At 45.0% G+C, this 121,896-nt stretch overlaps 2 protein-coding genes across 2 annotated transcripts; one reads left to right on the top strand and one right to left on the bottom strand.

Annotated features, from left to right (window-relative positions):
• The first annotated feature begins 203 nt into the window (after positions 1–203).
• LOC142560865 (uncharacterized) lies at positions 204–6,962 on the top strand. Its single transcript, XM_075673272.1, has 2 exons — positions 204–668; positions 4,365–6,962. Exons 1-2 carry the CDS (start codon positions 414–416, stop codon positions 4,605–4,607), a joined length of 498 nt encoding a protein of 165 aa, XP_075529387.1. The 5' UTR covers positions 204–413; the 3' UTR covers positions 4,608–6,962.
• Positions 6,963–18,664: 11,702 nt separating this feature from the next.
• On the bottom strand, positions 18,665–53,464 carry TBC1d7 (TBC1 domain family member 7). Its single transcript, XM_075673271.1, has 6 exons — positions 53,243–53,464; positions 49,994–50,178; positions 43,482–43,622; positions 36,980–37,125; positions 35,025–35,154; positions 18,665–18,955 (listed from the first exon to the last, which is right to left on the bottom strand). Exons 1-6 carry the CDS (start codon positions 53,430–53,432, stop codon positions 18,908–18,910), a joined length of 840 nt encoding a protein of 279 aa, XP_075529386.1. The 5' UTR covers positions 53,433–53,464; the 3' UTR covers positions 18,665–18,907.
• Between the last annotated feature and the right edge of the window lie 68,432 nt (positions 53,465–121,896).

Genomic DNA, 121,896 nt, shown 5'->3' with positions numbered 1-121,896 from the left:
CCTAAACAACTGCATGCAGTTGTACTAATAGCACAAACATATTTTTAAACATTTGTAGAACTTTCACTACTTCGGTTGTTGCGCTTTTCGATTTTAGAACAGTGGTATACAGCTGCCGTGCAAAAACCCGTCTAAAAAACCGAAACCAAAGCTAGCAGCGCTGTCGGGATTGTCATATGACAACTAATCCGGAAGAAGCCAATCCAAGACTAGCTTGGCTTGCGCGAACTGCAGACGACTGCGCCGCAGCTGGCACGGCGCATACTGTGGCTGTTGAAGTGTGTTTGCGTTGACTCATCGGAGTTACTGGTAACTAGCAACGCTTCACCTTACCTTTTCACCCGCGGACGTGTGCAGAAAGCGATCCTGACTTCAGTTGTGGCGGCCGAAAAGCGCGGCCGTGGTCACGCACCATGCGTTTGCCGAGCTTGAGCCAGATGGTGCAGATCTCCGGCTGGACCGGAATCGGACTCGTCTGCACCACTTTCTGGTTTAAAAACTACCTGGGTTACAAGATGACCGAACTGGAGTACTACAAGATCGCCATGTCGACGCTTCGGGGAAACGCAGCTGCCATGAAACTCCTCGGCGAGCCGCTCAAGGAGCACCGCATCGACATCAGCAACACAACCAGCACCTCGACGCGACCGCACCGAGCTCAGATGAAAGTAATCATCCTTTCTTGACTGGAGCGGCGCGACTTGATTGACGTAGAAATTAACTGATCGGCAATGGGTGCTCACTGCGGAAGCGGTCAGAAGTGTCGAAATCCGTCAATTCTCAAAATTCACCGAATTCGAGTTTTGGCGACAGTGAATTCGGCAGAAGTGTCGAACTGTGTTTTTAAAACAATGCGGTCCAACAAATGCGATATCGTAGCGAAATGTGAGCGAACACAAGGTAGCAGAAAGCGCGCTATCTTCTTCTGCAGTTCTTCGAATACAAACGCTTGTCGCTTTTGTAATAGAAGATCACAGATCATCCCCTTTTCGAAGCCCTTCGACATTGACTGAATTCACTGAATTAAGTAAATGCGACAGTCAATTCGACAATGAATTCAACGAATTCACAATTTTTGAATTCACAAATTCAGTCACTGTCGAGAAAACGATGCGTACGAGCAAATGTGATCGCGTAGCGACATCTGAGCGAGAACAAAGTAGCAGAAAGTGTATGAACTTGTTAGAATGCGCACCTTACCGTTTATGAAGAAGGGTAAAAAGAAGGACACCGACCACTGAATGAATACAAGAAAAGGCGTTTTGGCTACCCTGACGGGAGCCTTGTTCACAATGAAATCAAGGACGTGCGATACAATGATTGGGATAACGCCAAGATATTAGAAAAAGAAAGAAATTTGACGTCAAGACACCACTTGGAATCCCTCCTAATCCAAATGACAGATAGCACCCTCAACCGCAATGACGGAACCCTCCCCCCCATCTACACGCGCTGCTTACATCATATTTTAAAGCCATATAAACATTGTATCGCACGTCCTTGATTTCATTGTGAACAAGGCTCCCGTCAGGGGAGCCGAAACGTCTTTTCTTGTATTCATTCAGTGGTCGGTGTCCTTCTTTTTACCCTTCTTCATGATGCCTCCCGACCAGACGGGCTTTTGTCAAAACCTCGACTTCACCTTACCGTTTGCTTTCATAGGTGATCGAGTCACAGGTTCGATCTCTCACATATTCAGCCACCTTTTGACACATTTTGACAGCGACTGAATCTGAATTCACTGAAAGTTATTAATTTTTTATACATACTGCAGCCTCAATGAGGCTATTGCAGGAACGGGATGAACATCAAGCATACAAACATTTATAAACAAGATTGCGTGAATTGTTTCAGTGGTAGTGAACGGATGTTGCCCGGTAATGAATTTCAGGCTTCAATTGTTGATGGGAAAAGCCTGTATTTAAAGGAATCAGTGTGGGCAATAAAGGTTGAGATATTTAGAGCGTGGCTACTCCTCACAGATGAGAATTGATTAACGTGTGAAGGAATTTTAGGCATTCAAGTTTGCGACGCTCTGCAAGAGGAGTGAGACCAAGTGGGGGAAGGGATTCTGACAGCAAAAAGTTCTTGTCATATCTCCGACAACCAAACGCACTACTTTTTTTTTTTGCACCGATTCTATAGTTCTTTGACGTCACAGTGCCTGTGTGGATGCCATAAATAAGCCATATTGGAGGATGGCGCGAATGAAAATTTTATGTGTTAGAAGTTTAGTTTCTTGAGGAGCAAGATGCAGCGTACGATGTAAGTAACCTAGCCTTTTAAGGGCCTTGTTGCGGGTGACATCAATGTGTCTTGACCATGACAAATTGTGTGTTAGTAAGATACCTAAATATTTGAATTCTAACACTGTATTTAAGGTAATATTAGTGAAGGTATAGGCAAAGAAGGAAGGGCATGAGCGTAGTGTAAAGGACATGGAGACAGTTTTGGAAAAGTTGATATTCATTTGTCATGCTTCGGACCAGCTACAGAAGTCAGCAAAATAATTATTAAGGACAATATGATCAGTAGGAGATTTAATGGCATGATATAAAACGCAATCGTGTGCAAACAGGCATATTTTAACTGAAGTGTGTAGGGGGAGACCATTAATATAAAGCAGGAATAAAAGAAGACCCAGTACTGAGCCTTGGGGAACCCCCGATGAAACAGGCATCAAGGGTGAGTTAGTAGAGTTGAAACGTACATATTGTGAGCACTGGGAAAGAAAGTCCGATATCCAACCAACCAAGGATGTATTTTTTAGTATAACGAACAGCTTATGCATAAGTTTAGGGTGTGAGACATTGTCAAAGGCCTTTGTGAAGTCTATAAAAATAGCATCAATCTGGTCACCTATGTCTAAAGAGCTGCTGATGTCGTGAATGAATTCTGTCACTTGTGTTATAGTGCTGAGGCCACGTATAAAACCATGCTGGAAAGTGCATAAAATTTTGTTAGTTTCAAAAGATTCCATAATATGTTTAAAAATAATGTGTCTGAGTAACTTACATCAACGTGCTGTTAAGGAGATCGGCCTATAGTTAGATAACAATTGAATGTTACCTGACTTAAATAAGTGGAGAATTGAAGCAAGTTTCCATGAGGGAGGAAAGGTGGCGGTTGAGAGAGATTTGCTGAATATAACTGTTAGATATCTGCTGCACCAAAGAGAATATCGAATAAGGAAAACAGTTGGGATACCGTCAGGACCACACAACATCTTGGCGTCTAAGTTTAGGATTAAGTACAGCCTCAGGAGGCAGTGATACATCGTTGGTTGGAGGGTATGGTTCAGAAGCAAAAACAGGGATTACAGAGTTATCAGTCATAAAGACAGAATGGAAGTAGGTGTTAAAAAAACAAGCTATTGTCTGCGTGTCAGAAACTGCAACATTAATTATTAACACATCCAAAGATGACCCAGGTGGTAGGCTAGCTTTCCAAAATTTATGGGTATTAGTCTTCATTAATTTCGGCAAGGTTACGTTGCAATAAAATTATTTTACAGGAACCATTTTATAACAAAGTTCCTTTGTAGTGCTATGGAACTGCACGAGTTTTGTTGAGTCGCCAGAGCGTTTCGAATGACGTAATCTGGCTACATGACGTGATAAATGCAAAAGGTCCCTACTCATCCAAGAACTCCAGTGTTTGTTTTCTTTGTTTTTAAAGGAATGAAAAGGTTTGTACACTTACTGACAAGATTTTTGAAGAGACTTGTCAAAGTATTAGTATCACTAGTGGTACTTGTCTTGGGTGCGCTGTTACAACCCTTACCGTGAATCCCAACCAACTGGCCCAACTTGCCATTCTGATGAAATACACTGTTGTTTCACTTACATTTTTAACAACACGCTTCTTGAGCAGTGCAACACAAGTTTAGCTGGAACACCAGTGCATTTTCCAAATCATGGGAACCCATTTCTTGAAACCAGTGTCATTCCCAAAATTCCTTCCAAGTGGATCTGTGTTGTGAACTCATTGGTTCCATTTCGTAAATATTAATATGAGTCATGGAATAATTAGCTTAAACTTTAATCAGCCAATTATGCATGTTGCTCTTTGATGCAAATAAATGTCCATGTACAGTATTCCAAGTTGTCCAGATCAAGGAGTAATATTCTGAGATTTAGTACAGCATATATTTAAGAATGCCTATTAAAATTAAACACCTCTATATACAGATTGTCACCTGTGAGCTGCCTTTAGTTTCCAATTCCTTTGGATAAGTTAAGTCTTTTCGTTCATGAAAGTGTGGCTCTCCTGTATCCAAGAACAATCCGGCAGCCCAGCTTTTATTTTAATGCATTTTCATTGATTTCTTAATGCATTCACACTCGCCCATGCTTTCACTCAAGGTTCCAGTCCAGGGCTCCAAGCAGCGTGGCGAGCTGTACCTGTGGGCCGAACGGCACGCGCTCGATGTGCCGTGGGAGTTGCTGAGGCTTGAACTTGGCTTGGAAGCACACAAGGACAAGCGCCTGCTGGTCTACTGCAACCCAAAATATGCCAGGGACTATGTGAAAGACTTCGACGTCGACGTAGTGCCTGCGGTGGCTTCGGACAAATCCAGTGACCCACGTAGCTCGTCCTCAAGTTAACCCGAGTTTTGTGTGGTGGTGTGGTTAGGCTTGTACCGAGTGTTCCTTAACTGCGAGCGCGAGCTATAGACCGCTCTTGCAGCTAAAACGCTCGCCCATTTGGACTGATGTGTCACACATAGGTAGCATTTCATGGTGGGATCAGTTCAATGCCATGTTTGTATGCATTACTTGCATGTTTTGGCCACAAGAAACCTGAAGTGTGTATCGTATGTGGTGATGCCACTCAGAAAATGCAGATTTCATTGCAATAAAATGCTGTCTATCTGTCAAAATTATGATGAAAAGTGCTTTTAAGCATAGTGGCATTAGACTGCACCACTGTTTTGTTTCAGCAAAATAGTAGACATTTATGAATGGTTTCACCACATATGATGCATACCTCGGATTTATTGTGGACAAAACAGGCAATTCATGCAAACAAATGTAATATTAAACTGAACCTACCATGAAATGCTGGCTATGTGTAACATATCAGCCCAAGTGAGCCAACAGTTGCGAGTAACACTCGGTATTATTTAAGTTATGTTTAAAGAGAGAAAGTAAAGATTTGCTAGGCCAAATACAATATCTATACTTCTACTGCGCAAACAATTTTTCCCTCTGTCCATACATGTTAAAGGCAACGGTGGTGACCATCAAGGAACTGTTTTACGCTAGACAGGTGTATACTACAGTACTTGGTCGCCAAATAAACAGGCTGTTTCTTTTTCATTCTTCCATTTGCCATTCATCTATCTTTGGTGAATCCATATACTTATGTAGTGCTGTACTTCACAAGAGCACTTATTGGCAGACCACTGAGCAAAATCGTTGTTGCTGCTCTTTGCTCATCAGTAAAAAAAGGAAAACAGGGTTAGCCCTAAATGATTCATCAGGTTTCGAAGCACTGTTTATTTACAAGTACATGATGTACAAAGACGGGTGATACATGAAAAGATAAGATACACTCACCAAGTTTAAAAATCCCACCTCGCGGCTCGCTTGCACGCTCGATGGCAGGCCTGTGACGGTATTCCACAAGATGGCGACAATGCACAAGAGTTCTTGTGTGTTAGAATATGCGAAGTGTTTGTCGGTTACGAGCGTTCAGCGTGCCTTCGCACATAAATATGGAAAAGCTGCAACTGGTCACCAGAGCATTTTGCATTGGTTTTGCCAGTTTCGTGATGCTGGTTGTCTGTGTAAAGGGAAAACCGCGGGGTGACCACGTTCCTCAGAGGAAATTGTGGAGCGCGTGAGACAACTTTGTGTGCAGCCCACAAGAATCAACTGATCGTGCAAGCCGTGAACTTGTCTGCAGAAGACTGTGTGGAATGTTTTGCAGCGGCGTTTGCATTTCAGAACCTACCGTTTGCAGCTGTTACGACACTTGACCCTGATTCGAGATGATTGTGTCTGCGATTGGAGTTTTGTACCCGAATGCAGCTGACTATGGAAGATGATGATGACTTTGCAAGGAAATTGATTTTCAGTGACGAGGCAATTTTCCATCTGTTGGGAAAGGTGAATTGTTACAGTGTGAGAGTGTGGTGTACTGAATGCTGCATGTTTGTGTGGAGTTGGAAAGAGATTCGCCAAAAGTGAATGTCTTCTGTGCCATATCCAAGACAAAGATGTGTGGCCCCTTCTTCTTCATCGAGCAGGTGGTGAAAGGGTCCATGCACCTGCATATGTCACTTGTGGTTATTGGCCCAACTGACTGCTGACTTCTTGACTTTCAACAGGATGGGGCTTCACCTCACTGGAGCACAACTGTCTGCGCCATTCTCAACAGAGAACTGCCGCATCGCTGGATGGGTTGCGCTGGGCCAGGTGATGTTCTTCCCCTGCCATGGCTCCCCAGGTTGCCAGATTGCACACCATGTGATTTCTTCCTGTGGGGCTGTGTTAAGGACAAAATTTATGTACCCCCAATGCCAACAACACTGCAAGAACTGCAGGAATGCATCACTGCTGCTCTGACTTACATTGACAGAAACATGCCAGTGAATGTATGGATGGAACTGGATTACCGTTTGGCTTGGTGTCGGGTGACTAAGAGCACACACATTGAACATTGTCTATGTATTTTTTCATGTATCACCCGTCTTTGTACATTGTATACTTGTAAATAATCAGTGCTGTGAAACCCAATAAATCGTTTAGGATAACCTTGCACCTTAATCAAAACACTTTATAACATCTTTCAGCAGTGTTTCTAATTTAACTGGTTTACAGACGGGCTTGCCTAGTAAGAGGCATTTATTAACTGTTATAGCCATTATAAAAGATAACCCATTTGATAACCCATGGCTGAGTACGTCATCAGAAATTAACCACTAAAGAAACTTTTGAATAAAGAAATAATAATAATCTATCCACCTGGGCGGTGTTTGAATTTGCAGCTTTTCAGTTGTAAGCCAGGGACTCTAATCACTGTCACGACAGTTCCGTTAACTTCACAAGTCCTAAATGCCATTCAACATTGAGAAAAAATAGAACTTGTTCATACCTTTACTTGTGTCCACGAAGAGTAGATCCGTACGCAAAAAGAAAGGAGATTTTATATGCTTAAGATAATTATTATTGTGGTAATTAGTGATTCATTTGACAAACTATCCATAACTGAAACCTCGTTCCTCCGTATAAAAATTGCTGCTATGCACTTTGCACTGAAATCTGAATTTTGAGGTATCAGGTTTAGTGTAGCAACAATGACATGTTGGACGTGGTGGGGTTAAACTGATGACGTAGTAGGAAAATGTTACGGCAGCTCGACACGTGCGGTGATGAAGTCAGACGTGTCACTTTGCACATAAATCACAGAGAACTAATTTATGCTCTGTCTCAACGGTTCTCTGAAGTGCAGTGAAAGCTATGGGTCATGTCAGCCAACCAGAAGTTTGAACCAGCAGGAACGTTCCTTGCTGTATTGCCCTCCTCTGATTTCCCTGCATGTAACATTGACTGAATGGAAGCTCTGTGAAAAGAATAATACTCCGTTTCACATGTAGCAGGCAACACTATGGAGGAGACTTTTGTCACTACTCCCATTCCTGACCAAAAAGAGAAAGTGAGTAAAATACGAAAGAATGATATAGGTATGCATCACATAGTTACATGCAACATTCTCATACATTTACATTGCTAAATATGATGTAATCATTACATGGAAAGCGTTGCAGAACTGAACTGATTCACCACTGAACAAAAACAAAACTGAGCGACACGTTTCTGCGACCAGTGATCACAGCACATTTCTTGCACTCGCAGCCAAAACATAGCAAGCACAGAGGTGCACAAATAATGTGTGGTTTGATGCAACGTGGCTTTGACAACTTGCAGGTGTAATTATATATGAAGTAGTAGTAGTTCTGTAGAAAGTGTCACAGGTTGAAAACAAACGCACTGCAAAATGTGTTGACTGGGATTTGTACGACCACACTACTTGCATAGCGTTGCCAGCCAGGTATGAGACAGCGTATGAAACAATGAGTGAGCCTTCCTCCCTTTGCGTTACGTGCAGTTGGCTCTTGTTGCGGATTGGTTGCTCAAGCCGTAGGCTTCGCTGCACTGCACAGAGTTGCAAGCACTGCAGCACTATGCATGACAGTGAAAAAAAATTCAGATTTATTTGTTTGTGTGGCTAGTTACATAAGTGATAAATCATTTTAACTTTAAACTACGCTGTATTAAACCCCGTAGGTTGAATGAATGCAGAGCAACTTCCACATGTCACGAGAGATGCCATGGGGAGGTTCCAGATTAAATTGCTACCACCTGAGAGTTCCCTTAAAAGGACAGCAAAGAAAAACACTTAAGCCTGTTGATACTGATAACATATATTCAAAACTATTTTTGTCAATTTCGCATTAGGAAGTTTATTACTAGAAAAAGAATTGCACTGAAACCATTGACAATGATTGTCAGAGTAAATGAATAGCTGAATGCTTACAGAAAGCTGTTCGCTTTATTAGAGGATGATGCACTTGAAGGTGCATATTTGTTGCAGCAAGGACATTTATATAGCACTTGTTGTTTCATTGCATAATTCCACAGTGAACGCAGCCGTTAAATAACGCACCTCTAGCGGTGTCGGAGCCCTTTCGTACAGCTACCACTTTGGAGAGAAGGTGGTGAGGGAAGAGGAGGGCTGTCCTTTCCGAGCACTCCACCACAGCATGTAGACCTTCAGACGGCACTCATGCAACAGCGCATGCTGGTAGGCTTGGCCCCTCCTCCTCCATTCGCTTACACACACAATTCTAAATGATGTTACGAAAGCATGTCTACTTACGAAAGCATATCTACAACGGAGCCAAGTTCTGCCTTCAGACTGTGGCCCACTGTTTATCCTCACAAGCTCCAATATATGCCTGGATGTTTACTGTAATTTGAAGAATGATGTACTTATTTTACAGTTGCAAATGCCATATCTAGAACTCAGGTTTTTGAGAACCGTGTTCGCAACGAAGGTTTTATAATCTGAATATAATTACTGTTGAGCTTAGGCGACGAATGTGCCCCGCAACTCAGTTGCACTACTAGAGTGCGTGTGTCTGTAGTGAAAATCCGACCACAATATGCATGAAAGAAAGCTATTTGCTTTGATATAAATGACCTAGTTCATGAATCAACGTGCTGCCACGAACATATTTTTTTCATATTTTGGCCGTTGTGGTTTTGGCACAGGTTATTGAAACTAGCCGAGTCCACTTTTCGGCTCCTTTGCAATGCTACAATGTCTTTACTGATAGAAAATAACTAGGCCCTGGCAGATGCCATCAGAATTCATGACATCGTGCTGAGCTCATGTGGGAATGTCAAGGCGTCATTGCCACCTAGAGTCCCTTTTTTTTTGTTGTGTTTCTCTTCAGGCTTACTAGAACTTCTGTAACAGTAAAGGTGGCATTTCTGGAATTGTAGAAGCAGAATTAACCAATCCAGATCAAACTATTTTTCTCTTCGGTGCACCTTTAAAGGGGCCCAAACCACTCCTCCAGCTTGGTGAGATAACATAGTCCGTGGGTAGCATATGCTGCTTTCAACATCTCGGCCAAGTTTTGCTGTCGTACGCGGTGCATGGAGCTCGCAAGTGGAGCATGAAGTCACCTTTCTCTCAAACACTGTCTCTTGAAGAGAAGCCTGCTTCTCACTCTCTTCTGGACACTTTATTTTGTAATAAAGCAGATTCTCATATGCGACTGCTATTGGTAGCTGCGGCCGGCTACGTAGCGTAGGTGCTGTAACCTACGTAACGTAGTCCGCTGGTTAAGCACACTGCGACTCGCTAAGCACAACCGCATTCAGCTTGTGTTCAGCACATCATAGGCACCAAAATCGGAAGTTGCGGCGTCTACGTTAACATACAAAATGAAATTTCAACCACGGTGACATTTAGAAGGCGGAGTGCTGTGGCACGCTGCACTCTGCTGTAGCCTTCGCAGTGCAAGGGGCTGAAGAAGGAATAAGAGCACAGCGGAGGCAGTGTTTGACTGCCAATAACTCCGCTTCTGCTGAATGCATCGAAGTACTTTTTGTGGCAAAGTATTTCTGAAATAGCCTATTTTCACTTCAAATGCCTTTCTCCTCTTCGATAAAAAGTGGTTCAGGGCCCCTCTAATTCACACACTATGCGCTATGCAAATGCACTATGCTCGAGGAATGAAAGCTGACAGGAGAATTTTAAAGCAGAGCACTTCTTATCAGTGACATAGCCAGAAATTTATTTCTGGGGGTGGTTCCGCCAACTACCCACTCCTTCCCCTCCTTCAACTCTCTCTCGCTTTGTCTATATATATATATGGAGATTGTACACCACGCAAAAGCTCCCCAGACACGAATGTTGCATGAAATTGTGCTATCATCCTTATCCTATTTTTGAATATGATGACACTAAAAACATTAAAGTTTCATTTACAAATTGATGCACTTAAGTAATGTATGTCAATGACCTAGCTGGCACATGACTTTGAAAAATGAACAGCACTAAAAATGGGGCCACACGAAAACGACAGTGCACAATCGTGTGTCTTCCCATTTGTAGGCCAGAGTTGTTGCAGCGCAGGTAACAATGGAGATCACCGTTGTTTTCCAGCCGGACCTTCTAGTGAGTGGTACGGCCACAGCTACGTGGCCATACCACTCACTCACAGAGAGGGCGGCCACTATTCTGCAAGTTTTCTATCACTCGATCGTGCTTTCGGCGTTGTGGGCATTCTAGATCGTATATGATTCAAGTTTCACTTACTTTTGGTGACCTGCTGCCTTACTTATTTGAAGAGACGCTTGAAAGTAACTTGCGATCATCGTATTGTAGTCATCACGCGACACATATTGTTATTTGATCACACTCGGGAACTGGTGAGGCAATCCGAAGCAGGGCTGCTTCCCGTTTAAAAGCCTTTGTGAAAATTACAGCATCTATATTTCACAGGAAAATAAGGGCCAGTAGTTCTGAGAGCTTTGAAAGCGTCGTGTCTCCTGACATCTGTCTATTCAGAACATTGCCGAGATGTTTAGTTAGGATGGGCTCTCTGCAGCAAGCAACATCTGTTACCATGTGGTAGGTGAGCCTCAGCTAAGTGACTGGCCACGGCTGTCTGGTGCCAAGCTATCGGGCAGTGACGAGACGCTCTCCCCATGTCCATAATTATCTGCCAACTTCATTCTCGACACCTTTTATGTGCATTCCCCCTCCTCGTATCCATCACTCCACTCCCCTTCTTAACATTCTTTTCCGTTAGTCACTGTCATACTCTTCAACATTCACCGGTTTGTTGAATGGTGCAGTGGCCGCTAACATTCCTGTATTTATGTTTCTGCACGGACTTTGAGGCCATTATCGTACCTGCCCTCCCACCTGTTTGTTGTGGCAGTTTCTTAGCTTCCCTTAGAGTTACTGTATGTGCTACCGCAGGTAGCAGAGTTGCGCGTCTGTTTTATCACGCCGCTAGCGCCTCTATTGGCAGAACGTCATCACGTGGTAGCCAAGCAACTGTGCATTGCGGTGAAGCAGATGTTCGGGCCAATTTTTGTATTTCCCGACGCCGCCGCTGCAGCGAACGGGATTGACACAAGTTATCGCCAGTCAAATTCAAATCCAATCCGACCGATCTTGCCGTTCGCTGTCCACGTGCGTGCTAGCTGCGTAGCAACAACGCAACATGCGCAGCGCATCTCACGTTTGTTTCGTCGGCCTGCCTCGTGACACCTTACCTGCCTTGTGACACCTTACTGCAGTAATTGTTTTTCTTCCTTTGTAAAACTAGTGAAGGGTGTTCAGGTAAAGACACCTGAACAAACATGTTTTCAGTCAACTGCCTATTGCGTCAAGTGTATATGAGATGAAATTGCTTGACTAACAGCTACGTGCTTTTTGGGCTGTGCTAAAAAATTCAGAGCTGAAATATTAAAAGCTACTGCAAGTCGGGATTTTTTTAAAATAATGGAAGTACGTAGAGTTATACAGAAGATTTAGCTGGAATTACCAGTTTTCTGCATGTCATGCACCACACTGCTTTCACAGAAGTGTCGTAAAAAAGCCAGCTCACATTTTCATGATTATGCACTGCTTGGGTTGTTTCTGAATATGAAAGGTTACTACTAAGTAAAGATATTTAATCTACTACAGCTTATGTGAAGCAGGACGCAAGAGGAATGAATATCGTCATTTAACATATGGTAAGGGCCTAACTGTGTTTTGAATTATTCCCTATGTTGTAGCTATGTCAATCCTGTGAGAAAAACTTTCGCTACACTCCCACAGAAGGCTACTTTTGGAATCCCTGCAGTGAAAAGGCACATAATGAAATCACATTTGCAGGTGTAGCTGATATCCATTGCTTGCTTGTTCATGGATATGTTCCTACACAAGATCTAATGAGGCACCAGAGTCGAAATATCAATGGTTGGTCATTGATTCACCAGTAATATTTTAGACTGGTTACATGTTGAGAGCTATGGCACATAAGCAAGTATGGGCCTCATTATATTTAGTACAGTTCCCTTTGTAAAAGAACACCACTTGATAAAGCTCACTATATCAATATATTTGCACGTGCATACACTAGTGTTTTTGTTTTTTTCTCTGAAATTCACATTGTGATTTTATTGCCAAAAAAAAGAGGTAGTTGCGGCTCGGTGCACTGCACTGCTCTTAGTAGCGTATTTATCTCTGTTGAAACAAAACCTGAGTGCCAAGCAGTATTGAAGCGAAGGAAAGTTATTAAAGTATCTGATTGTTTACCTCAATTACTAAAGTTTGTCCAGTTTTTAATACGCTATGTTATTTCGAACCTTATACTACCTTGTGAAGGAGCTTTTTCGCATGAAACTTTTTGTAGGATTTCCGGAATCTATAAAATAACATCACCATATTCCCTAAGTTTATTCGGTGCGATCTAATCGTTACCGTTGCGGTTCATGAATGCTGCATCTGATCGGCGTATATAGAATACACAATCTATTCTAGATACGCGAGTGCCCATAGGTTATTAGGGCGGAGAAAGTGCACAGGTGAATGCAAGTCCAAAAAAAAAAAGAAATAATATACGCGCTGCATCTTACGCCGCGCGCTAAAAAAGGGCAGCGCCTTTTTCTTCACAATCTAATCCAGTCAGCTGTTTCGATGCGCCTTGTTTGCGATTAGGCGGAAAAGTGGAGCACAAGCGATGCAAAAGTGCCCACGGTCGATCGACGATACGCTAGGCATGTCGCCTGCAAAAACGGAGTGTGGTTTCGCCGCATAGACTTGGTTGCTTCTCAGGCAAGATGGCGGACCTATGCGCAACTCTGCTGCCTACGGTAGCATATACAGTGACTCTAGCTTCCCTGGCCCAGCAGCGCCATCCTTGATATATTTTGCCATGCGCAAATCAGCATTCTTTTAAAGCGAAGCTTTTTTTTTTCTCGAATGTTTGCCAGTGTCAGGGGTGGTTCAGACTGTATATATATGGAAAGAGTGTGGCAGAGAGAAAAGATGCGAGAAACTCGTTTGGACTTTGCACCGCATTGAATATGCACAATGCTCTCTGGAGCTTCCTGTGTGTCGATCGCCACATATTAGCCTCTTGACAGCTGTAATTATCCATGATGCCTCGCAAAACCACTGCAGAAGTTGCTGTGCTTGGCTTTCTTCTATGCCCAAGTCCAGAGGCAAGCTAGATAGGATGGGAGAGAGCAGGGGGGAAAGGAGGCAGAGAATGGGTAGAACTGACGCAGTCGTGAAACGAGTGATTAACAACTTTACAAGTCTTCACTCACAGTTCGCATACAAAGAGGGGGAGGGGGAGGGAAAAGGTGACATGAGAAGGCGAGGAAACGCTACTACTAATAGCCACAACAGCAGTAGTGGGTAAACTGGATAAACTGGTTCTAGGTACGGTGACATGCCAACCCCCTCCTCCCCCTTCGGACTTTCCCTTTCATCCATGTTGCTCTTTCGGAGCTCACCTCCTAAAACTTCCATGGAAAAAGTGGGGGGGTTTGATCCCCCAAACCCTCCCCCTGGCTACGCCAATGCTTCTTATACATAATTCAATTTGCTCGAAAGTTCGATTTCATGCTGCTATGCATCTGGTCGCAAAATGTGCTTGGAGTAAGATGCAAAATTTGCTCCGATTCCAAATGAGCTAGACATGGTAGAACTGAAAGCGTGTCCAGTATTAGCCCTGATGTGACGCAGTAGAATTGCTAGTTGGACAAAACGGTACATCTTTACAGAAAAGTGAAAAATTGGACTATCATGGAGGCATTTTGCATACAGAAGAATGAGCACATATGCATTAGTAAGCCTTCAGTTGTCCTTGACAAAAAAGAGGCTATGTATCCTGATTGCCAATAATGTAAACGTTGTATGTCGCACTTCTCTTTTTTTACCTTTCTTTTGACTTTCTTGCTTTTTGTTTTGTTTCCGGCTCGCATGACACAAGCATGATTTCCTCTAACAGCGCTTGTTCATGTCATCTTCCACTGTCCCTTGTTGTTTGTGCTTTTCACTTTTCTGTAAAGCTAATTTGATGCATTTTAGTCCATGAGCAAAGTACAGAAGCATGATATGGGAATGTGGCCCTTGCAGTCGGGATTTGAACCTGTGACCTCAAGGGTAGAATGCCATAGGCACTGAGATAATGTGACAAGTGCACAATGAACGTAATAAATGTGAAGCATTTCTCCGAGGAAGCTCGTTTTCAAAAGTAAGGAAACCTCACAGTAGTTTTACTGCAGGCAGCGCTGTAACCATTGCTGATCAAAGCTTGTAACTCAGGTGACCTTTCACTACAGCAATTCACGAAGGCATTCTTTTCGCCCTTTTACATTGACGTGAATGCCATCATGCCACTGTTGTTGCTGGAATTGGCCCCTTGGTGTGGTGAACGATGAAGGAAATTAGATGGTTTCTCACAAAATATGGCCCTAGAAAATAAAAAAAAAATCGCATTGAGAGGAGTTCGAAACCTTGACAATCTTCCATTCTTTTAACGTCACATACCTTTCACAATAAGAATGCCTGATGGTATCACTAGAAAAACAGGAATTGTGATGACATCTTTTGATGTCACTAAATGGGACTAGTTGAGAGGTGTCAGATGTGCCGACCTACTATGATCACCTGTGCTTTTAGGTTTTTAAACATTAGGGGCAGTAAAGAGAGCCACCAAATCAGTTTAGATAGATAAAGCAGTCCTTAAAATGTCTTTTCATTCATTTTGCAGTAACAGGTTGATTACTTAAGAAAAACTGAAGCTCAGTATTATACTGCCTGAATTTGCGCTGAAACCACAATGCTCCTGTGTCACTGCTGCCATGGATTTCAAACTATTTTCGCGATAAAACTGTGCACAGTGCAACAAGGATGGATAGAGGATGGATAGAGCGAGAGACGTGCACCACAAGCGCCGACTCGCAACTGAGTTGCGAGTCAGTGCCTGTGGTGCACGTCTCTTGCTCTGTTTGTACTTGTGTCTGTGCACCGTTTCCATTTTCCATCTTTAGCCATAAAAAAGAATAACTAGGTTTGAGCAGATGACACCAAAGTCTATGACGTCACGGTGAGCTAGTTTAGGAACTTCACGGCAATGTTGCCATTCTCGTTTTTCTGTCTTCTCTATCTCACCAAGCCTTGATCCTTTCACAGTAAGGGTTATTATTTTGGTATTATAGAAGGGTAATTTATTCATACAACTCCTTATTTTTCTCTTTACTGTCTCTTAAAATCTTGCTTTGAATTCCTGCACATGAACATCATTTGCCACAGTGACAGCACTGCGCTTTGGTGAAGACTGATTGCAATGACGAGACCTTTGGTGCCTTGACTGGACCAAAGCATCCCAGGAGAGATCACACCTGTGAAGTCACTTGCTTGAGGTGGATTCACGCGTGAACCAAGTCGCCGGACCAGTTCGCAGGCTGATCTTGATGTGTCTCAGCAGCACCAAAATGTGCTATGAACCTTTATCTTACTGCCTTGGCAGCATCATCTTCAGATGACAACACTCTTCCACACTTGGCTATACAGCATTGATGAGCTGTGCATGCTATGTCTTGGAAATTGAACCAACACAGCAATACAGTCCATCGTGTTAGTCTGCATTTAACCCCATAATGGCTGACACATCGAATCAATAGCAGTGTTGAAATGATCCTCGAGTATTAGGGCCTTAAGATAAAGATATAGTTCATGCTGTTTCCTTTTGTAGGCAGTCCCAAGTTCGACAAGTATAAGTGCTTGCAGGAGTCAATAGTGCCATCTATTGCCTCCACCAGTGACTATGAAACTGCCTTAAGTGCTCAGTTCATCAAAAACCCAAGCAACAGCTCCAAATGAGGCAGGTTATACAAAAATGAAAAAAAGGTTATCTTGGCTGGAAATGAACCAAGTTCATCAAGACATTTAGCTTCAGGGCTTCTATCTAAATATACGGGAACGGACAAATAATTTTTCTTGGCAACCACTGTGCCAAATTTGATGGTTTATTGCACTGAAACGAAGCTAAAGTTTAGTGACTGTTGGAAGCAAATGTTTGATTTCAGCCATTGATTTCTTTAATAAAGATTGTTGAAAATCAGAAAATTTCTAGGGGTGGGCAAATATGCATACAAATCGAGTATTGCACCCTAATTACATGTATTCATATTTTAAAATAGACTATTCAATATTTTTGCATATTGAAATTAACCAAATAGTTCGCAACAGGTGACTATCAAAGTGTGGTTACTGTTTTCTGTCAGATAAAGTATCACATGTTATCAGAAGTGAGACAACGACAGAAGTTTTTCGAAGCAATGTAGAAACAAAATCAGTGATGCAAGCTTTGCTTTTCAATATCACTGTGAAGCCTACATGAAAACCGTGACCTTTGCATGTAGCCTCTAATTTAGTGTTCCTTGCAGTCTAGTCATGTATCCAGTTTAACCTTTAACACTAAAAACAGGAGTGTTTTCTTTGTAACGGGCCCTTTTACATGTTTCTACAGCACACAAGTCCTTCAGCAGCTTTACTTTTCCTTTTCTTTTCATTTATCACATATTATATTTCTTTTTCAAGACCACTTATTTTAGTGTTTTGGCAAGCTAGTGATGCAGCAGCCATTCAATCTTGGAAAGCCTGTTTGCGACGAATCTTTAATGATGTTGAGAGGCTATTCGTTCAGTTCTTTTAAAGACAAGTAATGATATTGCATATAAAACTGATTCTTATTGTGCATAGTTTGCAGTCTTGTCTTTTGCTAGCCCATACACGCGTGGTACCTAATAAATATTTCTGCTGTAAATATATGCGTCTGTATTTCACTATTTGATTTGATATTCAATACTTACTAGTTGCATTCGATTTGTATTCAAAAAAGCCTATTTTCGTCTACCTCTGAAAATATCAGGAAATGAAACTATAAAGTTTACAGCTTTGTAACTAGACTATAAAAAATGATGTTTCAATTCTGTAAACTGCATCTGACAGTACATATAAAGTGGACAAAATTGATGTGCTATACACTGCTCTGAAAAATGCCACAGATTATGCGAGTAGGACTTCTGCAAAGCCTTTGTAAACATTGTAACAAGTTCATGTAGCATATAAAGTAATATATCAAATTTGTCAGACCTAGATGGGCTAAAACACAAAGTTTACAGTACTGCAATATTTGTTTTTGATGCAAAATTATGATTTCATAAGCTTCATGCTTCTATTTCTTGAAAGTTTACTGATCTTTGCCAGTTTTTGTAAAAACATTCAGGGTCTAAATGAAAATTCTGCTTCCTACAGTCACTGGAATTTAACTGTATTTAACAAGTACTTGAATAGGTGGCGTTGGAGTTTGCCTCGTGCTAAAGCTTCCTTACTTTAGACAAGGAAAAGTCTTTTTAGTGCGCAAAATGTTAAAGAAAAAATTTGCTGATGACTACAATGCTCTATAATGCAAAATTTTAGTGTGGCTATATACATATTTTCATTTTGTGATTATTGGCTGGCGCAGACAATGTTGACTCATGCGGCACGCTGCAAAATGGAGCAAAGTGTGCTGCAACTGCCTCGCTAATCTGGAGATCACGAGAGCCAGCGCATGGGTGACGCACGGGCACGATGGCACAGACAATGTGCACTACTCTGGCGCCATCTCGTAGCCGTTGTTGCCGCACAACGCTTTTCTTCTCGCACTTTTGCCATACTATTAGGCATACCCTCCTTCACTTTCTGCCTCATGGATCCTCTGCACCCTCCTCTCCACCTTCCTTCTCGTGTATTTCATACCCCACTGCGATCCGCATTCTATTTCATCTTTTGCTGTGCTCGTTCGCTCGGCTACGCCGACACTCGCCGCAGCAACAGGCACTTAAATGATGTGTTCTAAAAAAAAAGAGGCAATAGGACAGAGCGCACAACTGCGCCAATTCAGTTAAAGCTAAAGCTTCAGCTAAGGCTGCCATGCTATTGTCCTAAATTCTGACCAAAGATGGCCAAATATTTTTACTACAACATTCCTCGAAAAAACTGCCGACAATAAGCTGCAGGGGTTAAACGGTTGACTGATGAAGGCCAGTGAAGTGTATGAGCGAGGCATCAACGCACAGACACATTTAATCTCACCGTTTTTAATTCGTTACTGAACCTAACTTGCACAACAAATTCGCGAACACAACCTTTTCACATTCACGCTCTCACATACCTCTGACACACCCACTCAACACCAAGAGTCCACCACGCATTACCACATATATGTACAAAAGCACGCACGCACACTGTTGCTAGAAAGCCCCTCGGCTGCATGGGTCTGTTCACGTCACAAGCAGTCTTAAAGTTCTTGTGTACCACCAGAGTGTCATTCCAGCGCCCTGTTGACCACAGCTTCTGAAGTCTCTTTGGAAATCTAAAACACATGGGGGAAAAAAATGAAAAAAAAAAATTATGGCAGAACTCGTCTCACGATTACTATCAACAGTAATGCAATTAGCATTCAAGCTATCTAGCAATACATCATATATTTGAAGTCATGTTTATTTCACATCTGTAGTGGTCATTCTGGGACTTCCGTTGCTTCGGCTAAATACGACATACTCTGTTATCGTCTCACTGTGGTACTCACTTGCCATGGTCGCCGCCGCCCATGAGAATGGCGGGATGAGACTCTATGACGCCGATGCAGTATTGACGATAGGATGATGAAGAAAGAATGATGTCGATGGAACGACAAAGGTGGTATGAGGATGACGGCATGATGACAATGAGATGAGTATTCATAAATGACGATGATGGTATAATGATGACAGCTTGGCGCCAACATTAGGACAATGGGACGACAAGTTTATGATGACGATTGCGTGAAGATGATGGTATGACAACAAATGGATGATGACGATGGCACAACCACGACGGCATGACGACGACGATATGAAAACAGGTGGATGTCACCGACTGCATTACACAGCTATGACGGCATGAGGATGACAATATGACAATGGGTGCATGATACTGATGGTCTTATGACAATAGCCCAACAATGGCGGCATAATCTTGAATGAGTGATGACAGCTTGGTTACAAAAGAATGGCAAAGAAGAATTGATGTCAGCTGAACTAAAAAGATGGTGCGACGACAATGGTATGACAATGACCGTGCCACAATGATGGCGTGATGATGACGACATGATGAGAATCTGATGCCGATATTAGAATTACAGTCGAGTGTCTGCTATTGCATCACAAAAACGGTATGATAACGCATGCATGACGACAACTATATGATGACGATGACATGACAATGGTATAAGGACAATGAGGTGACAAAGACTGCATAACGCAGCTTTCATGATGACTACGGTGGGACGAAGACGGTATAATGTATGACAAAGATGCTGTGAGCACGATGGCATGACGACAGTCAGATAACAAAGCTGGAATGATGACCATGCAATGACCATGATGGCATCACGACCGCGAGCACAAACCTAGCGGCCCAAGTTGGCAGATAACTTGGGCCAATGTGCCAGTGTAAGAGGCTAGTAGACAAATAGATAGACTCAAAACGCCTGAAGTAGGGAAAGAATGCTATTTGCATGAAAAGAAAAAGATTGACTTCAATGACCACAGTGAAGAGCTAAAATGAGGTATGGTACTGTGATTACAGTTGTGACCAAGTTGCAACAAAGGTGCTGCCTTAGTGCTGGAGAGACACAAACAATGCCAACTCAGAAACAAAAAGAATTTGGCAGTACTCATCTTAGCAACAACACAATACAGCAACACAATTTATTGTCACTGTTGAAGTGATATATGTACGAGGCATGTACTGCAGCGGGACTCCTCTTTTGTGCTTCCCTAAGAATACTCAGCACCCTCTGGTGCCACGGCTGCAAAGCCTGTGCATGTCCACAGAAATGCATGGTGTGCCCGTGTGATTGCTTAGAAACGCATCATGCAACAACCAGGCTCCTCTCTCTTGCTTCTTTCTGGGCATGCTGCGCTGTCTAGTGGCACTGCCGAGAAGTGTGCGCTTGGCTTCCGAGATGAGAAGCGTGGTGTGCCAGTGCCTCTGAACGCTGAGAATTGTTCTCTCGCTTGTTGTACAGCCAGTGGTACATACCCGGTGACCCAAGTTGGCGAGAGTTGGTTCGCTAGAAACGGAGCGTTCTGGGTGGCGACCTGGTGACTTTGTCCACAAGAAATGTCACCAACACTGCTGCCATTCCCCCCCCCCCCCCCCTTTTTTTAAGCAGACGGCGATGCACAAAGTGAAATTTTCAGGTCGGGCCAACTCTCGGTGGCTTATGAACCAAATGTTGTACAGCAGCGTTTGATGCAGTAGGCCACTAGGAGTTGCTCGGAAATCAAACAGAAGCGCAGCGTTTGATAGTGCTTTCGACAGTTGCTAATGCACACTCGTGACACGCCAGTGGGCATTACGGTGACACCCGGAGAACTGGGAAGGCCTATATGCGTAAAACAATTTATTACTAACTTGAGCACTCCATCTTTCCTTGGTGCAACAGTCCAACGGCAGTTACCTTGCTCTTATTTTTGCTGTGACAGCAGGTAAAAGCTTGTAGCCGTTTCTGCTCTGTTCGTCTGCCTGTATGCCAATACTTTTATTTACAATGGCAATTAAATGGACTTTCTAGCTGCACTCGTGGTGCCGGGATAATGTCCCGGTTTCGGTTGATAAAAGAGAATAATAACAATGGCATTTGAAATGTGCAGTGCTATACTCCCTTAACTTCCTGCAACTCGAAGCCTGCCTCGGGTTATGGCGTCCTTGAACACTGTTTCAAGTGCAGTGTCCGAGAGGGAAGTTGAAGTGCTGGAATGGCAGCTACGCACCTGCTGAGCATCGCAGCTCAATGCTGGAGGCACCGAGACAGAAATATGAGCCTGATAAAAGTGAGAACGCCGACAAGATCCAGCATTTCGGGAACTGGAAGTGGATACTCATCATGTCCAGTGGGGGGATGCTGCAGTGCCCATAAGAGCCTTACATTGCGCGATATTCTGATAACCTCACTATCGTTGTCAATGCTTTCCGTTACACTGTTGTTTCATGCTGCTGCTGTTGCTGTCGTGTCATTGTCGTTATTGAGCCACCGCTTCATCTTTCACTTCACTTTCAACCCCTTCTGTGCCGTGCTATTATCGAAAATGCTGAATAATATGACCAAATGATTTTATAGACCCCATTTTCCAACATGTTTTATTTTCGCAGATGTGACACATTCACATCTGCTTGCGCTGCACCATGAATTGTGTGCTGCCATCTACCAAAAGCATGACAAAGCACAGAGAAAAAATTAGGCTCATCATGGAATTGCTAGAAAATGAAAAGTGCCGTTGTTGAGCTGAGCTTGTCCTCGGCTGATTTTACCAGAAACATGTGGACGAATCCAGCTCATCAAAAGCACAGAATGGGTTCAGACCCAGCCACAAGGAACAACTTCCTGTTGGATTTTTGGCATTGGCCAACGTCGGCCAGTTTTCATGCTTTGCTAGCCACTTTGGGTATTACCAGTGCGATCTGGCATGGGCAGACTTCAGCTTGTGTCGTGCGAGCGTCACATTGTTCTTGATGATGCTGGCTAAGGTTGCCTGACGCTGACCAGCGCCAATGCTGAAAATCCAATGGAATCTTGTTCCTTGTGGTTGGGGCTTTAATACTACATTGTGGAGGAAAAACTTCGCCCACCACTACTAGGGAACGAACCCATGTCCCCGCAGTAATGTCTAGTTGAAAGCTGGGTGTCCTAATCACTAGCCTATTGCGCAGATTTGGCAACATGAAATTTATGGAAAGCATTGTTTGCCATGCACACTCTTGGTAGTGGTGGTGCCTGCGCACATACTTGTGAGGCCACAGCAATCAATACTGTTGCAAGCGAAGGTAACATGCCGCAGTGTTGACAAACAAGGCCTGCAGCTGTGGTGACAGATGTGCTTGTCAGGGCAAGGACAGGGTGCCTTAACCTTCCAACATGGTTATCCCCAAGACCAAGGTGATTGAATCTCCTTCCGCATTGACAATGACAGCCTTCAGTCGGTGCAGTAGCCAGTGTGTTAAGTACTAAAGCGCCTTACTGAGCACCAGAAGGCCTTTCCCAGATGACCATGGCTGCCACTGAGCTGGTGACAAAGTCCACAGGCACGAGACTTTATGGAGCAAACTTCAAAGCTCACCAAAAACCAGCCAGCTGACAACACCTATCTATAGTGACTATAAAAAGCTCTTTCGATGTGTGCTCATGGTGGTGTAAGCACCTTTAATATGCCTCATACATTGCCACGAGATCCAACTGTGCCACCAATATTCCAGCCTCTACCGAACATTTAGCTGACACACTAACCTGGCAACGAATAGTTGCTATAACCATATTACCGTATTTACTCGTATAATGATTGCACTTCTTTGTCAAAAAAATTGATGCAAATTCAGGGGTGCGATTATTGCGCAGGGTAAATTTCCCATGAAAAGAAACATTTTCTTTTTTTTTCATCCTGCATTTGCTGTGGGATGACAAGCAGGCGGCTGCCGCTGTCAGTGCGGGACACCAAAACAAAAATGGCAGCTGGCGGAACGGCCAGAAGGCGATTAATTTTCTTCTCGTGAGTACATTACGTGCATTGAAACAGTTTCTTCTGTGTCAGTAATGAATAATATCGTTAAAGGGACCCTGAAACAATTTTGACAATTTACTACAAACATACTGAGTCGTTAGAGTAGGTCCTTCTGATCATTAATTGACACATCTAAGTGCTCTACGTAAAGAGTGTCATTTACTATAAGGTTTTAAAAATGCACATCGCTAACAATCACAGCACACTGCTCGGCGCAATTTTAAGTCACCCCTACCCATATGACGGAAATCGCCCATACGACATCAGTGGGGCGAGCTATCCGATTTGCTGACCAGGGCGCATGATCAATAATTTTTCCAAGTTTTTGGTAAATAAATGATGTTTGTAATAGTGGGAATGTTAGTTTTTGTAAAAAGAAAGTAACATAAAGAGAATGCACAATAACAACTTTTCAGTACACTTAAGCACTTCCGGCACCTAGCAAGTGTCGTCTGCTTGTGTTACAACGTGCTCTGTTTTTGACGAGAGCTCCACAGTCAGTGTCGGTCTGTCTTTTCGCGAGCGCTACGATTTGACTTTGTTGCGTTGTGGACTGCAAACGTAGCGACTGGCAATATGTCAAGCTGCGCCATCGTGTCCTTCTGCAAGCCAGTAGACGAGCGCATTGGACAGCCGCTATCCGATGGGCACCAGGATTTGCGCGATTGCGGCCGTCACTTTACACCGGAAGGTTACTAACGCAAGAGCGTTTCGCGAGTCCGGTATTAGGGTAAGCACAAGAGAACAGGGCCTGGCCGTGTCCCCTTGCGTGTCGTTTCAGGGGACGAACAGAAGCGCAAATGTGAATGATCCGTACGGTGCAGCCACCTGGTGGCATAGAGCTCAACCACACACAGTAGCAGTAACAGTAGTAAGATCTTGATGAGGGCTAGTTGGTTCATACTTAGAACTGAGGTGACTGATGTGCGCATGCCTATGCTGAAGAAGGTATAAATGTCCAGTGAATTTCAAATAAACTTCCAGTTGGCAGTCAGCGCTTGTCTGTGGTATTTGTTTCCTTGTGTCCTCGTCTTTTTCGCGCTGTTTCACCTCAGTTCTTAGCAGTAACAAAATGTATTCTTCTTTGCTGCTGGTGTAAATTTTTCACAGGAGTGTAATCGTTAACACTTTGTTTTTGTAAATGTTTAAAATGTTTTACACTTGGTTAGAGCAATATTAGCTCTTTCTTTGGCTGGTTAAGCTCTGTGCTAACGGGTGGCTGGACCATGGAGACCGATCAGGCAGCTCACGTACGTCTACGCTAAAGTTCCTTCATCAGCTTCAGTTTATGCCTTCACCATTCCGTCGAAACGTTCTGCTAGTGTGTGATTACCGAAATGCCAGACACGTTTGCCACTACGACAGAATGCTCGCAACACACGCTTCTTCGATAGCTTTCGCTTGGGGTTTACGGCCAAGCCGCTAGCGGAGACGTTTCGCGCGGGGCGGGCTCCAAAACAACCGGAAGTGGACTATATGACGTCACATCGTGACGCAGAACCAGTGAAGGCAGAGTTTAGTCCCGATCGCTTGGTGAATGAGTTGAGGAGGAAAAGCATGGCTAGGGAGGAGGGTAACTTTTAATTGCTTGTAGCTCCATTAATACGTAACGCTTCACTTAAATTGTGGTGTGAATGTTCTACTTAAGCTGTACCCTACACGTCTACAAAATTTGTCCGAACTGTTTCAGGGGCCCTTTAATATCGGCAAGTTTGCGACAGTAACGTAGCCATGTCCACTTTGATGAGACAGAAACAGAGATGGGTGCGCCTAGCTGCCAGTGACATAGAAACACATGGGGGTTATGCTGCGGAAACTACGGCATTTGTCTTCACTACTATCCTAATATGGCATGTGTCCGCTAAGGGCGGGCGAATATCTTAGCTGCGTTACAAGTATCGGCATATGAATAGGGTACACTTCTAATGTATCAGTGTAAACGTGGCCACTATCGTGGCCACTATGTTGTTGTTGTTGACCAAAACCATTATGAAGCCTATAAATAATAAGGCCGAGGCTGTAGCTTTTTTTTTTCATGGAAGTGCGGAAAGTGATGAAAGGAATGAAATGGGGCATCTGCTTAAGAATATTGGGTGCATGCAGACCGCTTGGTATGTCTTCAAGAGTTGTTCGCGTAGCATTCGACAGATGGTAAGCGCCATCATCATTAGCTAGACTTGGCACACGACATATTGCTGCGGCAAGTTGGAGGTGCGATCATTACAGGGAAAGAAAAAAAAAATTGAATTTTGACGACAAAATCCAGGGGTGCGATCATTATGCGAGTGCGATCATTATACGAGCAAATACAGTATTAAGACACCAGTAATCAATGCACAAGCAGATCTTTTCCATTTAAAAGAACCACTGGAGAGGCCCATGGACTATGTGATGGTCAGTTGATGTCTTATTGTAGTACAGTAAAACCTTGTTAAACCGTACCCACTTGAACAGTAGTTTCGTTTAAATGTAGTAAAGTCAAATCCCCGACTCAGCTGCCATTGAACATAATGCCTTTTGTATCTGCATAAACAGTACCAGCTTATTGTGTACGTATCGGTTAACACATAGTGTTTCCACTTTTTGTCGTGCAAGTGCGGCGGTACGTTGTCATTGCAATCACGACGGTAGGTTGGCCCGGCAGGACAACCAACCTCAGAGATCAGAACGGCCTCCAAGTGCAAACGCAGAGGGCACTTGGAAGAGTGAAGTCACATCAAAATCATTTCAGCGTCGTGCCAGAGAGCATTGTGGCTTCTGTTGCGGCGTCGTGCAAGCTAACACTCGTGTCATGCCGAAGCTCGGACAAAACCAAGCGCTCAGCACAGAAGAAAAATTGGACATCATTAGTGCTATCGAACATGGCAGGAAGAAGTTGGTGCTGGCATGTGAGAGGGACCTGCCATTGACTATGGTGTGTGTGGCATTTGGAATGCAGCGGAGAAGTTGCTTGTGAGTGCTGCTGCAACTGCGAAAAGTTATTGGCTACATCGTTCGACTTTTCGAGGTTCCACTTTTTGCCATTGTTGGCTTTGTTATTACCGAAGTGTTGCCTAACAACAGTGGTGAGGACGACACAGAAAGCGACAGCACGGGTAATTCAGGCCCAACAGTGGCAGAAGCTGCGCGTTACGTCAGCCTCATGCGAGTGTTTGCTGAGAAGAGGGGGCTGGCAGAAATGCTGGCTCACAGCTTAAGTGAACTTGAGGCCGCTGTTGTTACTGCTAGACTGCCGTGGCATCAGATGAAAATAACGGACTTTTGTCGTGCAAAGTGAATAAATACTGCATGTTTTTTGCCCTTTCATTGCATTCTCTCAGAGTGCCGTTTTTGACAGCCAAGTGGGTGATCTTGTGATATTTCGGTCAAGCAGTACTACCGTTTAGTACACACTTTTTCCGAGCTCCGGTCAACTACGGTTTAACGAGGTTTCACGGTATGTCGTCGACCTGCTCTGTAATGCAGCGTTTTGTCGCGGAAACACAGTATGGTCATTGACACAGAGGTAAGTTAGAGCCGCTGTCGATGCAGTGACAAACAATTTGTGGCAAAGGGCAGGCTGGGCAACATTGAAAGAATTACAGAACTGGCACTGCAGATGGAGAAGCTCAGAGCAATGAAGAGTAGAAAGTCCGTCGGCAATAGATGAATGAAGATATGTTAGCTGAGGATGAGAAAGATTGAGGGCGCTCAGTGCATCGAGGTTGGCTGTCGACATCTCATTATGGATGTTGAATATGTCTGAGAGATGAATGGGTTGCGTGCATCCAACACAGTCACCTCAGCTCGATGGAAAAAGGAAGGGTATTGGCGACAAAGAGGGTGCTGAAACTTGTTGAAATGGTTAGGGTCGCATAAGGCATAAGAAGAGCGTCCCGAGTCAGAAAAAGGTTTGACAGCTCAAAGAATATGACTTTGTCGGAAAGGACGCTGCAGAGTATGGGTAGAAGAGCGGACACGGTTGGACGAATGCCCATGTATTCCTTGATGACGAGTTTGCCTAGACTGACGGGTGTTGTTGAAGGGCTTGTCACAAAGCAAGAAGAGGTCAAGATCAGCATGGGCGCAGTCAATTACGGCATTGTTATGCGAGAGAAAGTCCGAGCCAAATATGACATTCTGAGAGCAGTATGCAAGGACGATGAAGTCCTTGCATACTGCTGATGATCTAGGGAATCTAGGGAATCACATCTAGGGAACGATCTAGGGAATGCGCTTAATGATGACACAGGCAGTACAAGTGGCTAGAGGCTGAACGGGTTCTCTATTTGCTGAGCGCAAGAAAAGTCCACTAAGAGGCGTCACTTTTTGGAGGATACAGCAAAGGCGTGCGGCAATAACGGAAACAGCAGCGACAGTGTCTACAAGAGCATGTGTACAGGCACTTTCCACAAAAACTTCAACGTTCGACGGAAAAGGGTGAGGACTTTGGTGTTTCAACAGCAGCGCAGTTCTTGCCTCCTGAACTGTGGCAGCCAGTTTCCCTCTTCTCGAGGGGCAGAACAACGATGCAATGGAGACAAAGAGTGGTGACGTAGCAAAGCTGAGCAAGAGGACAAAGATGGTGGATGGTCACTTAGGGACATACTAGATTGCAAGTCTGAAGAGCCGTAGCGTAAACGAGGTCAGTCAACGAAGTGGGTTGGATGACGAGCATCCCAAAATGTTTGCATGCGGTGTTGACCGCAGTGTCTGGTGACGTGGCCGGGGCCGCCACATGCAAAACAGATGGCTATCATGCATACACCAAGGATTCGAGGCAATGATGGGACGATGCCAAGCAACAGGCAGAAAAGGGCTGTTGCGGTGACGAGACCATGCCAAGCAATAGGCGTAGATAGGGCTGTTGTAGGCAACACTTGGTAAAACGACAAGTAGCTTTGTAATCAGTGCCATGTCTCTGCTTCAGCATAACTCAGGGGCACGCCAACAGGCTGTTGCTGGATGGGCACCGATGCCCATCGATGGGCACAGTCATGGAGGCATTACGGAATCAGGGTGTAGATGAGCCATATGTAAAAATACTGGAAGATATCTATAGCGGCTCCACAGCCACCGTAGTCCTCCACAAAGAAAGCAACAAAATCTCAATAAAGAAAGGCGTCAGGCAGGGAGATACGATATCTCCAATGCTATTCACAGCGTGTTTACAGGAGGTATTCAGAGACCTGGATTGGGAAGAATTGGGGATAAAAGTTAATGGAGAATACCTTAGTAACTTGCGGTTCGCTGATGATATTGCCTTGCTTAGTAACTCAGGGGACCAATTGCAATGCATGCTCACTGACCTGGAGAGGCAAAGCAGAAGAGTGGGTCTAAAGATTAATATGCAGAAAACTAAAGTAGTGCTTAACAGTCTCGGGAGAGAACAGCAGTTTACGATAGGCAGCGAGGCACTGGAAGTCGTACGGGAATACATCTACTTAGGGCAGGTAGTGACGGCGGATCCGGATCATGAGACGGAAATAATCAGAAGAATAAGAATGGGCTGGAGTGCGTTTGGCAGGCATTCCCAAATCATGAACAGCAGGTTGCCGTTATCCCTCAAGAGAAAAGTATATAATAGCTGTGTCTTACCAGTACTCACCTACGGGGCAGAAACCTGGAGGCTTACGAAAAGGGTTCTACTCAAATTGAGGACGACACAACGAGCTATGGAAAGAAGAATGATAGGTGTAACGTTAAGGGATAAGAAAAGAGCAGATTGGGTGAGGGAACAAACGCGAGTTAATGACATCTTAGTTGAAATCAAGAAAAAGAAATGGGCATGGGCAGGACATGTAATGAGGAGGGAAGATAACCGATGGTCATTAAGGGTTACGGACTGGATCCCAAGGGAAGGGAAGCGTAGCAGGGGGCGGCAGAAAGTTAGGTGGGCGGATGAGATTAAGAAGTTTGCAGGGACGGCATGGCCACAATTAGTACATGACCGGGGTTGTTGGAGAAGTATGGGAGAGGCCTTTGCCCTGCAGTGGGCGTAACCAGGCTGATGATGATGATCTACTCCTGAACTGTGAGATGGAGCATAGGAGCCAATGAAGTGGGCTGCTGCGGTTGCGGTTCCGGATGCTGAGTGATGATGGACACAAGAGATAGCTGACGAGCCACGTCATCATGCACAAATGTTTTGATTAGTGTGAAAAACGATGAGTGGTCAGGGATGAATGCCAGCCCTGTGAGTGGCTTATTGCACTGGTAAGGATATCGGGCCAAAGCTCACTGCTTCCACAACTCTTCATAATTCTGGCACAGCATTACCACTTCAGGCACATAGAGAGGGGACATTGTGAGAAGCATCTGAAAGACGGCATTGTCGATACCCTTCATTATGTGCTGCATTTTAGCAGCCTTTGTCATTGAAGCGTTGACATGCTTGCACAGGTTGACGATGTCCTTGATATAACTCATAAAAGTCCCACTGGGATGTTGCGGCGGAGCGTACAAATGTTTGGTGTGCAACTTCTAGATGACTGAGTGGCTGAAGACATCCAAGAACAATGCCTTGAAAGTGGACCAGGTCTGAAAGTCCATTCTGTGGTTTTTACACCACAAGTTTGCCACGTCCAAGAGGTAAAAGATGACGTTACTCAACTTTGTGGTGTCATTTTATCAATTGTGTGTGCTCACCGTCTCGTACCATACGAGCCAATCCTCAACGTCATGGCTGTCTTTGCCACTGAATACAGCAGGGTCTCTTTGGCGAAGTGCGTCGGAGCAAAGGATGGCCGGGGGACGAGCCGGCTGGCATGGTCGCCTGCCTGTAGCATGCAGGATTGGAGTTCCAGGGTGCAGGCATTGTGGAGACCTCTGCAACTTCGCACTTGAAATGAGGTTTATTGGACGTGGGCCATGGATCCAGAAAGCTCTGCAGAGAAGGGCACTGGCTCAGGTCTAGCACTGTCTTGCACACTGCGTTGGTGATCCTGCTTGTGCCTGGGCTGTCCTCCTCCTGTTCATTACATTATATAGAAATATTTATGTATAATGTAAAGGAGGGAAGCAGACAAGGGGCTGTTCTGCCGAAGGCATGGTTTACTTTTCCTTCTCTCTCTCCTCTTTCTTCATTCTCAGCAACGCTTTGTGCTTTGCATCATAATAAATATTGACATGGGCACTTATATTTATCGGGCGACCACGTTTCGCCGCCTAACAAATCTTATTGCACAGCACGAGACGCGCCTGCATGTATCCGAAGTTTCTGGAAAGTTATCGATGCTTCTATCCGCTGTCTGTTGTCGCCGAACCTTGAGCTATCTGATTTCACCGCGTGACGCGAATGGTGTAGAACTTTGTGGAAAGCACGCGGATCCCAACAATTAGTCTGGAACATTCGATGACTACTGTATGAAAGCCGACGCGCTGGACCCGCTGATCAGATTTTCGCCGATCGCCGACTGTGTTCGCCGCTCTCGTTGTGCTTTAAGTGTAGCCTGTTTTGTGGGCACAGGTTCGCCCAATAAAACCTAGTTTTGCCTTTCACAGTATTGCTACTGTGTTCTTTGACGTCACAACCACGTGACAATATGTTTTGCAGTAAGAAATCTTAAATATACAGTATGTATATCTGCCTTGCTTCTGATTTCCAACGTTTCAACGTAAGGCCACAAAAAAGAATTATGCAGGTTTAGTGGTACTACTATTAGCCACACTGATGCCCCTGCTATGTGGGACACCTGTGGCTCTGGAAAAGTGAGAACAGGTATGCAAAAGGAGTGTTCCTTTGGACCCCCGCTCCAAGTGCCTGGATCATTTCATTCTGCATTCTTTAGGCTCTTGAAGCAATGGTAACACAATGGGAACACAGCAGGCGCGACCACAATGCTCCACCTACTAAGTGTCATCGTGTTGTGCAGTTCAAATTTGATTTTGTACGTTTATGCAGACGCCACTATACATAGTATGCACGTGACGTCACATCCGCTGCTGTCGTCTGCTTCCGCCATCTTGGGGTACCTTACCAACAGGTGCGCGCATAGGCCTATAGGTTCTCCAAGATGGCGCTGCTGTAAACCAGAAGTCGCGGAGTATCATTGAATGACGTACGTGCATACTATGTATTTCCAATTTTGGCACCTACGATGTGCAAAATGTTAGCCAAACGCAGCTGTCCTCAGCGAGCTGTAGTACTAGCAGTGCACTCAGACAGTGGACGCATTGCAGCACCCCACGGTGGCTGCGGTATCAATATGCTGTCTTGCAGACTGCAGCTACGTGCAATTGCAGAGCGTAGATGCAGTATTTGCTTTTTGCACGGCGGGGATGGAGCGCCCGTTCGAGCTCGTATGCTCCAGCCTGGCTGTGCTACTTGGTGCGGACTGGCTTTGGCCTGCACAAGCTTGACCAGCGGATAGTAGCCACATTGAAGCATTTTGGAGCACTATCCACATGTAGCGAAGTCTGCCAAGGCGTCTAACCAGGAGCGGCCTGGAGTGAGCGTGCGCTGCCAAGCGTGCGTGTGGTCTCACCTTAAGTTTCGCGTGGTTATAGGCTAGTTGAGTGTTCAAAACTAGTCGAAATTAGCAAGACCCGACAACTATGACACCGATAAGCAGGGTGGCCAAAGTTTAATCCCTACGCGGGCGACCGTGGCCCATCGTGAGCAGACGATAGCCCGCTTCTTCTGGAAGTACGTAATCATTATTGAAATTCGAAAGCACATTTTTGCTTACTCCAGCCTGTTTATCAAACTTTGTCAATAAATATACACAGAAGCTATAGGATGAAGTGCACTGATCCAAACACCCTGCTTGATTGACGTCAGCTATCGGCTAATGGCAGCTGCGTATGGGCACCTGCTATATTATGAAATAAAGCGTCCAGGAAAGAGTGAGAGGCAGGCTTTTGTGGCAAAGAGCGCTCAAGAGAAATGTGACCTTGCACTCCACTTGTGAGCTCAACACAATGCGCACGACTGCAAAACCTGGCTGAGATGTTCACAGCAGCGTATGTTATCCATGGACTGTGTTTTTTCACCAAGCCCCAGTCTTCCTTTCATCTGGTGCATGGCATTTATCTCAGAAGAGTTCTGACGAAAATGTTTGACAGTGTGCCAAAAATGTGTCGATCCAGCTGATCGAGTTCCTATGGCCAGGTAAGAAGTTCAATGGTTAGCATGCTCGACTTCCATTGCAATGCACATGGCTTGGTTCGCGTGGGTTCAAATCCCAGAGGAGGAGGTAGTTGTGGCGAAGCCTTATTTTTTTTTCACACTGTAGCAATGGCGAAGCTGGAAATGGTGAGGTGACCTAACGATGACAACAGCGGTAGCCATCAGCGTAATGAAATGGATGGACAGAATGACTAGGCAACCACAATTTTCTCGGTATTCTCGCGGCATTCTCAGTCAACTGGTTTCCGAGATACGATCACTTTTGCCAGATTTTGCACAACTTGGCACCGGAGGCAGCGCAACAATGCATGCAGCGGCATTTCTCCAGCGTATGCTGCCGCATGCATCCGGTGCCGAGCGCGAAAGTGATTGTATCTTGTATACCCGAAGGCAACTGGATCAAGATTACGACATCCTTCCAAAAATATATGTGCGGCACCGAAACTGCACCCAATGCCTGTTATGTGGCACCAAAACCTGCGTTCCTGAAGCAAGGGATGTTTATTCCCGGATGATCGCTCAATCACTGCCCAGTGTGCTGTGTTGTGACCGCCATCACAAGCGCCATAAACAATTCCGTGTCGATGGGACGTGGATTTGCTTGTCTTTACTGCATTTGTCTCGCTGAGGTGCACACTACACACTGTACTAGGTGAGCAAAAACCGTCGTCACATGTCGTTAGCAACATACATGCTGCTTCAAATGGGCGATCAACAAACAAGATGGTGGCCATGATGCGTTCCCAGTGCACACACTCGCTACTGCCGCTTGGTTGTTTTTGTAAACAAAAATGGTGGCGCCCAAGCAAGTGTAATGTGGTATGTGGTATTTTACACAAGTTTAATGCAAAGCAATCGCAGTTGAGCATATTTTGGAGCCTGCTAGCCTTGCGCGAGTAGGCAATATGCGGGCTTACGCTCCAGTAAATTTCGTTGGTGTGGGATTGTAGTCCCGCGACATTTCGTTGTCAAGTACGACATGCATGGAATCCTATGGGCATTCGGGGGGGAATACGAAAATATTTTGTCGTCATGAGAATTTCATTGTTGCAAAATTTCATTATCGTGGGTTTCGACTGTATTTGGTATTCACCCAGCCCTAATACAAGGTCATTCAAGAAGAGTACTTGCGACTGAAGTGCCATGCACAAGGCTAAAGAGACTGCACTGTTTCAAAAAGGCAGAAATCCACAAAAAATTCTAAATAAAAGATGTGCAAAAAGAAAAGAACACTAGGAGATTTCGGACTCAAGTCACAGCACAAATCCAAAACCTTGAAGTGTAGTAGCTGTGAATATGCCCAAAGCTCCACACTTACAAACGATTCCAGATGCCAAATTATAGGATTTTACAGTGTATCAAGGAGCACTACATAGCATTTCATAACAAAAATAATATAAATGGCACTACACAGAGCAACACACAGCACTTCATAACAGAACATAGCAAAGGAAGGCATGCAAACAATCCATGGCATCATAATAAGCACCGCAACTCATTGTGCATGGTGCACCAAATTAGAAGGCTTTTGTACGCCGTTTTTGGGCACATAACTAAACAATTCAATTCAATCAAGACTGCAATTTTTTTTTTTTTTACAAAATGCATGTGATTTTATGCACTGTGTCAGTGTCACTTTTGATGCAAATTGGAAGGCTATTCTATATTTTTGTTTGACAAAGCAGCAGCTTGCATCGGCCTCAGGGGCTCTGGACCCTGTGACACCCTGGATGCTGGCACTGTTCGACCGTGGCCAGCGTCCCGCAGCTGAGCCTGTGGCTTAACAAGGCGTGCTGCCTCCGGAATGCAACAGTGAGCAACTCAACACCATGTTGCTCAATGCTTTGGCCATTGCAATGACCTGTGTGCGAGTGACCCTTGGTTATTATCAAGGATGGCATTCGCTCATCAGCACCTGCCACTGAATTGAGACCACCAGCCTCTACAACGGAACTTAGGGAAAATAAAGCTTGTACGTATTTGCCAAGATTGTACAGTAGTATACAAACATGCAACTGCTATGCCAGTGCAGTCACATTTGTCACGAAAACACCTTTGCTATATCTGATGTTCATTGCATGCTTATATTTGAGGAAAGAAATATAACATTTACTTCAAAATATCTGACAACTGTCTGGAACTATTCTCATTCATAAAGACAGCTTATAGTTCTTAAGGACACCCATGTAGCACCTCGATGCTGTCTACGCGATATGTTGCATACGTACAATTTTACATTTTTGTGTCATAAACAGGTACTTCTGTGTGAGTGGCATACAATTATCAGATACCTTGAGAATATATAGCACAACGTTTTCAAAATTTTTTTATTTACAGCTTTTCTTTTGGTGACAACATCTGTCTGTTGTCTAAATAATGCATAGCTTCTGAATTTGCTGAAACGCTGTATTGAGTTATATACTGTGTACGTTACTGACTGAAAGGCTGGTGAGGTTTGCCAAGCAGTTCTACGACACAGCTTTTCTCTTGCCATCTCCAGTTTGCGTATAAACTGGAAGTAAACTTGATTGCTTTATTAAGACAGCTTCTCTGTGTTCATTGGCCTACTGCTTGTGTGTCCAAAAACCTTGGCCCACACAGCCCTTTCCCACCACAGTGGTCTTGAGGAAAGGAAGCTTTCAGAATTTGGCCCGAGGGGTTGCTCTGGCCCCTTTACCACGTCACGCGTGTGCACACATGTGCCTGATGAAAGAAAGCACAGAGCTCCTCACCTTGCTCAACAGTGTAAGTACATCGGCCGTGACGGTAGCACTGAGCAGGGCTGCTCTCAGGGACATGAGCAGGAGAGCCGCAACGTCGGGCAGGATCTTGGTTGAGCCGCCGATCACCTTGTCCCATATCCTGCAACACACCCATCGTAGCTGTGTCACAGCAGCCGTCCGGTGTTCAAAGTGGGGTTATTTGTTGGCTGGTTGACCCTCATACAACTTTGTACTTTGGAAGCTCCTGCTATGTGTTTATCCACATGTCTTTCCTACCCCCAAAACAAAGACCACTAGCTCATTTACTGGCTAAATGAGTGATCAACACAGGTGTTGACCGGCAGTTCACAGGCATGACAGAAGCAAGAGTTAGAGAAGCAAATCACGTGACACATATGGGACATGGACATCTTTTAATGGCTTAAAAAAAGATGGCTTTCAAGGCTTTTTTTAAACTTCACCGAAATCAAAGCAGTCACGTCATTTTGACATGGAAAGCCCAACTGCCACTGCGTTATCTGACACAAAGCACTTTCAGCGTTGCTATAGACAATGACAGTTCTGTGCCCCCAAAAGCAATGTGATATTGAAAACTACACGAAATGAGCAGAAAGGACACACTGTCGCGGAATGTTTTTGGAATGCTGACAAAAAATTACTGTTCAGTTTTTAGTCGTGCCACTACTATAGGATATAAGACTGGACTAGTTGGTGCTACATCTTGTTAGACAGTAAAAAACCAGACAAAGGGCGAATAAAAAAAGGGGGCTGGGGGAGGGGAGCACGACATAGGGAGCATTTGTCTGTCTCCCTTCTACTGCGTCCTTTGTCTCGTTCCACACTGCTTAACAAGATCGTACATTTACACATATTTTTTGCAGATATGGTTACGATTTGTTCAACAGTCTGGCAACTACTGAGGCTGTCAACCTTAGCTCTTATGTTATAGCATGAACCCCACATTCTTGACTCATGTGAGAAAATAAAGTTGACAGGACAATGAATCGTCTGCTACTGTTTTGCAATCTCTTATGCACTGGCTGCAGTACACCAGTGCAAACACACCACGAACACGTATCGGTTCCCTTACCGGTTGAAGGCCCCATTTGCCACTGCGGTAAATTTCTGTGTTACTCCAAACTCTCAAGCAACCATTGACTTGATCATTGTTAAGCCTTTTAAAGCTGCACATTTAGCACCATGCACCTAGCCACTGAAGCGCTGGACTATCAGTTAGTACTGCAGAATTCACTGATGCTGCTGCACACTCCTGAATCAGTCACAAATCCTGCTCAATATTTTCTTCTTTATTAATTTTTTTAAGACTTACTATGGACATTACAAGTGAGGGCACTGCCCTTTTGATTTCTGACTGCGAAAAATCTGGGGTGCATTAGTACAAGTGGGAGCGCGCTGCAATAAAGTAAATAAATAAGGTATTCTCAGTTCGCAGCGGTCTATGAGGGATGCTGTAGTGGAGGTCTGTGGATCAGTTTTGATTACCTGGGAGTCTTAACGTGCACACAAAGCAGGATATGCAAATGTAAATTTTGTATTCTGCCCCTATTGTAATGCGGCTGTGTGGAATCTAACCCTCGCATCCAGCACATCGGAACGATACCGTTTCTACATGCTGTACATCCCACTTCATCTTCGACACCAATCAGAACCTGTTTCCAGCTATTTCTGTTCCCACCAGTGAGTGGAGGAGAGCAGATGCTGGCAGCTGTCTCACTTTTCCTCTCTTCCTTGATGCAATGAGACAATGTCTACGCAAACTCCGTGAGTCGACTTACCTTCCTCACCCTGCTCCCCCTTCAGGTGCATTAATGTAGTTCGCCTCTCCGGCACATTACCATCGTTTACATGGACACGGTGCACTTGAAAGCCGATGCGATGAGCCACTTGTCACATTCGTATGAACACAAAGCTATTGAGCCATCGTGGCAAGTTCCTGCCCTTACCTGACCAAGGCGTCCTCGTCGAGAACTTCAGCGAAACAGCGCTGGAACCACGTTTCCAGAGGCAGCACTGGGAATGCCTTGATTTTCAGCAGCTGTTGGAACAGCTCGTGATCTTCCTTTTCCAATGTGTCTTCAACCTGCTTTCCCTGCGGGTGTTAAAAAAAAAAAAAATCCATTATGGCTGTATGTTGCGAAAAAAATGCCCACTGATACAGTTCCTGGAGGAATCGAGAAAATACAAGCTTAATCAGTTCTGTGAAAATCTACATCGTAGAGGAAGTTTTGCAAAAGGCAAATGTTATCATCCATTGTACAGCAACATGAAAGTACAAGCTATGTTACATCCAACCTATGTTATATCTCCGATGGTAGAGCGACTGGCTTGGATGCAATGGGTATTGGGTTGAATCCTCAGACCAGGAGAAATTGTTCTCGAACTGCGAAGCTTTATTTTTGAGATACCAGGACGGGTTTCTTTCGTAGCTTCGTACTACTGTCAGGTGAATGACAATCTATAATTTTGTCCACAGGTTACTAAATCTGATTATTGCACCTTTTACCCCAGAAAGATGTTCTTTCTTGTGGATGTGGGAGGACTTGTTGTTGGGCTAGCTGGCGCTTGTTTAATGACATATTGTGGTGCGAAGACACAATCACAAAGGAGACACTACACAGATGCATGTCACAGGTGCTATGGTTGTGGATGTGGTTCACCTCTTCTGGAATTTGACATTTTCTTTTTTATTCTTGACATGACATTTATTACCTATCATACTTCCTGTTAGTCAAACTCTTCAAAGTCCACACATTAAAAAAAAAATTGCAAATGTAAGAGTGTCCCAAATACTTCAGAAAGACCATCTCTATGGCGAGTTGGTCTAACATTGTAAATTCCAAATACAGTGTCAAAAATACATATAAAGAAGACACGAAAGACACGGGCAAGCGCTACTACGAACTGTTTATTCCAATGGACACACCCTCCGATTTTATAAAGTGAGCCACGCACAAGTGTCACGCCCCTTTTCCCATGAGAAGGTGATAAACATACCTAAATAACTAGAGAAGTGAACAATACTGCTGGCTGCTTTAGATAACAGAATTCAAGAAGTCTAGTTTAGCACTGTGCAAAAGAATAGATGCTTTGCTCACACAGATAGGTGAATTTTTGTGGACATGGAATGCTTCTAAATCCACTCGAGCCATGTGGTTTGCAGGCTTGCCTAGGATAGTAGTCTCAGAAAAGAGTGCCTCGCAAACATGCGCGATGATATGGGCAACCGAATGCGCATATTTGTCCTCTTCTTTTTTTAACTTTTAGCGTGTGCTCCCTGAGCCGGTTGTTGATGCACCATACGGTTTGACCCCCAATGTAGACTTTTCCACACTTAAAGGGAACTAAACATACTACTCCTGTCGCACAACATACATGGGGGTGTTCATGTCTTGTTTTGATACCATCCCTCGCGGCCACAAATGGAAGGCCTGTTTATGCTACCTCGACGATATCGCCGTCTTCTCAACAGATTTTCCAGCACACCTCGCCCGCCTGCATGACATTCTGAAATCTCGCCTCTGGCGGCCCACAGCTCAACCTCAAGAAGTGCTGTTTTGCTAACAAGCAACCTAACCATCTTGGGTCACGTTGTCTCAAAAGATGGTGTCCTCCCGGACCAAGACAAGCTCCGTGCCGTTGCAGACTGCCCAACGCCCACGTCTGCCAAAACCCTCAGAAGGTTTATTGGCTTATGTTCCTATTTTCGTCGCTTCATGCGCAATTTCGCATCCATCATGGTGCCCTTGACAAATTTACTTTCCGCCAGTAACGACATAGCAGCATGGTCACCTGAATGTGATGCAGCATTTCAGCAGTTGCACCACTTGTTAAGCTCACCACCGATTTTTCGCCACTACGATCATGCTGCTCCCACAGAAGTTCACACTGACGCCAGCAGAGTTGGCTTTGGTGTGGTCTCAGCTCAACGGAAAGCTGGCTATGATGAATATGTCATCGCTTATGCGAGCCGTACTCTGAAGAAAGCAGAGTTAAATTACTCATTCACAGAAAAGGAGTGCCTAGCGATCATCTGGGCACTAATCAAGTTTCACCGATACTTTTACAGCCGTTCTTTCGCCGTAGTTACTGACCACCATGCGCTTTGTTGGCTTTCTTCCTTGAAAGACCCGTCTGGACGCTTGGGACATTGGGTGCTTCACTTGCAACAGCACGACATCCGCGTGCACTTTTCTGCAACCCAGTTTTCCATGCGAAACAACATTCTATATCACCGCAACCATATGCCCAACGGTTGGAAACGGCTTTTTGCTATACCTTGTCATATGTGCTCCGACATCTGTGCGTCTTTTCACGCTCATCCCCTAAGCGCTCATGCCGGCATCCTCAAAACTTACACAAGGTTGCATCAGCGCTATTATTGGAGAGACATGTACAACTTTGTGCAAAAGTACACTCAGTCTTGCACCACATGCCAACAAGGCAAGACACCTACCCAGCGTTTCACAGGACCCTTGCAGCCGCTACCATGCCCGTCTCATCCGTTTGACCGCGTCGGCATTGACCTCTACGGCCCGATTCCATGTAGCGGGTGTAGAAATCGGTGGATTATTGTCGGCGTAGATTACCTTACTCACTAAGCTGAGACTGCAGCTCTGCCAGCAGCGACCGCCCATGAAGATGGTTTTTTCATCCTTCGCAATTTTGTTATTCGCCACGGTGCTCACCGAGAATCACTGAGCGATAGGGGCCGTGTCTTCCTGTTGGAGGGCATTCGAGCCCTCCTCGCTGAGTGCAGGATCATTCACTGAAAATCGACCGCGTACCATTACCAAACCAATGGTCTGACCGAGCAGTTCAATCGCACACTTGGCGACATGTTGCAGATGTACGTTTCATCCGACCACTCCAACTGAGACACCATACTCCCCTTTGTTACGTTCGCATACAACGTCGCGACGCAAGCGACTACCGGCTTTTCTCCCCATTTTCCTTGTGTATGGCCATAAGGCTTCATGCCCTTTTGACACCATACTGCCGTACCAACCTGATGCTACAGAGTATACAATGCTTTCCGAAGTCGCCAAATATGCTGAAGATTGCCATCAGCTGGCACGTGCCCTGACTAGCGAGACTCAAGAACATCAAAAGACATGACATGACCGTGCTCATCAATCACCGCACAACTTTGCTCCTGGTTCGCTTGTGTGGCTTTGGATACCAGCCCACATTCCTGGCCTTTCTTCCAAACTCCTGGCGCATTCAGTCAGTCAGGGCTTTATTTTCACCAAACAAAAACGTGTGAAAAAGGGGATGGCAAAAAAGCTGCAGTATTTGACTAAGCACCGTCCACCCTGTAGGAGCAATGACAGGGTAAATATACAAGTAAAAAGTGAATAATTATACAAGCAAAAAGTTAATATAATAAAGTGACAGGGTAAACACACAAGCAAGAGCAAATAATTATTATACACCCGTACGAAAAATAATACTAGTACATATAGCGTCATATCCGCACATAATAAAGCAAGAGAACACAAATGGCATCATAGTTCCAGCTTAGCGAAAACATTATGGCATAAAACAATACAATTTAAGGAATGCGCAGTTACAAAAACAAACTAATTACAACTGGTGGGGTTTAGTGTTTTGATTGCCATGTCTCGCTGCTCATATGCATTAAGAGTGCTTCGTAATGTGTGGCTAAGCCTTTGCGTTCCGTAACTAGAGCGTGAAAATTGAGTATTCCAGAGGGGTTTATACCGATGGAAGTAAATACTTTGAGTGTGTTCAAGATTTGCAAGTCTGAGAAATGTGCCATGCTTCCCGCAATTTGCACTAATGTAGGATTGTAGCAGCCTGCATTTGTATATATCGTTCGTCATAACAATTTTATGCTTAACAAAAGATGTCTGGTTATCACGGTCTGTACCGTTATGATTGATGCCATTTCACCGGTCAACTACATCGTCGAGCCGCTCACAGTGTCACCAGACCTGCGTCGTCATGGGCAAGAGACAGTACACGTCAACCGCCTGAAACCGTATTACGACCCGCTCATCTTCTCTGCGCCCTGAGTCGCCAGGATGGCTACGCTTTGCTCCAGGGGCATTGTAATGAAGCAGACGCGCCCCTGTGTATGTGACGTCTGAAGAGGAGGAAGAAGGGCCGTGCCGTGATCGCAAGCGAGTCCCGTGCTACGGACAGCCCTTGCAGTGCGTTCCTATACCTAGCATTCCAGCAACGTTGTCAACGACAATAAACCTCGTCGCACCATTAGTATATAAAATATTCACCAAGATAATCTCCAATAGAATAAGGGCAACACTGGACTTTAACCAACCAAGGGAACAGTCAGGTTTCAGCAAGGGATACTCTACAATGGATCACATCCATATCATCAATCAGGTAATTGAGGAATCCGCAGAGTACAATCAGCCTCTTTATATGGCTTTCATAGATTACGAAAAGGCATTTGATTCAGTCGGGATACCAGCAGTCATAGAGCCATTACATAATCAAGGAGTACAGGATGCTTGCGTAAATATCTTGAAAAGTGTCTACAGAGATTCTGCAGCTACTTTAATTCTACACAAGAAAACTAGAAAGATACCTATAAAGAAAGGGGTCAGACAAGGAGACACAATCTCTCCAATGCTGTTCACTGCGTGCTTGGAAGAAGTGTTCAAACTTTTAAACTGGGAAGGCTTAGGAGTCAGGATCAACTGCAAATATCTCAGCAACCTTCGATTTGCAGATGACATTGTCCTGTTTAGCAACACTGGGGACGAGTTACAACAAATGGTTGAGGACCATAACAGGAAGAGTATAAGAGTGGGGTTGAAGATTAATATGCAGAAGACAAAGACAATGATCAATAGCCAGGCAAGGGAACAAGAATTCAGGAACGCCAATCAGCCTCTAGAGTCTGTGTAAGGAGCACGTTTACCTAGGTCAATTACTCACAGGGAACCCTGATCAGGTGAAGGAAATTTACAGAAGAATAAAAATGGGTTGGAGTGCATTTGGCAGACACAGTCAGATTCTGACTGGAAGCTGACCATTATAACTGAAAAGAAAGGTGTATAATCAATGCATTCTACCGGAGCTAACATATGGGGCAGAAACTTGGAGACTGACACAGAAGCTCGAAAACAAGTTAAGGTCCTTGCAAAGAGCGATGGAACGAATAATCTTAGGCGCAACATTAAGAGACAGGAAGAGAGCGGTTTGGATCAGAGAGCAAACAGATACAGCCAATATCCTAATCGACATTAAGAGAAAGAAATGGAGGTGGGCCTCTCATGTAACGCGTAGGTTAGATAACCGGTGGATCATTAGGATTACAGAATGGGTGCCAAGAGAAGGGAAGTGCAGTCGAGGATGGCAGAAGACTAGGTGGGGTGATGAAATGTAAGAAATTCGCAGGCGTTAGTGGAATCAGTTGGCACAGGACAGGGGCAATCTGAGATCGCAGGGAGAGGCCTTCATCCTGCAATGGACATAAAATAAGCTGATGATGAGGCGTGACCGAAAGATGATACCAAAAATGGCCAACGGCACAAGGAGTAAAAACATGCCAGAAAGTGCTTGGAACGATGTAAAATTTATCAGGGAAGTTCCTGCAAGCAACGTAAATTAATGGCTTTGAAAAGAAAATTTCATACTTTTCAGTCTCGCTTGGAATCGAATTCCGGCCTACGGTGCGTGAGACGAGCACGCTTCCCGTACACCACTGTGGCTCCACGGTTCTGGCTGACTAAAGGCGTGCCTAGTGCGTGTGTCATCAGACACGCGACAATACAGCCCATGGGGAGGAGGCGGCACCCTGTCACGAGTGCAGTATAAAATGAGTGTACATAAAATAAAGGGCTTTCACCAAAGGGAGTTTAACGCTTTCGCAAACCCACACATAAGCAGTCTTAAGTGTCTCTGCCGCATTTTTTTCCCTTTTCAATTGAAGGCTGACCACAACGAAATTGCACTGTGGCCGAGTTGATAATAAATTTATTAACATATACTATTTAAGCAATCTTGGCAAAGCTATTGGGCTGGTAATTGTTCAAATTTCTTTATTAACAATTCAATTAGCACTTCAGAAACCCATGTATGATGCTGACAGTCAGCGAATATGATGCTATGCCAGACAATGACTTCCTAAATTTCCAGTGTGCTGTGGATGCCATGCTGGTTCTCAATTCCCAGTACTGCATCATTTTGGTAAGTGATAATGAGGGTATTATTTTTAGTTTCATTATCAAAAATGCCTACTTTTGTTAGCTTTTAATTATGCACCCTCTTGTACTTCACACATAAATTTTTTTACTAAGGATGCTCTACGTGTGCTCTGTCTGAGACAGTCGAAAGTTTTGCTGCAGTTGACTCTTAATGAACGAAGGCTAACTGTACGAATGAGGCCGAAGTCACTCATGGAGTGGGTTTCGTAAGAACATGGAGGGAAACATCTACAACATCACGTCGGCTCACCATGGCGTCCGAGTCGACAGCAAGCTTCTTGAGGTGCTTCCAGAAGTTGCGGGTCAACCAGTAGGCTTCTTCCTCCTTGCCACAAATCTTGGTAAAGACTGATGCGATGCTCCTGATGTGCTGGACTTCTTCGTCCGACATCTATCGTGAGAAAACATGCAAAAGTGGCAATTCATATCCTCCTCAAAAAGAAACAGTACAGAGGCTTGGACCAGTTGGTATGTAGTTTTAATAATGCAATGGTGTGAAAAAAAAAAACACAAGAATATGCAGACACATGTCCATATGCCGCACATTTTGCACGTACAAATGAGCTCATTTTTTTCACACCATTGCACATATCATGCTTTTGAAAAGCACTGAGCATGCATAGTTTCTCTCAATTACAGGAACCAAATGGTTCGTGGGCTTTAACCCCTTACATGCCTGGCTGAACTGGATTCGTCTGCATGTTCCTGGTAAAAACAGCCAAGGACAAGCTGAGCTTGTCGAAGATACTCTTCATTTTTCTTGCAATGCTGTGAGTGAGCTTTCATTTGTCCTTTGCCGTACTTCTGGCAAATTACAGCACAGATTACATATGAGCAAGATGGAATAATGATGGTGAATGTAATAAGTGTGGAGCCAAATTGGGTCTTTAAGTATGGCACCATTGGTCTCATTGCAGAAAAGAAAAGCTGGCTTCAGCTGTAAATTAAATGAGTTGAAAAATGTAGTGTTTGACTTAAGATCGCCCATAGTCTCTCCACGTCACTCACTGCAGTATCCTATTGGCTATGGCACTGTAGCACTGCCTCCATTGGAAAATGGCCACTGTGACCAGTATTGAACCACCGACCTCTAGATCAGTGGTTCAATACTGGTCATGGCGGCCACCTTCCAATGGGGGCAGAGTGCAAAAACACTTGTGTACCGTACAGTCGGTGAATGTTAAGGAATCCGGCATTGTCAAAATTATTCCAGAGCCCCCCCCCCTCTTGCGTGCCTCATAATCAGATTGCAGTTCTGGCATTGTGGAGCCCCAGAATTTAATTTACTTAATTAGTTTCCTGATGCACTCAGCTTGTTGTCAAAGAGCGAAACTGAAGATGGAAGCAGTGCTTCTGATCACTTTCATGCCGTGAGGTACGATCACAGCAAAAGGCCCCCAATAACACAATGGATGAAGGAAGGCGGCATGGGACAACCAGTTGTCGCCTTTCTTTGGCCGCTGTGTTATTTGGCCCCTTTGCTGTAATCATGTATAACCAATTCGCCCATCAATACGTGCTCAGCGAGGTACGAGCACGATGCAAACAGGGCCACCCAAGGGGGGAGCGGCACACCCACCTCGCTTTCCGTTTGTGTCGTCTGCAGTTAACATGGAAGTGACCCACTTTTCATACAGATAGCTTCACTTTGGAATAAAGGTTAAGATTTCAGATAAACAAATACTTAAACTATTACCTGCATTGTTTTCGATAAAGGACCCCATAGTAAAGAAAGAAAGGCCACTTGTGGTCAGTACTCAGGATATAGCAAGCACAGAAGGGGTTGTTAGCAAAGCAAGGCTCAGGGCATAAGAGACACTGTAGTACAGGGCTCTGGATTAACTTAAACACCTGGGTTACTTCAATGCGCACCTAAACAAAAGTACACAGGTGTCTTTTGCAGTGTGCCCCTATCAAATTCTTGCAGTGAATAAGTTTTGGAAGAGGAGGTCCCCTTTCAGTCTTTGACCATGGGACCTCCTGCTATGTAGTATACTATATGTGTGAACAGTTTCCTATGTGCAATAAAATGACTCTGACTGAAACCATGACCTTGTGTTCAGCAGCTATACGCACTAGCTACCGAGTCTGTATGACAGGTGCAACAACTATTATTAACCGTGGCACAAAAGTTCTGCTTTCCATTGTTATAGCAATTATATGGACACTTCAAGTGAATTTTTGCCGTTGGTGCTACCGTGAGGTTCTGTATATATTTAGGTATATGTAAGCTATATGCCATGCCCCGCTACACAACACATGGTATATGCGGGGTTGTATTGCCACACCATTCCACCAATAAAGTTGCTCATACCAGGTTTTACATTCCTGACAAAATTATTGCTCAGAATTTCGATAACTGCAGCCCACAAACAAATGTCACGAAACAAATCACAGACAGAACATGCCTTTTATCTTACGTCTTCTTAAATATTAAAAGTGTGAAAGAATAACAGAGCTCGAACCTGAAAATGATGTAATTTTATTGGCACAGCTGTGCACTACTTCCGGGATCGGCCCAAGAGAGAGGCTTGAAGCATACCCGATGTGGAAAGGTGGTGGTAAACTTGCCAAGAAACACGTTGGCTTTAATTAATAACCATTGGTGAAATTGTCTGATAGCATGATTGAAACGGAGGATCCCTAGCACAACAGCTGGTTGTTTCACTTAGCTTACATTTACTTCAGTTCATACCATCACTACAGCTAGGTGTCTTACACTTCGTGTAATAGTATTCTAAGATGTTGCTGTATCAATCATTGCTTCGCCCTTATGGTGAAACAGTGATATCCTTTGGTTCTTCACAATTTTCTTCTGAAGTGACTTAAATAATGGTGTGTGTGGTAAATATGACGAAATTTTTTACATCATGATCATTTTGGACTGCTTGAAAGGTGTACGTGTATGTTTGCTTTCATGAAGTTTCCTTTTGGGTCCCATTATCTTGGGAGTCAACCGTTGGTGCCCCTTGTGGGCCACCTCTCCTGTTGGGATGCCAATTATGACACAGAGAAGGAAAGCCAGCTTTGCGGTAACGATGTAGGCACACACTTGCATTCAATGGCGGCGGTGATGTTGCTGCAAGCAGGGTTAGCCTTGCAGACTTGGCTGGCAATCGGGCCACTTCGGCGTCTCGCACAGTGCCACGAATGTGTGTTGGCCACGAGTGGCTCACAGAAATGTGAGGAGAATGTGCCGCATCTCCTTAGGCACTATCCCCATAATCTTCTTCCAGAAAAAAAACTAACTGTTCAGCATGCTCGTGAGGAAATCCTCCTTCTTCTCATGCTATCTAGAATCCGAGAGCATCATCCAAGTTTTTCCCTGCTACTCTTAGTGCTTTACACATGTTACAAGTGATGACGAAACAGCTGGACGATCCTGATGCAGGCACCGGAAGCAACTAAGGTAGCGTCAGGTAGCTAGTTGGGTGGCTCAGGTAAGCGTATGGACACAGAATGAGCTAAAAGATCCAACGACAGCTAACACTGCAAAATGAGCATACATTCCTCACTGCAGCTATCTTTTATTTGAAATTGGTCCTGCGAAGCTGCGGTACATGCAACTCTCAACCGTGTACACGGTATCGTGGGTGCTCCATGTAGTACCCAAACTTTAACCCTTTCAAGCACTGTGTACAAAACTGTGTACACCAAGATAGTGCATCAACAGCAAAAGCATTGATGAAAGTAATGGTATGTAAAACGTGTTGCATACATCTTGAAACACTTTTGATTGGAAAATTGCTGCAAGTTTGAATAACATGTACAGAAAAGTTTTAGTAGGACAAGTGGCAAAGTAGACGGTTGAGTATTTTTTGCTCGGTGTCAGTATGTATATAGCGCGTTCACTTCTTTCATCGTTTTCAAATTGTTTTGCACCAGGCATTATATTCAAGTGGCCGGATTGGTGCGTTTTAAGACTGCTGGGCATGAAATAGCTCAGGTTCTTATATTTGATGTACATGTAGAGAATTTTCACATGGAGTCCACATTCTGTAAACTTGACAAAGCTCACTAAAGAACACAAAATTCTTAGTCTATACTGCAGCTTTATGCTTTTTATGATTCTGAAGATGCAAGAAATGCAGTGAAAGTAAACCTTCAATCAACAGAATTAATTGCCTCCTTAAAAGGTTAAAAAATAAAGTGTTACATCTTAGGAAAAGATATCAATGGCATACTATTCATAGTCTTCCGGTGTTAAGCTACTTCTTGAAGTGCAGTCAGTTATGATTGGCTAAGCTCAATTATTCAAATTTTCAAATATTTGTTTAGTCCAAAAGTTTCATTGCAAAAATTGCCGAGCATGCTGAGGAACACCCAAATGAGTGCTCTAGACAATTATAATCTTTTATGCGGTCGTTCCTTATGGGCTCTAAAGGAAGCCAGTGAAATACAAAAAAATATAGCAGCGGTGCAACCCATCTCACGATGACTGTCAACGGTAATTAGCACTGAATAAATATAGCGACACAAGGTATTGCCACGGTCGAAAGGAGTTATGTATGAGGCCTGTACTGCAGCAGGACACCTCTTTTGCACTTCCCTAAGAACACTCGGCGCTATCTAGAGCCGCTGCTGCAAAGCCCGCACGTGACCTCGGAAACGCATGGCACGCTAGTGCCTGCGAACATTGAGAAACGCATCATGCGACAGCTGGGCTCCTCTTTCTCACGCTTCTTTCTGGGCATGCTGCGTCATCTGGTGGCGCTGCCAAGAAGTCTGCGCGTGGCCTCTGAGACAAGAAGCGTGGCACACCGGTGCCTGCGAACACTGAGAATTGTTCCCTCGCTCGCGGCACACTCGGTGGCACATACAGAGTGACCAAAGTTGGTGAGATGTTCACTAAAAAGCAGCGCATACCCAGTGCATTTACGGTGCAGTTCGCAAATGGCAAATCAGCTCTGTGGAATTCCACGAGGTAGAGGAAGGTTCATTAACGGGCAACTCCGGCATTTTTTAAACCATATTAGGATATTGTCATTTTCACATTGCATTAACAGTCCTCTCACCGGTAGGGTGGTTCCATTTGCTTAGAAAGTCGTCAATTATTTCAAATGACCAATAAACGAGATATCGAAACCAACATGGGTAGCTGCTTCGTGTGACGTCACTATGAGTAAATGATGTCAGATCCTACTTTACCATAATGTAAACAGGCAGAATGCGTGCTAAACGCGCAGTACACATGGCACTAACACCAAAGAAGCGAAGCTGATGATGTCTCCTGACGACACAGGGAGCTTTTACGGAGTTTTGAACTAGACAGCAGCATTTTAAGTGACGATTTCAGCGACAGTTGCGGTGTAGTCTCTGACGTTGCGAACACAGGGTGGCCAGTAGAAAGTCATGAGTGTGGAACGCGAACAATCTTTAAGATTTATTTTCAGGAAAACTAAATGACTTGCAGCCATATAGTTTGGCACAGATAATCAGAGTGCAAAAGAGAATGTATATTCAAAGATCAGTGGACATCGAAAAATCACCGGGGTTGGCCTTTAAACTACAAATTGACAACTCCGAAGCTTTGTTTCGCAGCAACCTGTGTGGGTTTCGTTTGTAGCTTGGTGCTACATATGAGTGGATGTCAATATTTGCTTTCGTGAACCTTCCTCCACCTTGCGGAATTCCGCAGGTCTGATTTGCCGTATTCACTGTATTTGTGGTTCGAGTTGTTGATAAACTCGCCTCGCGTTGTGATCTGCTAGCCTCCCGGTTAGCTCAGGTAGTAGAGTGACTGCCCAGGAAAGACATGGTCCCAGGTTTGAATCCCGGAACGGGAAGAATTTTTCTTCAACTATGAAACTCTGTTTCTGAGAAACCCGTGTAGGTTTCCTTTGTAGCCTCGAGCCTGCAAATGCATGGGGTTGCTGTCAAATCCGGATACTGACCACATAAACAAAGGTTTAAAGGAAACAAAGCAGGTTTTGGCTCCCAGCCTTGTTCACAATCTCATCTGATTAATTGTTGGCCATATGCCCAGCAAAGTTGAATGAAATATAAGGTATGACAAAATTATTTAATGAATTAATTCTGGGGTTTTACGTGAAAAAACCTTAATCTGATTATGAGGCACACCGTAGTGCCTCCGGATCAATTGTGACCACCTGGGGTTCTTTAATGTGCACCCAATGCACGGCACACAACATTTTTTTGCTTACGCATTTTGGCCCCATTGAAATTGGCCACCATGGCCAGGATTTGATCCCATGACCTTGTGATTAGCAGCGCGACCCCATAGCTGCTAAGCCACCAAGGCGGGTAAGGTATGACAAAAACTCGTCTGGTTTGGCATGACCATGGCACAGTTGTATTTTGTTTATTTTAAACGTTTATTTCTATGATTGGTGCCGGAGTTTCTTACACAACTATGCTAAAACAACGTTTTTGCTTGGGAAAGTTTGAAAATATTCACAAAAAAACACGGAGGCAGGCTATCGGCACAACTTTCCTGACAATAGAAGGGCATGATTCCTGCGTTTCTTATGCTGCCATCATCAAATCTCTGCCTTCTTGGTTTATTGTGAGTACAGATGGCCCACACTTCCATCTGCAGCATTAGTGTGGTGGACTGTGAAGCAAAGATAGTGGTATTTCTGCGTTGGTCGCAGAGACAATATTTACGAGTAGTGGCAGCCATACGAGAGGCACATGGTGTTCGTTTATCCTGCCATACTGAATCTCAGAGCTGCTGTCACATGCCGTTGTAGTGTCACCGTAAGTCTCAAGCGCTTTCAGCTGTCTTAAGCATTACATTACCTGCTGTTCGATGTCAAGGTGCAGCCTCCCTTCGCCCACAAGGTACATGAGGGCGATCGTGTCAGCCTGCGGCGTGCCATTTCTAACGACCCTCATCACTTCCAGAGCGCGCCTCAGGTCGTTGTACTGGTCCTCTTCGTCTTTTTCAAAACTCGTAATGTTTTCCTCAAATGTGGGCAAAATTCCTGGAAAGGAAGTTGGAAAAGGTGAGCATAAATTGGGACTACTTCTGTAGCTTGCTCACCAGCTATAAGTAGGCACCCTGGAAGCAACAAAAACAACTGGCACTATTTGGTTCTTGCCTTTATGACCAAGAAGTATTATTGTCGTTGATTTGAAATTCCAAGACCCCTGGAAGAGTACTTGAAGGGCCGTTGTTAAAGAGGTGGTTGATCTAGCCTAAGCTCACCAGCAAAAAACACAAGCACCACCTTTCTGCTGTGACTCAAGGGCTCCCAACTTTATCTTCACTGCACTTTTCGGATACATTTGAAAGGCACGACCATACAGTCACTTGAGTGCAGGGTGTCGGAACGAATTGTTTTTCATTCTGGTTTTAGTTTCGTTCCACAGAAAAACGTTTCATTTCAGTTCTGGTCCGGAACAGAAAAATAAAAAAAATGATCTGTAATGGTTTAAAACAATTTTGGTTCCCATGCACAAAATTTCAAAGCAAATTAAGTAATGATAAAAACATAGTATTTATTTTTCTCAATAAGAGAATTATGACTTCTGAGATCATACGCAGTGCCTTGAGTCAAGGTAGTAAGCATGATCTTAGGAGCGGCTTGTCATCGAGTGTACTCGCCGAAATGCGAGACTGCTGTTCTGACACATTGAACTTAGAGAAACATAAGCGGACCATAAACTTTGTAACAAAACATTGATATCCATAGAAAACAAAGCGATAAGCTCTTAAGAGGGTAGGCCTTGGGTTTTCCTATGATGCCGATCTGCTAGTGCAACGAGTGACAGGCTCAGATTAGTGGAGCGCTCGATTGGCTATCGCTCGCACTACCCCTACTTAAGACATACATGCTAATTCTGATGCTGCCTGAAGTTGTTTATTTGTGACTGCTGACTTTCCCACTGAACCGAAAACCGATAAAAAATGTTTCAGTTTCACTTTGAAACGAAATAATAAATAAAGTTTCGGTTACGTTATCATTCCGCACAAAAATATTGTTTTTTCTTTTTCATTTCGGTTTTCGCTCTGTTCTGACACACCACTTGGGCACGTATGTTTAGCGCTCTCTTCACTATTGACCACTGTTATCGAAGTCGTGCAAACTCTACCATGTTCTTCTCGTGCATAAAGGCACAAACTTGGCAAGTGTCGTGGTTGACAGAAACTTACAATGTATAATAATTTGATACTAAAGTGTCAGATACCACAAAAGCCAGACCTAGCTACATCGTGACTACTGCGATGTCACAACATGCACAGGCAAAAGTTTGCTGAAGTTCTGTAGAAGTATGGCCAGGTATGGTGAAGTTGCTCATAAAAACAAATAACTAGAGCTGCACTTGCATGCGGCAGCTGCAGTGACAGCTGTCATGATGTAGCCGCCTTCTCGATACCGAAAGTGGCTTGTAGGCACAAGTTTTATGGTAAAGTTTTCAGAACACTCTCACGTTTGTCAGTATACATTCTAGAGTACAGAAGGGTTGGACCTTCAACTAACGCAAAAGGAGAGACGAGTTGAAAATATTATGTCCTTTCACGTTTAATGCTTTATAAGCACTTCAGACTTTGGTAACTCGCACATTTTATTACAAGACTACTATTGCCCCAGTCAGCCAGGCCGCCACAGGACAAAGACGTGCGGCTCAGCTTTCCCAAACCTTTTGACTACCTGAGGCCTACACTGCACCAACCTTGAATGACATATGCCAGTGAAATTTTAACTCTAATCAGCACATCTGGTTCGTGGCCATCACTAACTGTACTGCCCTTTTTCTGGCATCAACTTGCATCAGCTGGACTTTATTTCTGAAAAGTTAAAACACCCATGGCTGTCATGCTGGCACTGCATAAGAGTGCCGGTGTACGGGGCTAGGTGACAAACTCTCTCGAAGAAGGCACTCCAAAAGCGAACTATGGATAACTCTTGCTTAGTCACTCTGTCGTATATATGCAAGCACTTCTTTACTACATCTTTTCACTACCCCAGCCCACCCACCCCTACTGTTGACTGCCTTTCAGGTGTCAGCAGATTGCGCTAGAGTTAGAGTGTAGTCAGCGGTAATTTCCCTTCCTTAATTCCTTTATTTATTTCAATATATGTCAACAGTCCTTCTGACACCTTAGCAGTGTGAAACAAAGGAAGCCTCAGCCTGCAGCCAACGTTTCGAAAAGTGGAACTGTATTCGTCAAGGTGTTTTGGACAAGTCACTATTTCGATAAGCCCCCTGGTCGAAACGTCGGATGCTCACAATTGTTTGCCCGCTGCTGATCTTTGCGTCTGTATCTTCCGTGCTTGTTTTTTGTTTGTCTGTGCTCCTTTGTCTTGTGGCAGTTCAAGTATATGATAACGTAGGGCAAGGTTTACGACAGCTTCGACTAAAACTACCGATTTGTAAACTTTACTGTGAGAGGAGTAAGTAGATATTTACTCACTGATGTATAACCTACAACACCAAAAACTGCGGATGTGCCAAAGTAAAAATGCTAGTGAGTAGCCGAAATAGATGGTAGTGATCGAGTACCCCGTTATGCACATGCTTAGATCATGTTGCTTAGCAATTTCTGCATAGTTTCAAAACGCGAGAAATTTAATTTATGGCACGAGCCAAGATGATCAACGATGTGCATAGTTCAGGATCTGGAAATATTTATTAATTAAAAATACAGATACCGATCGCAAACTGCACAATAGGCAATCCGCACCTAGCTATCAAAGCAGTGAAACTTCATTACGGTTATCTAGTACGACTTGCCATCCACCGGAGCCAGACGCTAAGAGGCGAACAGATGTGCTTCTGCAGCGCCGTAGAGGTGTTCACCGATGACTTGTTTATCTAACAACTGCGGGCTATTTGCAACACTTGGGAGCTCGTCCACTAAAGCACTCGGCGGCGTAAGGTAGTACGGAAAAGAATTTCAGCGAATTCGGCAACAGCGAGCATGCCAGGAGGACCGAGACAATGGGAAAACTGACACCACGGCATGCGACATGCGAGCAGACGACAAAGCAAGATGGATTCCGCGTCGTCCTTTTTTTTTTCTTCTCTTGTGCGAGGGCTCACCTAGCAACACTTTCCAGACGGTCAGCCGATGAACCGAGGGCAGACAAAACTTGCGACAGAAATTGGAAAGCTTCTTCAGGTCTATGGGCTTCTCGCTGAGTAATATTTCGAGCGATCTGTTCTCGTTTATTCCACGAAATCCGACTTTGTCATAGTAGTGCGCTCGAAAGTTCATCTCAGCTGCTGCCATGACACCAGCTGGATGAGCGAGTCACGACCATAGCGCCATTTACCAGAGAGCGGCCATATAGGGGCGCGTGACACTTGTGTGACATTTAATCATTAGCAAGCTAGAGAAAGAAATAAATGCTTGTGTATTTACACTAACACAAAAGTTCAGCACAATAAACAGTTACGTTTAGTATCTCAGAATGCACAAATTAGTTTTCATAACGAAAGCAAACCAGAAAACGAAACCAAAATTATGGTGGATACATAACGTATTTTTGTCTCTTGCCGATTTCAATGCATGCGCTCTATGGTACAGTGCACTAGAATAGGGGCAGTGTGTTCAGACTATGGTGTACTAGAATAGGGCAGTTTGTCGTCCATGCAGCAAAACAATGGCAGAACCGGGACGCTTCTGCACGCCACCAGTAAACGCTGCGATCGACCGGCGTGCCTAACGCGCGAAATTTAAACATGTGCAATATTTTCTACATTTATGAGCTAAGACAGTTCAAAACAATTGAAATTAACATAATTAACAAAAAATAAACACTACAGACTGTAAGGATATATCAAAGCGGCATCTAAGCTTGCACGTTTCCAACCACAGATCATGCAGTGTTACCTGATTGTCTTCTCAGCGTTTCGGTTGCAGAATACAAACACTCGTCCACTCATTCCATTCGGTAAGCACGCATATGGTTTTAGTATTTCGAATCACACGACGATATGGATCCCGGAACACACACACACACACACACACACACACACACACACACACACACACACACACACACACACACACACACACACACACACACACACACACACACACACACACACACACACACACACACACACACACACACACACACACACACACACACACGCGCGCACACACACACACACACACACGCACACACACACCTTATTCAAGTAACATGTTAGAATACACAGTTTATAAGCATATTGTTGAATTCATTGAATCACATAATGCCCACATGAGTTCTAAAATGGCTTTCTGCATGGATTTAGTACCGTGTCGCAGTTAACGGCGTTCGCGCGATGCCCTGAGGCGCTGGTGCGCATTTTTTTGAAAAAACAGCCGCTTGCGTTTGTTTCCGCCCTTTTTGAACCAAATATTCGTGTTCAGGGAATTCAAAACTGTAGAATGCCGCAGAGAACTCATTTTTTTCGAAAAGTGTTTCAGCTTCCCTTTAACTCACGACATCACTCATGTTTGTGTTTTCTAGCATTTCTAGCAATGTCAATCTTGATTAATAGTTTGCACTTCATTTGCTTGCCTTTTTTCACATTGCATGGTGTGTGCATATTGTTCTTGTATATATACCTGAATAAGAAAGTTAGTTGTAAGACAGCGCTCCTGTTGCGTTTTCACTGTCCTTCATACTTTGTGCACTGTTTCTAGTCTTTCAAAAATGCACCAACTCACCCAGCTCTCAGTGTGGAAGATTAAAGTCGGCTGTTAAAATGAGAATCCAATAAACATGGAAACTGTCGGTAAGACAATAGCAATGATTTTACTGTTTGCAACAGGCAGTTTGTACATGTTGGTACAAGAAGATTTGAAAGAGATATACAGAGTGTTACAGTGTGCAAGGTTGAATGGTCCCGACTCTGCTATGAATACTGCAATATCATCATATATGTGCACAGGTCTTGCACTGCAAGCCAGAGACTTGCTCCAGGGCTTTCTTATTCTATTCAGTGTCAGCTGCTTGCATTCATAACGTGGTTGGTAAATTGCTTACCTATTTCCCATATAAGTCCCTGCATTTCATTCTGCTGTATTCACCGAATTATTTTCAGCACCTTTCTTTCAATGACATTAAGGGTTACATTCATTTTGTGTCAAGGTGTTTTCTAATGCACCAAGATTAAAGATTCTGACAAGTTTTCAAAGCTGACGCAATGGCAAAAATAATATCAGCCACAAAGTGTGTTCATTGAGACACCAGGCACCTTGTCCCACAAAACATAAATTCTATTTTTAGATAAAAGCACATGAGTTTCTTACTTGCCAAGCTCCATCTCTCTACACCAGTAGACGCCACATGGTCTTTCCGAAAAGAAGGTTGCACAAGTATTTAAATACTCTTTAAAAGTTTACTGTTAAGACCTGTGTTTCCTTCATTTCAGTTGCAACATGCAAAGTAGGTGGCAAGAGTGTGTAGCTTTAGTGCATCTGCTGTTGACAGAGCTAAGCTGACATGAAGGTGAAAGGGCATCCCTACATATATCAACCCAACGTAAAGGTATGGCTTGATAAAGACATGTTGCGCTGGAAAGGTGAATTAAAAGACAGCAGGATTCTCTGGTAATGTGGCACGCACAATACAGATGGGATACAATATGCAGATTACTTTGCAATTACTCATTTGCTTTTTTGGTGTTGCATGGCAGGAAAGAAAGCTGCAGCATAAGTCTGCATGCTATAGTGTTATTTATCTTCATAACATTAGAAAAAAAATTGCAATTCATTGCTCCACCAAAGACACCATCAGCCAGCTAAGCCTTTCTTGACATAAAGCTTCTCAGCCTGGTATCTACATATGTTAGCTTTGAGAATGTCTTTTCACACAAACTTGTCATAGGAACTGTAGAAAGGAGGTCAAGAACGCAACATAAATCTTTGGAAACTTATTTGTCCAGCCCAGTATCATTTTATGGTCCTGGCTTCCTTGATGCCAGTTTGGGACTTAAGAAGCTGCAGCTTAGCATGCAAGGTGTCGAATTATATATATTTCAGAGGAGCTACACATAAAAAGCCATATTATTATCCCCCACCATAAAGGTCCAGAAGGCTCTACATGAAAACTATGAGATAAACTTTTGTAAATCCCACGCAATGTGGGAATTGATGTTATGTGAAGTATTTTACAGGTAGTTGGCCATGCCAAGTTCCGAAATGAACACTCGCGTGAAGCTTGCTTTTGAATCCCTTCCCTCACCTGTACTCTCCTCCTTTTGGTACGGTGGCGAGCGCCTCTTGCGGCCAGCCCTTGTAAACACGCCGGTGGCGCGGCTACCGGGAGCGACGTCGGCAGCCAAGCTAGAGGTCTAGTACACTCTAGCCAAGCGGCTGGCGCGTCGTGAGCTTTCGGCGGCGGCGGCTGTGGTTGTCATGGGGACCGGTACGGTGGCGCGCGCCGTCCTGCGGCGTATGGTCGCAACACTCGGCAGAGAGCTCCCTACGGAAAAGAGAGCGACGTTCCAGGCATATGGTTACAGGAGGCGTTGCTCAAACATAGGTGACCAACAATAGGCTGCTGCTGAGACACCCAGGTCTTTTCATGCGAGCCATCTGGTTACAACGCAGGTAGCGTGAGAGTTGCATGACAAAGCTGGAATGACGACAATGCGACGAACAAGGTGGCATCACAAACACAACCACACGTCTAGTGGCACAAGCTAATATACAACTTCGGCTACTGGGCTGGCATAAAAACATGTACGAGTAACAACCCCCATTTTTGAAATCTTTCAATACAACCTGTAACAAAAATTTAGTGCTTTGTTGCACCTATAAAACTACATTAAAAATCACATAGTAACATAAGCAAATACACAATAAAAAGTCCATTACAGCAAAAGCAATATTGTATTACTTCTGCGACTTTATTTTATTGTTGAGGCCATGAAAGCAGAAATGCCAGGTGATAACACTTTGCCAAAGCTCAAGCAAATGTCTAGTTTAGTCCACTTTCTTTTTGGTGGACATTAATTTGCGGGTCATTGATGCTTGCACATGTTGACATAGCTCCTGCCAGTCATGGAAAAAGCTGATTTTATTATGATTGTGGCATACAGTTTCTCAGCTCCAAGCCCTGCTGCTCTTTTTTTAGCATAGCTTCCTTCAGTTGCAGCAATAATATAAAGTCAATATGTGCTAGGCCAATGTGCACACATTTCTTTACTCTTGGATGTCATCCTATATTTTTGCTTCTCCCATTTCTGCCCACAATGATGCAGTTGATTGGATTTCCAAAGTTGCTTCTGCATTGCTTGTAATTAAGCTTGGAAGGCAGCATTCTCCACTCTTTTTCTGTCTTTCTTGGATTAAGCAACAAGTGAGAATACTGCTTCAGGTGGCACAGTGGTTGCTTTATTTTGTCCTCCAATGTAATAGCAGTTACTATGAGCTTAGCAAGAACCTGGTCCAGATGCCAGCAGTCCTTTAATTCTTTACCTTCGTCACAGATAATAATAATACTTAATAATAATACTTTATTGCGCCAAGTATTGAAAAAATGTACAAACATCCGGCCTGCCAAAGCTTCATTGGGCTTGAGTGGCAGAGCCCGACAGGCAGCGGAACCACGCAGATAAACACACAGGCATGAACGCACATTAAAAGTTACGGAACATCAAATTAGTAGAGTGGCAAAATAAAAATAGACACGGAACCCAAGTTACATATAAAAAACACATCAGAATAAAGAGCAAGGAAGGAAAATAAAATAGCATGACAATACTCAGATCAGTGCAACAAATACTGCAGTAACCAGCGAATTCACAGGATTCATTTGAAAAGTGGTGGAGCATGCGTGTACAACGTCGTACACCCACTAAGTAGCGTATCGCAGCATCTTTTTTATTTTATATTTAGTTTTTGCACGGCGAACACTTGGAGGCAACCTATTGAAGTAAAAGGGAACGTAAAAATTTCTTACTCGCTTTCCATATCTTGTAAACCGTCGGGGAATACAAAAAGCTTCCTTCGGTCGAAGAGCCCGTGTGGGAACATACGGAATCTTATAGTCACTAAACCAAAAATGTTTCAGGACAATAGTTTCCATCAAAAGGCGATCAAAATCAGGTAGCGAAAATACCTTAAAAACATCAGAATTGGGGCGCAGGCCTAAATAATAGCCAATATTTTTTAACAAAGATCTTAGGAGAGAATTGATCCTGTTCTTCCAACGAACTGCACAGTCATCATAGATCGTTATGCCATAACGCAATACGCTATAACCGAGAGCGTTTACAATAGCTTTGCGTATTGAAAGTGGCATATAGTATCTAATGTTGTACAGCACACAGGAGACGGTTCGGAGCTTTTTACAAACGTGGGATAAGTGGTCATTCCAAGAAAGAGCAGTGTCAAAGTATAATCCTAGGTATTTCACAGTAGTTTTATAGCTCAGGGGTAGACATTGACATTCAGAACAATTAGATCCGTGCAAGAGCAGCTGCTGGTTCAAATCTACTTTCTTCATCGGGCTGTGAAAACATATAAGTTGGGTCTTAGAGCTGTTTACTTTGATTAGGTTGCGTGAGAACCAGTCCATAGCAATAGTTGCCGCAGCTTGAAGAGAAGAAAGGGAGTCAGAGTAGTTCGGTGACTGGGATGCGAGGACAGTATCGTCAGCGTACTGATACAGGCCTACAGGCACGGCGTTTGAAAGGTCGTTCACGTAGACGTTAAATAACAGGGGACTAATTATGGAACCTTGAGGAACGCCAGCTTTTATTAGCAAAGAAGCACTCTTTGCCCGCCCAATCGAGACGTACTGCGTTCTCTGCTGCAAAAATTTTTTCAGAAGCGAAAGAAACACTCCACGGAATCCTAACCTGGATAGTTTACACAATAACAGAGTGTGACAAACGCTGTCAAAAGCCTTGCTGACATCCAGAAACAGTGCGCACACCACTTGGTTACATTCCAAAGAACGATTTAACATGTCAGAAAAGTCCTCCAAAAGCATTTCCGTCCGTTTACCTTGTACAAAGCCATACTGACGCGGTGACAGGGTTTTGTGCTTATCTAAGAAACTTGTCATGTCTGACAATGCAAATTATTGGCAGAAAATTTGCAGCTCATGCACTTCAACTTGCTTACCAGCTTCAATGCATGTTGCTATGCAACGCTTGCAGCAGTTCAACATAGTCCGCTGCCAACAAAACTTGTGTGTCTGTATCAGCATCACTCTTTTCTCTGGTGTTTGGTCGGATGAAGTTCTGCAAGAGAAGAATTTGGCTAATCATCGCACGAATTCCCGGCTATACATTAACCAAAAGATTAATTAAATTGATTTAAGCAATATAGGTAGTTGGACGAGTTGGTTCAACATTGCAGGCTTGTAAATGTACATAAGATACAAGGACAAAAGAAAGGACAAGAATCAGTAGTGCATGTGCTACGTGTGTGTTGTCCTATCTTTTGTCCTTGTATTTTAGGTGCGTTTACACGTCTGAAATGGTTTAAGCATGTCGCATCTTATTTTCAACAGGTATGGCTGACTAGATTTTGTGTGGTTTTTAGTTTTTCTGCATGGGGGTTTACACCTGAGAAAGAAAGGAACAAGGAAGGCCGGGTAGGTTAACCAGACGTACATCCAGTTGGCTACGCTGCATGGGGGTGAGGGTATGAGGGGTTAAAAGAAAAAAAAAAAGGAGGCAAGTGGAGACAGTTTACTCGCACAAAAGACAGATGGTGTGTATAAGTGTCTTTTCAGGTTCGTTTATTTTAGAAAGTCATTAGAGCAAGTATGTATAGCTTTCTTCGTTGATATGGCCAAGCACCCAGGATCCTAGCCTCTGTGAAAGGTCAACTATCCAGTTGGGTGGGTACACTCTAAAGGGGCTGACATTGGACATCAAAGTGGTTTCACTGACAGGGGAAGTGCTCAATGGCGTTTTCGCAGTTACAGTGGTCACATTTAATAATGAAGGACAGTGAATTTGTAAAGGCACTTGATCAAGTATGCCTCTAAATACCAGGGGTTACAAAGAAGGCCCAGATGTCATAAACAATTCTAAAAGAGCTTTCTCTCACCAGGAAAGGGAGATGGTGATGTTGCAGCAGGTGCAAACATCTTTGAAAGTGAAGGCTAATGGGTAACAATGGTTCTTGAAGATGTAGCCAGTGAGCTCACCACTTTCAAGCAAACGAGATGGTACTCAAGCAAGATGGTGGAATATTGAATATGTGCTCTGAGCACTTTGATATGCATAGCTATGTAGGCCGAGATTAGGTCTCTCTGCTGATTGCAATTGTAACGATTCAACTGTCAACAATCGTGAGTGTGTTTTACACACAGTAGATTCAAGAAAAGGCTACCTCGATCACGGCTATATCACCAATTTAACCAGTTCAGAGCTAAACTTACACACATTTCAAAATGCTAAAGGCCTCATTAAGGGCAATGCGCTCAAGAGGGATTTATTTAGAATTATTTTTCCAGCATGCCATACATGCATCCCCCTGTTGTGTTGACTAGGACAGGGACCATTGATTTATATTTGCAGAGGCTTTGTAACGGTGAGGGCTGTCCTTAGGAATTTCAGTAGCCATACAATACATGATTTGTGGTGCAACTAAAAATATGAGCTGTGCTCCACGAAGGTAATGAGAAAATCACTTTTGTGTTAGTGCATTTCGCATGCATGTATGTGTAAGTCAGTGTGCTTTTTTCTTTTTTTCTCACTTCCTTTCTTTAGTCCCTGCCATCTAACACGGGGCATCAAGTTTTTCAAGCCTGGGGCTGGTGCTTCTCTAGATGCAATTAAATTTTCTCTGGAAAGAGAAAGAGAGAGAGAGGAGCTAGATGTTGAAGATTTCTCAGCAACTGACAGTTCACCATACACTCTACAAAGTTTGCACCCTTTGGGGCTTGTCTTGTCCCACAACGATAATCGTCATCTGCCTTAATTATTTCCATTTCCTCTCTTGAAAACTCGGCGCTCGCTACTTTCCTGTCGAGAGGGCTGTGTCAAGTTGATTACGCGCAAGCCATTCGTGACTATAGTACCGGCCTCGCAGCATTAAAGAAAGGAAATGCGGGCAAGACAAATGACGATTACATATTGTTTGGAAACAAAATACAACTCAAAGGGTGTAAACTTTTTTTTAGAGTGTAGTCATAGCTTACATAAATCCACACGTGGGCAAGGTCTTGTATGCATCTCATAATGGTCGACAAATTTGCTTTAGGTAGCTTGACTGCAATATAGAAATTTTATGGGGTCAATTGTACAATATGCAGTGCAGGGAAGCATATGTTCTAATATATATATATATATATATATACAAACACACAAACACACACACCTACACGTGGACAAAGGTCTTGTATCTGTTTCTTAATGGTTGTCGACAGATTTACTCTATCTTCACCACAATACATACAAGTTATGTGGTGAGTTATACAAACTGCATTGCCGTGAAGCATATTGAGATTGAAAGGGTGAGAGATTGAATAGTCCCCCGTGAGAGGTCAATCTCTCACGGGGGACTATAGTAAGAGTCCCTAATTACACACGCGCGTACACGTCGTCTCCGGTAACAGTACGAGCACTGAACCATCTAATATGTGTACCGACAGACATTCAGAGGTGTTTCTGCTGTGGTGTTTTAAGCTGTTGTTTTGCCCTCATGATTCCTCTCTGTTCGCGCCCTCTTTACACACCCACTCGCGAACAACAATAAAACCAACTAATAAACCCAGCTATTCGCTGCAATGCATAATTGTTGTCTGCAAATGGGCTTTACAGCAGCATTAAGTATTATGCAGTGAAGCGCTATCGGAAAAAAATTTAAACTCGGGTAATCACGTACATTGCGCTTCCTCATGTTATCGCGATGTTCGGTGTCTCGCAGGTAGCCAGTATATATATACGTATGCAAATCAAGTTTTTACGATATGTTCTCAGCAGTTGCGGTGGCTGTGATGAACTTTTACACCAAAATCTATCGACACCATCACATAAAATTTGTGCATTTGTGCTGCGGTGAAGATGTATCGATGTGTATTATACATATCCGACTGCACTGGTACTATGATAAACCATCCGCAAAATTAAACCAACAACTGTCTAGCTTGAGTTTCGTGGTTTCAGTATCTTCGTGCGAGTGAGATGTTTCCAACTTCCAATTTTTTTTGTCAGTGAGGTTATTATTACGTTGTCCTGCAGAGAAGCTGCATGTCAGAAGTACATATTCTTCACTCGTTGCGCAGTGACCAACAAATTAGTGGTTCTCGCCATGAACTGCATGCTGTCCATATTCACAGTGGTCACAGTGATCTCACAGCTCCTGCAAATTAGTACTCATTCGGCTCATACTTTGTGTCTTTTGGCGTGCGTTACCAATCCGTAATTCTTGTCCGCTGTTTGCAGCCGTCCATTAAAGCTGTACGTGCTAGTTTTTAGAAACTTGGACAATGTACAATGATTTACTCATTTTTATGTTCTATATTTATATTTTTGTTATTTTTTCCATTCCTATTTCCAATGTAATACAAGGTGTTGTGCAGGTTAACGATGCAGGTCTTGTAAAAGATAGCGCTGTTTTTTGAACACTCTAAACATACATGCTTTTGAATCTGGCTTCGGTTATATGTGTAAAAGGCAGGATGCTTTCTGGTAACATTCTTGGTTGCAGCGAAGGATGTATAAATATAGCTGATTTTGTGATAGCTTCACGATATTTCTGCGCCGCAGTTCTTTGATAGCGCACTACCAATACATACAAAATAAACCATAAAAATGTCTTTCTGCACTACACGTTACAATTTTTGACGGGATGTTTGCACCTGTGAAATTCAGGAGCCGTTGTGCTGTGGCTGCCCAATTTACGTGTTCGACTTTTGCGGCACATTCGCTAGTATAGGAAATAAAGGTGGCAGTCAGGTACTGCTCTGCTCTCTTTTTACCCGATCATGTTGGTGTTCTGATGGTCTATGTTTTAGGTAGTCAGAGTTGTCAGTTGATAGTTCTTTATCTACTGTCATCGAAAGCTTCATAGTTAGCCTCTGCGAAATGTGAAATAGATGATCATACCTTGGTGGTGAAGCAGCGCACTGACAAGGAGAAGGCGAAGACACACAAGAGTACACGACACTCGCTGCAAGGTATGATGGTTAATCACCGACTAGCTCAGCTTTCCACATTATTAATGAAATAGATTATTTACTTGTAGCGTGAAACAATGACGAAATAGAAATGTCAGCTTTTCATATGAGAGCATGCAGTGATTCATGCAAGTTTGCTTTTTCAATCCAGCGATGATGATGATGATGTGTGGTGTTTTGTGGCGCAAGGGCCAGGTTTGGCCAAAGAGCGCCATGACAAGTGGTAATGCTGACGATGTGTTATGGAAGATGTGACTTGGCTGTAAAGTGGCCTAAAAATAGTCGCTGTAAAGTGCGTAAAATCAACTTGCTATGAAATTATGGCGATGACAAATGACGAATACTACGAACATTAAAATCCATCGTAAAAGAATGACGCATAATAGAAAATATATGAGATGGTAAAATTACTTGGAGCACTGTTGCCTCGCCGGAGCCCTTGAAACACAAGGGCCTAGAGGCACGTGCTATACGAAAGAACTATCACAGCGCCATCCTCTGAAGAGAGAAGACGCTACGAACATGTGGGGCTAACAACATGCAACACAAAATCTTTCAGATAACTTAGCACTGCGTTGGTGTCAAATAGCGGTTCTGGGCCGAATAACATTACTGGATGAAGGGGAATGTGCTGCCGGTATGCTAAGGGAAAATTTTTCTTTCTTTCAGATTCGGCTTTCCGACACTCCAGGAGGACGTGGAGGACGGTAAGCCTCTCCTCGCATCTACCGCAGGTTGGAGGGTCACTTCCGGTGAGTAGAAAATTATGGGTGCCAAATGTGTGTCCTATTCTGAGACAACAGAACAGGACATCTGTTCGGCGTGATTTTCTTACAGAGGGCCAGAATCCTAACTGTGGCTTTATCACGTGGTGCTTATTATTTGTTTCTGCGTCCCATAGGCGTTGCCAGTGTTTCCGTAGTTTCCTCCGTAAGAAGGGCTTCAGATCTGTGACAGAAACTGCAGCGGTGGGATTAGCAGAATGCGATGCAACTGACGTGGCCATCTGGTCCGCCAGAACATTACCTTCGATGCCCCTATGACCTGGCACCCAGCATATGATGACATGCAGGTTACCTATGTAGGCTTTACATAGAACGGAATAGAGTTCATTAATTACCGGATTTTTGTGGTTAGAGAATGACATCAAGACCTTCACAACACTAAGGGAGTCCGTATATATGACTCATTTCTGAAGTTTTGATTTCCTGATATGCTTCACAGCCGACAATAGTGCGTAGGCCTCAGCCGTAGAGATACTAGTTTCCGGATGCAGTACATCGGTTTCCGAGAAGGATGGACCGACGGCTGCGTAGGACACCCCGTCGTGTGACTTCGATGCGTCTGTGTAGAACTCCGTGCAGGAGTGTTTGTGCTGGAGTTCCCGGAAATGTACGTGGATTTCAATCTCTGGAGCGTGCTTTGTAACTTGCATGAAGGTTATATCGCATTGTATCAGCTGCCACTCCCAAGGAGGTAGCAGCTTGGCTGGAAGCATTAGGTGAAGCTCGAGGAGTGGAACATGCATTTCATGACTAAGCTCTTTCATACGCAGCGAGAAAGGCTGTCTTACGGAGGGACGATTATGAAAGAGTGTAGCACATGTCATCTCGTTAACGGTATTATGACAAGGATGTTCAGGATTAGAGAGGACTTTCAGAAAATATGTTTAGCTGATGCATGTTCTCTGGAGATGAAGTGACCACTCATTCGATTCTGCATATAAACTTTCAACGGGACTTGTCCTGAAAGCGCCCGTGGCTAGGCGGATACCTAGATGGTGAACAGGGTCTAGCATTTTTAGCGCACTCGGGGCGGCAGAATGATAGATCACGGCGCCATAATCTAATCGTGACCGAATCAAGCTCTTATAAAGGTACATTAAGCACTTCCTGACCCTACCCCACGTAGTCTGGGATAGAAGTTTCATTAGGTTCATTGTTTTCAGACATTTTTCTTTAAGATGTTTAATGTGGGGGACGAAACTGAGTCCATAGTCAAGTATAGTACCTAGAAATTTGTGTTCTTTGTTTACAGGTATCTGTTGTTCACATATTTCTAAGCAAGGATCTGGGATCAGGCGTCTTTTTCTTGTAAAAAGAACACAAGAACTTTTGTTAGGATTGATCTTAAATCAATTCCTGTCTGCCCACATTGAGACTTTGTTCAGGCCATGCTGTACCTGTCTCTCGCAGACTGCGAGGTTACAAGATTTGAAAGCTATTTGAATGTCGTCCACGTAAAGAGAGTAAAAGACGGTCGGTGGCAATGAAGCACGAAGCGTGCTCATCTTCACGATAAAGAGCGTGCAGCTGAGCACGACTCCTTTGGGTACACCAGTTTCTTGCGTAAAAGGACGTGAGAGGACATTGCCAAATTTTACCCGGAAGGAACGAGTGGACAAATAGTTTTCTATTAGGATTAGCATATTACCATGAATTCCCATTTCTGACAGGTCTCTCAAGATTCCGTAGCGCCACGTTGTGTCGTATGCCTTCTCCATATCGAGGAATATGGATAGGAAAAACTGTTTGTGTACAAATGCGTCACGGATGTTTGCTTCAATACGTACAAGGTGATCAGTTGTGGAGCGTCCTTCCCTGAAGCCACACTGATAGGGATCAAGCATTTTTCTCTGTTCAAGAAAATCAATGAGTCGCCAATTAATCATTTTTTAAACACCTTACAAAGGCGACTTGTGAGGGCTATCGGGCGGTAACTTGCCACTGAAGAAGGGTCTTTGCCTTGTTTCAAAACAGGGACGACAATGGCTTCTTTCCATGCGGTCGGAAGGTATCCCACAGCCCAAATTGTGTTGGAGAGTGCGAGTAGTGTAACGTGGGTGTCAGTGTGCAAGTTTCTGATCATTTCATACATGATTCTGTTAGATCCCGGTGCAGAGCTCTTGCATGCCCTCAAGGCAGCTCTCAACTCGGCAATGCTAAAAGGACAGTTGTATGGTTCATTCTGTCGAGATTTTCTGATGAGTGGCTTACATTCTTCTCTTTGTTTGAATTTCAGAAAGGATTGTGAATAATTTGTTGAGCTTGACACGCTCTCAAAATGCTCCCCAAGTGAGTCTGCCTGGTCTTGCAGGTTATCGCCTTGTGTGTTTACCAAAGGGAGTGAATATGTTTGTCGCCCTCTTATCCTATTAACCTCATTCCAGACTTTGGCCTCATCTGTATAAGAGTTGATGCCCGATAAAAACTTTTGCCAACTCTCTCTTCTGGCCTGTCGGCGTGTTCTCCTACCTTGGGACTTTATTTTCTTAAACTTAGCAAGATTCTCCGCAGTGGGAGAGGCGCGTAGCAACCCCCACGCTTTGTTCTGTTTCTTTCTAGCGATCTTACATGCGTCGTTCCACCACGGGACAAGCCGTTTACACGCCAAGCCATTTACTTCCGATATGTATTTAGATGAGGCATCTATTATGAAGGCTGTGAAATACTCCACAGCAGCATCAATTTCTAACGAAGACATGTCAGCCCATGAGATACTAGTGAGAGGTCGGAATTTCTCCCAGTCAGCTGTATCGATCTTCCACCTAGGAGCCTGTGGTGGATATTCGTTTTGTGTAGGTGTTCTTAGCAGTATGGGAAAGTGGTCACTTCCGTAAGGATTGTTGATAATTTCCCGTTCGAGTTCGGACAGTATACACGGGGAAACTAGGCTGAGGTCAATTGAAGAAAATGTTCTATTTGCGAGAGAATAATATGTGGGTGCCTGCTTATTCAGCAGACACGCACCAGAAGAGAGAAGAAACTGTTCAACAAGACGACCTCGCGCATCTACACGATGGTCGCCCCACAGGTAGTTATGTGCATTGAAATCGCCAAGAACAACATAGGGTTCTGGCAATTCATCTATAAAGGACTGAAATTCATGTTTGCTTAGATTGTAATGGGGGGGTATATAAAGCGAGCAAATAGTGATAAGTTTGTTTAGCAGAACAGCTCGAACCGCCACTGCCTCAAGGGCCGTTCGTAGCTGTAAACGTTGACACGCTATGCTTTTTTGAATTACAATTGCAACACCACCCGATGATGCGGCAGCATCATCATGATCTTTGCGAAAGGTAACATACTGTCGAATAAAGTTTGTGTATTTTGATTTTAAGTGTGTTTCCTGTAAACACAGCACTTTTGGATTGTGTTTATGGATGAGTTCTTGCACATCAAGATTCCTAAGAAGACCTCTGACATTCCATTGAATGATTTGTGTATCCATATTAAAGAAAATTGGTGCTGTGTTTACGGAAACAGAAGTGATGCCTTAGGTTACAGAGCTCTTTCGAGGCCCTGTAATCGGGGTTCTGCCCTTTCTGGAGCGTTCGAGGGAGCCTCGCCGCTCCTTAGGCGCTTGGTGCGCCTTGAGGATAGGTGTAGTGTCCATTGTCTCTTGTGAGGCGCCGGACACGCGCTCTTGCGAGCGAGAATTTACCAGCGAGGGTCCTGCCTTGGAGGGCAAGACCCCTGCGCCCACCAGCCCGGAGGTCGATGGGGCTCCCTGGGGGATTTGGCTGCGCCGGCTGTTGCCAGCGCTGGAAGGGGTAGGGGAGGTTGGGGCAGCCTCAGATGCGCCCCCCTTCGGGGTCGGTTGCCCCGTCTGGTGGGTTGACGGAGCAGCGCTAGCTGCAACCGCCGCAGGGGCAGATGGCGTAACTGCCGACTCGCTGGTTCTGCGTTGGACAGCCGCCGGTGGCCGTTGTGTCACTGCCCCCTGACGCGTCACATCGCCAAAACTTTTCTTGGGCAGGTATGAAATCCGCCTGCGTGCCTCTTTGAACGATATATTCCCTTTTACTTTGATCGTTACTATTTCTTTTTCCTTCTCCCAAGAGGGGCACGACCACGAGTACGCGGCGTGCTCCCCATCACAGTTTACACAGTGGAGAGCGTTCTCACAAGTTTCAGTAGTGTGTTCTTGGGCACTGCATTTAGCACAAGTTTGGCGGCCTCGGCAGCTCTGCGAGCTGTGGCCGAAGCGCTGGCATTTGAAACAATGGAGTGGGTTTGGCACGTATGGCCTGACACGGAGCTTGATATACCCGGCCTCGATTCACTCGGGCAAGACACTTGAACCAAAGGTGATTATTGAATGCTTCGTCTGAATCTCTTTACCTTCTCGCCTCATCTTAATTCTTCTGACATTGATCACATTTTGTTCGCTGAAGCCCTCCAGGAGTTCCGCTTCACTCAGCTCAATCAAATCATCATCCGACACAACATCACGTGTGGTGTTCATTGTACGGTGCAGGGTTACTGTTATGTGGGTCTCCCCAAATGACACTAGCTTCGGTAATTTGTCATATTGCTTCTGGTCGCGGAGCTCCAAGAGGAGGTCGCCGCTTGCCATTCTCGACACCTTGTAACCTGGACCAAAAACATCAGTCAAGGACTTTGAGACAAGGAACGGTGAAATGATTCGCATTGGTTTGTCTGTCTTTTCAGAGTGAACAACGTGAAAGCGGGGGAAGTTTTGGATTTGGCGTCCGAAAAACTGGAATAAATCTTCGGTGCGCCCTCGTTTCTGAGGGCGATCAGGAAGTGGGGGGAAAGAAGTTTCCATGAAACTATATAAAAATTCGGGAACAGCGCCGACCGCCCACCACGGAGCCCAACGAGGGGACGCGGCAGAGCTTGCATACAAGTCTGCACGACGCCAGTCGTACGCCGTCACTATAAACGAATATGGTGTACCCAAGGTTGGATAGCCACACAGGGTTAACCCTTGCCGCCAGGAGAAAGGAAGTAAAAAGAAGAGAGAAGGAGACAGGAAAGGTTAGAAAGTGGGAGATAAAGACGAAGATTCGAGGAGGGAGAGACAGGAAAAGGCGAATGCCGATGTCCTCCTGGTGGGTCAGTCTGGAGGTGCCGTCTATGTGAAGCCGAGGCCGAAGAGGTGTGTTGCCTCCGCCGGGGGGCCTTAAAGGTCCGAACACCCAGCATAGGCTCAACCCCCAGGATCCCCTTTTCCCCAGACACGGCTAAGCCGCGCACGGCTACACGCGGGAGGGTCCAACCCTCGTGTGCTCGGGTACGTGGTGTCGCAACACACCAAACGCCTGCTGACGCAGACGCCCCTGCGGGGTTTCGATCCAGCGAGTGCACAAAGGCAGTCCTGTCAGAATAACTTATTCTTATTTGAGAATAAACCAAAGTTATTGTTGAAATGTTCTTTCCCAAACTCACTTGAACGACTGAGATACCCTTGTACTTATGCCTTAACCAGAGATAGCTAGTTAGTCAGCACACTTGGTCAGGCAATGGCCTGGCCAACTAAGGTACGTACCACTTCACCAGAAATTAACGGTGGTTTTAAATTACACCTTATTGTACAAAATTTTGTATAGAGCAAGTAGAGCACCACACAATGAATTAAATGAGCGACAGTCACTGAACAAGAGAATCTTCTGCCTGGTGTCAACGTTTGGACAAAGGGACTTGCCTTCATTATGGCAACAACTGATTTCCACATAGCTCATCGCTCGCAAGGGTCGAGGAGAATAAGCAGGTGCGTAAGAGTAAAATGAAGGCAATGAAAGGAAGTATAAAGCTTTGAAGGCAAGGATTAGTTTGCGATAGTAAAAGGGGTGTGCTAAGGGTTCTTCCAAGTGGGGTGACGAAAACAACCCACAGAACTTCGAATGAACTAGTATATATATATATATATATATATATATATATATATATATATATATATATATATATAAGTAGGCGTCAATCTACTGTGGCAGCCCTTTAGGGAAACCTTCTAACTAAGGTAAGGCTTGCACTGTCAACTCCGTGGACAGCTCAGAGTATCTCACAATCATTTCACGTAATGTCGTGGCCACGACCAAATATAATCTGAAGCTCCTACTGTTTCACTTGCCCTTTGTATTTACTATGATATAGTGTTGCCTCAAAACACATCTTTCTTGATGGACAGCTTTTAAACTTGCAAAGCCTTTGCTCACTTTAACATACTCGGGCTTCTTAAGCACTATGCCAATTTTATTAGCTTTTTGTCCATGGGTAACTGTTCTAATACCTGTGGTGCACAAAATTTATTTATCTTCCGATGGTGCTTACTTGTGCAACATCTCCCAATATTACACATCATTTAATATTTAAGACAACAGCAGTTATAGTGGACTAACGATGACTGTATTGACTGATGGAACTACCCACATGAAAATATTTCACTTTTAGTACTCTTACGAGCTCATTATTTGAATTGTTTAAACATTCGAATGTGGTCAAATAAACTGGGTTACAATTATTATTGGATTGTGTCTACATTGGAAAGAAAAGAATGAAACTGCTGCCCTGTCGTGTATGGAACACCTGGCTTATAAACAAAGTCATGAACTCAAACCCTAGCAGGAACACGGATTATGTTTTTTCCACAATAATGGTTTTTTTTGGAGAATCATTTCTGATCTCTAACTCAGCCACGCTAGCACCTATGAGTGGCTCTCTGACGGCTAAATTAATATGTGGTACGTTATATTTAAGCTTGTTTTTTAACTAGTACATGCACTTGAACTGACGTGACTTATGGTTGTGCAGCTTTGCTAAGGTTCACTTCTTTGTTTACTTAATAAGAGTTTAATGGTCTCACGGCAACTCTAGTTTTAATAATCAGTATGTTGTGGCAGTCTAAATGTACCAACAATCATCATCTCGCACTCATTTCTCTCCTTTCAAGTTGAAAAATAAACACAAAAGAAAGAACCATGCTCACTAATGAAAATGTTTTGCCTTTAGTGTAGATATATGACTAAACCTGCCTTCCATACATACTAATACAACTAGGAAGACGTTAAAGCATGGAGCCCCTCTAGTTGCTTGAAAGTTCCGAGAACCATGCAGCTGTAATTGGTATCAATATAAGTGACCTTTCCTCTGTATATGTTCCAAGAAGTACTTAATGAACGGGCTTGTGGAAGTATATGCCTAATGCTGATGCTATTAAGCTAATTTGTCAAAAGACATTGATACCTGATTTGTGTGAAGCCTGTCTGCAGCTTCTTTTTATAAATTTAGGTGTATAAAAAAGGGTAACATTATAAACCTGATCAAAAGGAGACATTGTAGAGAGAATATGGTTCATATTTTAATGTTTGGAACAGGAGCCAGAAATATCACCGATGTTATCTGCCATTGCGAATGATGTGTGGGCATGTCCTACATACATCCTTCTTAATCTGCTACTGAGACCCCTCCCCCCCGCCCCCACATTCTTTAAATCATTGTCCAAACAGATAAAGCATATAGGTGGTGGTGTTAAGACTTGTTCTTCATTATTATCTTTCACTGAAAGCCACGACAAAAGCTTTTAACAGTATTCCTTTGTCTAAGCAATGCAACTTTGTGTCATCAAGCTTAAATATTAAAAAGAACTGGTCTGCCAAAGGCTTTTCCATAGTATCCTAATAATTTATCCGCCGTTTCTTTGCAAAAGCTACCCAAAATTTTTAACCGCATGCGTTGCATTCTTAGACTTTTGTCCTTGCTGTCTAGTTTTGGATTGCCGACGTACATCATTTCAGGCGTGCTTTCTAGCAAGATTGGTAGACTTAGCTTTCCGTCAATTGTACAAACAATACTTGCCAGGTGTGCAGCTCGTGTTCCCCTTCTTGATTCTGAAATGAAATACTTGTACACATTGTGTGGGATGTTTAACATTTTCCGTGCCTTCGACGCGCTAAGTTCGTCCATGGCTTTTTGCTAAAAACGGCCAAAGACAAGCTCAGCTCATAAACAGTACTTCGCATTCTCTAGCAAAGCCACGGATAAGCCAAGATGTGTCTCAATGCTTAGTCAGGCTTTTGATCGAAGGCAATGCATAATCCATGGGACAGCGCAAGAAGAAGCAAATTTATTCTTTCTGAGCAGGTAAAACACGTTGCCAACTGAGGTTTTAAAAATACATTAGCCACTTCTGGTCAGAATGAAACGAACTGTGGGGTTTTATATGCCGAAACCATGATATGATTACGAGGCCGACCGTAGTGGGGAATTCCGCATTAATTCTGACCATCTGGGTTTTCTTAATGTGCGTCAAATGCACAAAACATGGGCGTCTTTTCATTTCGCCCCTACCGGCGTAACAGTGCGACATGGAGGGGGATAAAAAAAGCGCTTGGTAGTACATACTGCAAGAGTGTGCTTAACTGAGCTGGTTAGTGCACGTTTATAATTGAATTTAACAGTGCTGAAGATGGGTGGAGAGAAGACGATAGACAGCGTTAAAGGGGTGAAGTCTCAAAACGCCCAAATAATTTAATATAGTGGCTTCTTTGTAGCCACTTTTGTTTTCCAGGAGGATACTATGCCTTGATGTCACGACACAGTATAAGGTCATGTGGGAGCATGACATTGCGATGTTACGACACTCGCTCTAGCTTATTCAGTCGTCCGCTGTGCTGCTACATTGGCCTTCACGAGTAGCAGCACACAAGTCGACCGAGCTAGCCCGAGGCCCCAAGAGAGTGTCAAAACGTCGCAATGTCCTTCTCCCACGTGACCACATAAGGTGTTGTGATGTCACTACACCAGTATCCTCCTAGAAAACAAAACCGAAACCGGCTCTAGGAAAGCTACTATACTAAATCGCGCCCACTCCAAGGCTCGTTACTATATTTTTAGAGCTCTAAAGCGCTAATTTAATGACAAAAAAGGAATAATTGAAGATATCATGTCGGTACCTCTTTAAATGAAACTTTCCAAAGATGTTCGGTCTCAAGTGTATTGGGTGCTTTGAATAAGCATTTATGGTCTGAGGATGTGTTGTAAATGCCAAAGAAAAGTGTAAGGGGGATAGCCCCTGGGCATAGTTTTGTTGGTAAGGTACTTTATTTGAAAAATCTGAAGGAGGGAAGTAATATTTTCTTGGTGCAAATATTGGCTTGCATAGCTGTAACTGGCACAAGAATTGTTGAAGCTTGAAGCAGCATCGACTCTGTCATGGGCACTCAAGCAGCGGGCATTCCTTCTCTGGACAAAGACCTAGAGTGAGGGGGCAGGGTAGAACTGAAAAATGTTGCCGTCCAGCATAAATGCAAGGACATACTTTATGTTACGCACAACATACGGTATCTGTCAACAATAAACTTGCGCACAGTCATAAAATACAGATATGCCTGCTCGTGGATAGACATAAATGGCTGCCTTATACATGACATTTAACATGAGATCCATCTGGCTTTGCCGAGGTATGCAGTGGTGCAACAGCCATGCAAGTGTTGGCAAATTGTATGGCAAAATCTATGCAAATTAAAGGGCAGGCCATTGCTTCCTGTCAAGCTAACCTGAATCAGTTCTATACCAGTACAATTTATATCTCGGTATTTCTGCCCTAAATATACCCTATTTACACATTGCACTTCTGCCGACGTTAACTCTCACACTACTGCACACAAATGTTCTTTTCTTTCCCATTGCCGAACTCCTATTTCAGTCACCACTATAGAAGTTTAACTAATGAATAACCTTTCTACCAAGCCAAAACTGCACATATTCCAGCTTATTCAAGCCACTAATACCAATTTGCTCACAAGGAACAAATTTTAGTCCATCTATTTCAGGCTTTCAGGTTGAGTTTGTACAATTATGCAATTTTGGAGCTGTTTATAATGCTTTATGTATCGTGCAGTGGGGCAGTATTATTTTAACCGTGTTTGAAAGGAAATCCTTTTTTTAACATAAAGTATAATTTTCACTCTTTTCTTGCATTCAGGTGCTTGAGTTGTTTCCCGCAATCTTTCTGCATTCGAGTGCGTGATTCTGTCTTTCCAAGCTGCCAAGTGTCCTCGCTTCATCGTTGTGCTCTTTTTGATGCCTTCAGTATGATGCCTGTCCGTTTGATCACACGAAAATCCAAACTATCCTTTGACTTATCATTCTGGTTCTGATCCTGACTGCCACACCTTATATCAAAGAATCCTTGTCTCGTTTTTAATCAAGCTTCATTCCCCCCCCCCCCCCCCTTTCTTTTGCGTTTTCATCTTTATGACAAATTTTGAACATTTCTTTAGCAGTGGTGCCAGATGGATTATCAGTCCCATTGAAAGGAAAGCTGTCGCCATCTTCAGAGCAGACACAGCACCCATTGACCGATACAGCATATCAGACCTACTGACAGAGAACAGAATGGCTTTTATGGTGCAAATTCAGATTCGCCTCTGTGAGTTTCTGTGCATTTAGAGCTATGACGATTGCTTCTGCAATGCATCTCTTTGCTGTGCGAATATCGCTACTCAAGTAGTGTTAATTATTTGCAGCATTCTTTAGACGAAGTTACTTAGCTTCATCAATGAGCATCCTCTTGTCATGTCAACAAACCCAGCTCTATGGCCTGCTTATTAAAATCCCTGTTGGCATAGCGGATGTGTAACACGCTTTCTTCTCTAATTTGGTCAATCGGACCTCGAGCTTCACTTTACTGCAGCAAATGTCCAATTCAAAGTATTCACAAGGCTCTACGTCACTCTTGTTGATCCAGACTACTAGTGTTATGAATCTGGTGGTCTAGTTTGTTCAACGCCTGTCGCATCAATTGCAGATGTAAGCAAACTAAGTTGAACTTAAAAACTTTTTGTGACATAGATCTAAGTATTCTATCAATTTTCTTTGATTTCTTTGATGTCAGTGCGCAAGAATATTCCCATAATTCTCAGCTACTCAATGTCCCGCATTTAAGTCTTTTAGGTCCCTAGGGCACTTGTGAGTGCACAGCCAAGGATGCTACGTAACTGTTTGTAAACATCAGCGATCTTCGCAGTTCCTCCCATCTTTAGCATTGCCGTGGCGGTGCTGGCTGCTTGAAGGGCAAAGCTTCCAAATTTCAGACGGGATGACCTCAGCGTTCCAGCGTTGCAAACCTTGGAGCGCCCATCATGATGAAGGCGCAAAATATTGACAGGCACACAGATGAGGGTTTCAAGGGCTAGGCCTGCACGATCAGCCTTCCGATGAGAGTTGCTATACCAGCCTTGTGAGCTATGGAGCAGTCATCATTGTGGTGGCGAGATAAGTCCGCACTCTATGTGCTGTTCACTTCAAAGGCTAGGCCTTCAAAATGAATGTCACTGAAGAAATTTATCGCCCCAGCCTTGCAAGCTTTGCAGTTGTCATTGCAGTTGTCCTTCGCATCGATAGGCAGGTCATCGGCTGCTCCGAGGGCTGGGCTGACAGGTTGTGTCATTCACTTCCGGAGGCATCCCGGATTTGTGATGATGATGATGTATGGGGTTTTATGGCGCAAGGGCCAAGTATGGCCAAAGAGCGCCATGTCAGTGGTAATGAGTTTGCAGTGTAATTATGATTACTATGAAGTTGGTGTGACGTGGCTGTAAAGGGGCCTTAAAATATACGCTCTAAAGTGCGTAAAATGTGTATAATAAAATTATGGCGATGACGTATGACTTGTACTATGAACATTTATATGCATTTAAAAAGAATGATACGATAGGTAAAATAAATCAGATTATAAGAAATGCTAGAGCACTACTGCCTCCCTAGAGCCCTTGAAACACAAGGGTCTGGAGGCATGTGCTACACAGTACAACTATCCCAGCGGCATCCTCTAAAGAGAGGAAGCGCTACTAATGCATGGGGCTAATAACACGTAAGACCACATCTCTCAGGAAACCTAGGACTGTGTCTGCATTAAAAAGCGGTTCTGGGCCGAGGAACATTACTGGATGAAGAGGAATGTGCTGTCTGTATGCTAAGGAAAAATTTCTCATTCTTTCAGATTCGGCTTCCCGACACTCCAGGAGGACGTGGAGTACGTACGGTCAGCCTCTCCCCGCATTTACCACAGGTTGGAGGCTCACTTCCGGTGAGTAGAAAATTATGGGTGCCAAACGTGTGTCCTATTCTGAGACGGCAGAATAGGACATCTGTCCGGCGTGATTTTGTTACGGAAGGCCAAAATCCTAACTGTGGCTTTATCACGTGGAGCTTATTATGCGTTTCCGCGTCCCACATGCGTTGCCAGTGGTTTCGCAATCTTCTTCGCAAGAAAGGCCTCAGATCTGTGACAGGCACCGCAGCGGTAGAGTTAACAGCTTGCGATGCGACTGACGCGGCCATCTCGTCCGCCAGAACGTTACCCTCGATGTTCCTATGACCAGGCACCCAGCATATAATGATACGCTGGTTAGATCTGTATGCTATACAGAAGAGGGAATATAGTTTATTAAGTACTAGATTTTTGTGTGCATAGAGTGACATCAGGGCCTTCACGACACTTAGGGAGTCTGTATATATCGCTGACTTTTGGAGTTTTGATTTTCTTATATGCTTCACAGCAGACAGTAATGCGCAGGCCTCGGCCGTAAATATACTTGTTTCGGGATGTAGTACTTCGGATTCTGAGAAGGATGGGCCGACGGCAGCATACGACACCCCGGCATTAGACTTCGAAGCGTCTGTGTAGAACTCTGCGCAGGAGTGCTTGTGCTGGAGTTCTAGGAAATAAGTTCGTATTTCGATCTCTGGTGCGTGTTTTGTTACTTCTATAAAGGATATGTCACATTCTATGACCTGCCACTCCCAAGGCGGTAACAACTTGGTTGGATGCATTAGGCGAAGCTCGAGGAGTGGGACACGCATTTCATCAATAAGCTCCCTCACTCGAAGCGAGAAAGGCTTTCTTACAGAGGGGCGATTAATGAAAAGTGTAGTGCAGGTCATATCGTTAACAGTGTTAAAACATGGATGTTGATGATTCGAGTGTATTTTTAGGAAATATGTAAGGCTGATGTAAGATCTCTGTAGATGGAGGGACCATTCATTTGATTCCGCGTATAAGCTTTCAATCGGGCTTGTTCTGAAAGCGCCAGTGGCTAAGCGGATACCTAGATGGTGGACAGGATCTAGGATCTTTAGTGCGCTCGGAGGGGCAGAAATATACACTACGGCACCATAGACCAATCGTGATAGAATTAGGCTCTTATAAATATTCATCAGACACTTCCTGTCGTTACCCCATGTTGAGTGGGATAGAATTTTAAGTAAGTTCATTGTCCTTAGACATCTTTGTTTCAGATATTTAATGTGCTGTATAAAAGTAAGCTTGGAGTCTAGAATAATAGCTAAAAATTTGTGTTCTTTGTTGATAGGTATTTGATGTCCACACAGTTGAACACAAGGATCTGGAACCAGGCCTCTCTTTCTTGTAAAAAGAACACAAGAACTTTTGTGGGGGTTGATTTTGAATCCGTTTTCGTCTGCCCACTTGGAAACCTTGTTCAAGCCCTGCTGTACCTGTCTCTCACATACTGTGAGGTTGCAGGATTTGAAGCCTATTTGTATATCGTCTACGTATACGGAATAAAAAATGGCCGGTGGCAGTGAAGCACGTAGTGTGTTCATCTTGACGATAAAGAGAGTGCAGCTGAGCACGCCTCCCTGGGGTACACCAGTTTCCTGCGTAAAATGACGTGACAGTGCGTTACCGACTTTTACTTGGAAGGTACGATTTGACAAATAGCTTTCAATTGTGTTCAGCATATTTCCACGGATGCCAATTTCCGACAGGTCTCGTAAGATCCCGTAACGCCATGCCGTGTCATATGCCTTCTCCATATCGAGGAATATCGATAGGAAAAACTGTTTATGTATAAATGCATCGCGGATATTTCCTTCAATGCGCAAGATGATCGGTAGTCGACCGCCCTTCTCCAAAGCCACACTGATAAGGATCGAGCATATTGTTGAGCTCAAGGAAATGTATAAGTCGGCGATTTATCATTTTTTCAAAAAGCTTACACAGACAATTTCTTAGAGCTATCGGACGGTAACTTGCCGCCAAGGAGGGGTCTTTTCCCTGCTTCAGGACAGGAACCACAATCGCCTCTTTCCATGTAGATGGAATGTATCCCGCAGCCCACAGAGTGTTGAAAAGTGTAAGTAGCGTAACTTGTGTGTCAGTATGTAAGTGTCTGATCATGTCTTACATGACTGTCAAGTCCCGGTGCCGTGCTTTTGCATGTGTTCATGGCAGCTCTCAACTCGGCAATACTGAAAGGCCAGTTATAGGGTTCATTCTGTCTGGATTTTCTAATTAGTGGCTTACATTCTTCTGTTTCTTTATATTTGAGGAAGGACTGAGAATAATGGGTTGCGCTCGATACGCTCTCAAAGTGCTCCCCAAGTGAGTCTGCCTGATCTTGCAGAGTATCGCCTTGTGTGTTTACCAAAGGGAGTGAATGTGCTTGTCGCCCTCTTATCCTAATAACCCTGCTCGAGACTTTGGCCTCATCTGTGTAAAAGTTGATGCCCGATAAAAACTTCTGCCAGCTTTCTCTTCTGGCCTGACGGCGGGTTCACCTGCGATCGGACTTTACTTTTTTAAAGTTGATAAGATTTTCTGCAATGGGAGAAGCGCGTAGCAACCCTCACGCTTTTTTCTGTTTCTTACAGGCGATCCTACATTCGTCGTTCCACCATGGGACTCGTCGTCTGCATGCCAAGCCACTTACTTCAGATATGCATTTAGATGCGGCATCTATAATGAAGGCTGTAAAATACTGCACAGCAGCATCAATTCCTAAAAAAGACATTTCATCCCATGAGATACTCGTAAGATTTCGAAATTTATTTGGCTGGATCAACCTTCCGCCTAGGAGCCTGTGGTGGGTATTCGTTTCCTTTTGATGTTCTTAGTAGTATTGGGAAGTTGTCGCTCCCGTAAGGATTGATGTTAACTTCCCATTCAAGTTCAGGCAGTATAGACGGCGAAACTATGCTGAGGTCAATTGAAGAGAATGTTCTGTTTGCAAGAGAATAATATGTGGGCTCCTTCTTATTCAGAAGACAAGCACCAGAAGAAAAAAGGAACTGTTCAACAAGACGTCCTCGCGCATCTATACGAGGGTCGCCCCACAGGTAGTTATGTGCGTTGAAATCGCCAAGAACAACATAGGGTTCTGGCAATTCATCTATAAAGGACTGAAATTCATGTTTGCTTAGTTTGTAATGGGGGGGGGGTATATAAAGCGAGCAAATAGTGATAAGTTTGTTTAGCAGAACAGCTCGAACCGCCACTGCCTCAAGGGCCGTTCGTAGCTGTAAACGTTGACAGGCTATGCTTTTTTGTATTACAATTGCAACACCACCCGATGATGCGACAGCATCATCGCGATCTTTGCGAAAAGTAACATACTGTCGAATAAAGATTGTGTATTTTGATTTTAAGTGTGTTTCCTGTAAACACAGCACTTTCGGATTGTGTTTATGGATGAGTTCTTGCACATCAAGTTTCCCAAGAAGACCTCTGACATTCCATTGAATGATTTGTGTATCCATATTAAAGAAAATTTGTGCTGTGTTTACGGAAACGGAAGTGATGCCTTAGGTTACAGGGCTCTTTCGAGGCCCTGTAACGGGTGTTCTGCCCTTTCTGGAGCGTTCGAGGGAGCCTCGCCGCTCCTTAGGCGTTTGGTGTGCCTTGAGGACAGGTGTAGTGTCCATTGCCTCTTGTGAGGCGCCGGACACGTGCTCTTGCGAGCGAGAAGTTACAAGGAGTCCTGCCTTGGAGGGCAAGGCCCCTGCGCCCACCTACCCGGAGGTCGATGGGGCACCCTGCGGGATTTGGCTGCGCAGACTGTTGCCAGCGCTGGAAGGGGCCGGGGAGGTTGGAGCAGCCTCGGTTGCGCCCACCTTCGGGGTCGATGGCTCCATCTGCTGGGTTGGCGGAGCAGCGCTAGCTGCAAGCGCCGCGGGGGCAGATGGCGTAGCTGCCGACTCACTGATTGTGGGTCGGAAAGCCGCCGGAGGCCGTTGTGACGCTGCCCCCTGACTCGCCACATCGGCAAAGGTTTTGTTGGGCAGGTACGATACCCGCCTGCGTGCCTCCTTGAAACTTATATTTTCCTTTACTTTAACTGTTACAATTTCCTTTTCTTTTTTCCAGGATGGGCACGACCGCGAGTACGCGGCGTGCTTCCCATCACAGTTTACACAGTGGAGAGCATTCTCACAAGCTTCAGATGTGTGTTCGTGGGCACTGCATTTGGCACATGTTTGGCGGCCTCGGCAGCTCTGCGAACTGTGGCCGAAGCGCTGGCATTTGAAACATCGGAGCGGATTGCGCACGTACGGCCTGACACTGAGCTTGATGTACCCGGCCTCTATTGACTCGGGCAAGATGCTTGATCCAAAAGTAATTATTAGGTGCTTCGTCTGAATTTCTTTACCATCCCGTCTCATCTTAATTCATCTGACATTGATTACATTTTGTTCGCTGAAGCCCTCCAGGAGTTCCGCTTCAGTCAGCTCAAACAAATCATCATCCGACACAACACCACGGGTGGTGTTCATTGTACGGTGCAGTGTTACTGTTATGTGGGTCTCGCCAAATGACACTAGTTTCTGTAGATTCTAATATTGTTTCAGATTGCGGAGCTCCAAGAGGAGGTCACCGCTTGCCATTCTCGACACCTTGTAACCTGGACCAAAAAAATCAGTCAAGGACTTTGAGACAAGGAATGGTGAAATGGTTCGAACTGCTTTCTTTGGCTTTTCAGAGTGTATAACGTGGAAGCGCGGGAAATTCTGGATTGGGTGTCCAAAGAACTTGAAGACATCTTCGGTGCGCTCTCGTTTCTGAGGGCGATCAACAAGGGAGGGGAAAGAAGTTTCTATGAAAATATGTGTACATTCGGCCACAGCGCCGACTGCCCAACACGGAGCCCAACGAGGTGACGGGGCAGAGCTTGCATGCAAGTCTGCACGACGCCAGTGGTACGCCGCCACTATAAACAAATATGGTGTACCCAAGGTTGGATAACCACACAGGGTTAACCGTTGCCGCCAAGAAGAAGGAAGTAAATAGAAGAGAGAAGGAGACAGGAAAGGTGGAAAGTAAGGGAAAGACGAAGGTTGTAGGGAGAGAGAGACAGGAAAAGGCGACTGCCGATGTCCTGCAGGTGGGTCAGTCTGGAGGTGCCGTCTATGTGAAGCCGAGGCCGAAGAGGTGTGTTGCCTCCGCCGGGGGGCCTTAAAGGTCCAAACACCCAGCATCGGCTCAACCCCCAGGATCCCCTTTTCCCCAGACACGGCTAAGCCGCGCACGGCTACACGCGGGATGGTCGAACCCTCGTGTGCTCGGGTACGTGGTGTCGCAACACACCAAACGCCTGCTGACGCAGACGCCCCTGCGGGGCGGCTTTGTGAACTTTAGGCTGTTGTGCTGAAGGGCAAAGTCAGGCAGTAGCTGAAGCAAGCAGAAAGTGCTCCCGCCTCAGAAACCTACATATGACACCTGTAACCACAGTATGAGCCCTAGGTATTATGGCACAAAATGTAAAGAATTGAGACAGATGCCATGGCTACCTTGATCTTGCTTCTTTAATGGAACTCTAATGTGAAAGATCATGACAGAAGATGATGCTTTCTTCTTCGTCTGTTTACAATAGGTACGAGGGCATTCAAGGCGAGAAAACAGGAAAATTAAAGCACCTATTTGTACGTATTTGTACCACGAAGCCCCTGGTGACAAAAATGAAGGGAATAGCTGAAACATGGAGGAAAGCCACGTAGGAAGGTTGCCCCGTGGTTTGTGCTGAAGACATGCCGTCAATTCTTCACTGGACCAGGGCAACCAGTGAAAACCTGTCGAGCACATCGCTACAAGAGTATGGTTTGTTAACTTCATCACACCACAGAATTCTAACACAAGGCCTGTAAGCTCCCATTTCTGTGGCCAGAACACAAGCACCTCGATATGGTTCTGTAGTTGCTGGGGTGAGTGCAGTGCTGCTTCCCTCATCGTCTCACCTTGCTGCAACAGTGAAATGTCTTCTTTCGCTGAGCAACACTTTGTTCATTCGCTTTGTTTTGTGCCACTGCTTTATTTGTTGTAGTCTGCTGTTCACGTCAAAATGCCATCTTACTCTTAGCTTCCAACTTAAATCTTTACATTTACTTCCTTTTCCATGGGTGCATTAAATTTTTGTTGCATGTATGCAATGGCTATGTTTTCTTTTGGGTACTATGAGGTTTTGGGTAAGTCACCAATTCTAAATATAAAGAACTTGCATCCTATCTACTGATTATTGGTAGCCATGTGGAAAGCAGGCAGACGCAGCGAATATGTAATGGCTAAAAATTACTCCACATAGATGGTCTGTTGCGATATTTAGGCCTGCCAAACTTAAAGGAACACGACAGCGCAAACTAGAAGGTACTTAAATTTAGAAAAATTATACAAAAAATATGTGGTTGTTCATTATGTTGACTGTTTATTAAGTAAAGACTGGCAGACTTTATTCCGTAATGATGCTGTGAACAGCCATCCAGCTCAATATAGTCACAGCCACAATGGCTCTGTGCTGCAGACATGCAGAAATGTATATGAAGTTAATTAATTAAATATTCACGTAACATCTTATGAGAACTCAGTTGCCGTATACATGCAGCCGTGCAGGTAGGTCTGCATAATCAATGAGCGCAAAAAAATTAGGCCATAAAAATCACTCAGTGGCTTGTTCTATTTGAAATCGATTTTTCCCAAACTACACACAAACGAAAAATTATCCCATATCTGTCTCAATATGACAAACATAAATGAGGGTGGAAATGGTAAGACGAGGAGGAGAACAAAGCCAGAAAGCGATTGGGCTTGGTTCGACACTTGACAGCAGCTTCAAAGCATGGCCAGAAGGTTGGCCCAGGATGCTAGACAATAGATGTATGTTGGGAAGAGTTCGAGGGCATTGTAGTCAGCTCGATGCTTGATCCATAGTACTATCTGCAATGCGTGTCAATAAGTGGCCTCCTGAAAGTTGTTTCCTATGTAAGCATGGTTGTGTATGTTTCAGCTCGAGAACGGAAGTTATAGTTACCTGCTTCTGTGCCTGAATTGACAGATGAGCACGCTTAATAAATCAGGACGTGTTGATAGTGTATTGAGTAGGCGTATGTTAGCAGGCTAGGATTTTCTTTGTCTTTAGTTATATTTCTCATCATTTTACCTATTGCACAATGTAGACCAATAGAGGCCCAAGACAAGAGGGAAGATGAAAAAGTGAATGCATACATCCCTTTCTTTAATGAAAAAAACGAATGTTTTTTGCTTCAATGTCATAATACATACCTGCCAACTTTTCAATTTCATCACAAAATGTGAGGTTTCTAGAGGTTGCTTATAATGCTCCTAACAAACAATTATAACACAAATAATTATAATGTGGGCATTTCTTGGGCACTTCATCATCTGTACATGATCATCATCACATCGTGTTCTTCACCTTCATCTCTTATAGGGACCCATTTTAAGATTGATCTGTGCCTTCAGTGTGATCGGTCCACCATGTTTTCGGGGCGTATTAAAGGTCATGCCAACAGCTACGTCACAATAACATTTTTTCATTTGCATCCTAGTAAAGGCAAAAACTGATCTTAACGGAATGCAAATATTATCAGTGGGCAATTTTCAGAGCCACACAACTCAGACCCACTCGGTTATTCAGACTTACTGGCAGCAGTGCCACAAGTAAAACGGCAGGTAATATTTTCGCTGACGTTACATAAATATTTTGCGTATAAGTATCACAAACATTCGTTTTTCTGTGACGCAGATTATGTTTGCTGCAAATATAGAGCAGTGTGCCTTTTCATAGCGCCTCTATAGAATGAAACAATGTAAGGTTCCCAGAAGTGTTGCATAATTCAGTTTCCTAAAATCAGCTTCGGCGCAGTAGTCTTGCTATGCACTGAAGCATACGCAATGTACGGCGGCAAAGCATATTATAAAAGTGGAAAGGGGCCACTGTCACAGGACATATAGTGTGTTCCTTAATTATACGTGTGTGCACCCGCCGTCTCCTGTCAGTAAAAGCACCAATACACCTATTAATTGTACTAACAGGCCATCAGAGCGGCCTTGGACATGGCTGTGGCAAGGTGAGCTCTTATTTCAACCACCTTGCAAGGATGTAGCTAATATTCTAGAAATAGTAAACACTTAAAAAACATGCGCTATAAACTTTTGCTTGATAAACAAAATGTTACTTTCTTACAGCTAGGGCCACACATTTCACCCCAGAACATGGGCCTTAAGTCTCCACAGAAACAGCTTTGAATGGCTGCCAGTACAGTTATTACATGTATTGGTATTCTTACTATGACAGGGGACAGCAGGTGTGCGCATGTGTAATTAAGGAACGCACATGTCCTGTGACAACGGTTGTATTACGGAAAAACCGACTTTAGGAAAATGAATCATGCAACATTTTTAGACACTTGCCCATAGCCAACCAAATTACTTGTGCAGAAAACAATTCTCAGAATTTCTTACTATATTTCAGCATTTTTTGTCTGCAATGGTAGTACTTTTTGCGTATAAAGTTAAGAGTCTGTAATACAAATGGCTTCTTTGTGTGTAAATTGTCTATAGGGTATCTTAAGCGCCAAGTAGAACACAAAAGCAAGATGACATACAACACATAAAAGCTGAAATTTGACGTAGACAGCACAAGCTAGCATGAATTTTAGTTCTTGTGTAAATGTAGTTTGACCATGACTTGAAAAGCTCTGTTCACCTAATGCTGAAAATAAAAGTAGACAAATTTTTAAGGGATGAAAATGCGCAGGGTAGCCTCATCAGAAAGTATAAGCTTTGTCTTTTAGTGAGGGTTTCTCACAAGAGTTTAAATGTGGTTTGTAACGAGAGCTAATTTTGAATGCTGATAATCCTAAAAATTCTATCCCATTAAAGTAATTTAATGTGGCTCTAGCTTCTTCGCTTCTTCCTCCAAGTTTGGCGCCAGCATCTAACCAAGTAGACATAGCAGGATACAGCTGTACAATGGACAGGGAAAACATGAACATTTAGAAGACAAAGGACTCCTGCCAGACAGACTTAGCGGAAGGGCTCTGCACTTGCGTGATGGGTGTATTTCATAGCTCATGCAGTTCAGAGATGCTCAAACAGTAAACATGTTTAACACCTCGTAGCGGCGCGACTGTCACCTGTAACGCAGGTGAAAAGATGAGCTCACATGCAGGTAGCGCGAGTATAGAACACGCTAGCGCGCTTGACCAAAGCAGGCGCGGTGTCAGCAGGCCCAGAGATCCTGTGGCACCATGGCTGGCTGGCTTGAATAAGCAGTGCTTATGGTGATTACCTCTTCATGCTGCTTCCCATAAATTGGTGACCAGGACGAACGAACCCATCATTCCCACAATTTCTTTGTACATACACCTCTGCTCACAGTGCTTCCGTCGCAAGTCAGAAAACATTGCCTTAGCCTGCGAGTAATTATTGCATTCATGTAATTAACCATGATGACTTGGCAATTTGAATTCCAAGCAGAAGGTTTAAACATTTATACAAGTCGGAAATCAAAATGGAGCAACTCCCATGCATTATGGGAACCAATGTTATGGTAAAATTTTGCTGGTAACCCAGCACTGTTATGATTAACGTGAAATGTGGCTAGGCGGACCGACATGTTTGTGTAAAATGAACAACTATGTGTGTAACCACAGAAAAAAGACGTCAGTAACCATGATTATGTGACACTGACGGCATGATTTCTACTCCGGCCATTTTAAGTCAGCTTACGGCATGCAGACTGTTGCGTTTTACAAGTGTATTGGACGAGCATATGAAAGAGAAGCATTGATTGTGAAGTTATCAGTGATTATGTGTTATATAATCGTCCGTACCTATGGCTATGTCACGTGATGTATGTATAAGCAGCGATGACTTCATAGGTTTCTCAGCTGAAAGCAGTTTTTTAAACGCCCATATGGGTTTCTTTGAAATAAAACTTCATATCTGAAAAACATTTCTCCTGGTCCGGAACGGAACCCAGGACATTGTGCTAAAGTCAGGTTGATGAGAATTTTTTTTCCGTGAACCCTCCTTTATCTTGCGGGCTTCCACAGAACTGATTTACCAATAATTGGGCTTAGGAGCAGGCAAATGGTCGACGGCCCTGATTTTGACCGCCTCGATGCCTTGGGGTAGCATACAAGAGTTTATTGGCTACTAGCCTGCTTCTAAGGTGACGTGCAATTAAAATGAATTATATTTACTAACACATGCCTCCATGAACTCATGCACTGCCCAAGGTCATAACACGCAAAAAGCACCGTTCACATTAGCAGGCCTTGCAAAGCATGCCAAGATGCACACCATGAAATTTATTTGAATTGTTTGAGTGCTCCCTAATATGGTCATTTAATGGGACACTAAAGGCAAATACTAAGTAGATGTGGCCTATTAAAGTAGCATTCCATAAACCTCACAGTGCTTGTTTAATTTGTGCCAAGAAAAGACTTAGTTTGCCAGAAAATTGCGTCTGAAGGGTTCGCATACCTAGTGAGCAATTCGAATCGCCTGCTCCTGAGGACGGAGTGGCGACGATGCACCATCACTGCCCGTTGCTTCCATTGACGAATAAAACAGTGCCTTACAGACGGTGCTACAGTTTTTTGGGCAAAATGCATACGCGCGGCCATGGAGCAACCGAGCCAAGACAGAACGTTGGACTCGCTGCTGCAGCTGCTCTTGATCAAGTAGCATGGGCTGTTCGGGGCCCTCGCAACATCACATGAACATAGAATTCTCTGTAACTTGCAGTTTGTGTGAGTTTCGCAAGCCAGAAAAGCCAGCTGAGCACTACGTGATAACGAAAGTACTGAAACATGAAAGCGTGGGCGATACTTTCAAGGGTAACCTCAATGGGTTCTTTTTTCTAAAAATCAAATAGAACTAGACGAGTAGCATTTCCTTTAATCTTACAATGCAATGCAGCGATCTTTCTATTACTAGATGAGTCCTAGCGGCCGAACTTTAATGAGGAGTACCTTCGTCATCGAGCTAGTACATGATTGTCCCTGGGGGGGGGGGGGGCTCTAATTGTGTCCTGCATTTACTTCAGTTTATGAATTACTGAAGCTTTGTTCGCAATAACAGTGATGCAGACGTTCTCAAGCATTAATATATTACTTTAGCTTGACTTATTTGCCTTTAGTGTCCCTTTAGAGACTAGTCCCTCTGACCTGCATAGGACTTGCCACAGCTGAGAGATATCGCACTGATAACCCCCACAGCACTACATACAAAGTGCTTGGCATGGTTCTTCATACATCCGTGTCTCTCAGTACTCGTGCTACAAAGACACAATTAGGCTAATCGCTTGGATGCGGGAGAAACCACTGGGGCTCCATATCTACCAGCCAAGTTTTTCGATTTGTGGCTAATTCTGAGCACGTATGACGCAAAGTCATGTGCAGTGATGCGTGTTCTTTTTATGTCCGATGGTGTGTCCTAGTGAGCAATGCTTCACCTTTCAAATAACAGATTCGGTAACAGCATGTACAAAAAATTGAGTGAAGCTGGATTTTAAACGCCCGTTCATTTGATATCGCATTAGTAGGACACTTGCCCCAATTGGGCAAACGGCCAATAAACCATTGTACCCTATCTTAGGGCATCAAGGGGCAGCCGAAGTCAGAGCCCTCGAACAGTTGCCTGCTGATGTATTTCATGATGCCTGCAGTTGAGACGTCTGCTGCTGCGGCTGAGTGGTAGTGGCTTATGCCAAGGAGATGGGAGGCTGAGTGCCACAGTAGCTGAAATGGTAAGGCACCCCATGCCTAATGAAGGTGGTGTGGATTCAGCTCCTACCTACAGCAAGCTATCTTTTCGTCCGCTTTCATCTCTCTTTCCATACTATCTATAAATTCCAAAAATGCACAGTTAATTTACCCTATGCTTTCTCAGACTTCATTGTCTATTTTCATCATCTGGTCAAAGAATGGTGGCTCAGCTCCATGCGGGATACTTCAGCTTGGAGGATAAGAATGTCCGAGGAGGCCCAAGGAAGTGGCCTGCTCAGCAATTGTGGATACTGTCCAGAATCGGTTTTAAAGAAATAGAAGGTTTTGAGCTAAATGTACAGTATACACTCAATTTGTCATAAAGGTGCTTAGAGTAAATGCTCGTGCACTAAACATGAAAGTTTTAGCTAATTGTGCCCCAATTGCTGACAAGAAATGCAGAAATAAGGTAACTTCTCAATTTAGTATATGCTCCTGACAGTGCAGCTTGTCAGCGAGCACCGCAACCTTTTTCACAGCAGAAGTGCAACGAGGGGTCAGATGGGGAATAGATACCGTGCAAAACAGTGCAATTTGCGGCTTTGAAGCTGGTCGGGGCACAGTATGGTATTGGGGTATTCAATAAAAGCATGAATCTTTTTTACAAGGCGGAAGCTGACGCATACGCTTTCCATTCCGCGTTGTGGTACTTGTTAAGTCGTCAGTCCTCACATCGCCGGCAACTGTGCTTTCTGTGCTAGTATGTTGAGATTTCCAATGGCATTGCCGGACATTTGTGTCATTCTTCTGCCTGTCCATGTAGAGGCTTGGTTAAGATGCCCTCCTTGCCACATTAGGGCGAGAAAATTGTTTAATAAATCACTATTAACATAAAATACATATTTTCTTTGGATGGTTGCTCCGGGTGATCTAGTGCCTCACTTGATTACGCCCCCCCCCGCCAATGCTTCATAGGTTTCATCACCTCTCCTGTTTTATGCTGGTGGCCAGACCAGGTTCCAGTTACTTCAGCGTCAAGTGAAGGTTGTGGGAGTTCCTTCGGTCTACTGGGGCGCAGTCGTTGCGATGCCTAAGGCTCCGGACTTATTCGCCATTGCGAGGAAAACCCCTCCCAAATGCCTGCCCCTCGACCGCGCGCCGTTTTCCCCGGGCGCCGCGGCCGCGTCCCGTGACGTCATGCTACGCGGCCCTGCGATTGGGTCGTGGGGCGGGACGTAGGGAGGAGGCCCCGACTGGGGACGATCGCCGTGCGCGGGAGAGTGGTGCTGTGACAGGGACGAGCGCCGGTCACGAGAGGCAAGCTGCAAGGTACGTGAGCGACCAGCTATTTGTGTCCCTGGGGACACAACTGGGGAACGGCCTGGGGACGTTCACGTGCTTTGTCAGCTTGCGTAAGCGTGGCTTGCTGAGTGGCTCTGCGTTCCGCCCTTGCGGTAGTCGCAGGTGCTCAGTGCGTCACATTTTGCGTGTCCGAACCATCGCAGACCATTGTCGGTGACGGGAAGCGCTAGGTAGCGCTTGCGAACGCATTTCGGCCCGCGTGCGCAAACCATTGTTCAACGCGGTGTCTAACCCGCCTTCCTCGCCATCGGGAACCGCGGGCGCCGAGTGTAGTCCGTGTGTTTGGGTGCAGTCTGGTACGTGTTGGCCATTTGTGATCAATAAACGCCTTAACTGTCCTAGACGCCTTGTGTTCCTGGGAGAGCGCCCATGCGTACGGCCAGAGCCGGCCAGGCCTTTCGGCTCGGTGCTCGAACCTGCGGTGCGTCTGTCGCCGTGCGCCGTCGTGCTGCGTCGTGAGGCCCCACTTGTCGGGGGCCACTTGGCGACGCCGTGCGCGGAGACGTACAGTGAGCCCACAAGGTATGCGTCTGGGAGGTGCTATTTACATGGAGCAGCAGTGTCTGCCTAACCGGTCCCTTTAATCTGATTTGCAACTAGAGACAAGTTTTACATTTAAAATAGCGTGAGGCTTGTCACCGACTTGTGACAGCACTGCAATGCATACTAATAATGCGGCGGAAGTCGACCGTGAGGCAGCCCTATTACAAAAATCTGGACTTGTATCTACCTTAACGCGTCCCTAAATCAATTTTACATTTCGCTTTCTTCAAAGTGTGGCCGCAGTAGCAGATCCAGCGAAATGCATAGATATTTCAGTGGCGTGAATATAATGGTCACACTTCATCATTACCTCCGTGCATTAGCTTGAGAAGCGGTTAATCACTCTGAGCATGCTAAAGTAAGCAAAAATTGAGGGCTCACTAGAGCGTCGAAGCAGTGCCACGAAAGAGCGAGCTACTCGAATATCGAGCCGAGTCGCGCTCGCAGCTCGCAGGCTCTGTTGAATTGTTATCTCAAAACATAAAATCATATACGGTGTGGCAGAGTTAAAAAACAATTTTTGTGTTTCTATTGCTATGAATCTTGGCACTCCAGCAAAAAAAAAAGACCCCTTCTTTTACGCCGGAAATGTGCGCAGCAGTGTACAGCATTTGTCGTACTTGAAAGCGAATAATTTTGCTATTGGCTTCAAGTAACAAAGCAAAATTCGTGCCATTTCCGTTGCTCTAAGCAAGAGCGTGCATGCAGTTTCGATATTAGCACAACACTGGCAGACCAGTCCCACCGTTCCAGCGTTGACTCAACTTGCCATGCGAAGCACTGATGGTTCTTGCTCCAACCTGGGCAGTGCTAGAAGCTTGTACGCTATTGTCAAGAGAGGCATCTGCTTTTTGTAGGTTACTCTTTATGAATTGGCTCACGGTTATTTTTGTACGATGTCAAAACAAAGAAAAATGAAGATATTTGTTGATGATGATGATATGTGGGGTTTTATGGCGCAAGGGCCACTCATGGCCAAAGAGCGCCAAGCAATGTTTTAGTGGAGTCAGTGATGCAAGTAATGATCAATGGCGTCGTGGTTGGCTATAACGATGGAACCTGGCTGTATAGGGGCCTTAAAACAATAGTAAAGCAATATATATCTATTAAAATTGTCACAGTGACTTTTTAGATGTACTATGAATTTAAAAGATATGTTCTCATGGAGGGATCGAATAAAATATGTAAATGCCAATAGCACTATTGCCTCAAGAGGCCCTTAAGTGCAAGGGCCTGTAGGCGCGTGCTCTACAAAATGTTACTATCGCAGCAGCAGCGTGTGGCAAGATGCTGTGCTACGAATCTCTTCGACCTATAACTTGCAATGAATTAACATCTTCCAGATAGTTAAAAGCTGACTTTCTGTGAAAAAACGGGTCAGCACCAAGCAACATTGCAGGATGAAAAGGAATGTTTTGTCGGTAGGCTAGAGGGAAGTGTTTTTCCTTTCAGTTTCCATTTCTCTACACTCCAGCAAGACATGGAGGACGGTTAATGTCTCGCCACATCTACAGCATATGGGAGGTTCGCTACCGGTCAAGAGATAAGAGTGCGTGCCATACGTATGACCTATCCGAAGGCGGCAGAAAATGACCTCGATTCGCCGTATTTTTGTTATCGGTGGGAAATTTCGTAATTGTGGCTCGATCAAATGGAGTTTATTAGAGGTTTCGGTGTCTCACTTCTGTTGCTAATACCGCCTAAGTTTTTTGCGCAAAAATGGCTTTAAGTCTGAGGCAGGGATACCTACGGAAATGTTGCCAGCTTTCGTTGCAATTGATGTGGCAATTTCATCTGCAAGCATGTTGCCCTTAATGCCTCTGTGCCCAGGTACCCAACATATTATGACGTGCTGATTAGATGTATATGCTGTGCACAGGAGCGAATATAGCTCATTGAGTACAGGAATGTTGCGTTTCTGGAGTGACATTAGAGATTTTACGACACTAAGGGAGTCTGTGAATATAATGGCCTTTTGCAATTTCATTTTCTTGATATGTTTAACAGCTGTCAGTACAGCATATGCCTCAGCAGTGAATATGCTTGTTTCTGGGTGCAGGACGTTGGAGTCTGAAAATGATGGACCGACGGCTGCACACGAAACGCCGGCATGCGACTTTGAGGCATCTGTGTAAAATTCCTGGCAAGAGTACTTTGACTGAAGTTCAAGAAAGTGCTTTTCAATGTGTACCTGGGGAGCGTTCTTCGTTATTTCAACGAACGAAGTATCACACTCAATGAGCTGCCATTGCCACGGCTGACATAGCATGACAGGAGCCATAAGAGGATTTTCAAAAAGGGGAACATCCATTTCTTGACTGAGTTTTCGTACAGGCAGTGAGAAGGGTTCTCTAACTGCTGGTCGATTATTAAATAAAGTTGCAGATGTCATGTTGTTTACACTTGGGTAAGAGGGATGCTCACGGTTTGCATTTACCTTCAGAAAATACATAAAACTTGAGTACGACCTCTGAAGATGAAGCGACCACTCATTAGCTTCAACGTAAAGACTCTCCACAGGACTTGTCCTGAAGGCACCGGTCGCCAGGCGGATACCTTGGTGATGACCAGGATCCAGCATTTTCAATGCACTAGGGCTAGCCGAATGATAAACTATTGCCCCATAATCTAAGCGTGTTCGAATGAGGCTCTTGTAAAGGTTCAGGATGCATTTCTTATCACTACCCCACGTTGTGTGTGACAAAATTTTAAGAATGTTCATGGTTTTTAGGCATTTGTTTCTGAGGTACTTCAGGTGTGAAATGAAGGTTAATTTCGTGTCTAAAATAACGCCTAAAAATTTGTGTTCTGTGCTCACAGGTATGTGCTGTCCCTGAAGTTCAACTTCAGGATTTGGTATGAGACCTCTTTTTTGAGTGAAAAGAAGACAGGTACTCTTGCTGACATTGAGCGTAAAGCGTAAAGACACCTTGTTTAAACAAAGCTGTACTTGTCGCTCGCAGATAGCGAGATTACATGACTTAAATACAATTTGAACGTCATCAACATATAGTGAATAAAATATACTACGCGGTATTGATGAGCTCAAGGAATTCATTTTTATGATAGAAAGTGTGCAGCTAAGCACGCCACCTTGCGGTACTCCAGTTACTTTGAAGTACTCCTTGAGGTACTCCAGGAAGCTTTGAACTCAGCAATGCTAAAATGATGATTGTAGGGTTCACTTCCACTAGCTTTACGGTTCAGTGCCTTACTTTCAGCTATCAGTTTACGTTGCTGGAATGACTGCAAGTAGTTCGCAGAGCTAGAAACTCGCTCGAAGTGTCCTCCCAGAGCGTTCGCCTGGTCTTGAAGGTTGTGGCCTTCATCATCAACCAAAGGCATGTTGTAGGTTTGTCGAGTAATTAATTTTCTTAGCCTGTCCAGACTTTTGCTTCTTGTGTATAGGAATTTATGCTTGTGACGTATTTTTCCCAGCTTTCTCTTTTAGTGATACGACGCGTTCGTCTGCCTTTGTATTTCACGTGCTTAAAGTTGATGAGGTTTTCTGCCGTTGGAGATTGACGTAGTAAATGCCAGGCTTTGTTTTGCTCCTTACGCGCATTCTTGCATTGTTCATTCCACCACGGCACGCGCCTCTTTTTTGTAGTCCCCTTCGTTTGTGGAATGCACTCTATTGCAGCGTCAATTATAAAAGCGGTAAAATAAGCAATAGCATCGTTCACACTAAAATCTTTAAAAGTGTTTCGCTGCATCTGGGTGATTTCCTCAAATTTTTTCCAATCTGCGGACGCAACTTTCCATTGAGGGGGGTGTGGTAGGAATTCATTTTGTTCTAAAGCTTTGAGACAGATGGGAAAATGATCACTCCCATATGGGCTTTTGACTACCTCCCATTCTAGGCAAGGTACAAGTGTAGCCGAGCAGATAGCTAAATCTATCGCAGAGTACGTGCCATGTGCTGTGCTATAGAATGTCGGCTCCTTTTTATTTGATATACATGCACCTGAAGAAACAAGAAAATTTTCTATTAAGCGGCCTTGGACATCGCATCGAGAGTCTCCCCAGAGAGTATGGTGCGCGTTGAAATCCCCAACGAGTACGTAGGGCTCAGGCAGCTCATCGATTAGACTAAGAAATTCTGTTCTTTGGAGTCGATAATGGGGTGGTATATACACAGAAGAGATTGTAATGAGTTTACCTAAGAGTAAGGCTCGAACCGCAACTGCCTCAAGAGGTGTTCGGAGTTCCAAGGCCTGGCATGCTACACGCTTATCAACTATAATCGCGACACCACCGGACGAAGCAAAAACATCGTCACGGTCCTTGCGAAAAATGTTAAATTGGGGTAGAAATCCTGTCTGTGTAAGTTTTAAATGGGTCTCTTGTACATACAGCACCTTTGGATTATATTTTCGCAAGAGTTCCTTGACATCATCGAGGTTATGTAGGAGACCCTTGACGTTCCATTGTAATATTTGTGTCTCCATAGTTAATAGTGTGTGTGTGTGTGTGCTGTGTGTTAAGAGAGGAAATTTGATTTAGATTACAGGGCCTTCCCAGGCCCTGTAATGCGGATTTTGTCTTTCTTGCCGCCGTCCTGAGACTGGCGGCGGTCCTTGGGCGCTTGCTGCGCCGTCTGGCTTGAAGTAGTGTCCATTGCCTCTTGAGAGGCACTGGACGTCCGCTCTTGTGAGCGGCGCGTTTGTCGTGAAGGCTTCACCTGAGCAGATGAGACCTTCGTGCCTACCAACCCTGAGTTCGATGGGCCCTGTTTCTGTGACGGCGAGGCAGCGTTGGCTGCTGTCGCCGAGGGGGCTGGTGGCACAACCTCGGCCACACTCTTTGTGGGCCGGGCTGATGCCGGAGTCTGCTGCGGCGTTGCCCCCTTACGCGCCGCACCAACATAGCCTGCGGTATGAACGAATGAAACACGTTTCCGCGCTTCTTGAAACGATATATTCTCTTTAACTTTCAGTGTAATGATATCCTTTTCTTTTTTCCACGTCGGACATGATCGGGAATATGTGGCGTGATCACCGTCGCAGTTCACACAGTGGAGTGCGCCAGTGCAGTAGTCGGAAGCGTGCTCTTGACCACATTTTGTGCAAGTGAGACGGCCTCGGCAACTTTGTGAGCCATGGCCAAATCTTTGACATTTGAAACATCTACGTGGATTTGGGATGTATGGCCTTACTCGTGTTTTTGTGTATCCTGTATCGAGAGATTCTGGCAGAACACTTGTAGCAAACGTGAGAACGAGGTGTTTTGTAGGAATTTCTTTGTTGTCGCGCTTGATCGTTATTCTTTGTACTTTGACAACTTCTTGTTCCTTCCATCCTTCGAGCAGTTCTTCTTCACTCAGGTTCAAAAGATCGGCGTCTGATACCACACCTCTGGATGTATTCATAGATCGATGTGGCGTCACTGTGACTTCGACATCACCAAAAGCCAGAATATTTGAAATCTTTTCACGTTGGAGCTGGTCACGTACTTCAAGCAGTAGGTCGCCGCTAGCCATTTTAGTGATCTTGTATCCAGGACCAAAACATCGGTGAGAACTTTCGCAACGGTGAATGGTGAAAGGGTTCTTACTGTCTTATCAGGGCACTGACTATGTATGACGTGGTAGCGCGGGAAGGATTCCCTGCGTTGGGCAAAGAATTGAAAAGTTTCTTCGGTGCGCCCTCTTTTCGAAAGAGGGCGATCAGGAAGTCGGGGAAAGGTGCTTAAAGCCATCAATAACTTATTACATTTCGGCAGCTATGCCAGCCACCCACCACCGAGCCCAACAAGGGGACGCTGCGAGACCCGAAGGAGACGCAGACGCCAGCTGTACATAGCTACTATAACCCAATATAATAGATCCAAGGTTGGATGAACTACACCAGGTTAACCCTTGCTGCCTGGAGAATTGGAAGTAAACGAAGTGAGAAGAAGACAGGAAAGGCGGAAAGTGAGAGAGAAAGACGAAGGTTTAAGAGAGAGAAAGATAGGATGATGATGATGATGTTTGAGGTTTAATGGCGCAAGGGCCAGGTATGGCCAAAGAGCGCCATGCTAGTGGTAATGAATATGTCGTGGTCTGATGGGCTCTGTGAATTTAATGTGACGTGGCTGTAAAGAGGCCTAAAAGAGTTTGTATCAATTGCATAAGAATTTCACGTAATAAAATTATGGCAATGATTAATGACATGTACTATGATCACTAAAATGCATTAAGAAGAATGATGCATTATATAAAATATGCGAGATGCTAAAATTGTCTAAGAGCACTACTGCCTCACCAAAGCCCTTGCAACGCAAGGGCCAAGAGGCATGTGCTATACGAAATAGCTATCACAGCGGCATCCTCTGGAGAGAGGAGACGCTATGAACGTATAGGGCTAATTACATGTAACACAACATCTTTCAGGAAGTCTAGGACTGCGTTAGTGTCAAAGAGTGGTTCTGGGCCGAGTAAAATTACTGGATGAAGGGGGATGTGCTGCCGGTATGCTATGGAAAAATGTTTCTTTCTTTCAGATTCGGCTTTCCGACACTCCAGAAGGACGTGGAGGACGGTGAGCCTCTCCCTGCATCTACCACAGGTTGGAGGCTCGTTTCCGGTGAGTAAAAAGGTATGTGTGCCAAATGTGTGTCCTATTCTTAGACGGCAGAATAGGACATCTTTGCGGCGTGATTTCGTTGCAGAAGGCCAGAACCCTAATTGTGGCTTTATTACGTGCAGTTTATTATTTGTTTCCATGTCCCACGAGCGTTGCCAGTAGTTTCGCAGTTTTCTGCGCAAGAAGGGCCTCAGATCTGTGACAGGGACTGCAGCGGTAGGATTTACAGAATGCGATGCAATTGATGTGGCCACCTGGTCCGCCAGAACATTGCCTTCGATGCCCCTATGACCCGGCACCCAGCATATGATGATATGCTGGTTACATATATACGTTTTACATAGGACGGAATATAGTTCATTGATTACTGGATTTTTGTGCTTAGAAGGTAACATTAAGGCCTGCACAGCACTTAGGGAGTCCGTATATATAATTGATTTCTGGAGTTTTGATTTATTTACATGCTTTACGACCGACAGCAATGCGTAAGCCTCAGCCGCAAAGATACTAGTTTCCGGATGCAGTACATCGGTTTCCGAGAAGGATGGACCGACGGCTGCATAGGACACCCCGTCGTGTGACTTCGATGCGTCTGTGTAGAACTCCGTGCAGGAGTATTTGTGCTGGAGTTCTCGGAAATGCATTTAGATGTCAATCTCTGGAGCGTGTTTTGTAACTTGCATGAAGGATATATGGCATTGTATCAGCTGCCACTCCCAAGGAGGTAGCAGCTTGGCTGGATGCATTGGGCGAAGCTCGAGGATTGGGACATGCATTTCATTGCTAAGCTCCTTCACACGCAGCGAAAAAGGCTGTCTTATGGAGGGACGGTTGCTGAAAAGTGTAGCGCACGTCATATCGGTAACGGTATCAAAACATGGATGTTCAGGATTAGAGCGTACTTTAAGGAGATATGTAAAGCTGATGTATGATCTCTGTAGGTGGAGAGACCATTCATTCGATTCGGCATATAAGCTTTCAATCGGTCTTGTTCTGAAAGCGCCCGTGGCTAAACGGATACCTAGATGGTGAACAGGGTCTAGCATATTTAGCGCGCTCGGGGGGGGGGCAGAATGATAGATCACGGCACCATAATCTAATCGTGACCGAATCAGGCTCTTATATAGATTCATTAAGCACGTCCTGTCACTACCCACGTAGTCTGCGATAGGAGTTTCATTAAGTTCATTGTTTTCGGACATATTTCTTTAAGACGTTTAATGTGTGGGACGAAAGTGAGTCTATTGTCGAGTATAACACCTAGAAATTTGTGCTGTTTGTTTTCAGGTATCTGTTGTCCACACATTTCTAAGCAAGGATCCGGAACCAGGCCTCTCTTTCTTGAAAACAGAACACAGGAACTCTTTTGAGGATTGATTTTAAAACCATTTTTCTCTGCCCACCCTGACACCTTGTTCAAACCATGCTGTACATGTCTCTCGCATACTGCGAGGTTACAGGATTTGAAGCCTATTTGAATGTCGTCCACATAGACAGAGTAAAAAATGGCCGGTGGTAAGGAAGCACGAAGCGTTGTCATATCTTAACAATAAAAAGTGTGCAACTGAGCACGCCTCCCTGGGGTACACCAGTTTCTTGTGCAAAAGGACGTGACAGCACATTGCCGACTTTTACCCGGAAGGTACGATTGAACAAGTAGCTTTTTATTATGTTTAGCATGTTACCGTGAATGCCCATTTCTGACAAATCTCTCAAGATTCCGTAGCGCCATGCTGTATCGTACGCCGAGGAATATCGAGGAATATTCCTCGATATTCCGAGGAATATCGGAATATTCCGAGGAATATGGAGGAATATCGAGGAATATCGATAAGAAAAACTGTTTGTGTACAAACGCGTCACGAATATGTCCTCCAATACGTACAAGATGGTCGGTTGCGGAGCGCCCTTCTCGGAAGCCACACTGATAGGGATCAAGCATTTTGTTTTGTTCAAGGAAATGGATGAGTCGCCGGTTTATCATTTTTTCAACTACCTTACACATGCAACTTGTGAGGGCTATCTGGCGGTAACTTGCCACTGAGGGAAGGTCTTTCCCTTGTTTCAAAACAGGTACCACAATGGCTTCTTTCAATGCCGTTGGAAGGTACCCTGCGCCCCAGATAGTGTTGAAAAGTGTAAGTAGTGTATCTTGCGTGTCATTGTGCAAGTTTTTGAGCATTTCATACATGATTCTATCAGATCCCGGTGCAGAGCTCTTGCATGCGCTGAAGGCAGCTCTCAACTCTGCAATACTAAAAGGACGGTTGAACGGTTCTTTTTGCTGGCACTTTCTTATGAGTGGCTTGCATTCTTCTATTTGTTTATGTTTCAGAAAAGATTTTGAATAATTGGTGGAACTTGAAACACTCTCATAGTGTTCCCCAAGTGAGTCTGCCTGATCTTGCAGTGTATCGCCCTGTGTATTTACCAGAGGGAGTGAATACGTTGGTCGTCCTCTAATTCTATTTACCTTGTTCCAGACTTTAGCCTCATCTGTAAAAGAGTTAATACTCGATAAGAAGTTCTGCCAACTTTCTCTTTTGGCCTGTCTGCGAGTTCTCCGGCCTTGGGACTTTACTTTGTTAAAATTGATAAGATTCTCTGCAGTGGGGGAAGCGCGTAGCAGCTCCCATGCTTTGTTCTGTTTCTTACGAGCGATCCTACATTCGTCGTTCCACCACGGGACGCGCCGTTTGCATGCGAAACCACTTCAGATATGCATTTAGATGCGGCATCAATAATGAAGGCTGTAAAATACTGAACGGCAGCATCAATTCCAAAAGAGGACATGTCATTCCATGAGATCCTGGTGAGAGTTCGGAATTTCTCCCAGTCGGCTGTATTGATTTTCCACCTAGGAGCCTGTGGTAGACATTCGTTTTCTTTATATGATCTTAGTAGTATAGGGAAGTGGTCGCTTCCATAAGGATTGTCGTTAACTTCCCATTCAAGTTCAGACAGAAGTGATGGGGAGACTAGGCTAAGATCTATTGAAGAAAATGTTCTGTTTGCAAGAGAATAGTATGTCGCTTCCTTCTTATGCAGAAGACAAGCACCAGAAGAGAAAAGGAACTGTTCAACAAGACGTTCTCGCGCATCTATACGAGGGTCGCTCCACAGGTAGTTGTGTGCATTGAAGTCGCCAAGAACAACATAATGTTCTGGCAATTCATATATAAAGGACTGAAATTCATGTTTAGTTAATTTGTAATGTGGGGGTATATAAAGCGAGCAAATAGTGATGAGTTTGTTTAGCAGAACAACTCGCACCGCCACTGCTTCAAGGGGCGTTCGTAGCTGTAAAGGTTGACATGCTATACTTTTGATGATGATGTGTGGAGTTTTATGGCGCAAGGGCCAGGTGTGGCCAAAGAGCGCCATGTCTGTGGTAATGAGTTTGCGGTGTAGTTATGATTGCTATGAAGTTGGTGTGAGGTGGCTGTAAAGAGGCCTTAAAATATACGCTCTAAAGTGCGTAAAATCTGTATGATAAAATTATGGCGATGACGTATGACTTGTACTATGAAAATTTAGATGCACATAAAAAGAATGATACGATAGGTAAAATATATCACGATTATAAGAAATGCCAGAGCACTACTGCCTCCCTAGAGCCCTTGAAACACAAGGGTCTGGAGGCATGTGCTACACAGTACAACTATCCCAGCGGCATCCTCTAAAGAGAGGAGGCGCTACGAATTCATGGGACTAATAACATGTAAGACGACATCTCTGAGGAAACCTAGGACACTGTTTGTATTAAAAAGCGGTTCTGGACCGAGAAACATTAGAGGATGAAGAGGGATGTGCCGGCGGTATGCTAAGGAAAAATATCTCTTTCTCTCAGATTCGGCTTCCCGACACTCCAGGAGGACGTGGAGTACGGTCAGCCTCTCCCCGCATCTACCACAGGCTGGAGGCTCACTTCCGGTGAGTAGAAAATTATGGGTGCCAAACGTGTGTCCTATTCTGAGACGACATAATAGCACATCTGTTCGGCGCGATTTTGTAGTAGAGGGCCAGAATCCTAACTGTGATTTTATCAGGTGCAGCTTATTATCCGTTTCCGCATCCCACATGTGTTGCCAGTGATCTCGCAGCCTCCTTCGCAAGAAAGGCCTCAGATCTGTGACAGGCACCGCAGCGGTGGGGTTTACAGCTTGCAATGTGATTGACGTGGCCATCTCGTCCGCCAGAACGTTACCTTCGATTCCCCTATGGCCAGGGACCCAGCATATTATGATATTCTGGTTAGATCTGTACGCTTTACACAAGACGGAATATAGTTCATTAAGTACTGGATTTTTGTGTGTATAGAGTGACATTAGGGTCTTCACGACACTTAGGGAGTCTGTGTATATCGCTGACTTTGGGAGTTTTGATTTTGTTATATGCTTCACGGCAGACAGTAATGCGTAGGCCTCGGCCGTAAATATACTTGTTTCCGTGTGCAGTACATCGGATTCTGAGAAGGATGGGCCGACGGCAGCATACGACACCCCGGCATTGGACTTCGAAGCGTCTGTGTAGAACTCTGCGCAGGAGTGCTTGTGCTGGAGTTCTCGGAAATGAGTTCGTATTTCGATCTCTGGTGCGTGTTTTGTTATTTCTAAAAAGGATATGTCACATTCTATGACCTGCCACTCCCAAGGGGGTAACAACTTGGTTGGATGCATTAGGCGAAGGTCGAGGAGTGGGACATGTATCTCATCACTAAGCTCCCTCACTCGAAGCGAGAAAGGCTTTCTTACAGAAGGACGATTATGGAATAGTGTAGTGCAGGTCATATCGTTAACAGTGTTAAAACATGGATGTTGATGATTGGAGTGTATATTTAGGAAATATGTAAGGCTGATGTAAGTTCTCTGTAGATGGAGCGACCATTCATTTGATTCCGCGTATAAGCTTTCAATCGGGCTTGTTCTGAAAGCACCAGTGGCTAAGCGGATACCTAGATGGTGGATAGGATCTAGGATCTTTAGTGCGCTCGGAGCGGCAGAGTTATACACGACGGCACCATAGTCTAATCGTGATCGAATTAGGCTCTTATAAACATTCATCAGACACTTCCTGTCGCTACCCCATGTTGAGTGGGATAGAATTTTAAGTAGGTTCATTGTCCTTAGACATTCTTCTTTAAGATATTTAATGTGCTGTATAAAAGTAAGCTTGGAGTCTAGTATAATACCTAAACATTTGTGTTCTTTGTTTATGGGTATTTGATGTCCACACAGTTGAACACACGGGTCTGGAACCAGGCCCCTCTTTCTAGTAAAAAGAACACAAGTGCTTTTGTGGGGGTTGATCTTAAATCCGTTTTCGTCAGCCCACTTGGAAACCTTGTTCAGGCCCTGCTGTACCTGTCTCTCGCATACTGCGAGGTTGCAGGATTTAAAGCCTATTTGTATATCGTCGACGTATACGGAATAAAAAATGGCCGGTGGCAGTGAAGCACGTAGTGTGTTCATCTTAACAATAAAAAGAGTGCAGCTGAGCACATCTCCCTGGGGTACACCAGTTTCCTGCGTAAAAGGACGTGACAGTGCATTACCGACTTTTACTCGGAAGGTACGATTGGACAACTAGCTTTCTATTAGGGCGAGCATATTGCCACGGATGCCCATTCCCGACAAGTCTCTCAAGATTCCGTAGCGCCACGTTGTGTCGTACGCCTTCTCCATATCTAGGAATACGGATAGGAAATATTGCTTATGTAGAAAGGCGTCGCGAATGCTTCCCTCATGCGCACAAGGTGATCAATTGTGGACCGCCCTTCCCTGAAGCCACACTGAAAGGGATCAAGCATTTGGTTTAATTCCAGGAAATGTATGAGTCGCCGATTAACCATTTTCTCTAACAGCTTACAAATGCAACTTGTGAGCGCTATCGGGCGGTAACTTGACGCCAACGAAGGATCTTTACCTTGCTTCAGAATGGGAATCACAATCGCTTCTCTCCATGCAAGTGGAAGATATCCAGCAGCCCAAATAGTGTTAAAAAGTGCAAGTAAAGTCAGTTGTGTATCAGTGTGTACGTTCTTAATTATGTCGTACATATTTCTGTCAGGTCCTGGTGCAGAGCTCTTGCATGTGATCAAGGCAGCTCTTAGCTCGGCAATGCTAAAGGGACGGTTGTAAGGCTCATTCGCTCGACCTTTTCTTGTTAATGGCTTACGTTCTTCTGTTTCTTTGTATTTGAGAAAGGATTGTGTATAATTTGTTGGACTTGACACGCTCTCAAAATATTCCCCAAGTGAGTCTGCCTGGTCTTGCAGTGTATCTCCCTGTGTGTTTACCAGGGGGAGTGAATGTGTTTGCCGCCCTCTAATCCTATTTACTCTGTTCCAGGCTTTGGCCTCATCCCTGAACGAGTTAATACTTGATAAAAACTTGTGCCAGCTTTCTCTTCTGGCCTGTCGGCGGGTTCGCCTGCCTTGGGATTTTACTTTTTTAAAGTTCATAAGATTCTCTGCAGTGGGAGAAGCGCGTAGCAACCCCCACGCCTTGTTCTGATTCTTACGGGCGATCCTACATTCGCTGTTCCACCACGGCACACGTCGTTTGCATGCCAGACCACTCACTTCGGATATGCATTTTGATTATATTATGAATGATGTAAGATATTCCACAGCCGCATCAATTTCTAAAGAAGACATGTCGGCCCATGAGATGTTAGTGAGAGTTCGAAATTTCTCCCAGTCGGCTGTATCTATCTTCCACCTAGGAGCTCGTGGAGGAAGTTCATTTTCTTTAGATGTTCTTAGCAATACGGGGAAGTGATCGCTCCCGTAAGGGTTTCTCGTAATTTCCCATTCGAGTTCGAGCAGTAAAGAGGCGGAAAATATACTAAGATCTATTGACGAAAAGGTTCTGTTCGCAAGAGAGCAATATGTGGGTTCTTTCTTATTTAGAAGGCACGCTCCAGAAGAGAAAAGGAACTGTTCAACGAGACGACCTCGCGCATCGATACGAGAGTCTCCCCACAAGGTGCTGTGTGCATTTAAATCGCCAAGAACAACATAAGGTTCTGGCAATTCATCTATGAAGGACTGAAATTCATGTTTGCTTAGTTTGTAAAGGGGGGGGGGTATATAAAGCGAGCAAATAGTGATAAGTTTGTTTAGCAGAACAGCTCGAACCACCACTGCCTCAAGGGCCGTTCGTAGCTGTAAACGTTGACAGGCTATGCTTTTTTGTATTACAATTGCAACACCGCCCGATGATGCGACAGCATCATCGCGATCTTTGCGAAAAGTAACATACTGTCGAATAAAGTTTGTGTATTTTGATTTTAAGTGTGTTTCCTGTAAACACAGCACTTTTGGATTGTGTTTATGGATGAGTTCTTGCACATGAAGATTCCTAAGAAGACCTCTGACATTCCATTGAATGATTTGTGTATCCATATTAAAGAAAATTGGTGCTGTGTTTACGGAAACGGAAGTGATGCCTTAGGTTACAGAGCTCTTTCGAGGCCCTGTAATCGGGGTTCTGCCCTTTCTGGACCGTTCGAGGGAGCCTCGCCGCTCCTTAGGCGCTTGGTGCGCCTTGAGGATAGGTGTAGTGTCCATTGTCTCTTGCGAGGCGCCGGACACGTGCTCTTGCGAGCGAGAATTTACCACCGAGGGTCCTGCCTTGGGGGGCAAGACCCCTGCGATACCCGCCTGCGTGCCTCTTTGAAACTTATATTTTCTTTTACTTTAACTGTTACTATTTCCTTTTCTTTTTTCCAGGATGGGCACGACCGCGAGTACGCGGTGTGCTCCCCATCACAGTTTACACAGTGGAGAGCATTCTCACAAGCTTCGGAGGTGTGTTCGTGGGCACTGCACTTCGCACATGTTTGGCGGCCTCGGCAGCTCTGCGAACTGTGGCCGAAGCGCTGGCATTTGAAACATCGCAGTGGATTGGGCACGTATGGCCTGACACGGAGCTTGATGTACCCGGCCTCGATTGACTCGGGCAGGACACTTGAACGAAAGGTGATTATTAGGTGCTTGGTTTGGATCTCTTTACCGTCTCGCCTCATCTTTATTCTTTTGACATTGATAACATTTTGCTCGCTGAAGCCCTCCAAGAGTTCAGCCTCAGTGAGCTCCAGCAAGTCATCGTCTGACACAACGCCGCGGGTGGTGTTCATTGTACGGTGCGGGGTTACTGTTATGGGGGTCTCTCCAAATGACACTAGTTGCGGTAGTTTTTCATATTGTTTTACATCGCGGAGCTCCAAGAGGAGGTCGCGGCTTGCCATCCTCGACACCTTGTACCCTGGACCAAAAACATCAGTCAGGGACTTTGAAACAAGGAATGGTGAAATGTTTCGCACTGCTTTGTTTGGCTTTTCGGAATGAATAACGTGGAAGCGGGGAAAATTCTGGGTTTGGCGCCCGAAAAACTTGAAGACAACTTCGGTGCGCCCTCTTTTCTGTGGGCGATCAGCAAGGGAGGGGAAAGAAGTTTCCATGAAAAAATGTATAGATTCGGCAACAGCGCCGACCGCCCTCCACGGAGCCCAACGAGGGGACGCGGCAGAGCTTGCATACAAGTCTACACGACGCCAGTCGTACGCCGTCACTATAACCAAATATGGTGTACCCAAGGTTGGATAGCCACACAGGGTTAACCCTTGCCACCAGGAGAAAGGAAGTAAAAAGAAGAGAGAAGGAGACAGGAAAGGTCAAAAAGTGGGAGATAAAGACGAAGATTCCAGGAGGGAGAGACAGGAAAAGGCGACTGCAGATGTCCTCCTGGTGGGTCAGTCTGGAGGTGCCGTCTATGTGAAGCTGAGGCCGAAGAAGTGTGTTGCCTCTGCCAGGGGGCCTTAAAGGTCCAAACACCCAGCATCGACTCAACCCCCAGGATCCCCTTTTCCCCAGACACGGCTAAGCCGCGCACGGCTACACGCGGGAGGGTCCAACCCTCGTGTGCTCGGGTACGTGGTGTCGCAACACACCAAACGCCTGCTTGCGCAGACGCCCCTGCGGGGATCAGAATGATTGTGCACATGTTAGTAGCACTTCAATTGCCTTAATTGCCCGGAGGTGCACCTGTTTAAAGCCAATTTGTAGCATTACTAGACAAACTAGCACTGTCACAACATTCGCCTCTTGCGTGTGCGCAAAATTTGTACCCTATGTTCCATCCTTTGAATCATTAAATCAGTTGGTAGTTCGCACTTTCACGTGTCCTTCCTCTATAAATATCTTTTTGCGCATAAAAACAATGTGCAGCAGACTTCACCAACTTGCCCAAGACGAAGTCCTAGCCAGACTCAAAAATCTCCTTCAGAGATTTTCTTATTGTAATGAAAAGTTGTCACTGCACGGCACTCTGTTCGAACAAAGTATTCACTGATAAGATAGGAAAAAAGACAGGTTATAGAGGCAAACATTGCCACATTATCACCCAGACATATTCCCTAATGCAATGCCTAAATTATTTTTTTTGTTGGACAAGAGGACCATGGTAAGGCTCAAGCCCTATGAGCATTCTTTTGCACAGGTGAAGGGATTAACCAAACAAGCCCTGCGAAGTCAAGGAACGTTCACACAATGGAAACTTGGCATTTGCTTGAGAGTGGCATGCATGGGCCTGCAAACCCACACCGGTCATATTAGCGTGCATCTCACATCCATAACCTAATGCAGGTTCCTGCAATAAACCTACAACGTGTTTGAGAACAAGTTGCGAGGAACATTTGCGCAAACCTGGTAGCTCGCATATCGTCATCAAAAGAAGCAATACTAAATAGCAGCTTAGCAAACTAGCTGGAAGAAATTTAAGAAAATTTCTTGGTCTGCAACAGTCACGCTTTACAACAAAATTGAGCCAGAGTAGGACTATAAGTGGCTGGGCCACGTTCTGCAATATTTGTCTTCATAGTTTACATCGGGGTTGCTCAACATGTGCCTTTTGAACTGTGGCATGCAGGTGCTCAAGCAAGTCGCGATTAGCTAGCCGCCAAAATCCGAGAGAAACAAGGAAACAGTATGAACATGCAAGACAATAAACATTACAGGTAAATGTGACATCGAGTGCCATATAAAAATTGCAACAGCTCACTTACTAAGGCAATATCTGCAACAGTAATCCTGCGAAGGATGAAACAATTTTTTTCGCGATCGATGCACAACACTAAGCGGCAACTGCAGCAACAAGCGCTTAGAACGGGTTTAAACGTTTTTACCATAAGAGAAAAAAGCGCTGCCAAACTGAGAGCCCACATATGCCCCATTCGCTACAGCAAATTCAACAAACAAGAGCAACATCATTGAAAAACGGTAACAGGAGCTGCAGAAGACCCCACCACCAACCATAAACGCGCTGCAAGGCATAAGGAAATCAGCTGCTCCAGCGTTGCGCCCAAGTGTCACTCGAGATCGCAAGCTCGAACACCACCCGGTTCTTCCAGCGCAACTAACTAGAACAACATTCAGCACACAATACAGTAGGAAACCGTAAAATTGTGTTTTAGCCAAGCTGAAAAGCTGAAGCAGCTCCAGCAGCGTGCGCAAAGCTATAAACCGGAACATGCCATACTTGTTTAAACAACGTCATCATAACCGCGACGTCACTTCCGTGCGTCGCAGCAGCGTTTTAGTATGGTATTTCGCTTCTACTGCGCGCGTGTCACCGGTTACCGCCAATGCTTAAATGTCACACAAGTGTCATGCGCCCCTATATGGCCGCTCTCTGGTAAATGGCGCTATGGTCGTGACTCGCTCATCCAGCTGGTGTCATGGCAGCAGCTGAGATGGACTTTCGAGCCCACTACTATGACAAAGTCGGATTCCATGGAATAAACGAGAACAGATCGCTCGAAATATTGCTCAGCGAGAAATATATCGTTACGCCCTCAAAAGGTGTTACATTGAAGCCGGGGAGAGTTAGATGAGATGGCCTTGATCAGCTGAGCGCCTGTCGAGATTCAGCTAACCAGCCACCCGTCGTCTTCTTCGTTCACCACTCTTCGGTGCCCCCGCATACTGTTTGTTGAGGCGTGAGCCCACTATGCACGTCAGAGCGTCACATTCCCCTCCGCGCAGACGATGCCCGCCGGGCAAGTGAAACAGGCTGTCGAGAAATAAAGGGCTTTAAACGGGCGACATTCGAAAGTTTAGTCTTTGCTGACCGTCGGCCATTTGATGTGAGACGTACTATGCGGTAGGTTAATTCGCTGATACGCTCAGTAATAACATAGGGTCCAACATCGTGGGCCAGCAGTTTTTCACATAATCGACGTTTCCTGGTTGGTTTCCAGAGCAACACTAAATCACCAGGGTGATATATCACGTGTCGGCATCGGCGGTCGCAGCATGCCTTCGAGCGGTCTTGTGAAACAAGAGTGCGTAAAGAAGAAAGTCGTTGGGCTTCTCCAGCAAGGCAGACTGTCTCTGATATACAAAGATTATCGTGGCTGGAAAACGGGAAGATAGTGTCTAGTGTATAACGAGGTGGACGAGCGTAAAGAAGAAAGAAGGGACTGTAATCCGTAATTTCATGCTTTGAGGTGTTAAATGCGTACGTAATGAAAGGTAGCACGCTGTCCCAGTTCTTATGATCTGACGCGACATACATGGACAGCATGTTAGTAAGAGTTCTGTTCGTGCGTTCTGTAAGGTCATTTGTTTGGGGATGATACGGGGTGGAATGCTCGAAACCTTGAAGCACATAGACGAAGCATCTCTTCGACCACGTCTGCAGTGAACTGCCGCCCACGATCGCTGATGATGACTCTGGGAGGTCCATGTCGGAGAATGACAAAACGCAGCAGAAAAATACACACTTCGGTTGCAGTAGCCGATGGTATTGCAGCTGTCTCACAGTAGCGTGTCAAGTGATCGGCACAGACGATAATCCAGCGATTCCCATCGGATGAGCGCGGGAAAGGACCGAGGAGGTCGACGCCAACTTGCTCAAAGGGAGTGCGCGGGGGTGGCACTGGATGGAATTGACCAGGAGGAGCACCCGTCGGACGCTTGTAAAGTTGACACTCGCTGCAGCTGGACACATACTGGGCGGTCGTCTGGCGCATTTTAGGCCAGTAGAACATTTCTTGAAGGCGGTAGAGAGTTCGCGCCGAACCCAAATGACCAGATGTTGGATCGTCATGCATAGCGCGCAAGACGGAGACACGGAGACTCTCCGGGACCACCAGAAGATATCGTGGCCCTGTAGCAGAATAGTTCTTTTTGTAAAGAACCCCATCACGGACGCAGAAACGAGTGGATGGTGCTGATTGCCTTGCAGTAATGAGCAGTGGTTCTAAAGTTCTGTCTTTTTGTTGCTCGACCTTGAAGGTATTTATATCAGGAAATCCTGGCTCCAGTGATGCCGTATAGCAGTCGAAGTTGTCCGCGTCGCAGTCCGTCGTTGGAAGCGGCATGCGCGAGAGGCAGTCAGCGTCGGCGTGTCGGCGGCCGCTTTTATAAGAAACGGTAAAGTTATATTCCTGTAAACGGAGTGTCCAACGCGCAAGCCGGCCCGACGGATCACGGAGATTAACCAACCAGCAAAGAGAATGATGGTCTGTCACCACAGTGAAGGGGCGCCCGTACAGGTACGACCGGAAGCGCTGTACTGCGAAAATAACTGCAAGACATTCTTGGTCTGTAACGGTGTAGTTACGCTCGTACTTACTTAAAGAGCGACTCGCATAGGCAAGGACGTGTTCTTTGGTGTCGACGCGTTGAATAAGGAGAGCGCCGATGCCAATACCGCTAGCGTCCGTGTGAACTTCTGTGGGAGCCGCATGGTCGAAGTGTCGGAGAATGGGATGGGACGTCAGATGAGACTTCAGCTCACGAAAACTAGCTTCACATTCAGGAGTCCATTCAAAGGGAACGCCCTTCTGTAGGAGGCATGTCAGCGGATACGCGATGTTGGCAAATCCACGAATAAACCGGCGGATGTACGAGCAAAGCCCTAGGAAACTGCGTAGCTCTTTCACATGGCGAGGTTGCTTGAAGGCTTCCACCGTAGCAGTCTTCGCTGGATCAGGTCGTATACCGTCCTTATCCACTAGGTGTCCTATAACGAGTGTTTGGCGCTCTCCAAAATGACACTTCTTCGAGTTGAGCACCAAACCCGCTTTGTTCAAGCTGTGTAGCACAAGATCAAGACGTGCGTTGTGCTCACTGAACGTGCACCCGAAAATCACTACATCGTCTCGATAGCACATGCATACTTCCCGCTTCAAACCACGCAGGATGTTGTCCATGAGCGCTCGAAAGTTGCAGGCGCATCACAGAGCCCGAACGGCATCACATTAAATTCAAAAATCCATCTGGTGTTACAAATGCCGTTTTCTCCTTGTCTGCCTTGTGCATAGGAATCTGCCAGTACCCCAAGCTCAAGTCAACAGACGAAAAGTAAGACGCTGATGAGAGGCAGTCGATAGCATCATCAATACGCGGAAGAGGATATACGTCCTTTTTGTGATGGTGTTGAGGCGGCGGTAGTCAGCACAAAATCGCCATGTACCATCTTTCTTTCTAACCAGAATCACTGGCGCTGCCCACGGACTACAGGATTCTTGGATTACATACTTATTTAGCATTTCGTGGACTTGGTCATTGATCACCTTGCGTTCCGATGGTGAGACTCTGTATGGTTTCTGTCGTAACGGTTGGGCAGATTCCGCATCTATGGGATGGTGTATACGAGAAGGAGAAAACAATGGTGGCCCCTCTTGCTGGAAAAAGTCAAACAGTCAGGCATGTTCTAGCAGAATCTTCGCCAGTTCGTGACGCTGCTTAGTGCTGAGTGACTTGTTTACCATAGTCAGAAATGAGGAGTGCGCCGCAGCGCAGGCATTAACAAAATGGCGCTCATCCGCAGAATCAAGGGCCTCTGTAAGAATGGCGAGCGATAGCACGTGATCTTCATGGTAGGCGGCAAGTTTCAGACCCTGTGGTAGTATTGCAGGTTCACTCGAACAGTTTATGGCCCATAAGTTAGTGCGTCCCTGAACAACTGACAGTGCGCAATACGGTATCAGTACATTCCTCTTGATGCAACTCAGATGAACGGGCTTTACGGTAGCGTCAAACGTTCCGTCGGTGGTAGGGAAACAGGCAACTGAAACACACGTTGCGGATAATGGAGGTACAACTGTATCCCGGGATACACAAAGCACACTTTCACGATACGGTGGGCCTTCCATAAACGCAGCAGAGTAGCTCGTACCTACACTGATTTCACCCGTTTTGCAGTCGACGTGGCACCACACAGTTTCAAAAAATCAAGGCCCAGGATTACGTCATGCGTAGAATGAGGTAGAACAGCGAACTCCGCGTTAAATATTTGACCACCCAAGGTAACGTCTACATTACACACACCAACAAGATACAACTACTCCCCACTCACTCCGCGAAACGTATCGGCACGGTCCCAGCGATACATCACTTTTCGTCCTAGGAGGCTTTTGAACGCAAGACTCATCACTGAAACTTGCTCCCGTGTCCACTAAGGCCATGGATAAAACCCTGTCAATTAATACAGACACCTTATTCTTAAACATATCAAATGGTTGGAGGTATCTCTGTCGACATCGAAGATTGTCCGGCGACCTCACCTCCAACGGCCGCGCTGGCTAGTTTTCCGGAGGTGGCGACGGGTATCGACGCCGCGGAGAGGGCGATCGGCTTACACGAGGCGCGGGTGGTGGTGTCAAGCTGCGATCGGATGCTGGAGAACGGTTCCGCAGCAGCTCCGGGTGCTGGTGAGGCAAGCTTCCTAAATATGTGTGCGAGGGCGAATATGTTTCGCCCAGAGGAGCGCGGTACCGTCTAGACATCGTCGATCGGTCGAACCTCGGTGGTTGGCGGCGATTTCAGTACCTGGCAATGTTACACAATTCGCCACAGCTATAACACACAGGCAAACGACGATCGATGAACTGCCCTCCGAAGCGCTCAGCCGTGGGGGGTCGTGCAGCAGAGCGAAGCGGCTGAGCCTGCTGCACAGGAGGAACGGTCGGTCTGCGTGCAAACCTGCTGGGGCGAGGGTGTTCTGCAGGTCGGTGTTCGGGCGTAAATGTGTCCTCACGTGGCCATGGAACTCCTCTGTGGTTGACGTCTGTGACACATACCGCCGGTTGCCAGGAAGCGCAGGGTGCGGCAGGCGCCATGTGTTGCGGGTAATAAGTATCAGGTTGTCGCATGACATCGCGCGCAAATTCCTGGTGCCGCAGCAGTTCTTCACGCACGATCTGCCGTATAGTAGACGAAAGATCGGCGGACGGGCACTCATCGACGCTGGCAACGGTTGTCACCATTCGCCAGGCGTCCAAATTTTGGCACAATGCGACGTGTTTTCAACGTCTCAAACGTACGGCAATGACGCACGACATCTGAGACGGAATCAACGTGTTCCCGGCTTATGAGGAAATTGCATACATCTTCTGCAATTCCTTTGAGGAGATGTCCGACTCGGTCTTCCTCAGACATTTGCGAATTTACGATTTTGCACAGCTTGAGGGTTTCCTCGATGTATATGTGCATGTTTCTCCAGGAGCTTGAGCTCTTTGAGCTAGGGTTCTCTCGGCGCGTTTCTGTTTGGCGCAGGAGCCGCCAAAACACTTCTTAATTTTCTCAACGAAGCGCTCCCACGTTGTTAGGGAGTTTTCGTGGTTTCCATACCACATCAGCGCTGTCTCACTCAGAAAGAGTACGACATATTCAAGCTGAGTGACAGAATCCCAACGGTTGTAGCGGCTCACCCTTGCGTAGTGCGTCAGCCACTCGTCGACGTCTTCGCCCACTTTTCCCACGAACGAGCGTGGTTCCATGTAGTGCTGCAAAGGTCCAACTGGCGCTGACATTTGTCCACCTCCGTCCTGAGCCATAAGGAAGGTCGTTGGCAAGAGACCGGCAAGACGACGGCTCCGGCGAAGTTCTAGATGTTGAGACTCCGTGGTACGTTATGTCGTACCCCGCACCTCCACCACTCTGTTACGCCCACAAAAGGCGTTACCTTGAAGCCGGGTAGAGCTAGATGCGATGGCCTTGATCAGCTGAGCGCCTGTCGAGATTCAGCTAGCCAGCCACCCGTCGTCTTCTTCGTTCACCACTCTTCGGTGCCCCCGCATACTGCTTGTTGAGGCGTGAACACACTATGGACGTAAGACCGTCACAATATATTGAAATAAAAAAAGGAATTAAGGGAAGGAAATTACCACTGACTACACTGTAACTGTCTAGCGCAATCCGCTGACACCTGAAAGGCAGTCAACAGCGGGGGTGGATGGGCTGGGGGAGTGAAAAGAGGATAGATGTGGTAAAAAACTGCTTACATATATATGACTAAGTAAGAGTTATCCATGGTTCGGTTGTGGAGTGACTTCTTCGAGAGAGTTTGTCACCTAGCTGGCCCTGTACACCAGCACTGTTACGTAGTGCCAGCGTGACAGCCATGTGTTTTAACTTTTCAGATATAAAGTCCAGCTGGTGCAAGCTGATGCAAGCGTACTTGAGAGTGGCTTGAGATATTGTGGCGGACGGACGTGCTTTTCAGGGCTCCGTGGCGGCATAAGTTTTTGTGCATGCTTTGAGCTTGCTTCTGTTTTTGACTTGCTGATTTTTTTTAGCATTCAAAAATAATTGGGTAGTTTTCCTTCTTGTTTTTTTTGTCGTTCTCTTTTTTTCGTGTGCGCGGGTGTGTTTCGTGTACATTTGGTTTTGCAGGACAGTCAGAGCGTCCTTTCGCGCCACCTGCTTCAACACGCGCAACCGGGTGGGAGGTTAAGTCTGCCATGAATGGATGGATGGATGTTATGAGCGCCCACTTTGTAACGGGGCGGTGGGTTGTACCACCAAGCTCTTGCTAATATACTGCCTAATATCCTACCGAAGTTAAAGAAAGAAGACACTATGAACTCCCACAACTACATTTTCTGGCCCCCTATTGCAAACTTTGCTTTTGTACGTCTCCATTTTTTGTCGTTTCCCTACTTCCACCAATCTTCCAATCATCTCTTACTAAGTCAATACCCCTGCCACGCCGGCGTGAGAGCGCCGCATGCGGGGAAAAATTCAACTAGCGGGTGGTACACCTCTCCCATCTCTTGTTCGCACAGCCTGGATTGCCTCTCGCACTGCGCGTGTTTGGGCACGTTTCGTACCACGCGCGGTGTGTGCCTACGTGTGTGTGCATGGACGTTTTATTCGAAGGACGATGTACACGATTCTATTTACCTTTAAGAAGATCGGTATACGCTTGAAGATTATTTTCGTGGCTGCAATGCGGCGAAAGGACAGGCTTAGCCATTCAAGTGACACTGAGCAGGTAATTGGAAACGACATCGCACGTGCCGCCGGAAAAATCGTTGACACATACGCTACGTGTTAGTTAAAGTCATTCTTGTTTTGCAGTTTCCCACAAAATGCTTGCTGCAAATCCGTGTTGTCTCTGAAGACGACAACGGTCTTCCATCGACACTGTGCGGAAATAAACAAAATATATCACCGCAGAGCACAAGTACGACATGCGCACAAAACTTTAACTAGTATACGTCTCCTACAATATAGAATAGAGGCATCAATGTAAAGAACTTGGTCATTTTTTAACAGTGCGAAAGAAACGGAAGTTGACAGTATTAGTAACCATTTCTGCTTCGACATGCAATGCCGGCGCGACCAAGACGCGGGCGTATGTCGTCCAGTAACTCGATCGATCGGTGCGGTAATGATGCAGGAATGAACTGCTGTGATGTTCAGTGCATCGTGCACATATTCAATTTCTCGGCACGCGTGAACTTCGGCCACTGCTAGCGCATGCAACAGAAGTGGTTTCCATTCTTGGGAAGCGCGCACACAAACGAAACACGAGGAAGAAGACAGGACAAGCGCTGGTCGAACAACTGAAAGTGTTTATTTTAACAAAATAATTATATGACCAGTAATCATGAAATTCATGTGGATTACACGTAAAAACCGTCATACGCTCACGAGTGATCAAAGAACGTGATCGCTTCGTTTGCCAGTGGTTTACTTCGTTCGGCGCACAGCAGTAATCCACGTCTGTCGTCTGCTTTTTTTCGTACCATTTTTTTCTGAATCGGCAGAATTTCACTGGTGGCTTCAACCTTTCGTGTTTACATTGCTACCGTGTCAGTTAACAGCACAGTAATAATTGACAGTCATCCGAAGAGGCGCCATCGCAAACAAGAGACGTTTCGTGCGCAGCGCGAACTGAACGCGGGCGCGACCTTGAAAGGAAGCGGCGGAAACGTACACCCGTTGAAGGTGAAATCGTTCCGCCAGGGGAGAAACAAGCGCTGGTGTCTAGGACGAAACTTAGCGTGCGGACGTGTATAGCCTTTAAATAATAGCTTGGAAGTGGCAAGACTAATACCTATTAGTGTGATTTTACTGTGTGTGTTTTGGTAGGAAAGTCAGAGCGTGGCCGCGTGGTTGAACACGTGCGAAAACGTGTCATACCTTAAGTCTCTGCGGAATTGATTGCCTTTAGAACATTGGTGAGAATTACTACGGGACATTTTAAGGATTTAGATCCTGTGAGTATCGGCTTTTGCCAGAAGGCACGCGCTCTTCCTTATTATAGTATTATAGTGTTTGGATTAGAAAAAGCCGTGCAATACATGGCAAGAAAGGCAGGAAAGCGCGCACTGTGCGGGGGTCCCTCAAGGCAGATGAGGAGACGGATGAGAACGGAGAGGGAATCGAGTCAATCAGCACAGACTGTGATGTCGATGCTAGGCTGAAGAAAATGGAAGCTTTCCAGGAAGAGCTTATCAGAAAGGTTGAAGAACTCAAAAGTGAGCTAAATAGGGAGCGTGATGCACGGAAGGTAGCGGAAGAAAGACTTTAAGCAGACAAGGAAAAGCTGAACATGACGGCCATTGTGAACGAGAATGGTCGTGACAATGGAACACAGTCCCCTGACGTGACAGGAGAAAAAGTGCCAGCAAAGTACGTGGAATGCGTGCAACGTGGTGACGGGTTAGCTGGAAAGAGCGGAACTACCTTGAGGCTGCACGCGGAAAAAGCAGGAGCGCAGGGGTCAATGCCCCTTGTCGAGTCTGAATCACGCGGATCATATCAACACCATCTTCTTCCAAGAAACGGGAGGAGACAACCTCACGGGCCCACACATCATATGGTTCCCGGCCCACATGGGCAACATTTCCGGACCTCCCGACTGTAATCCGAACGAGCGGGCACACCAACTGGCGCGAGAGCTCACTTTCCGCGTCTGCGGTCCGCCCTCTCGCTTCAACCCAGCCTGGAGGGACCTAGGCAATAAAGACCCACTCGTATCATGCCACGAAATCACTTCAAATCATAGGTTATCACGAAGAATTTTTCCTCCTGCTCACCCAAAGCTCAAAAAAGCACAGGCTGTCACTTACAGACAGTTGCAGACTAGGACATACATCACACCAACAACATTAAGCAGGATCAATCCTGACCTTCCTACTGGATGCCCACACTGCGGCCACGAATACAACAACTTCGAATACATGCTCTGGCTGCGCCCTGCCAACGCGAGCACGGTCTTTCCCGACCAGTCTTCCTGGGACTCAGCGCTCAGAAGCACAGAGCACATCGCTCAGCTCAAGGCTGTCCAGAGGGCCCGCGCCGTCGCCGAAGGACTCTGTCTACCGGCCTCGACCTGGGTGGAGCCGCCGGATTGATTTCCCGTCAGGACCTAAATAAAGTTCTAACTCACTCACTCTCTCACTCACGCGGAAAAGGACAAAGGGAAGCAGGGAGAGGTAGGAGGGAGTGAAATGGTGATTATCGCCGACGACTCAAACCTGGCTAGGCGCTCAGAAGAAATTGTGGAGAGGGTAAAAGTGGTAGGGGCAATTCTGGGGCGGACGCTGGGTTCTGTCATGGAGCAAGCAAAAACAAAGTTCGTGCAGAATGCTCACGTGCGCAACCTAGTCATAGTAACAGGTGGGCTAAATGACGTCCTAAACAGGAAAAATACAGGTCTAGCCCGGCGCTTGGAGAAGGGGGTGGACGACTTGCGCGAGCTGTCGCTTCTGGTGTACATCGTGATGTGCGCGGTGCGGGAGGTGCCTGTACGTGACAGTCACGTACAAAGAGCCGTAGTGGCTGATAATTAGGCGATATGGAAAAGCCGAGAGAAAGCCGAGAGAAAGGCTTCGAGGTTGTTGAAGTAAACAGGAAAGTGAGAAGGCTTGGCGGTTTTCATCGAGACGGGATCCGCTTTAATTACAGGCTTGCAAGAGAAGTGGACTGGTGACTTCCTGGTCGCGCTGTTGCTTTTTTAGGGGGCCCACGGGCGCTCAGGAGGACAGAGTAGGTAGTAATGAATAAGGTCCTTTAAGAGAACCTCAGAATACTATCGCCGTCATTAACAGAAAAAGGAGGAAAGCAAGGAAGAGAGCTCGCTATGCAATAGGGTGCATAAACGTGCAAGGTGGCAGAAGAAAGGAAAAATGGACAGAGATTGAAAAACAGTTAAATAGAGAACAAATAGGGTGTATGCGGTTACAGAAACGCACTTTAGAGACTCGGAAGAGCCGCCAATGATTGAGAATTATGTTTGGGAAGGGTGCAACAGAACTAAGTCGGAAAGAAAGGGAGGGGGAGTCGGAATGCTCATCCATCAAGGAGCCAAATGGAAAAGAGTAAATTCAAAATGTCCAGAGCATCTTTGCTTATCAGGTACAATGAGTGGGGAAAGAAAACTTGGCTTGGCGTTACGTATTTGTGGACCGGAAGGAATTGCACAGAGAAGAATAAAGATTTAGGGGAATGCGTAAGGGCTAATATTAAGGGTTTCGGGAATGATGCTGAAATTATCCTGTTAGGGGACATGAATGCCCACAAACAGGATTAGGGTGGCTATACCGAAACAACGGGAAGGCAATCCGAGACCTTTGCGAACAACATAACCTCGTTATCGTGAATACAGGGCCCAAGTGTGAAGGGCAGATCACGGGGGAAGTGGGAAACCGGCAATCAACCATTGATTACTGTCTGATGACAGAAGGAATTCATGATAAGTTGAGAGAAATGGTAATTGATGAGGAAGGGTATAGCAGCATAGGGAGTGACCATAAACGCATCATTTTGAAAATGGGATATGTAGTTGGGAAAGAGAGCAAGGAGTGCAAAATTGCCAGGCCAAATTTGAACGCTCGTCCAAATAACAAATATAGTCGCTAGAGTTGAGGAAGAACTTGGCAAATGGCCAAGTAAAGGAATATAGGGAGCTTGTAAATGTAATAACGACAGAATTACGGAAAGAGAAACAACATGTTCGTTGGAAAGGAAAAAGGAACCGAAAAGCTGGTGGAACAGGGAGACACGAGAAGCGGTCGCCGAACGACAGAAAGCATCTCGAGAGCACAGGCAGGCAAAGAAGGCTCAGTTACCGCAGGATGAGGTAGCCAGTAAATGGGAAGTATACGGGGAGAAAAAGTATATGATTCAAACACTGGTGCACGCAAAGATAAAAGGTGACAGTGAAGTGAGCTTGTCGAGCTGCAAAAACAGGAATCCCCCGCCACCCCGGCGGCGCCCTCTTTCTTACGAAGCGAGGTGCGTTTGCTTGGAAGAGTTGACGTGGTTTGCTGTCAGTCCGTCTGTCCAGTGCCGTCTGGAGAGGAGGGGCAAGGGAGAAACACCTAAAACATGCAATGTGGGATGAGGACGTGTAATCTCCCTTGCCCCTCGTCACCACCCGCCACCCTCCACCACTCAAATAGTTCCGCCGCTGTCCTTCTCATAGAAAGGATGTGCTGCAGTTCCTAAAAAGTGCCTCCCATTCGACTTTTCTTTACCGTGATGGTAATTTGGGCGGGGGAGGATGAGTCCGATAGCAGATGATGATGAGTCTGATGGCAGAGTCTAAGCCGGAAAGGAAAGAAGACGTCACACGGTGCTTTCGCCCGCGACCGTAGCACTTCAGAAACCAGGACTGACATTTCAACTGCTGCAGACCTGCTGAGTTCCCTAGAAAGCTTTGTTAATTCTTTGCGACCTCTCTTTGATACCTTCGAAAAGAGAGCACGCACGCTAAGTACCAATGAATGTTATCAGGATGAGGGCAAACGCATCGTTTTGAGTAAGCACCCGGACGGAAGAAGCGTTAGTGCGCTACAAGGTAGAAAAAAGTTGATCGTAGAGACCTACATGTTGTACTTGACCGTCTAGGCTCTGCTTTGCCAGTGCGAAAGGTTGCCTACACTGAACTCTGCGAAAGGTTCGGATTCTTAAAAGTGCTGACAGAAGTTGGGAGCGAGGTCTCTCTGGCACAGCAGGCTGAGAAGTTCATGAAAACCTACAAAAATTATTTCAAGCCAGCATTTTCCGCTGAGATCATTCAGTTTGCGACCTTTCTGCACAACTCTGTGTGCCAGGACACGAGTACCCTGGGAATAATGAAGTTGCTGCATAAAAGAAAGCTTATTGATGTGTTTCCGAACCTTTCTATTGCTTTGCGAATGTACTTAAGCAGACCCGTGGCAAACTGTGAGACCGAACGGTCGTTTTACAAGTTGTCGCTGATAAAAAATCGTCTTCGTTCGAGCCTCCTTGACGACAAGTTGAACTCGCTTGCTATCATGTCCATTGAAAGTGACCTCCTCCGCGATCTATCCTTCGAACAGACTATATCTGATTTCGCCAAAGCGAAGGCGCTAAAGATGCCATTTTAAAAGAGGACTGCTTGCGCTATACATGAATAGTTCCAATAAGTTCGTTGTGCCGCCTCCCAGCCTCCACGTTGCCAATGAAACGCTGAGCAGTGTAATTCAACATATGCAAATCTTCGTTGTTCGTCTCTTGTTTGCTCTTCTTGTGATATTTAGCGTGCTTATAAAGAACTGTATTTTTGTTGTTTTTGATAGTGCCACGTTTATTTGGTGCTGTCCTTGCTTGGGGGGGTCTTACCTTTAACGAAAATATTTTCAAATGATGTTTTTTAATGACAGTTGGTAATTTTCATCTGTATTCTAGGGCATTTTTATGGTGTTTGTATTGCCTTAAGTGTTGTATATATCTATTGCGTATTTATAGAGTAACGTGTATAACGATTACTGCAGTCTGATGCTTGAATTTCAATAAGGAATGTTTTGGATACAACCATGCGTCTCCTCACGGGAATCGAATGTTTGATGTTTTATGGCGCAAGGGCCAAGTATGGCCAAAGAGCGCCATGTCCGTGTTAATGAGTTTGCAGTGAAATCATGAGTTCGATGAAGTTGGTGTGACGTGGCTGTAGAGGGGCCTTAAAAATGGTCGCGCTAAAGTGCGCAAAATCTGTATAATAAGATTATGGCGATGATTTATGGCGTGTACTATGAACATTACGATGCATTTAAATAGAATGATACGATGCGCAAAAATATATAAGGTTATAAGATTGGCTAGAGCACTACTGCCTCCTTAGAGCCCTTGAAAAACAAAGGCCTGGAGGCATGTGCTATGCAAAACTGTTATCGCAGCGGCATCCTCTGGAGCGAGGACGCTTTACGAGTTTATTGGGCATATAACGTGTAGTAGGACATCATTTAAGAAGCTGAGGACTGTCTTGGTGACAAAAAGCGGTTCCTTACCAAGAAACATAGCCGGGTGTAGAGGGATGTGATGTTTGTAAGCAAGCGGAAAATGTTTCTTTCTCTCCGTTTCGGCTTTCCGACACTCCAGGAGCACGTGGAGGACGGTAAGCCTCTCACCGCATCTACCACAGATTGGAGGTTCACTTCCAGTAAGCAGATAATTATGGGTGCCAAATGTGTGTCCTATTCTGAGGCGACAGAATAGAACATCTGTTCGCCGAGATTTTGTTGGGGAGGGCCAAAAACCCAACTGTGGCTTTATAACGTGCAGTTTATTATTTATCTCTGCGTCCCACATGCGTTGCCAGTGGCCTCGCAGCTTCTTTCGTATGTAAGGTTTCAGATCTGTGAGAGGCACCAAAGCAGTATTATTAACAGCAGGGAGAGCAATTGACGTAGCCATCTGGTCTGCCAAAACGTTACCCTCGATTCCCCTGTGGCCGGGTACCCAGCATATGATGATTTCCTGGTTAGATAGATAAGCTTTGCACAGGTCGGAATAGACCTCAGTAGGTACAGGATTTTTATGTTTGTATGGTGACATTAAGGCCTTCACCGCACTTAGGGAGTCTGTATATATAACAGATTTTTGGAGTTTTGCTTTCTTTATATGCTTTACAGCCGACCATACAGCGTAGGCCTCTGCCGTAAAGATACCTGTTTCAGGACGTAGTACATCAGATTCCGAAAAAGAAGGACCGACGGCTGCATAGGATACTCCGGTATGTGACCTGGAAGCGTCTGTGTAGAACTCTGTGTATGAGTGTTTGTACTGAAGTTCTAGGAAATGCATTCCAATTTCTACCTCTGGAGCATGCTTTGAAACATTTAGAAAGGATACGTCACATTCTGTGACCTGCCAGTCCCAAGGAGGTAATAGCTTGGTTGGGCGCATTAAGCGGTGCTCCAGGAGTGGGACATGCATTTCATCGCTAAGCTCCTTCACACGCAGCGAGAAAGGCTGTCTTATAGACGGACGGTTGCGGAAAAGTGTAGCATACGTCATATCGGTAATGGTATTAAAACATGGGTGTTCAGTAATGGAATGCACTTTAAGGAAATAAGTAAAGCTGACGTATGATCTCTGTAAGTGGAGCGGCCAGTCATTCGATTCGGCATATAGGCTTTCGATCGAGCTTGTTCTAAAAGCACCAGTGGCTAGGCGGATACCTAGATGATGGACACGATCCAGCATCCTTAGCGCGCTCGGGGCGGCAGAGTTATACACTACGGCCCCATAATCTAATCGTGACCGTATTAGGCTCTTGTAGAGATTCATTAGACACTTTCTGTCACTACCCCACGTAGTCTTGGATAGAAGTTTCATTAAGGTCATTGTTTTTAGACACTTTTCTTTGACATATTTGATGTGTGGAATGAAAGTGAGTCCATCGTCAAGTATAATACCTAGGAATTTGTGCTCTTTGTTGATAGGAATTTGTTGTCCACACAGTTCTAAGCAAGGATCCAGGACCAGGCCTCTCTTTCGTTTAAAAAGAATCCAAGAACTTTTGTGAGGATTGATATTAAATCCGTTTTTGTGTGCCCATTTTGATACTTTGTTCCGACCATGCTGTACCTGTCTCTCACACACTGCGAGGTTACAGGATTGAAAAGCTATTTGACTGTCGTCCACATAGATAGAGTAAAAAATGGCCGGTGGTAATGAAGCACGAAGCGTGTTCATCTTCACTATAACGAGCGTGCAGCTAAGCACGCCTCCCTGGGGTACACCAGTTTCTTGTGTAATAGGACGTGACAGCACATTGCCGAGTTTTACACGGAATGTGCGATTGGACAAATAGCTTTCTATGTGGTTGAGCATATGACCATAAATGCCCATTTCTGCCAAGTCTCTTAAGATTCCGTAGCGCCCCGTTGTGTCGTATGCTTTCTCCATATCGAGGAATATGGATAGGAAAAACTGCTTGTGTACAAATGCGTCACGGATGTTTCCTTCGATGCGTACAAGGTGGTCAGTTGTGGAGCGCCCTTCTCTGAAACCCCACTGATAGGGATCA

This window comes from Dermacentor variabilis, chromosome 10 (genome assembly GCF_050947875.1).
Source record: "Dermacentor variabilis isolate Ectoservices chromosome 10, ASM5094787v1, whole genome shotgun sequence".
Classification (NCBI taxonomy): domain Eukaryota; kingdom Metazoa; phylum Arthropoda; class Arachnida; order Ixodida; family Ixodidae; genus Dermacentor; species Dermacentor variabilis.
This window is presented reverse-complemented; position numbering and strand designations above follow the sequence as displayed.

Excerpts from the sequence above, each read along its gene's own strand:
- LOC142560865 (XM_075673272.1), top strand. The coding sequence starts at position 414 with ATGCGTTTGCCGAGCTTGAGCCAGATGGTGCAGATCTCCGGCTGGACC. Across the intron at positions 669-4,364 it reads CGCACCGAGCTCAGATGAAA|GTTCCAGTCCAGGGCTCCAA; the intron begins GTAATCATCCTT and ends CTTTCACTCAAG.
- TBC1d7 (XM_075673271.1), bottom strand. The coding sequence starts at position 53,432 with ATGGCAGCAGCTGAGATGAACTTTCGAGCGCACTACTATGACAAAGTC. Across the intron at positions 43,623-49,993 it reads ACCTTGACATCGAACAGCAG|ATGTCGGACGAAGAAGTCCA; the intron begins GTAATGTAATGC and ends TTCTCACGATAG. Across the intron at positions 37,126-43,481 it reads CTGTCGACTCGGACGCCATG|GGAAAGCAGGTTGAAGACAC; the intron begins GTGAGCCGACGT and ends TAACACCCGCAG.